Source organism: Trachemys scripta, chromosome 1 (genome assembly GCF_013100865.1).
Source record: "Trachemys scripta elegans isolate TJP31775 chromosome 1, CAS_Tse_1.0, whole genome shotgun sequence".
Lineage (NCBI taxonomy): Eukaryota > Metazoa > Chordata > Testudines > Emydidae > Trachemys > Trachemys scripta.
In genome coordinates, this window is record NC_048298.1 from 30181899 (window position 1) to 30326077 (window position 144179).

Here is a 144179-nt window from a genome sequence, read left to right on the forward strand (position 1 = left end):
AAAACTTAACACCTCTGCCTTCAGGCAAGGAGAGATAAGATATGCATCTATCTACCTCCAGCTCGGCTTTCCAAGCAGCTAGAAGGAAAAAAAAATCTCACTGGCTTTTGGGTTTAAAATGATCCCACCGCTCTACCACCATGTCAAGGCTGTATCCCCACTTTGAACTTTAGGGTACAAATGTAGGGGCCTGCATGAAAACTTCTAAGCTTAACTACCAGCTTAGCTCTGGTTCCGCTGCCACCATTCAATTTTTCCCTCCCTGGGAAGCCTTGAAAAACCTTCACCAATTCCCTGGAGAGTACAGATCCAAACCCCTTGGATCTTAAAACAAGGAGAAATTAACCATCCCCCCTCCTTCCTCCCACCAACTCCTGGTGAACACAGATCTAATCCCCCTGGGATCTACAACAGGGAGAAATTAACCACCCCCCTCCTTCCTCCCACCAACTCCTGGTGAATCAAGATCCAAACCCCTTGGATCTTAAAACAAGGAAAAATCAATCAGGTTCTAAAAAGAAAGCTTTTAATTAAAGAAAAAGATAAAAATCATCTCTGTAAAATCAGTATGGAAATTAACCTTACAGGGTAATCAAACTTAAAGAGCTCAGAGGACTCCCCTCTAGTCTCAGGTTCAAAGTACAGCAAACAAAGATAAACACTCTAGTAAAAGGTACATTTACAAGTTGAGAAGACAAAGGAAAACTAACACGCCTTGCCTGTCTATTTACTTACAAGTTTGAAATAGGAGAGACTTGTTTAGAAAGATGTGGAGAACCTGGATTGATGTCTGGTCCCTCTCAGTCCCGAGAACGAACACACTCCCAATCAAAGAACACAAACAACAACCTTCTCCCCCACAAGATTTGAAAGTATCTTGTTCCCTTATTGGTCCTTTAGGTCAGATGCCAGCCAGGTTACCTGAGCTTCTTAACCCTTTACAGGGAAAAGGATTTTGGAGTCTCTGGCCAGGAGGGATTTTATAGTACTGTACACAGGACAGCTGTTACCCTTCCCTTTATAGTTATGACAAAGGTAGAGGATTTTTTTTCCTAATTAAGAAAATTAGCATTCAGGTAGTGAGTTCTTGGCTGCTACCTCAGTGAGTTGTGCTAGTAGTGAACACTTGAGAATTTCTAATAAAATTATTCATTTGGGATCATTAAATGCCCATATTTTAAACTCTGTTGTGAAGGTTACTTTCTATCATAAATGGCTAGGTACTGTGTAGAATCACAGAATGCAAAGCAGCTTAGAACATATTCTGCTCTTTATAGAGTCTCTCCTTGCCTATAAGGCCAAATTAAACAGACCACAAAAAAAAAAGGGGGTGGGTGGGGGGAAAGACACCAACCAACTATCTCAAAAAAATTGTCTCCAAAGTCAAGATAATAATAAACCAAAAACCCGGCTAACTAAAACAGCCTTGCAGTATGATCTTGGCAAACTCAGGGTCCTGTTCATTTTCTAAAAAGTATCCTTATAAGCAAGAGTTTATTTTGAAGACTATGGTCTTGATTCTGATCTCACCTATGCTAGTATAAACCAAGTGCAAGTCCAATGACGTCAGTAAGAGTTACATTGGTGTAAACCAGAGGTAGGCAGCCTATGGCACGCGTGCCAAAGGTGGCACAGGAGCTGATTTTCAGTGGCACTCACGCTGCCTGAGTCCTGGCCACTGGTCCGGGGGGCTCTGCATTTTAATTTAATTTTAAATTAAGCTTCTTAAACATTTAAAAATCTTATTTACTTTACACACAACAATAGTTTAGTTATATATTATAGACTTATAGAAAGAGACCTAAAAACGTTAAAACGTATTACTGGCACGTGAAACCTTAAATTAGAGTGAATAAATGAAGACTCGGCGCACCACTTCTGAAAGGTTGCCGACCCCTGTGTAAACCATTGTGGCAGCAGCTCCTGTAATATAATTACTGCTTGTGCGGGTACCCCATAAAAAGTGATGCCACTGATTTCAGTGGCAGCAAAAGCGGGCCCAAAAGATAGAGAAAAGCAACAGCACCATCGAAAGGCAGACTGCTGCTTTTCATAAAAAAGATGAGACCGTTGTTTTTGATGTGTCAATGCACTGGACGACATTTTGGGGGAGACAAAAATCTAGCTGGCCTAGCAACATTCTTACAAGGCTCCATCAGAATAGTATCTCAGTTTCTGTTTCCTGGAAAAGTAAGGGAACCAGATGAACATTATGCATATAGGTGAAGTTACATAGTGTTAATGTGGGGCCCAGTCATGAAATCGTTTCCCAGGCAAGACTCCCACCTGTATGCAAACAGATACAGTTGCCACTCACATAAGCTATGTGCTCAGGTATCGGGAACTCTTCTTTTAAACATTTAGGGCTAAATGATTGCTGCTTAGAGCACTGAAAGAGGGGCGTGCCTGCACTCCAGAGCAGAGCAGAAGGAAGCATTGAGGTTTCTGCTATCATAGGGCCAGATTTGTAAAGGTATTTCAGTGCTTAAAGATGCACATAGACACCTAGTGGGATTTTTCAGAAGTGCCCAGGTTCCTAACCCCCACTGGTTTCAATAGGAGTTAGGCACCAAAGTGCTTTTTAAAATTGAACCAGGTGCTTAACTGTATTTTTAGGCACCTAAATAATTTTTCAAATCTGGCTCAGAGTGCCTCCAGGGTGGCTGGTGTGTGCAGAGTACAGTTCTTTCTGCTACACCTCTCAGAAAGGGTGCGTAGCCGATGCTCAATCTCATGCTATCATGCAGCTGTTTGCAGATGTGCTATTAAGGGTGGGGGATTGTCTCTCCCACATGGCTTCTGCCCTGTATGCATATGTGCAGAGGACAGGGCAGGGTCTCTCAGCACCCTCTCCACTTTCTAGCACATCCATGCAGGGCTGGGGCATAACTTGGCCTTTAAACTCCCCAATCAACATATTTTCCAATTGTCTTCACCCTCTTACTTTGATATTTCCTAGTGAATGATGCACATTTAAGTGCATACAATTAATTGAGACCCATATGCCATGTATTTTTTTATCTATTTCTCCACAGTATATTAAAACAACCACATTTATTTGGATGTGCATGTCCTACTCCCTTTAGCAAACTGACAATAGAGAAGCTTTACCAATAAATAACAATAGAGAAGCCTTACCATTTTCCTCCCCTCTTTGTCAATACCAAAAGAGCTACATCCACATTCAAATAGCATTTTAACAAAAGAATAGCACTGTAAGCTCTTCAGGGCAGGGACTGTCTCCTCTTCCATGTTTGCACAGCCCCTAGCACATTGGTACGCTGTTCGCTATGTAAGGGAACGTCCTACAAAGCCTTCTAGGAACAGCTTACTGCTGCTGATGCCAGTTAGACGAGCCTCTGGGAAAGTCTTCATGGCTGAGGATGTTAGGGAGATTCCCAAACCGGAGCCATCCTTTGAAGGTGATAAATCTGAGGAATTGTCACAGATTGAAGTGTAATTAGAGGAAGTTTTGGAATTAATTGGTAAATTTAACAGGAACAAGTCACCGGGACCAGATGGCATTCATCCAAGAGTTCTGAAAGAACTCAAATGTGAAATTGTGGATCTATTAACTATGGTTTGTAACCTGTCCTTTAAATCAGCTTCTGTACCCAGTGACTGGAAGATAGCTAATGTAACGCCAGTATTTAAAAAGGGCTCTAGAGGTGATCCTGGCAATTACAGACCGGTAAATCTAACGTCAGTACCGGGCAAATTAGTTGAAACAATAGTAAAGAATAAAATTGTCAGACACATAGAAGAACATAAATTGTTGGGCAAAAGTCAACATGGTTTCTGTAAAGGGAAATCATGTTTTACTAATCTATTAGAGTTATTTGAAGGGGTCAACAAACATGTGGACAAGGGGGATCCAGTGGACATAGTGTACTTAGATTTCCAGAAAGCCTTTGACAAGGTCCTTCACAAAGGCTCTGATGTAAATTAAGTTGTCGTGGCATAAGAGGGAAGATCCTTTCATGGATTGAGAACTGGTTAAAAGACAGGGAACAAAGGGTAGGAATAAATGGGGTAACAAGTGGTGTTCCCCAAGGGTTAGTCCTAGGACCAATCCTATTCAACTTATTCATAAATGATCTGGAGAAAGAGGTAAACAGTGAGGTGGCAAAGTTTGCAGACGATACTAAACTGCTCAAGATAGTTAAGACTGTGAAGAACTTCAAAAAGATCTCACAAAATTAAGTGATTGGGCGACAAAATGGCAAATGAAATGTAATGTGGATAAATGTAAAGTAATGCACATTGGAAAAAATAACCCCAACTATACATACAATATGATGGGGGCTAATTTAACTACAACTAATAAGGAAAGAGATCTTGGAGTCATCGTGGATAGTTCTCTGAAGACGTCAACGCAGTGTGCAGCAGCAGTCAAAAAAACAAACAGGATGTTAGGAATCATTCAAAAAGGGATAGAGAATAAGACGGAGAATATCTTATTGCCCTTATATAAATAGATGGTACGCCCACATCTTGAATACTGAGTACAGATGTGGTCTCCTCATCTCAAAAAAGATATACTGGCATTAGAAAAGGTTCAGAGAAGGGCAACTAAAATGATTAGGGGTTTGGAATGAGTCCCATATGAGGAGAGATTAAAGAGGCTAGGACTTTTCAGCTTGAACAAGAGACTAAGGGAGGATATGATAGAGGTATATAAAATCATGAGTGGTGCGGAGAAAGTGAATAAGGAAAAGTTATTTACTTTGTTCCCATAATATAAGAACTAGGGGCCACCAAATGAAATTAATGGGCAGCAGGTTTAAAATAAATTAAAGGAAGNGAACCTGCAGATGCTTTCCCTGTACAAGCGGCGGAACAAGTTTGGGAACCACTGCTCTCTCATATCCCCCCTTAGTCTCCTCTTTTCCAAGCTGAAAAGTCCTAGCTTCTTTAATCTCTCCTCATATGGGAGGCGTCTGGTAAACAAACCGGCCCAGCCCACCAGGGGCTTTCCCTGCACAAGCTGAAAAGTCCTGGCTTCTTTAATCTCTCCTCATATGGGACCCATTCCAAAAGTTTGGGAACCACTGTGATAGAGGTATATAAAATCACGAGTGATGTGGAGAAAGTGAATAAGGAAAAGTTATTTATTTGTTCCCATAATATAAGAACTAGGGGCCACCAAATGAAATTAATGGGCAGCATGTTTAAAACAAATAAAAGGAAGTTCTTCTTCACACAGCACACAGTCAACCTGTGGAACTCCTTGCCTGAGGAGGTTGTGAAGGCTAGGACTATAACAGCGTTTAAAAGAGAACTGGATAAATTCATGGAGGTTAAGTCCATTAATGGCTATTAGACAGGATGGGTAAGGAATGATGTCCCTAGCCTCTGTTTGTCAGAGGGTGGAGATGATCACTTGATCATTACCTGTTAGGTTCACTCCCTCTGGGGCACCTGGTATTGGCCACTGTCAGCAGACAGGATACTGGGCTGGATGGAACTTTGGTCTGACTCAGTATGGCCATTCTTATGTTCTTATGACCCAAAAGGGAGTTGTGCGGTGGTCGCGGTATTGTCATCCTTACATCTACGCTACCTTCAGAGTTGGGTGGCCGGAGAGCAGCAGCTATTGGCTGGGTGCCCAGCTCTGAAGTGAGTGCCCTGCCAGCAGCAGCGCAGAAGTAAATGTGGCAATGTCATCCATGCCATCCTTACTTCTGTGCTGCTGCTGGCGGTGGCTCTGTCTTCAGAGCTGAGCTCCCAACCAACAGCCACTGCTCTCCAGCTGCCCAGCTCTGCAGGCATTGCTGCCGCCAGCCGCAGTGCAGAAGTAAGGATAGCAGCATCGCAAGCCCCCCTCCAATAACCTTGCGACTTCCCCAAACTCCTTTTTGGGTCAGGACACCTACAATTATAACACTGTGAAATTTCAGATTTAAATTGCTGAAATCATGACATTTAATATTTTAAAAATCCTATGACAATGAAATTGACCAAAATGGGCCATGAATTTGGTAGGGCCCTAATCATTGTTCAACCCATTGTCAGCAACAGTTAATTTTCCTAACACAGACCAGGCATTCAAGAGATAACTAGCATGCTTAATCAGAAGATTATACTAACTCATTCATTTTTCTGTTGTCCTTCACCTTTCTTTGTGTCTGTCTATTGAAAGAATCAGTGTATTAATTTGTGCTCCTCTGTGTTCGTGCTGTGACATCTCTTGATCACTTGCCTCTGGTCATCTCCATCCACCTGAGTCTTGTTTCAGCATCAGAGTATATAGCAGTTTGCTTGGGTTCTAGGCCCTCATAAGGCAAATTAAAGTTGCTGGAAAGCTGTTTTACAACTTACATCTGTCTCTTGTCTAGGCAGGCCTTTCAGCTGGACAATGTTGTTTTCTAAAGTTTGTCCCCCAACCAGTGCTGAGACAAAACTAGATGTGGTATTGGACGAGAGATGCCATATTGAAGAGTGCACTGCTTCCCCGCCATTGGTGTGACACTAGTGCATTAGAAGTCACATTGGTGGGGGCAGGGTGGCGCGTTCTTCAAAATGGTGTCCCCTCTGTGACATCACTTCACATGCACTGTGCGTGCAAGGTCACACTGCTGGAGGTGGGGCCACACCATTTCCAGAAGTAGCAGGCAGTCCAGTATTCTGGGGATGCATGAGTGGCCACCCTGTGTCTTTTCAAGTTCTCATGCCATGCCTACCACCCTGGTATCTGAGCACCTTCTGGTAGCACAGTAAGTGATGAAACTAGCGTCAGTCACATAAATTTTTCCTTCTCGCACAGGCGCTCTCTCTCTTTCTCTCTCTCACACACACACTTTTTACTTGTTCCAAGGTAATTTATTGGGGTTGCATGTGATTTCAGTGTTTTCCAGATGATCTCCCTCTTATTTATACAATTACCACACCTCCTCCAGAACCCAAGATCTGCATCACTTTCTGTGATAGGATGATATATCTACATTTTGCCATAAGTTAGCATCTGACATAATTCCCCCTGAATAGTTTTGGAGTGTAATTCCAAATTAGCCAGCTTGACAGGGCAGTATATACCAGTTTATTTCTTTACATTACAGGTTGGATCAGGGCCAAATCAAGCCTGTTTTTCTTGAGAAGCATCTCACACAAATCACTTTTAGCAGATTATGCAGTGAGGGGGACAGGAAAACTTGGTGGGCTGGAAACTGAACAGACCATAGAAGTTTCTTTTGAGAAACCACATGAGTGAAAACCCTTATGGTGTTTGCTAACTGAGTGGTGTTTAAAACTGCAACAGCAGGAGCTATAAAAATTCTAAATAGAAGTTGACTGGGATAATTTACTAATTCTATGATTGCGTCCAGCCATTTCTCTCTAAAAAATAGAATAAAACACTTCTGAGTGTCCGTGGCTGCTTTGAATCATTACAGTGATAGTGACATCAGAGGCATAGGGCAGATCTAAGACCTTACTACAAATGTAGGAGGCATAATTATTCATGTGACATGTGACACTTCCTTTACTTCCAACCATCCATTTGTACACTGTAGCCTGAAATACACCACTTGGCAGAAGGACAAAGTCTATGCACCCTGGAACTGAAGTGTGCAGTGGCTCTGTCCTGGCCACACCACATAGCTGAATTTCACCCACAGCACATACATTCACAATTCCCCACTTGTAAGGTAATGACATTTGGAATGTATTTTCAATCAAAATAAGTTTAGGAAAAATACTCTAAAAAATAGAAGAACAATTTATTAAACTTTTATCAGCTTGACATAGCTGACTGGCTAGTCAAAGTTCAGGGGCCTGGGCATGCTCCAGTTGGGGGTAGAAATGCATGATGGAGTATGGTATTTGATCTGCCGCATTCTTGTTTATTTACAAGGGATGAACAAAGTCCAGCTTCTGCGAACACAGGAGGAACCAAAAGCAAAGGGGCAATGTCTTAGCTTGCAGGCCCCTTTCAGCCAGTACCCCAGACCTTTCTCTAAGCTTCTCCCAGGTCAAATCATGCTTACAGGCTGCTGCTTGGTTTTCTTTCTCTGCTCTCAGTCTCCCTGTTTCGTATCTTTGCCATGAAAATGCCCAATTGAACACTCTTCCCACATGGTGTTCGTTTCTGGGCATACTCTAAAGGTACGTCTAGACTGCAAAAAAAGCCTCTGTTGTGCCAAGTCTCAGAGCCTGGGCCAACTGACTCAGACTCATGGTGGAAGAACCTGCAGGGTTTGAAGCTGGAACCCTGGGGGCTATGGGCTGCTGATATCACCACCAGAGGCTTAAATTAGGCTCCTGTGGGAAGTATCACCCAGCATGACCTGAGTGGCAACTCCTCACAGCCCACTGATGGGCTAGCACCAGTATTTAAGACAGGAAGCCACAACAGGGAGTTGTCTGAGCAACAATCGACACTGCTCACCTGTCTTGTTCAGACCCTGTGCATGAGAGATCCCAGACTCTGGCTTCTGACCCTGCCTGACTCCTGATGCCTTATAGTTTATCCTCTGGCCTACCTTGGACTCAGATCTCCCAGTAACCGGACCCTGCCAGCCTCCTGACGCCTGGCTCCTGGTTTGCCTTCTGGCCTGGCCTGCACTCTGACTCTCTGGTACCTGAGTTGGCCCAACTCCCACTCTGATCACTAGGTCTGACCACCCACAACTCAGTTGTGACACATGGGGCTTGGGCTGGAGCCTGGGCTCTGAAATCCAGCAAGGGGAGAGGGTCTCAAAACTCGGGCTGCACTCTGAGTGGGAACATCTACACTGGTATGTTTAGCCCCATTGCTCAAGCCTCATGACTCTGTCAGCTGACCCAGGCTCTGAGACTCGGTGCCAGGGGTTTTTCCGTGCAGTGTAGACATACCCTTTATGCCTTGTTTTAGGTTTGGCCCCTTAACTTCTCTTGCACAATCTGAAGTAAATGATGCATTCACATATCAGTTTCATTGAGCTTTAACTCAACTCATAAGAAAGTTTAACCCAGCTCATAATTATAGTTTAAACATAGTAAATAATAGTGTAGACAGGTGGGACTTCCTCAAAGTAAGCAAGCTCATTCAAGCTATCCTAAATGGGATCCAAGCAAAACTGTTAGGCCCCATATTCAACAAAACACTTAAGGATGTGCTTAACTGTAAGCATGTGTTGAAGTCCATTTTTATTCAACAAAGCATACGTCAAGGGTATGTCTAAGCCCCAATGACGTCAATATGACTTAGGCACATGCTTAAGTGCTTTGTTGAATCAGGGCCTTAATAGCCATATCCCTCTATGAACTTTTATGAACAAACAAACAAAAAATCAGATCTTATTGTCTTTTTTTTTTATAAAGATGATAACTTTATGGAGTTCTGCTTTTTTTTGGTAAGAATTGTTTTTTTTTAATTGTCTCTGAAATGAAAATACAAACAATATAGGATGCAAAACTTTTCTTTTCGCGTGGGAGATCAGCTCTTCCTGAATATCAGGCTCTTTTAAAGTGTCTCAGATTGAACAGGGAAAAACTGACACTCTCAAAATTGCAAATCACTTTGGAAAAGTGTAGCTCTATTACAGTATCACTGGTGATCTTTGCTCTACCTGCATAGGCCTCCTTAAAAATAAATGGCCTAATTAAAGCGAGAGTAAACCTTATAATTTCTCTGCAGTTTAAGCCATTAGCAGCTACCCTGGATAGCCCCCCCAAAGCAATCCTTCTGTGTACCAATGGAGTTTCAAGCGAAGATGATCTTGAGAAACAGTAATAAGAATATTGTCTTATTGTCTATGTTGATACATTGGGCTCTAACCTCAGTGGGAGACCAAACTAGTAATTGCAATTATTCCTAATAGAATGGTAGAGTTTTTTCTGCTCTAATTCCTATTGCCACAATAATAGCCCAGAGATGATAATGTCAGAGAATTCTAGCTTTTGCTCAAATGTTATTAGACTGGTCTTGAGCTTCAGAAAATTGCACTTTTTATGTAATAGATGATAAAAATATCAAAAAAGCATGCGTTCTAAATAAAGTCTGTTGTTAACTGGCTGCCTGCAATTGCCTTTAATGTCTGAGGCAATTCTAGTTAAGTAACATCATGGTACATATAATAGAGATGTCATAGCAAAAAAGTAGTGTGTGTGCTTATCTAATCTTTTTCCAATGCTTCTCATTTACTTGGATAAGACATAAGTTGCTTGGTTTTCATTTGTGGGTTATTTAGTTTGGCAAATAATATACTTTAATTCTGAAAATGACTCAAGTGAAATTAGCAAGGTAGCCCTGTACTATGCTATTATATCTACCAAGGCTGGGAGTTCTGTACTTTTTCTTTGTGAAACAGAAATTTTTTAGTTGAACATTGATAGCTAAGTAACAGTCATCTCTTCCCTTTTTGCTGTGTAATTGACTTAGCTACTTATGCTCTTTGGCAAACAGTACATTAATTAAATTCACAGATTATACTAAACTGTCAGGTGTTGCAAAACCTAGTGTGGATGGCAAAATAATAAAAAGGGACCTAAAAAGGTTAGCAAGGTGGGCAGGTAAGAAAACAAGGTTCATACTGGAAAAAATGTAAACTAGGAAAAAGCAACCCGAAATGCAGCTATTCATTAGGAACAAGGTACATGGCAATCAGTAATGCTGATCAAAACCCAAGGAAGACAGTATATTAGATATGAATTCATAAATTATGTCAGCTATCCCCAAAAGTCCTCAGTATGATTCTGGGCTGTAGAAGCAGATAAATCACAGAGGAGACCATGTCTACATAGCACAGCTCTGGGTTCAGTACAAATACATGCATAAATAGCTATTCCTTGGAACTTAACATCACATGTGCATGGCTATTGTTATTATTTATAATATTAGTATATGTTACATCATGCATTGTTATGGTGCTTCACACAAAACAAAAATGCATGTTCGCTGTACAGAAGAGCCAGCTTGCAATCTAAATAAGAAAGACACAAGAAATGATGATATGGATGTGTAAAGGCCCCCAAAATAACAAACATGCAAGGTGAATACGTGGGAATACATAGCAGCGGAGCCAATATCAACAGTGGAAAGCTAGCTGGAGTTGTAGGCTTTAAGAAGCAATCTGAAGAGGATGGGGAAGAGGATCTTTTGGTGAGTGTTTGGGGGTGAAATCTTCTCATGTGCAGAGCACCAGGAGAAGACCTAGGCACCATTTACATTTCACTTCAGCCCCTATGTAATTATGAGCTTAAATTGGACTTAAGTGGTTGCATAGGCCCTGTGCTGGGTCTCTGCACAAGGTGAATTTCTCCCTGCAAAGGGTGAAGGAGACAAAAAGCATCAAGGATAGGAGAGTGGGCAGCACATGGGGGATGTGGAGGGGAGTTAGTAGAAACAAGGACTGAGATGCAGCTTGGGCAAAATTGTGCAACATCCTGAAAGTGTGGATGAGAAGTCTACATTTGATGTGGAAAGAGATGAGGAGCTAGCGAGGGTATTTGAGAATACATACATGGCAAAAGCAACACAAATGCAGCTGGCAAATCTAGAACATAGCATTTGTACATCTGGGAGATCAAAACTTGGTGACCATTAAATAACTTAGTACTGTTCTGCTGGTACAATTTTAGTATCCAATCATAGCCATGCATGCAAAAGAAGATTGCAATAAATTCATCTTTTGGGGAAAACTCATTTTCATTCACTACACGCTCCAACATAACATATTAGTGGGTAAACTTCCGCTTCTGTTGCATAATCTACAAATCAGATATATGGGTTTTCACAATATTTCCAATGGCCACGCTGCCTCAAGCGTGAATTCACTGTGTTTGGGACAGTGGGACCTAAGTGTGGCTGGCAAACCTTCTCGTTACCATGTTTGATTTGTTAATGTCAGTAGAGGATGCATTCTCTAATGCTGTTTTTCATCAGGTTTCTTCCACTTGGCCATGCCAGTCCGGTTCTGGTCCGGTTCTGTTCAATATCTTCATCAGTGATTTAGGTAATGGCATAGAGAGTACACTTATAACCTTTACAGATGATACCAAGCCGGGAGGGGTTGCAAGTGCTCTGGAGGATAGAATTAAAATTCAAAATGATCTGGATAAACTAAATAAATGGTCTGAAGTCAATAGGATGAAATTCAATAAGGATAAATGCAAAGTACTCCATTTAGGAAGGAACAATCAGGTGCACACATACAAAATAGGAAATGACTTCCTAGGAAGGAGTACTGTGGAAAGGGATTGGGGGATCATAGTGGACCACAAGCTAAATATGAGTCAACAGTGCCCCAACTGTTCCTTCTACTTATGAACTTGCACAGTACCTATAAAGTTTCTGAGCAGAAGCCACTACACACACATCCTGCTATATGTAGCCTCCTTGTCTTCTCTGCAGTCTTTCTTTGCTGCTCTGTTATGTCTTTGTTTGCTCTGTGCCAGAGCAGCACCGGGGAACACAAGAACCTCATTAATGCCAATTTTTACTTAAATGTTCTTACATTTTTTCTTACTTACTCCCTAATGATTTTAAAACCAGGCAGGAGTGAGCAGAGCTGTTTAGTTTTACAGCATTAAGCAAACTGAAGGACAGATGGGTTTAACTTTTAGTGTTTCCAAATCAGAATGGATTTCCCTCTTAGAAACTGTTTTAAGGTGTCAAAAGCTGAAATAGTGTAGTAGATCTGATTTAGAAAATATAATTGTGAAATGACCAGTCCCTTTGCACTATCTGGTTTGTGTCATTAAAATATTTATTAATAATATATACATATATGGAGACCTTATTCTCAAAGTCCCTGGGTTCCTTAACAAAGGATAATAAAAATATTTACCAGAAACCAATGAGAATGTGATTAAGTAAATATATAATAAAATATCCATGCAGGTGAAGGAACAAAACTCCATCTTTCCTGACAACAGAGTCTCCTGACACGGGCCAGGTTCAGACCAGATTTCATTTTGGGGGTCAAAAATTTTCAGTTTTCAATGGAACATTAATGTTTTCAGTTTCTCAAAAATGAAATTAAAGAAGGTTTTATTTCATTTTTAAGTGAAACAAAATGTTTTTTTTTTGTTTAGCGAAACAAAAAAATCAATTACAAATTTTTAAAGAAAGGAAAACTCTGTTGTAAGGGAAATACTGGAGCAGAGCTGGAGGTAGGAGTGGTGGGGCTGTTCTGCAGGGATGCTGGGCAGCTTTGCAGCCTAGAGGTCTGCCCAAGAGAAGGTGTTGTAACATAAGGCACATTACCTCATTCTAATTATGTCACTGTGCACACTACAGCCTTGCATCCACCTATGTAAGTGCCCTACTACACCGACATCATAACTCCACCTCCCCGAGAAGCACAGGGCTTATGTCAGTGTAGTTAGGGCAACGCAGTGTCTGTGTGTGGACACTGTGGGTTACTTACCTCAGCTATGGGATGTCATTCTTGTCAATTTCATGGCTCCATGCTCAGGCCTGCCAATAGGTGGGGTGAGTAGTGGGGCAATTGTACAGGGTCCCGGGCATGGGCAGCAGGTAAACCCTGGGTTTGGGGAGGCTAGCCCCTGGCCCGGACCATCCCTTCTGCCCGAGGCCCCACCTCTCTCACTGGAGTCCCCCCCTCCCAGCGCGGCTGCCCGCCCCCCACCTCTCACAAGCACTCAGGCTGCCCAAGTGCCGCCAGCCCCAGAGCGCCAGGTGGGTGAGCAGGATGGGCAGTGCGGCACAGCCTCCCTCCCCCAGCCCTGGAGTGCAGGCCGGCTCCCATTAGCTCCCCAACCCCAGCCTGGGGCCCCAGCCGGGGGTGCGGGAGGGGGGCGAAGAGCCCCCTGCAGCACAGCCCGGGAAGCAGGAAGGGACCTTGTTGTGGAGTGTGGGCGAGGCCAGGCAAGGATGTTTGGGGAGGCACAGCCTCCCCCTACCTTTGATACCTGCTGCCCATGGCCCCGGGCCCTTTTAAATTGCCCGGGGGGCCACAGGACTCCTAGGCGTGCATGGGGTGGTACCGGCGGCGACGAAGGCAAACGGGCGGGCATGAGGAAACCCTGGCCATGCTGGAAGAGTGCAGCCAGCAGCGCAGCTGGCAGCTTGCTAGGCACCAGCAGCACAACTGGCAGCAGCTCACTGGGCACCATCCCTTTGTGTCTTTGAAAATTTTGGTGGAAAATAGGTTGTTTTTTTTTTTTTACCAGCCCGCATTTCTGGGCTGGTAAAAAAAAAAAAGATTAATTTTAAATGTGCATTCCTAACATTGATAAATATTTTCATTCAAATATACTGAAAACCACTCTGAGAAAAGACTGTGTATTTTAAAACTGGTGAGTAATGTGACATTTGCAGAGTGTAGAGTCTCATGTTTGCCATAGTAACTAGGTGAACTGGATTGAATGGATATGTATAAAAAGCATTATGTAGCAAAAACCAGATGATCTAGCCAAAAGACATGTTTCATCTAAGGCCTGGTCTACACTGGGAGTGGGGAGGATCGATCTAAGTTACGCAGCTTCAGCTATGTGAATAACGTAGCTGAAGTTGACATGCTTAGATTGACTTACGGCAGTGTCTTCACTGCGGTAAGTCGACTGCTGATGCTCCCCCATTGACTCTGCCTGCGCCTCTCGCTCTGGTGAAGTACCGGAGTCGATGGGGGAACGCTCGGCGGTCGATTTATCGCATCTTCACTAGACACGATAAATCGACCCTTGCTGGATCAATCAAAGAAGGAGGATCCGGGGAACTACAGGCCAGTCAGCCTCACCTCAGTCCCTGGAAAAATCATGGAGCAGGTCCTCAAGGAATCAATTATGAAACATTTAGAGGAGAGGAAAGTGATCAGGAACAGTCAGCATGGATTCATGAAGGGGAAGTCGTGCCTGACTAACCTAATTGCCTTCTATGATGAGATAACTGGCTCTGTGGATGAGGGGAAAGCAGTGGATGTGTTATTCCTTGACTTTAGCAAAGCTTTTGATACGGTCTCCCACAGTATTCTTGCCACCAAGTTAAAGAAGTATGGGCTGGATGAATGGACTGTAAGGTGGATAGAAAGCTGGCTAGATCGTCGGGCTCAACGGGTAGTGATCAATGGCTCCATGTCTAGTTGGCAGCCGGTTTCAAGTGGAGTGCCCCAAGGGTCGGTCCTGGGGCCGGTTTTGTTTAATATCTTTATTAATGATCTGGAGGATGGTGTGGACTGCACTCTCAGCAAGTTTGCAGATGACACTAAACTAGGAGGCGTGGTAGATACACTAGAGGGTAGGGATCGGATACAGAGGGACCTAGACAAATTAGAGGATTGGGCAGAAAAAAAACTGATGAGGTTCAACAAGGACAAGTGCAGAGTCCTGCACTTAGGACGGAAGAATCCCATGCACTGCTACAGACTAGGGACCGAATGGCTAGGTAGCAGTTCTGCTGAAAAGGACCTAGGGGTCACAGTGGACGAGAAGCTGAATATGAGTCAACAGTGTACTCTTGTTGCCAAGAAGGCTAACGGCATTTTGGGCTGTATAAGTAGGGGCATTGCCAGCAGATCAAGGAACGTGATCGTTCCCCTTTATTCGACATTGGTGAGGCCTCATCTGGAATACTGTGTCCAGTTTTGGGCCCCACACTACAAGAAGGATGTGGAAAAATTGGAAAGAGTCCAGCGGAGGGCAACAAAAATGATTAGGGGTCTGGAGCACATGACTTATGAGGAGAGGCTGAGAGAACTGGGATTGTTTAGTCTCCAGAAGAGAAGAATGAGGGGGGATTTGATAGCAGCCTTCAACCACCTGAAGGGGGGTTCCAAAGAGGATGGAGCTCGGCTGTTCTCAGTGGTGGCAGATGACAGAACAAGGAGCAATGGTCTCAAGTTGCAGTGGGGGAGGTCCAGGTTGGATATCAGGAAAAACTATTTCACTAGGAGGGTGGTGAAACACTGGAATGCGTTACCTAGGGAGGTGGTGGAGTCTCCTTCCTTGGAGGTTTTTAAGGCCCGGCTTGACAAAGCCTTGGCTGGGATGATTTAGCTGGGAATTGGTCCTGCTTTGAGCAGGGGGTTGGACTAGATGACCTCTTGAGGTCCCTTCCAACTCTGATATTCTATGATTCTATGATTCTATGATCACTCCGGAGGTAAGTGTAGAAATGCCCTCAGAAAGTTAAAATCATAACAGTCACAAAACTGCGCACACCAATTTTGACTATGGAAGCCTGTCCTTGGAGGTTTGTCAGATTTAAGTCATCTAGGAAACCTGCTAGGCTTTGTTCATTTCCAGCCTCTATAAACAAAATCCCATTGCAATCCAAGCTATGTAGGTTTTATATGGTCTGTCTCACCTATGCAGGTGAAATAGACACACACTTCACACGGCATATTCTGTACAAAGATTATTACAATGGTGTGTCAGGTGTGAATACAGGGTGTCTAGGGGCACATAGTGAACAAGTGATCTATAGCGCAGTCATTTTGGAATGTGCCTGCTGACACTTCAGCATAGTTTTGAGGCAGAACAGCCTTAGTTTAAAGAAACAGCAAGTTAAACTCCCCCTCGAGGCGTGGACTGGATGTGTTCATCTTTTAAATGGCAGAACTTAAATAAAATAAATAAATGGAGATATCCTATCTCCTAGAGCTGGAAGGGACCTTGAAAGGTCATCGAGTCCAGCCCCCTGCCTTCACTAGCAGGACCAAGTACTGATTTTGCCCCAGATCCCTAAGTGGCCCCCTCAAGGATTGAACTCACAACCCTGGGTTTAGCAGGCCAGTGCGCAAACCACTGAGAAGCAAGTGTAATCTATCTACAGTATCAACTAATCAGATTTACAATATTTCTACTGAGAAGTTTCAGATTGAGTTTAAAGCTATTTTACAAGTGCTTGTCTCCTTGTACACGTAAAGACGTATGATAGGTAATAGCGTGGACCTTTGAGACAGCATCATTTATGTCAATAATGAAAGCCAGTGTAGGAATCACTGTTTTGTAAGGCACATTAACTATCCTCCAGGGCAGGGGTAGGCAACCTATGGCACGCGAGCTGATTTTCAGTGGCACTCACACTGCCTGGGTCGTGGCCACCGGTCCGGGGGGCTCTGCATTTTAATTTAATTTTAAATGAAGCTTCTTAAACATTTAAAAAACCTTATTTACTTTACATACAACAATAGTTTAGTTATATATTATAGACTTATAGAAAGAGACCTTCTAAAAACGTTAAAATATATTACTGGCACACGAAACCTTGAATTAGAGTGAATAAATGAAGATTCGGCACATCACTTCTGAAAGGTTGCCGACCCCTGCTCCAGGGCAACATGTGGCAGAAGTCCTGTTAAATATATGAAGGATTAACATTTAGGAGAGACAGCCTGTGCACAAAAGCTGTGTAATAAGGGGAAATAAGCCCATATGTGATTAGGGTGATTATATTTGTAGGAACGTAAGCAGAGTTACTCGTATGCAATGCACTGTTAACAGGTACAGCATAATTAGATCTTTAAATAAGCTCCTGAATTTTATGTATCGGGGGTGGTCTTGTTGCCTTTGAAATTAATGGAAAAACTCCCAATGACTTCATAGGCCTTGGCTCAGCAAAGTTTAAGCATATGAGTAATTCCATTGTAGTTAACAGGATACCTATGTGCTTGAAGTCAAGTTTGTTCTTAAGTGCTTTGCTGGGCCAGGGCCATATGGAGCAGGCGTTTGCGCATAGAGTTGTAGGGTTTTTGTTAGCTCTTAGCTTTACAACTCTACTGACTTTAATGGGTGTCACAGAGGGTCAGCCTTGTTCAACACTGTGGTCGATTAATATGTAACTGGTTCTAGGGGTGACATTGTGAGTATTTGTGCAGCCTTTTCTATAGTTTTATGACAGAGCTTTCATCGACAGCAACTTCTTTCCTGGAGTAGAGAGGTTACATTCAGAAGATGGGAAGTTATTAATAAAGCATAGCCTGCAATATCCAGGCTTTATTTCAGGCTACTTGATTTTGAGGAGGTTACTGGCTTCAATGTCTTGCTATTTCAGTTCAGTGCATCCCTCCTTATTAGAGATGACCACATTATCTGTCAAGTACTTTTGTACCCCTAATTGCTGTACTGAGAAGCTTGTGTTCTTCAATAAATGGTTTCTAAGGCTGATGGTCATTTTCCCTCTATAGGCAAATCTACTTCCAAACGGACCAATTGTTTACATTTGTGATAGATATTTAAAGCCTGCAATGGCTTCTTTGAGGCTCAGCCCAGCAGCAGGCTAGCTGTAGTCTGTCTACTCATTTCCCTTGAATCTATTGAAGAAATAAGTGAGTAACTGAAGTTTAAATAAATGGCATCTGCCCACAGATGTTATCTTTTGCCTAGAAATTTAGTGTGCTGTGTATTGTCTGTCCGATTTAGGGCTAGGTCCTTCACCCATTAATATTGTTAAACTCCCAATAACTACAATGGAAGTAGCATCAGACCATTTCCTTGCACTGTGAATGCTTATGAACACTGACAGAGCAACATATAATATCAAATTATTAATGATAATATTTCTATTTACATATGTGTAAGCATGGTTGTTACTAGCATAGTTTCTCTGCTGTGTCAACAAGGCACAACGGAACTTTCTACATCAAGGGTAAAGTAAAGTTTCTTGTCTGAAATAAACTGACAGCAACACATGTGTAAATATGGATATTTTAAAAAATCCCAAACAAAACACTCTCACTGCACACACTTCTCCCTCTGTAGAGAGGAAAAGAGAACAAACAGGTCTTAGTCACATAGCTTAATGTGCTACTGGAAGACATGCAGATATTACGGTGATGAGCACAGTACAAGAACTTGTATAGAATAGGATAGACATTGAAATTTGCTATCTGTAAACATTAATGTCGGTCAGGTTTGCTATGAAACCCCTTACCTCCATTGCCATAAAGGGCGGCTGGGCTGTAAAATTTTCCTTGGCTTAGCCAGGGCTAAAGATTTGTTGTTGCCCTGTTGCCCGGCTACTCTCCCTTAAGCAGAGAGGAGGCTGTAGGGATGAAACTAAAGCAGCAGCCCCAGATGTCTCAAAAGAGGGAATCTCTGGTTGGTTCAGTATCCCAGAGACCGGATGCCCAGGCAAGAGGAGATAGCTCCTCCCTCTGGGGTGATAGTTGAAAGGGAAAAGAGTGGGAGGGCAGCAAACAGAGCCAGAGAGGGGGGAGCTCCAGCTTCCCTCATAGAGTGACTGTTTTTACAATTTTCTCAAATGCTGTCATATTAGGTTCCCACAGAGTCTACCACAGCACTGTGAAGGGAGTGACTGTCCAATGGACAGTTCAGCTGATTCCCTCAGCTGCCTCAGCCTGCAGCCTGATCATTCAGTTACCTCAGCCAGGAGGAAAAGCAGAGGGCTTATATCTAAGCTTGTTACCCTAGTGTGGGAGCATTCAGACCATCCTTTGGAGAAAACCCAGCCTGCTCTGTGAATCATTCGACCCCTCAGACAAGACTGACGCTGGACCACAATGACTGCACCACCAACAGGGGCTGGACTTGGGACTAACATGCTAGAGGATTGACTTAGAAACTAGAGTCAGGGAGACTTTGAGTGGGTGTGTTGTGACAAAAAGAAAAGAAAAATATGGTATCTGCTATAGATGGCTGTGTATATATATTTAAAAATCTAGAAATATTGTCATATTTTTATTTAGTATAAGTCGTTCTTTGCAAAAAATGTTGTGTTTATAATTTCTGTTGTTTATATAAAGTTTATTGGAGTTGTTCAGTAATTTGAGAATTGTGTCCTTATCTATGAAGGGACTACAGTATCCACTGTTAAGATGGATTGCCCATTATTTCCCCGGAGGCACTTCCATCAGTGTAGCAGTTCAAATAATCTAGTCAGCAGAGTCATGAGTTCAGCAGGGAGACCCACCTGTGCAGAATGACCAGGACCTCAGGCGGTAAAGCATACCCTGCACCTCCTGAGTTTGTACCCTGGGAGGTGGCAGGGGGGAAAAGAGAGATCTCAGAGGTTTGTGGAAAGCAAGCAAAAAGGGGCTGGAGTTTTGCAAAGGGAAATTCATTCAAAAATTACAAAAAGTATTTGTGGGACATGTTTTGCTGTGTATACCATCTGTAGTCACTACTGGATCTTCTAGATACAAGTCAGTGGTCTCAGACTGTAAGGATCTCAAGGCTCCTTCATTAATCTTAGCTATGTGGAACTTTAGGCGGGAGAGGCCTATTGCTTCACATTATAATCATCTAATTTTCTGTTGCTTCCATCATTACACCAGGGGACACCTGTAATCTTTCCAGATAAGAAAATTTCAGTCAAGAACATTGCTGTCCAGTGAACTTCTTTTGGTTACCCAAAAATCAAAAGAAAGGATAAAAAAAGACGCATCCAAGAAAATTCCATTCAAAAGAGACAAATAATATAGAATAATTCAGTTGGTTATTCTTTTCAGTTCTTAACCATTAGGGTGACCATATTTCCTAACGTAAAAACATGACAGCCTGGGGCTGATCCTCCCGCCCCGAACTCCACAGCCTGACCCCCCCATATTGAGCTCCACAGCCACCTGGGGTGGGGGTTAACCACCTCCCCCACGCTCTACACCCTGACTCACACAGCCACCTGGGCTGGGACTGACTCTCCCACCCTGAGCTCTGTGCCCCATGCTGCCTGTGGCTGGGACTGAGACCCTGTGCCCCGTGTTGCCCAGGGCTGAGGCTTATTTCCAGCCCTGCACCACCCTGGGCTGGGGCTGACCCTCCAACCAGCCCCACGCTGTCCAGGGATGGGGCTGACCCTCTCCCTCCAAGCCCCACATCACCTGGAGCTGGGACTGGGGTTGAGTTTCCAAGCTCCATATCCCTGCGGCTGGGGCTGACCTCTGGGCTCCACTCTCCCTGGGGCTGGGGCTGGGGCTGGGGCTGGGGCTGGGGCTGACTCCCTTGAGTCCTCCTGCCTGGCACCTTGCATCACGCGCCCCCTTCCCCCCCGACATTCCAACTCCCCTGAGCCCTGCTGCCTGGCACCTTGCATCATGCTCCCCGCCTCCTGAAATTCCATCTTTTTTGGTAAACTGGGCATTTGTTCGTTTGCTCTTCCCAACTCTTCAGTTGGGAAGAGCAAATGGGACAAATGCCACTTTTTGTCTAAAAAGTCGGGACGGGGATGACAGAGCTTAAAAAGGGGAATGTCTCAACTAAAATGGGATGTATTGTCACCTTATTAACCATTTGTATGCAGTGGTGCTAGCCTTTCAGAGATGAGGTGGCTAGTCTGGCCTCCCTGTTAAGACAAAACTTGAAGCCTTGGACTCTATGAATCCCATTCCTATGTTTACAAGATAGCTGATGAGTGATGTCAATATCCTGCTGTGGCTGAATGCACCTCTGTATTCACACCTTATATACTTTAATAGGCAGCATGTTTAAAACAAACAAAAGGAAGTATTTTTTCACACTACAGTCAACCTGTGGAACTCCTTGCCAGAGGATGTTGTGAAGGCCAAAACTATAACAGGGTTCAAAAAAGAACTAGATAAATTCATGGAGGATAAGTCCCTCAATGGCTGTTAGCCAGGATGGGGCAGGGATGGTGTCCCTAGCCTCTGTTTGCCAGAAGCTGGGAACGGGGATGGATCACTTGATGATTTCCTGTTCTGTTCATTCCCTCTGGGACACCTGGCATTGGCCACTGTCGGAAGAAAGGATACTGAGCTAAATAAACCTTTGGTCTGATCCAGCATGGCCGTTCTTATGTTCTTATTGTAATAATCTTTGTACAAAATATCCTTCGTGAGGTATCATTTGAAAAGTAAAAACTCACTGGTCATTAAGATCATGATGAAATGTGTGTAGCAAGTTATGAATTTCCTCTAAATGATGTTGGTAGCCCATGTTCAAGTCCACATAGCCCCGATTAGGCAGGACTGGTCAAGCAGGCCTTAAACAAAGGAATGTGTGTTTATCTCAGTTTACATATATATTGTGAACAGGGTCCTCAGCCATCAGGAAAGGGAAGACAGGAGACAAGGGAAATCTGCATTTCAGCCAACAGAGGTGAGAAGAAACAGCATGCAACTTCTTCCACTACCAGACCCCCTGCTTCCATCCTCACAGCTGGAAGGAATTTTATCTAGGGGTAACCCTGAGGAAAATGCATTTCAAGGGGTAACCAAACAATAAAAGTGAGAGGCAAAAACACCCCAAGTGTTCTCTCCCTATCCATCTCTCTCTGTTCACCTAAGAGACAAAAGAAACTTTCATTGGACTTTGGGAACAGATCCTGGCCTGAGTGTTTGGTCAGCAATGCTACTGGTAACATGTGGTAAAGGACTTCACCTTAAACCAAGTCTAGTTTGTTAAGTTCAGAACGCATTTTGTCTTTATTTCTTTTATAACTATTTCTGATGTTAATGCCTTATACTTGAACTCACTTAAAATCTGTCTCTTTGTTGTTAAATAAACTTGTTTTATTTAATTAAAACTAATCCGGTGCTGTGAATTGTCTGGATAACTTAAAGCAGCAGACTGTATCTGGACTGTCCAGAAGAGGGTTGGACAGTGCAGAACATATGTTTTGGGGTGGGGAGAGGAATCAGGGAGTAGGAGTGCATTGGGGTTATCCTGCAGATAGTAACTAAGGCTGCTGGAAGCCAGAGTGTGGCTGATGTTTGCTAACAGCTGCTGGGGTCAGAGTTGCTGGACAAGGGTAGTAGCTATACACAGACACTGAGGGTGTACCTTGTTGGGAACTACAGTAGCAGAGCAGAGGTACTCCAGGTTGCAAAGCAGGGGTGACACTGCCCCTCATTGGTCTGGCTTACACCCCAGAATGTCATACCTGCCAAAAAAATAGGAAGGGAAAAGCTCCCATTTAAAAAACAAGCTTTTGCTTTAAAAGTAATTCCCACCTCCCGTCCTCAGGTGCCCTGGTGTTTAGATGCCTTCCTTGGCAGCCCAGTGCACCATGTTCTAAGAGAAGTCAGCAGAATGAAGACGAAAGGCTTGTCTGTGCTTTAATCGGATTGTCTCCTGAAATCACAGTCTTTATTCATCTTCTTATAGGAGCAGCTTTTACCTTCTACCCTTGACTAGACTAGTGATAAATCACAATGTGGGCTGTAGTCAGCTCCCATTGTGTAACACATGGTTAATTCAAGAAGCAGCTGAAGAAATCTTCGCTCTTGAGTCTGGCTGGTGTTCCTCTGTGACCTACCTTATTTGGAAGAAAAAGGGCTTGGGTGAAAGGGGGAAGGTGCACTAAATTAAGACAGATCAGTAACTCTGAGTGGACTGGAATTTTCAGAGAGGATTTTAGATTCTGGACATCAATCATTAGCAGCACCTCAACAAGACAGAATCCAGACAGCAGAAAATGAATATTGAGGAGACTGAAATTGTGTTGAAAAGGTCAGCGATTCAAACATTCTCAAGCTAAAGTACAGTAGAAAGAGGCAATAAAGAGATGGCTTTTCAAAAGTTTGATTCTACCACATTATTCATAAAAGATCTCATCTGGGGTTTTCATATTTTTTTCCTCACATGCTTGTTCGTCTTTTTTTAACTCAAAGTACTGAATGGGGGGAGCAGATGGATGTGATGCCTGCTGTGCTTAAAGCAGTTCAAAAATACTGCTTGTCCAAAGAAAAAAAAATAGCTATGCTAGTTATCGATAGAAATTTAATATGAGAATCACGTCGTTAACAATGATCCTGTGAGATGTGTGTGACAATAGTATGTGTTGGTACTGCCCTTGGGGCCCCGGACCCAACATAGAGTGAGATATTAGTATTATTTATTTATATTAGCATTATATTTATATTAGTAATAATTATTATTAATAAGGATGAAAGAGGGGCTCAGTCTGCAAACTCTGCAACCAGATCCTGATTTGGAACATTTTGAGTTCAGGAACGTTTGGTCCTAGAGAGAGAATCCATTTGTAAAATTTGAATCTGGATCTACATGTAGAATTGGAACACATACACCATATTTCAAGAGTGTTTGCATTAAGTATTAACGCCCGGGCCCATTTCAAATCCATATTAATAACTGGTATCCATGCAGATTTGTATATTTTCAGAGAAACAGCACCATTTACAGTTTCTGCATCAGACAGACATTGCTACCAAAATGTCATAACCAACGACATCTATAAACCCCTCATGCAGCCTGTTACAAGGAAATGCCTCCTACCATGCAGTGACACCTAATGTCATGGATATTAGCAGATAGCATTCTGTTTGTGACATCTGACTGACATGTTGTCACAAGGAATCTCTAGCTGGCAATATGAATTTGTGGATGAGGTTTATTTTAGGAAGTGGGATGACAATTTTATATTTCTGTCTGGTACTGTAAAATGAACAGCACTGTGCTCTTTATCTTTTTGTTTTAAATATCCCATCTAAAATTTCTGTAGTTGTTTTAAGCAAGAGAAAAAAATTGCCAGTGATATGTTGTAGACACCAGGAAAATCTTTTAACCTTGCAAATCTTACAGTGCTGTACATTAAAAAATCAGAAACTAAACTAATTAAACTGGAAAGCTGTTTACTTCTCTCTCTCTCTCCACACACACACATATATTATACAAGCGGGGAAAAGATATAATTACTGGGAGGGGGGAAATGGCACTGAACATAATTGAAAATTTGTGCAACCTAGGAGAATTACGAATATGAAATCTTTGTTGTACAAATTACAGACTATATAGTTCTGGACATCTACCTTTTAGAACAATGAAGACAAATTACAGGGAATTCAGAGAACAATGAAAAATAATTGAGGGACTGGAGAGATTGATTAATGGGGCAAGATTAAAAAAGCTAAATATTTAAACTGCCCCAAACAGTGCTAAGGAACTATAACTATCCAGAAGTATTTGGAAGATGTAAACAGCAAGAAGGCAAAGGGGTTGTTTAGAGTGGTTCTAAGGGGTATAATTAAGAATAATAGGATGAAATTGAGCAAAGGGAGATTTAAGTTGCCAAAATATATAACAGTAAGGTCTAACAGACTGTGAAATAGCTTCCCAAGTAAAATGGTGGAAGCCCCATCTCTTGGATGATTTAAAAACAGATTGGACATAGTACTTTCAAATATAATGTCAGGGGAATAGAAAAAATGACCCAGTATGTCTTTTCTATCTCCAGTTTATATGATCACCCAATTTTTTTTGATAGTGTGGCCCACCTCCCCTTCCATCTGTGATTATGTGGACCATGTAATCTCCCATTGGCATTTGAATAACATCCCTGTGCAACTAACATGGACAATTAAAATAAGGAAAGTATTTAATGCATCGTTAGCATGTGGAAACAAGGAGGAGGAGCCAGCAGTATGTGACAAACCAGCTACCACAGTTTAGAACTACTACTGAAGCTTATATTTAGTTTCTCCTTATGAATCTTGCAATCGTAAAATGACTGCAAACATTCAGAAGAAAAAAATTCGGAAGGAGAAAAAGTAAAACTACCAACCCATCAATGTTCATTTGAAATGTCTAATGAATTCACTGTGTTTGCTCCCTTTTTGTGTTCTGCTTCTGCACACATTCTGATACATGGAGTCACTGGCATGCGTGCTTGCCAAAGCAGCACATTTTAAGTACATATTGCGGAAAGCAAATTTTGTAGCTTTCATTGCCCCCAAGTCCTGGTTATATTAAGCCTGATCTGGCAGGGTTAATATAACCAGCACTTTCCACTGATATCAGTATGATGATTTGCAGCAGTAAGGACTGCACATGGGGTCCTTCAGGAAGGAAGGTGCTCCAAGCATTAAGGCAGTAGTAGTCATTAGCAGTAGTATGTATTGAAAGCAATGGGAAATGATAATTTTGTAGCTAAGATACAAGACCAGGAGTCAGGAGACTAGCCTCTATTCCTGGCTCAGCCACAGACTTTCCATTGTGGCCTTAAAGAAGTTGATAAATCTCTCACTGGGCCTGAGTGCTTTCATCTGTAAAATGGGGATAATAATGTTTATCTACCACAGAGAGCTATTGTGAGGCTCAGTTCATTAGTGCTTTTCCTGAATTTAGATCCAAGTAGTTAGCGTTAGATGGGATAACTGTTATTACATTGCAAAGGTCTTTAAGAGCCTCAGGTGAGAAATGCTATGGAAGCGGAAAGGATTATTTAATGTCTCTTTTACTGCCTATTAGGCCAACTGCTATGTGGAGAGATTTCTTTTGGTGTCTATCAAGCCATGAATCACCTTGCTTGTTATTAGGAGTGCAATGTTAGACCTGACAAATCATGCTGGGAAGCAAATCTTGGTCCTTGGCAGCAGCAGGATGCTCTAGGCAAGTGATGTCCAGGACCATAGCAACAAGAGCTGGCTGAGAGTTAGATGGTGTACATCTGAAAGCAAAAAGAAAAAAATGAAAACATGATTAGCCTTACGGCCTTAAAACAATCTTTGCAAAGGAATAACAGTTATCTCCTCTGACACTAACTACTTGGATCTCAATACAGGAAAAGCAGGCTGTCCCGATTTTAAAAAAAGAAACAGTCAAGTAAACCAAGGGCAGCCATTCTGAAAAGTAGGCAATATCATTACAAAACTGCAATCCCAGAGAATGATGAATTGTGTTGAAATACAGAAATACAGAACAAGGCATCAGGCTTCAATACGCCAATAAACCTTCTGCAAGCCAAACATGAAAATGTCTGCTCAGGCAATCTCTACAAGTGATCAATACTTGGACTCCATTTAATAAATATTCCATAACTTTGGAAATACATGTCTAAGCTGTAATGTGCTGTTAGCCACTTGAAAAATTAGCAATGGGAAATGTAGACCTGTCAAAGAGCAAATTAGGGAGGTTCTTGCAATTATGTGAGTTTATTTTTTTTAAAGTAATAGCAGGAAAGGCTGACTGGGAATTATATATGGGAAGAAAGTCAGACGAGATGAAAACAACAAGGAGTCTGGTGGCACCTTAAAGACTAACAGATTTATTTGGGCATAAGCTTTCGTGAGTAAAAACCTCACTTCTTCGGATGGGGAAGAAGTGAAGTTTTTACTCACGAAAGCTTATGCCCAAATAAATCTGTTAGTCTTTAAGGTGCCACCAGACTCCTTGTTGTTTTCATCTCGTCTGACTTTCTTCCCATATATAATTCCCAGTCAGCCTTTCCTGCTATTACTTTAAAAAAAATAAACTCACATAATTGCAAGAACCTCCCTAATTTGCTCTTTGACAGGTCTACATTTCCCATTGCTAATTTTTCAAGTGGCTAACAGCACATTACANTGCCTTTTGGTAGATTTGTTGGAACAGTGATGTTTGCTAGACACACCTTACTTGACCAAGCTGGTTAGAGTCAGTAATTTCACTCAGTGTAATGGAATTACTGGAAGCAACACATCCTAGATCGGGGCAGGGAAACTTTTTGTCCTGAGGGCCACATCGGATTTTGGAAATTGTATGGAGGGCCAGTTAGGGGAGGCTGTGCCTCCCCAAACAGCCAGGCGTGGCCCGGCCCTGGCCCCATCCGACCCCTCCTGCTTCTCGCCCCCTGATGGCCCCCGCCGGGCTCCTGCCCCATTCAACCCCCCCTATTCCCTGATGGCCCCCCCAGGACCAATGCCCCATCCACCCCCCACGCTCCCTGTCCCCTGACAGCTCCCAGACCCCCCGCCCCTGACTGCTCCCCAGTCTCCCATCCAACCCCTCCTCTCATTCCTGACTGCCCCCCGGGACCCTTGCCCCCGTTCAACTCGTTCCCCACTCTCTGACCGCCCTGACCCCTATCACCACCTCCACTCCCTGACACCACCCCAACTCTCCTGCCCTCTATCTAACCCCTACTGCTCCCTGCCCCCTTACCACGCTGCCTGGAGCACTGGTGGCTAGCAGCACTACAGCTGCGCCGCCCGGCTGGAGCCAGCCAAGCCACCGCGCAGCACAGAGCACCAGCTCAGGCCGGGCTCTGCAGCTGCACTGCCCCAGAAGCTCACAGCCTCGCCACTCAGAGCATTGCGCCAGTGGCGCAGTGAGCTGAGGCTGCGGGGAAGGGGGAACAGTGGGGGAGGGGCCGGGGGCGAGTCTCCCGGGCCAGGAGCTCAGGGGCCAGGAAGGAGGGTCCCGCGGGCCGGATGTGGCCTACAGGCCATAGTTTGCCCATCTCTGTCCTAGATGGTGCAAAAGAGCTCACTCTGTAATATGGTGACACAGAGCTAATAAAATGATTATGTTACTGCACAATGTTTCTCTCAATAACAAGATTACACACTGTTGTAATGAGTATTGTTTTGCTTCTGATATTTATATGGCAATGATTTGTAAACTTGTTCAAACTTTAGAAAAAGAAAGAATAGTTAGTAGTGTGTATGCTAAGCCCTTGTTCTGAGCACAAGGGCATTCAGAACATATTGTTACAGAAAAAAGGAATATGGTTTTTGTTTTGTTTTTCACCTTTAACACAATCATCACTTTGTCTTATGACCTGTCCTTTTGAAACATGGATGAGTTTTAAAATAATTCATGAGCAGAGATTTCACAAAAAAGTTGAGCCTGGTGCAAGCAGGCACAGCTCCTCTTGAGGTCAATGAGCATTGCACCTGATTCTGCTAGGGTTGAATTAGGCCCTCCATCCATCCTGTTGCACTGGGCTTGTTCTTGTCAGTAGTTTTTCCATCATTCCTAATTGGCTGTTAATGAGCTGTCAGTAATGGCTGCTCATTAGGTGGCAGCACATATTGAAAGGTTGCTGTGGCTAGACTTGAAGTTTATCTGAAATATTACAGAATAAACATCAAGCTGATAACTGTCATTACCCTTTTGTCCTGATGTACAGTACATATATAATGTGATCTACCCTATAGATGAGGTGACTTTAAGTGGCTTTACAAATATTTAACGAGGTGAACAGAGGATTTATAATTCATAAAGCTCTGTTTTGATATTACATTACAGTACAGTTTAGTATAATCCTGCATTGACAAGATGATATAAAATATCTCTTGTGGCCACTTATTATTTAATAACAAGAAATTGGCCAAATGATAGTGGATTAGCTGAGAGGCAACAAAATGTGTATTTCTTAAAAAGGATTAGAGAGAACGAGAGAGAGAGAGAGAGAGAGAGAATTCATATTTGGATACTCCACCCTTCATCCATTCCTTGTCTTCTTAGACTGTGAGTTCTTCAGAATAGGGGCCAAGTCTCCCTAAGGTTTTGTACAATGGGAGCCTGCTCCTGGTCGGTGCCTTTGAGGTTACTGCAATATATTAATGAACAATTAATAATTACCAAGCACCGTAATTGTCAAAGGGAAGATGTGGAATCGGGATTAAAAGCTGGGAAGGGGATGGGCCCCAAGAGGTTCACTCTCAAGAAACAGCTCACACTATGAGCAAGTTTGATGTCTTGCCTTATTGCACGTTTGACAGCAATAATTTACAACGGCCCATTTCCGCATGACACAGGAATAACGTGACGGTTTTCAGATGACATGAAAAAATCCTATTGGATGAGACCCCAAAGTGAAGTGCTGAGCCTCTAGTGATCATTAAAGGTTCCATTTCACTTTTGTTGTGGACATGCAGGAAGACAAGATATGAGGAACGGGGTTTAATTAGACCTCATCTTTAACTTAATTCAGCTGGGAAGGCTCCATCTGGGGGCACAGGGTTTATATACCCTTCCTCAGAGGCATGGGGCCATTAGCTTACCTGAGCACCTTCAGACAGCCCACTAGCTCAGATGATGCCTCCCCCCTTCACCCAACCACCCTTCCTCTGCCCACCCAAGGACAGTGGGGAACCCTTAAAGGAGCCACAACCCAACTTTTCCTGCTGATTGAAAAAAGAGCAACCCCTCCTCCACCAACACACACGCATATACTTTTGAGGTCACAGAGAATCCATTTTTAAGAATAAGGATGTTGGGTCGGGTGAACTGGCAAGATTTCAGGTCAGATAATAATGTTCTGACCTGCCTACATTTTCCCTGTGCATTCAGTTGGCTATTAGCATTCAGTTTCTATCCTAACCTGATGTTTAGTGTTGCTGGAGAGGCAGAGGAAAGGGTTTGTGGAAAAATAGATGTATGCTCAAAGGTTGTATGAGATGGTAATAAATAAAGTAGGGATAAAAGAGGCTTATGGGGATAAACAAGGAGATTCATGGTATGATATTTGAGGAACATGATTGGCACAAAGATCAAGGCAGGAACATAATGAAAAAGAATCCAGAAAAAAATATTAAAGAAGCATAAAAATGAATAAAGAAGGGTAAAGTAGCAAATACAATGCAACTAGCAAAAAGAGAGTAAAGAGAAACAGTAGTTTCTTTAAATACACTCTAGCTGGCCCAGTGCCTGCACACAGGAGTTTTGGGCTCTGAAACAACTTCAGCTTTTTTTTGCTAGGGCTTGGAAAGTCTTTAGAGAGAGAGCAAGAGGAAAGACACAGTAATTAGCACTTTTCAGCAACCGCCAGCTACTGGATACCAGTGCCAGGTGGTGGACATTTCTTGCCTTCTTAGCTACAGAGTAAAGTGAAGCCATCACAGCTTAACATGGTAGATACTATTTAAGGACATGATTTAAAAAATAATTATATGGGGGGAAATTTTAGCATAGATAAAGAGCTGGGGTGACAGGCTTTGGTTTTACAATGCAACTGGCAGAAATGTAGCAGTGTCTAGCCACTCCTCTGGGAAAATGGTCTTTCCCTCAGCAGTTATCCCTTGCTGTGGTCAGTAGGAGTGGGATTCGCAGTACACTCAGATGTGAGCCTCGGGAACAGTTTAAAATAGTTATTTTAGTACATGCATAAAGGCAGTAGGGCAAGAGCTGACAGTTAATGAGAGCTGAATGGGATATTGCTGCAGGCTGAAGAGGGGACAGGGGGTCAGTGAGTAGAATACAGGTTTGGGAACTGGGAGATCTGAGTTATAAGTGGCTGTGGGGTTTGTTACAATACTTAAAGGCTTTATTATCATTTCACAAGATTCCACCCAAGAGATCATAGACTGTAGCAGAGAGAGAGAAATTTCAATATGTTTCCATATGAATACGTTTAAAACCCTGCCAGAGACATGCAAGGTACCTGATGTTTGTAAGAAGACATGCTCCTCTTAAGGAACTTCTGTGGTCATACTGTTTGAGTTGAAGCTGTCTGGGGTTAAACATTTGGAATGGGATATTATTCTTATTTGTAAAGGGTATTTTTAAAATGTTGCACCCACACATTTTGGGTGCACAAACATAGATTTAGTTAGACATTTAACTGCCTTTGTGCTTTAACTTTAGGATATTATGTACATTCATCTTTAACAAACGCTGCATGAAGTTTAATAACTTACACTGGTTCACCACCCCAAGTGATCTGTTTGGTCTAGCTTGCTTTTTTTATGAGGATGAAGCAATAAATCTGGCAAAATATCCATTTCCAGAACAAAAGCACAATGTGTGTAAAAATCTCCCGAATGAATAAGCTCGGACTTAACATTTCTTGCAAAGAAAACCGATCTTTTCCTAAAAAAGTGTTGCTGAAAAGTAATTGAAGCGCTTAAAAAAAAAGAAGACAGCAAGCACTTGTGCACTTGTGAAGATGAAGAAAGGCAGCTTGGGGGGAGTAGCCACTCAATCCCTCTGGATTTTTTTCTTCTGCAAGCGTACATGGTAACAAGCTAATGTAGGATTTTGACTGACTGCACCAAAGCTCTTGGCATTCAGTGGCAAGATGGAATGAACTGATTAAACTGTCTAAAAAGTGAAGCAGCTGTGTGAAAGCTTATTCAGAGAGACTATAGCACCAAGGCTAATTGGCAGTTAAATTTATGTTGCTGTGTTGAATGAAAGTTTAAGAACTGAAATTTCCCAGCAGGTATTTCCCCCTGTTGGCCTTTTAATTAAAACTCTGGTCTGCACTGACTTGGCTATAGAAAATAAAGGTAAAACCTATTATTGAAGGGTGCTATGGAGGACATGGGTTATTTTTGTTTCACAACAGCTGGGCTTCCACTTACATTGTGTAGCCATGGGAGATAATTTCTGGAAGAAATGAGGAAAGAACGGGGCTAGACGACAGGAAACCTGGGCCTCATTCCTAGCCTTGGCAAAGAATTCCTTTGCGTCCTTGACCAAGTGACATAGGCCAAATTTTTTTCAGACTTGAGTGGCTAATGTTAGGCATCTAAATCCACATTCGACAATTACATTGAGTGGCCTAGTTTTCCAGCTATGGATTTCACAGCTGCCTATGAAATCAAGTTTGAAAGAGTTGGCCTTAATTTCACAAGGAAATTTGGGCTTTAATAAAGAAATCCCATGCACTCTAAGCACAACATAAGCCCCAAACATGGAGCTTTGAATTCTGATCTCCAGGCTTCATTTTCTTTTCATTTGTAAATGTAGATAATTATGCTTTACTAACATTTGTAAAAGATTCCCAGATGGAAGGTGATACAAAAAAACATAACCTGTCTGTGGGTGTCAACACAAATCTGCAGGTAAAAGGAATGCTGGGGACAAACAGAAAATTCACTCTCTTGTAACAATAAACAAGAAACTCTGCTAGGATAAGGGAATGACCATTCTCCCTAAAATGTTTATGTCTCACCCTCTACCTCATAGTCAGGCTCTTGCTTAGAACTTTTCAAAGCCTTCCTCCTGCCTGGCTTCCGGCTGTAGATTTCAAAAAAGCATAGACATATCCTCACACAGGTCATACTAATGAACTACTGTTGCAGAAGACTGGTCATGAAGCGATGGGATTTAAAGAACCACAACAAAGCATAGTAATTTAGGCCTAAATTCTCAAACGCTGTCCTCCAATGTTTCCACCCACCATGAACTGTATATAGTTTTACAAAATTAGACTATGTCTACACTGGAGCTAAGTCAACGCAAGTTATGCCAAAGATCATAAACCGCTACAATTACATCGCTTGTGCATGTTCACACAATGCTCCTTATGTTAGTGGAGTGCACCCACAGTTGGTGCTCTAGCATTGACAGTGGGGGCAGTGCACTGTGGGTAACTATCCCACTGTGCAACTCACCACCTTCTGCAGCTAGGAGTTGTGGGAAGGCGGAGTGGATCACAATGCATGATGGGTGCAGGCTCAATGTCCTATGATGCAGTTTTTTCTGTCCCACCATTCCATGGGCTTCTGACTATGTTTTGCACCATTTTTCAATGGCTCCTGTTTACTGTGTGTCCACCATCTCTGCCTGAAAGGATGGATCCCGCACTGGCCTCTACTGTTGGGGTCAGTGTTATGACCACAATGCAGCTGATCATGCAGTATATCATGAGCTCCAAATCTGAACGGGAATCCATGGTGCCCGGATCATCTTGCGAACGTTAGGCAGAGGATTTGGCGAGTACTTCCAGGAAAGTTTCCTAGCAATCTCTTTAGATTTCCATGAAATCTTGGTGTGTATTAACACTATATGTGTGTACAGTGAGACCCTGATCTCTCTAGGCACTACTAGAATACAAACAATAATAATATATTCAAAAATCACGACTCAGGACCCAAAAATCATGAGATTAAAACTTATGAGATTTTGAAATAACAATAATAAGTTTGTGCTGCTTTCTAGTTGATGTCTGGTTTTTGGACCTTTTGAGGGTCACTCAGGTCACATTTTCAAGCTTTGCTCCACAACCACGAGGGCTAAAAATAACTTACACTTGTCTAAAGTGAAAGCTGAGATTCTCACCTAGTCACAGAAATAAAATAGCACACATGGCGAGAGTTGGCAACAGTATTGCAGCAACTGCCCCCTCCCAGCTCTTCACCTGATTGAGACTGCATGGCTTCTAATGCCGTATCCATGTTACACAGGAGTGGTGCTCAAGGCTAGGAAGGCAAAGGGCATGCCTACCATGGTCCACTGCCTCTGAAGTCAGACTGAGAATTAAGACAGTGCTCTGACTGTTGGAGTTGTGTGTGTGCATGTGACTATGCAGCTACCCAGGCTTAAGAATGACCCTGACATTTTTTTCTTTTGTAATTTTTCCCCAGGTCTACCTTTATTTAAATGAGGGTTTGGGGCATTGTGAATAGCATGGTATGATGCATTTAATTCCATTTCCTCTCATAGTATACATCATGTACATTATTTACCCCTTATCTATCACAAATTATTCAGTAAAGCAATCATTTGGGTGTCAGAAAGCTTCCACTAAGTATGAACTATATAGATATATTTATTATTATTTTCTGTTTTTATGAGTTGAACTTTTATACTTTCTCTCGGTGGATTGTGTAATCAGTATTAGTTCTGTTTCATGTGGTAAGAAACAAACACAAGCTAATAGCAAAGGTGCACATTGTTGACAGGGTGTTGTGTGTTCAATGCTGTGTGTACTACAGTTCTTGTTTTTCTTGGTCACAAGAGATGACACTATTAAGGAAATTACTTTTGCTGCACTGTAGTTGTGTCTATGTGCACAGTTTCTGCTGGCATTCTTAGCACACTCCCATTTAAGCAGGCTAGATGTAGGGTAACCAGATAGCAAGTGTGAAAAATCGGGACATGGGTGTCTGTGTGTGTCTGTGTGTCTGTGTGGGGGTGGTCATTGATGCCGATATAAGAAACCCCCCCGAATATCGGGACTGTCCCTACCTAGATGACACAGTAGTACAAATACTGCTGGCTAATCTACATATACAGAACCAGTGGTGTATGTGTGTGGTGGTGGGGAGTTAGGGGACATATTCCCCATCTCCAACTTTTTTACTACTTCATTGATGTCTCTCTCAATGGGGATGTACTTCCAAAAATATCAGGCCACTTAATTTGGGTGCTGACTAGGGACTTAAGTGCATAACTTTAGGCACCCAAGTTTGAAAACATTGATTTCCCCTCTCAGTGCAGTTGCTGGTCTCCTGCTTTTTATCTCCCCTTCCTCCAAAATTAATAATGATATGGGGGTGCTTGCTCTCTCTATTTATAAGTATCAGGAAAATGAATGTATATATATATACCTGCGCAGGATCTACATTTGATTTTATGGCTTTCCCTACCATCCCACCCTACCCCTTTTTATGTCACTTGTCTTCCTAGAGGCAAATGTCTTCAAAGCATAGCCTGTGTCTTGCTAAGTGTTTATACAAATCCTAGTACAATGGATCCCTGATTCTGATTAGGGTTGTGCCTCTGGCATTACCGTAGTGTCAGTATTACATAAGAACACTAGCGCCACGTCAGTTGCACTCTGCAACAGAAAATTGCAAACGCAATAAGTGTTGCAACAGACCAAGTCCGCAAGGAGGGAGACCAGGATTTTGAAAATATAGTTCACAATAGCTATAAAAATTGCCATGCTGGTGAAGGGTCGTCCTTATGCATGAGTACATTCAACAAGGCAAAAACAGGGCTAAATTAATCTCCCATACTAATTCTGAGCTCAGGTTGTTAGTACGCACATAAACTTGTTAGTACGCACATAAACTTGTCTGTAGAGTTAATTTATTTTTCATAAACAGTGAATGGGTAGTGGAACACTGGACGCATGTTGGATCATGAAATTCTTTAACTCTGAAATTGTGCCAGTGGGTTGGGGAGGTGCGGAAGAGTTAGGGAAGGAGTCCCTAGTAGAAAGACCATTCTTGGACTCATGAAACCATGCAGAATTTTAAACACCAGGTGCTTGTTACACCTGTAAGTAATTGCTGTGCTGCTGAAAAACAAGATTGTTCCCTAGGGATGCAAGTGTTCTTTACTCTGAACCCTGGGAAAATAAATGGCTTCTTTCTCTAAAAAAACAAAAATGTCATTTAGAGCTCAGCAATCAGTCTTAAAAGGAGGTACTTGTCTGACACAGCTATAGAAGTGGCGTTCTCCTCAGGAAGGAGTTTGCATTGTTATTATCATAATTCCTGCAGGTCCAGCTGGCTGGCTGGCAGAATGCAGAGCAGCTTTAATCACAGTTTTAAACAAAAGTGGCAGAAATTTATGATAGGAACAACAGTGGTGTCAGCTGTGTTGGATGCTGTTACAAACTAACAATCAGCTGTCAGAGATGCAGACAAAATAAAAAGAAGCAGGCTCCTCTTAAAATGGTGAGGTAATGTTATAAAAATATGAAGAACACAATTAAATTTAATCAAACGTTTGCACTTATAAATGGCTGCATCAGAGGCCTCCTGGGGCTTTGATAAACACGTGCATATTGTCAAGTGTGTCGGCAGGAAGATTAGATGGAGAGGTATTGTAATGATAAGGGAACGGAGAGAAAGGTACCTTCTCCTGCAGGCATACTCCCCAATTCTATAATATATAAATTATGTCCCTTGGCTGCTCGCTGCTACCTCTTTCCCTCGTACTTGTGCTGATGATAATCAAGGCTGCTCACTACTGCAGAAAGGAGAAAACCAGACAGAAACAGTGAGAAGTCCTCTAACATTTTGCTCTTATGAGTCAGGTCCTAAAAATAGCAGACCTCTGTGTAATTATGCAACATCAGCTGGTATTGAACAGCCTTCTTCAGTGTCACAAGCTGGTGGCAATGCGCTATTGCACCTTGTCTGCATTTTCTTATTGCTCCTGCTCTCACTCCATTGTCCTGATTCGGCTGGACTGGGACCAGCAGTAGCAGAGTTTCTTGTCAATCACTGACAGGAACAGCTGTCTCCTGAAGGGCAAGTTTCACATTGCAGAGTAGTTCAAGAGTTCACAGGGAAACTGACTGCAATTCCAATATAATATTTCTTCTTAAGTAAATAAGAATATGTATCAATAGCAGGTCTGACTTGAAGTTTCTTTTCCTAAGTAAACAAGCAGATTGGCTTATACTGGATAAGCAATAACCATGTAATGTAAAAACACAGCAACTTTTGGAGGCCAGAAAACTAAAGGCAAGTGCAGAAAGAATTTTCAATGCACTGAAAGCATGTCGCTGGTGGGGTAGAATTTAATACCTTGGTGTTTGTTACAGTCATTTGGAGGACTCCTAGAATCATCCACACATGTTTATTTTCAAAGTTTATGAATTGTCACAAACCCTTTCCCCCTCATGTTTTTCTTTTCACCTTGGTGTCCACATCTACTCCATGTTGATTAGGCCTCAGCTGGAGCACTGGGTCCAGTTCTGGGCACCACATTGCAGGAAAGATGTGGACAAATTGGAGAAAGTCTAGAGAAGAGCAACAAAAATGATTAAAGGTCTAGAAAACATGACCTATGAGGGAAGATTGAAAAAATTGGTTTGTGTAGTCTGGAGAAGAGAAGATTGAGAGGGGACATGATAACAGTTTCCAGTACATAAAAGGTTGTTACAAGGAGGAGGGAGAAAAATTGTTCTGCTTAACCTCCAAGGATAGGACAAGAAACTATGGGTTTAATTTGCAGCTATGGCAGTTTAGGTTGGACATTAGAAAAAACTTCCTAACTGTCAGGGTGGGTTATCACTAGTATAAATTGCCCAAGGAGGTTGTGGAATCTCCATCATTGGAGATTTTTAAGAGCAGGTTAGACAAACACTTGTCAGGGATGGTCTAGATAATATTTAGTCCTGCCATGAGTGCAGGGGACTAGAAGACCTCTCGATGTCCCTTCCGGGTCCACAATTCCATACCCTCAGATCTCCCCTGACATCGTGGGCCCATAGTCTCACCTCCCAACCTAAGACCAATAAACAGGCTATTCATTGCAGATGTACTCCTTTATTAGCAAATCCTGCCCTGTACCAAGGCCAGGTATAGAGGCTTGAGGCAAGGGAACAGTCCTGGAGCTGGAGAGAAGGAATCCTCTCCTGCAGGCTCCACAGAGCAGGAAGAGAACTGTCTACTACTGAACTCTTAAGGCTTCACTGACTTCCACACTGCTTGCTCCATCCAACCAAGGTGGGAAATGGCTGGTGGATCTGCACAGTCATGGGTCCGGTGGTCCGACCCATACTTCTTCACCTCACCCCCATTCCCAGTTCAGCAGTGCAGGAGAAGTCACAAGTTGAGTTCAACAGGCAGACTCCCAGAATCCTCTTACCCCTTTCTCGAATCCTCCCTCCCCCTCCCACCCTCATGCGGCAGCACCACAGGGTATGTCTGCACTGCATCTGGGAGTGAGCATAAGGCCTGCATAGACATACTCGCGCTAGCGGGGCTCAAGTTAGCCTGCTAAAAATAGCAGCTTTGGCAGAGACTCAGACTAGCCCCCGATCTCAAACCCAGGTAGGCTTGAGAGCCTGATCTGCTGCCTCAACTGCAACAGCCACACTGCTATTTTTAGCAGCTAGCTCGAGCCCTGCTAGTGCAAGGCTCTCTACCTGGGCTGGGAAGCTCGCTCCCCGCTGCAGTGTAGACATTCCCCCAACACATCCTCCATAGCAGTGGTGTGGGCCTGGATTTGGAGCAGGGATTTCCTTTGTTCTCTGTTTGTACAACGCATAGCACTATGGGGACATAATAATAATAAACTATAATAACAGTGAGAACAAGTTGTAGGGAGATAATCGGATCCATTTAAAAAATGACCACACTTTTCATTGTTTCTGTATATTTTTTTAAGTCGTAAAGTTAATACACAGAAAGCAGCCAGTGAAGTGGGCTGGCTCTCTGCTTCCACCCGTGTTACTCTGGAGAGTGCAATATGTGGAAGCTGGCAAATATTGTCATTTCAATGAGAAAGAATCAATGCAGCAGAATAAAACTCCTTAGAAAATTGTTTGTACCTCACTGCTGATGAAACAACTAAAGCTGTCTTAGTTCATGTCCCTCTGAGCTAGCAGGTCTGTACTTTTTCTACCTCAGTCCTATTAACTCCTTGTAGTGGCCAGTAGTAGTCCCTCCCTGTCAAGCTCAGAGGGAGGCCATTCTGTCTCACTCAATCACATAGCAGATAGTCAATTATTAGGCTGGGGCTCTGGCCCTCTAGGGGGGGCTGAGCACCATTCAGTCTATAGCCTGAGCCTCCTGGTGGGTCAGGATGCTACAGAGCTCAGTAGCGGGGCTGGAGGCTTGCAGCTGGCTAAAGATATCTGCTTCCTTCACCGATTCACTCCCAACTGAGCTGAAAGGCCCATGTCTGATACTTCCTGCTCCGCCCCTCTACTTCCAGTGTGTGTGTGGGGATGGTGGCTTAGCTCCATCCACCAGCAGGAGTGTAGTGGTCCCTCCCCATCAAGTTCAGAGGCCACTCACTACGCTCCACAACTGAACCCTAGCATTGGGAGTTCAGAAATACATGCCCCTCAGCTTTTCATTTTGGTTAATTACCAATAAATCCATGCTTCCTAGCTCTGAATCTTTCATGCATCTTTTTTTCCCTCAGCATTTAAAGACTTCATCATTTATTTCTTCCTATTGGTAATACTGTTAAGTACACACACTTAACTGAGTTACAAGCAAATACATAGAATAATGACAGGGAGTTTATTTTTCACACTCTCTTCTGAGCAAACGGGACCCTTGAAACTGATATGCTGTTTTAACATAATGTCAATACATTCTCTTCTCCTTTCCTCTGTTGAGATGAGTTTGTGTATTACCTAGAAAATGGAGATTTGCCTAGCCCAAGACAGTGCCTGGAGATTAAAGTAACACTTCCATCAGACTAACAACAGGGGTTCACAGAACATCAAGAGAGGAGTGAAAAGTTAGTTCTCAAGTAAAATTAACAGAAAACTATTCTATGTGTAATATAATAGATACAAATGACTGTTACACAAAACAAATCTGGTGAAAAGTAGTTTGTAAAACCACTTGGGTAGGATGTATATTGGCCAAAACAGATTGGGCCAAATTCTTAGCTGGTGTAAACTAACGTAGCTCCATTAAAATCAGCGGAGCTATGCTGATTTACATCTGCTGAGTATGTGGCCCTTAACACTCAATTGTTTTTGTCCAGGGTATCTGTAAAGGAAGAGAAAATCAGGTTGCGTTCAGTACCACCAACATTTAAGTGGACTGAAGAGGCAGTGTTAAGATTTGCTTGGATTTCAAACTTTTATGTAAGATTGTTAAAGTAGAGTGGTCATGTGCCAAAGGCTCCAAGGCACAGTCAGTTTGGATTTTATAATCAGCATGCTACTGGCCAAGCCTTCAATGCAAATCTGAGTAAACTCAGAGAAGCCTTGCCTTTGACTGGCAGCTTTTTTCTGTTGCATATCTTTATTCTACTGCTCCCTCCAGGGCAGATGGAGAAGTACTCCTCCCTACCTTTTTGATGGCCACTCTCATCATTTCCACTACAGATCCAAATATCATAATGTCCATACTCAGCAAAACGTCTATGCTCACAAAGTCCTTCCGGCAGTATAAATAGCCATTTTCCTATTTACAGCTTATGGTCTCTGACAAAATCCAGTTACCAACATTAGGCTGCTCTTCAGTCAAGTATTGTGTAGATTAGGGATCCCATTGTAAGCAAGCCACTTCATGGCAATAAATGTTAGGAACATTTGCATTATAATCACTCTATCCTATTTTCTGCAAAATTGCTTTTACGTATAGATCATTGCTTTGCTATACAGGAAACAAGACATAGAGCATGAATATTGACATTCATATTACCCATACACTTAGACATCATAAAGAAACTGTGGTTTTAAAAGGCTTTCAATAAAGACTGGCTGTGGAAAGGTTAAGTAGAGTGGGAACAAGCATCTTAGCAGTACCCTATGGTACTTCTGTTTCCTTGGAGACTCTCTTAGGGTATGTCTACACTACAAAATTAGGTCGAATTTATAGAAGCCGGTTTTATAGAAATCGGTTTTATACAGTCGATTGTGTGTGTCCCCACATAAAATGCTCTAAGTGCATTAAGTCGGCGGACCGCGTCCACAGTACCGAGGCTAGCTTCAACTTCCAGAGCGTTGCACTGTGGGTAGCTATCCCACCATTCCTGCAGTCTCCGCCGCCCATTGGAATTCTGCGTTGAGATCCCAATGCCTGATGATGCAAAAACAGTGTCGCGGGGGGTTCTGGGTACATGTCATCAGGCCCCTCCCCCTCCGTCAGAGCAACGGCAGACAATCGATTCGCGCCTTTTTACCTGGGTTACCTGTGCAGACAACATACCACGGCAAGCATGGAGCCCGCTCAGCTCAGCTCAGCTCACCGTCACCATATGTCCTCTGGGTGCCGGCAGACATGGCACTGCATTGCTACACAGCAGCAGCTAATTGCCTTTTGGCAGTAGACAGTGCAGTATGACTGGTAGCCATCATTGGCGATCTGGGTGCTGGCAGACGTGGGGCTGCATTGCTATAAAGCAGCAGTTCCTTGCCTTTTGGCAGTAGATGATGTATTACGATTAATATCCGTCATCGTCATATTCCTCAGTGAGTTCGATCAGAGACACCTGGGCAGACATGTTTTGTCTCCTGGAGACTTAGTCCTGCTGGCAGTCTTATTGAACCGTCTTGACGATGATGGCTAGCAGTCGTAGTACACCATCTTCTGCCAAGCACCCAGAAGATGCCGATGGCTATCAAAACAACAAGGAGTCTGGTGGCACCTTAAAGACTAACAGATTTATTTGGGCATAAGCTTTCATGGGTAAAAACCTCACTTCTTCAGATGCATAGAGTGAAAGTTACAGATGCAGGCATTATACACTGACATATGGAGAGCAGGGAGTTACTTCGCAAGTGGAGAACCAGTGTTGACAGGGCCAATTCAATCAGGGTGGATGTAGTCCACTCCCAATAATAGATGAGGAGGTGTCAGTTCCAGGAGAGGAAAAGCTGCTCCTGTAATGAGCCAGCCACTCCCAGTCCCTATTCAAGCCCAGATTAATGGTGTTAAATTTGCAAATGAATTTTAGTTCTGCTGTTTCTCTTTGAAGTCTGTTTCTGAAGATGGCTATCAATCATGCTGCACCATCTGCTGCCAGCTTAAGATGTAAAAAATAGATGGACCAGATTTGTTCTGTATTCATTTGCTTCCCCCTCCCTCCGTGAAATCAACTGCCTGCTAAACCCAGGGTTTTGAGTTCAATCTTTGGGGTGGCCATTCTGTGTGACAGTTGTTTGTGTATCTCCCTGATGCACAGCCACCTTTGTTGATTTTAATTCCTTGTACCTGTAAGCCATGTCGTCACTCGCCCCTCCCTCCCTCCCTCCGTCAGACAATAGTTTCGCGCCTTTTTTCAGCCCAGACGCCATAGCACTGGGATCATGGAGCCTGCTCAGATCACTGCAGCAATTACGAGCACTATGAACACCACACGCATTTCCTGGAGTATATGCAGAGCCAGAACATGCCAAAGCAAAACCAGGCGAGGAGGCGATTGCAGCGATTGCAGCGCGGCGACGAGAGTGATGAGGAAATTGACATGGACATAGATGTCTCACAAAGTACAGGCCTCAGCAATGTGAAAATCATGGTGCTACTGGGGCAGGTTCATGCCATGGAACGCCGATTCTGGGCCCGGGAAACAAGCACAGACTGGTGGGACCGCATCGTGTTGCAGGTGTGGGACGATTCCCAGTGGTTGTGAAACTTTTGCATGCGTAAGGGCACTTTCATGGAACTTTGTGACTTGCTTTCCCCTGCCCTGAAGTGCCAGAATACCAGGATGAGAGCAGCCCTCACAGTTGAGAAGCGAGTGGCGATAGCCCTGTGGAAGCTTGCAACGCCAGACAGCTACTGGTCAGTCGGGAATCAATTTGGAATGGGCAAATCTACTGTGGGGGCTGCTGTGATCCAAATAGCCAACGCAATCAAAGACCTGCTTATATCAAGGGTAGTGACTCTGGGAAACGTGCAGGTCATAGTGGATAGCTTTGCTGCAATGGGATTCCCAAACTGTGGTGGGGCGATAGACGGAACCCATGTCCCTATCTTGTCACCGGAGCACCAAGCCACCAAGTACATAAACCGCAAGGGATACTTTTCAATGCTGCTGCAAGCCCTGGTGGATCACAAGGGACGTTTCACTAACATCAACGTGGGATGGCCAGGAAAGGTACATGATGCTCGCGTCTTCAGGAACTCTGGTCTGTTTCAAAAGCTTGAGGAAGGGACTTTCTTCCCGGACCAGAAAATAACCGTTGGGGATGTTGAAATGCCTATTGTTATCCTTGGGGACCCAGCCTACCCCTTAATGCCATGGCTCATGAAGCCGTACACAAGCAGCCTGGACAGTAGTCAGGACCTGTTCAACTACAGGCTGAGCAAGTGCTGAATGGTGGTGGAATGTGCATTTGGACATTTAAAAGCGCGCTGGCGCAGTTTACTGACTCGGATAGACCTCAGCGAAGCCAATATTCCAATTGTTATTGCTGCTTGCTGTGCGCTCCACAATATCTGTGAGAGTAAGAGGGAGACATTTATGGCGGGGTGGGAGGTTGAGGCAAATCGCCTGGCCGCTGATTACGCACAGCCAGACACCAGGGCGGTTAGAAGAGTACAGCAGGGCACGGTGCGCATCAGAGAAGCTTTGAAAATGAGTTTTGTGACTGGCCAGGCTACGGTGTGAGACTTGATTAACCCTTCCCCCCTCCCCCCCCCCGGTTCACTCTACTTCCCTGTAAACTAACCACCCTCCCCTCCCCCCTTCGAGCACCGCTTGCAGAGGCAATAAAGTCATTGTTACTTCACATTCATGCATTCTTTATTAATTCATCACACAACTAGGGGGATAATTGCCAAGGTAGCCCGGGATGAGTCGGGGAGGAGGGAAGGAAAAGGACACACTGCAGTTTAAAACTTTAAAACTTTAACACTTATTGAAGGCCAGCCTTCTGATGCTCGGGCAATCATCTGGGGTGGAGTGACTGGGTGGCCGGAGGCCCCACAGAACGCCTTCTTGGGCGTCTGGGTGAGGAGGCTATGGAACTTGGGGAGGAGGGCTGTTGGTTACACAGGGGCTGTAGCGGTGGTCTCTGCTCCTGCTGCCTTTCCTGCAGCTCAACCATACTCTGGAGCATATCAGTTTGATGCTCCAGCAGCTGGAGCATCGACTCTTGCCTTCTGTCTGCAAGCTGACGTCACCTATCCTCTTCAGCCCGCCACTTGCTCTCTTCAGCCCGCGATTCAGCCCGCCACCTCTCCTCTCGTTCATATTGTGCTTTTTTGCACTCTGACATTGACTGCCTCCATGCATTCTGCTGTGCTCTGTCAGCGTGGGAGGACATCTGGAACTCCAAGAACATATCATCCCGAGTCCGCCGTTTTCTCCTTCTAATCTTCACTAGCCGCTGTGAAGGAGAAACATTTGCAGCTGGTGGAGGAGAAGGGAGGGGTGGTTAAAAAAGACACATTTTAGAGAACAATGGGTACACTCTTTCACGTTAAATTTTGCTGTTCACATTACACAGCACATGTGCTTTCGTTACAAGGTCACATTTTCCCTCTTATATTGAGGGCCTGCTGGTTTTGTGTGAGAGATCACTCACGCAGTGCCAGGCAACAGATTTCGGCTTGCAGGCAGCCATGGTAAGCCGCAGTCTTTTGGCTTTTTTAACCTTCTTAACATGTGGGAATGGTTTCAAACAGTAGCGCCCTCATTTCCCATACCAAGCACCCATTGGGATGGCCATTTAAAATGGGTTTGCAATGTAAAAGGAGGGGCTGCAGTTCCCGGGTTAACATGCAGCACAAACCCAACTAACCCCCCTCCCCTCCACACACCCAATTCTCTGGGATGATCACTTCACCCCTCCCCTCTACCGCGTGGCTAACAGCGGGGAACATTTCTGTTCAGCCGAGCAGGAATGGGCACCTCTGAATGTCCCCTTAATAAAATCACCCCATTTCAACCACAGGTGACTTTGAATGATATCACTCTCCTGAGGATAACAAAGGGAGATAAGGAATGGATGTTGTCTGCATGCCAGCAAACACTGGGACCATACGCTGCCATGCTTTGTTATGCAATGATTCCAGACTACGTGCTGCTGGCCTGGCGTAGTAAAGTGTCCTACCATGGTGGATGGGATAAGGCAGCCCTCCCCAGAAACCTTTTGCAAAGGCTTTGGGAGTACATGAAGGAGAGCTTTCTGGAGATGTTCCTGGAGGATTTCCACTCCATCCCCATACACGTTAACAGATTTTTCTAGTAGCTGTACTGGCCACGATTTCCAGAGCAAATTAATCATTAATCATTAAACACGCCTGCTTTTAAACCATGTGTAATATTTACAAAGGTACTCTCACCAGAGGTCCCTTGTGTACCCTCAGGGTCTGGGAGCATGCCTTGGGTGAGTTCGGGGGTTACTGGTTCCAGGTCCAGGGTGATAAACATATCCTGGCTGTTGGGGAAACTGGTTTCTCCGCTTCCTTGCTGTGAGCTATCTTCATTGTCTTCATCATCATCTTCCTCGTACCCCGAACCCGCTTCCCTGTTGCATGATTCTCCATTGATGGAGTCAAAGCACATGGTTGGGGTAGTGGTGGCTGCACCCCCTAGCATGGCATGCAGCTCCGCGTAGAAGCGGCATGTTTGTGGCTGTGCCCCGGACCTTCCATTTGCCTCTCTGGCTTTGTGGTAGGCTTGCCTTAGCTCCTTAATTTTCACGCGGCACTGCTGTGCGTCCCTGTTATGGCTGCTGTCCTTCATGGCCTTTGAGACTTTCTCTAATATTTTGCCATTTCGTTTACTGCTACGGAGTTCAGCTAGCACTGATTCGTCTCCCCATATGCCAAGCAGATCCCGTACCTCCCGTTTGGTCCATGCTGGAGCTCTTTTGCGATCCTGGGACTCCATCACAGTTACCTGTGCTGATGAGCTCTGCGTGGTCACCTGTGCTCTCCACGCTGGGCAAACAGGAAATGAAATTCAAAAGTTCGTGGGGCTTTTCCTGTCTACCTGGTCAGTGCATCTGAGTTGAGAGTGCTGTCCAGAGCGGTCACAATGAAGCACTGTGGGATAGCTCCCGGAGGCCAATAACGTCGAATTCCGTCCACACTACCCCAAATCCGACCCACAAAGGCCAATTTTAGCGCTAATCCCCTCATCGGAGGTGGAGTAAAGAAACTGGTTTAAAGGGCCCTTTAAGTCAAAAAAAAGGGCTTCGTCGTGTGGACGTATCCAGGCTTAATTCGATTTAACGCTGCTAAATTTGACCTAAACTCGTAGTGTATACCGGGCCTTAGATCTGGAAACAAGAAAATATTACTGTTCACAATACAAGAACCAGAAGTTTCTTTTAACCCTCTCTTAGTGCACATTAGGTAGATGCAATGCAAGGGTGAATATGCCAATGCTTTACTAAAATGGCTATTGCCCTGTGCTTCTGTACCAGCTATGGACTGGCTACAGAGCTGGGTTCTGTAAAGACTCATAGTAAGAGCTCCAGTTCTAAAGAACTTACAGTCTAAAGAGACAAGATGTGCTCATCATAAAGTCCTTTAATGCTCTGTCAGGTCTGGCTCCGATTACCTTAAGTAAGGTATTTTACACACAGTGCAACCTTGTGGCTGAACAGCATGATATAGTATAACATTTTACTACGGCTACAGTAATGTTTTGTAATCTTAGGTCACTGCTAGGGACAGTTCAATATTCAGGTATTTAAATATTCTCAAAGGTAGCATCAACCACCTTGTCTATTGAACTCCTTACACCCAATATTATTTCCATATTACCATGTTAACTCAGATGCTGTGCCCTCAATATTTCTATCTGATAAAGGGGTTTCAACAGGTAAACTGTACTGATCTGGATACCTAGCTATACATGTCATGGTTACAGATAAAAGCTTGGTCTCTGTGACTTTTGTGTCATGGTGTCAATTTTAATTATTGGTTGGATCAGACAATCTACCATTACAAAAAAGATACTGTTGTCACATGTCCACTTCCAGAGGCCAAACAATTATAATACCCCTTCACAGGATTATAAGAGTATACCCATTGTACCAAATTCAGGTCCATCGGCACTTGGAATATCTTTATCATCAGAAAGTTGAGAGGAAACTACAGAGAACAGAGGGAGCATAGAGAAGGACTAGAAAGACTGTCTGCTAGAGTGGCAGAGAACTGTGCCACAGGAATATCAAAGAAGGGCCAAAAGAGCATAAAGGAGTACAGAGTAAGCACAGTGAGGACAGTACTATAGGACCCAGGGATCACTGGAAGAGGGCCAGGGAAGAAATAAAAGGTAAGGATAGCATGACGTAAAGCAAGAAGAGAAACCTGTACAGAAAAGCCAGACAGAAAAGAAGGGGCCAGATGTAGGCTGGATAAACTCTAGGAAAGTCTGGGCAGAACTGTAGAGCTCAGAAATGATTTGCAGCTTGAATGAGCACATGAGGGCAGGGCATAGCCAGGAGTTTACATAGAGAAGAAAGCAAGAGTTGGACTTTCTGGAATTCCTGCACTTAAAGTGGCAGATTTCACATAAGTGACTTCAAATGATACAAAAGCGAGGGAGTGATTTTTACGGTGGGTTTCCTGAAAGGTGCTGGAGTGAGGGAACTAGAAACTTATCGCCAGTATGATAGACCCAGACCAGTTGAGAACAGCAGAGTAGCAGAAGGGAGATATACTGGCCACTGGATAAGTAGTTTTCTGTTCCCTGAGTGACCAGAGCAGGGGCTGCTCCAGGCTAATAGACCACCTGACTCCAATTAACCTGCTAAGAGTCAGGTGAGGCAGTTAAGTACGTGACTCTAATTAAGGCCCCTTTGATGCTATAAAAGGGCTCACTCCAGTCAAGCCAGGGGGAGCTAGGGAGAGGAAGTGTGTGAGGAACTGGGAGCAAGAGGTGTGCAAGAAGCTGAGAGTGAGTAGGTGTACTGCTGGAGGACTGAGAAGTACAAGCGTTATCAGACATCAGGAGGAAGGTCCAGTGGTGAGGACAAAGAAGGTGTTGGGAGGAGGCCATGGGGAAGTAGCCCAGGGAGTTGTAGGTGTTGTGCAACTGTACCAGGAGGCACTCTAAACAGCTGCAGTCCACAGGGCCCTGGGCTGGAACCCGGAGTAGAGGGCGGGCCTGGGTTCCCCCATACCTCCCAACTCCTGATCAAACACAGGAGGAATTGATCTGGACTATAGCTTCTACCAGAGGGGAAGGTCTCTGGACTGTTTCCTGACCTACAGGGTGAGTCTGTGAAGCGAGCAAATCTGCCAATAAGCACAGGACTCACCAAGGTAGAGAAGGAACTTTGTCACCAGTATTTACCCACATTCTGCCAATGTGCCTCAGGAGGAACCACCATCAGGGATGAAACACTAGCCCAGCTTCAGAGTCTATTTATTTCTTGCCATCTCTATTGAGACTGCCAACAAAAGTGCTAATTAGCATGAGTGATGGGGGTGCTAGTAGGTGGACACTTGCCAAATATGAATTAGACAGAGCTCACAGGCTCATTTCACATAGTCATCACATAGCAGTCTGATGAAAATGGCCTTCATTAACAAATGGCCAGCACTACATATGACCTGGTGAGAGACAAGACATTACATCCCATTACCAATCGCCAAGCCAGACTAAATCTATAGGAGCCATATAAAGAGCCCAAGGATCCCAGGCACAAAAGAGCTACAAAATTGTTTTCATCTAGTGGCAAAAATCTATTTTTTTTCTAGTGACTGCATGACATTTTTAAACATCTCTAATGAAGCCAGAAATCAGAGACCTTGTCCAACTCGTTCATCTAAAAAAAGTAAGTAATTGGAAAGGAAACAACTGTAGATCAACATAGTTTTATATGAATTATCTGCACTCAATCATCACTGCAAGGAAAATTAAAAACCAGAAAGTATCAGTTTGTAATAGAAGTGCATTTTTTTTTCTTGAAGCATATGAATTGACATCTCTTTTCTTGGCCATTTATGAACAATTGGCTTGGATTTTCCAGCCCACCTTCAGAAACAAAACCCCTCATTGAAATATACAGTATTTTAAGAGAATTTATTTTCAGTAAAGGGCTCTATAGGACCTCAAAATCTGCTGGTGTTCCAGGGCACAGATTTTGTAGATGCAATTTCCTATAGATCTCTACTTTTCAAATGCAGTCTACATTTCTGATTATTTTGGTCATATTCTTCCACTGTTGCTACTAGTACAGCTCCACCACTGCTAGCAATATGCCAACTAGCCAGCTAGCATAGATTACCTGCCAACATGTCACCATTTTGCAGCCAGCCCTAGTGTTAGGCACCCTTCTCTACCAAAGTGCTTTAGGGAATATATAAAAAAAGCTAAGGTGATGGCACGTGCTTGTTCAGAGGAAGAGGAGGTTAAAGCAAAATACCCAGTTTCCCACAGATATCAGAACACATCCAAGCGCATGTTCAGTCTAGTTACCTGCTTGGAGATTTATCTGTTTGGCCTTTTCTCCTATGCAGCTGCATAAAGAGACTTTAAAGACTTATCTCAAATGAGCTTTGTGTCAAATTACAGGGTTTCCCTATTGTCAAATTAGTCAACACAATAATGAAGGAACAGCTATTCCACCCATCTCTCCCTTCTGGGGTCCTCAAAAAAAGACTTGGGGGGAGAGGAATATGAACAGATGGGGCTGTCTGAAAGAGAGTGAAGAGGAAGGAGCAAGCTTTCTCATCATGGCTGCCACCTGCACTATCTCCTGCGACCTCAGACCTTCTTCATCGTAATCCTGGAGATGTCACGACCAGACTGAGGGAGCCAGACGACACCGCTGCCTACACCAGCTACAGCTAAATCCCGACCACCTGGGATATAACATTTTGTCACCCACATACCTTATTTCTTTTTCCCATCCCTCTTTTTTTCCCTTCTCTCTAAGAGTCTGTCTTAGCCGGCCAAGACTGTACATTTTGCAACACTGTGGTCAGCCTGTGACCAGGTAGCCCTAAACAGCCCCAACACTGGTACAAATTGGCTAGGTCTTGAAGTGGCTCATAAGTCTGTGTACCATGCCTGTGGTTTTTCCAGCAGGAGGGAGGCTGCAAGAGAGAGTCAACACCAGAGACAGAAGCTGGGGCTCTTTCTGTTTTTACTGTTCTTTTCCTTTCCCCTTTTGTGTATGTTTGTCTTGTTTTGCCTTCTAGGAAATGGGACTGGACTTTAGCAACGGCACCAACAACAGCACCAGCCCATCCCAACTAACTTCTCTTTTCACCAAAAGTCCATCTTTAATTCCAACTAAGTGACACCCAACCAGGGGGGTTTATTTCTAAAAACGCTCTCCGGCTACCGGGAAAGGGAACAAGGGACGTTGTTAAAATGAAAGCCTTAATACTTTACATTGTAATTGCTTTAACTGCTTTCCTTCTTTTCTATATCTTTGATAAAGCAGTAAAAGATTTTTAGGGTGTATTTGGCACTGTACTCTGTAGGTTGAGGTCTCTGTACACCAAACCTTGTTTAAAAACTCTTTAGTACTGAACAATTTCAGGTTCATGTTAACATACCTATAACTCTTTGGTCCCATATGTTCCTCTAATTAACACAGCAGGACCCTGGGAGACATTCAGCTAAGGAACAGAAAGGGATGAAAGGTCAAGCCTGAGAAGGGAAGCAGGGGGTTTACATTTGTACTTTCAGTTTAGGATTTTGTTGAGAGATTCCAAGGGAGCCCCCTTGAGTCCTGGTTTGAGAGAAGGGTGTAAGGACTGCAGGGCCCAGTGTCAGGGCTGAAGATTTGTTATAAGGATATTGGACTGTTTATTTGTTGTGTTGGATTTTCTGTTACCCTGAAGAGGAGAGACTTTAAAGTTACCTGGCCAGAGGGCTAAATTTCAGGACAGGAGACCACCACAGGACAGAAGCGGCTGTGGATAGGGAGTGCCAAAAAGAGACAGAGCCTGCTATGTCATGCCCAGCCACAAGGGGGCACCCCAGCAGTGAGTCCGCTCTTCTACACCCTGGGCTTCAACTCAACCTGCTAATCCAAGATAAAAGCCAAGTTGCCATGTCTTTATTGCTATTTAACCCAGGTTACTTGTCTTACTTAAGCCAAGTTAAGAACACACTTTGCAGTGCAGACTTACTCGGAGACTAACTATGAAGGGGGCCCTAATGGAGGCTGGAAGCCAGATACTCACCACCATCTAGTCTAGACCAGCTCTGGTGTTTCAGCAATACATTGTCAGATTACTCAATTATGATGTTAGGCTAGATTAAACGTTCAGTGACTCTGTTGCTCCTTACAGCACCGCCTGGCACTGAGGGGATATGGAGGTTGTTGACCACCTGTTGGGAGCTCTGGTAGGCATCATATCTGAGGAAGGCATCCTAAAGCTCTAGGGAGAGTCCAGCCCATAGTGCTGCCTTTTTGAAGGGTGCAGCATCCACGCCCTCAGCACTCAACTAGCTCCAGTAAGGAGGGGGCCTGGAACCATGGCTCTGCTTTCTCACCAGGCTCACCTAGGCCCTTTGGAGAAGTGAGCCCCAGCAGGACTAGCCTCACACAGACTTTGTACTTGAAGTGCAAGGGCTGCTGTTGTGCCGATCCCTGTGCAGCTACAGAGTGGAGGATGGGGGAGCTTCCTTGCCTCCTTACCAACTCCCAATCCCTCCTAGAGTGCCTATGCACAGGCTAGTCCTAAAGAAGTTACTGGTGTTTACTCTGAGCAGGTGCCATTCACCAGTGAGTGCACAAAGCTCCAGTGATGGGTTAATCTTTGAGCATCAGGCTGTCTGCAGCAAATTAAACTGGGGCAGGGTGTAAGGGAGTTGCCCCCAAACTCATGGGCAAATGGCAGGGCTGCAACTCTTTGACTGCTACAGGTTGGAACAGCAACCACTATGCTGTCAGGGGAGTTTGGACCACCGGGTCTGCACAGTTGCAGATTCTTTAGCCCCTCAGCCCAGCCCAACCCCTCTTGCACATGGGCCTATGCAGAACTGGCAAGGAACTCCCTTTTCAATGCACTGGGGAAGCCAGGACTATAGCCCAGCCACTCTGCCTATGGGTACCCCTTATACAGCCTCATGCTGGAGTTGTCATAGTGCACACCGCGTTGTGCTAACCCTCTGCCCTAGGATCAGTTTAATCGAGACTGAAAAATCTTTGCCTGGGGAAAAAGTAAACAGAACAAACAGTTAGGGCCAAGTTATCGAAGAGGCCTTAACTCCACCTCCATTTGTTGGCATGCAGCTTTGCACACAAGTACATAGGGAGACCTTGAGCAAGTAGCACATCTTGGGTGATGGTGGGGGTTAAAAGTGCTTTATAAGCCCCTGATCCCACTACCACTGTGCATAGGGCAGGGAATGTGATTGCATCTCATACCTGAGGTTCTGACCCCAATTTGGGAGAGAGGGATAGCTCAGTGGTTTGAGCTAAACTCAGGGGTGTGAGTTCAATCCTTGAGGGGGCCACTTAAGGATCTGGGGCAAAAACAGTACTTGGTCCTGCTAGTGAAGGCAGGAGGCTGGACTCGACCTTTCAGGGTCCCTTCCAGCTCTCTATTTTTTTTGAAAATTTGGCACAGTGTATGATCTATTTGAAGATCCTATGCAAACGTGCACTGCTATTTCTGCAACAGCCACGTAAATACCAGTGAATCATGTTACGGATCACTTCTTTGGTGACATAATACTGCTTAGCTTCAAGCAGTTTTTACTTATACTGATTATGCTCTAGCACTTTTTTTTTGTCTGAGGAGGTTGACCTTTGTTTATATAACTACACAGATAAATACAATATAGATATTGCAGTGACAGGCACCTTGGAAATACAGCAAATAGTAGATAGAAATAAGGAAATACCAAGAGAACAGATGGTCTCTCTCCCAAAAAGAATTCTGAGACATGTATTCTCATTCTGGGCTTAATGTGTTTCCAGATGGGATATACTGAAAACATGTTTCATTTCCTAGTATTAAACAGTGATAAGTTACTTACTGTATTGACATTTTAAAAATCCAGGTTTTTGCTTAAGGCAGATGTCTAGAAGATATTATCTGTTCACTAGTTTTGTGGTTCACTTTGGTTTTATAGAGTACAGTATAGTTAGTGCACCCAAATACTTAATTGCACTGCATCTAAAGCTTTGTTTGCTATTTTACAGTATGTATTTTAAAAATCAGTTACTTAAACAGATGTCTAATTATTTTCAGTCGCAGACTAAGTTCTGGAAAGATAATTGCTAGAAGTTGCTACTGGTGTTGTGGCAACAGTGTGCAAACTCAAAGAATTGTTAGATATCTGCACATTGTCTGAGTAATGGAATTTATACCAGATTCTGCATGTTTTTCTTATATTTGGGTTTTGTCATTTGTAATCTATGCATACTGTAAACTCAAATTTTATGGATTTGTTATACTAATTTCTTTCTCCAATGTGAATCAATATCACTACTAGGCACTAAATAAGTTCTGTAGTCTGTTTTTCATTAGATACAACATTGACCAACAAATGATCTGAGAACTATATTATCTAAAATTCAACTATGTTTCTTCCAGTTTTTAATCCAGGGTGAATCATCAGTACAATGACTTGTTTTAAATGTAGGGCATCCTTTTTATTTCCTACACAAACATACTTCAGCTCCCAGACTATGACTTGGAGATCTTGATTGCTAGGGCAAAAGACAGATGTCATGATTTTACAGAATGAGCCGTGATCAAATTACTTTTTCAGCAATGTCACAAAGATTGCAAAATATGCTGTGACCTTCAGAGTCACCACCCATAAAAATAAAATCCACTGACTAATTTGCCAGTTCCTTGTTCCTTTACTTCTACAAACAATTGTATCTCTATTGGCAGGCTCACATGCATAAAGGATGATGCATACTCTTCTGTATTTGTTGCTCTGCATCAAACTGGCTGTATAGTAACATAGTTCTATTCACTATTTTGAATCTAGATTTCCCAGATGGAAGCCTGTTAATTAATTCTGTGTTTGGCTAAATCTGCTTATGTTGGTGCCAACAAGCTCTTGCTATCACAAACCAACAGGACAGAGATCTGGTGATGAGCACATTTTGGAGGATGAGAGAATGCGGGTGGGTGAACAGGTTAGCACTAAGGTATTACAACTTGTTCTGAATTTTGAAGATCTGCTGTGCAGATCAGAGCAGCTAACGAGTAGGGGAATTAGCATTGCAAAATAGGTCGGACTCTAATCTGTGGAAAAAGAACAGAATTGCTGGAGCAGAAACTTATGACAAAAGAAAATCAGCCATATTGTGTATAACATAATTTTATTTTTCAGAAGAGTTCACTTCAATGTGTCAGAACAAAATGTACTTTTCTAATCTTGAAGCCAGCAAGATTTAAAAAGTTAAACTTTTAGTTTTCCCATCTGTAATTTCAGTATTGACATGGTTTTTAGAAAAGAACGATCCTATTCTAGTATTAACTAAGACATAAGCAGACGCTACTTACACAGTTCTCTTTGCTTAAAAATAAACTGGAACACATCATACAATCACATATGGTGCTTTGGTAGTACAAAAAACTACAAAGAAAGTTATTCAGATGAAACAATATAGTTTGTCAATTAGCTACATTTTTGCTATGTTGCAACAGCCCAGTTGCTTTTTAATTTACTTTTCATCTCTCCACCAGACTACACAACTCCCTCTCAGCTTTCCCCTTGTGGCTTGTTCTTCACAATAGGGCCCTTCAGAATAGGATTCTTTCGGAAACACTATACCCATAGCCTCTGGCAGTAGGAGTTCTCAAAGGGTTTCGGTATACATTCGTGACAGGACGAAGGGTTTTTACCCACATAGCCCTTTTTTCTCAGCCTTACACCTCTGATCTGGGGCAGTTGGATAATGCTCATTTCTGAACGCATAAATTATACTCCTGACCAATTGGAACTGATACTTTAGAGCATGATGAGTGTCCCCATCTGCCCATGAGCAAAATGTGCCACATCCACAGTGCTGTGAGCCACTGCCTAACCAAGGATCAAAAGAATTGAGATGTGGGTTTCCCTCTAGATGCCTATCACTAGGCCACTTAAGTGGACAGCTAACTTTTACACTAACTTGATACTTTTACAAAACATGTATTTGTAAAACTGGATTACTATATTTCCAGAGAAGGTTTTACTTCAAAATACAGTTAGTAAATGTGACTTTAAAAATATAGTGTAAATTGTGTTTTTATGTTAAGTAAGTTTGAACAACATTGGTTCAGTCAATTTTCCAACCCATCCCATTACAGAACAGTGTAAAACAGTACTGCTTTTGGAAAGGTATTCAAATATTTCACTGAAATAGTACATAATGAAAAATAGAGTCTACGCTTTATATTACTGTATTTTAAAGGAAAATCATTTGCATATGTTTTATCAGAACACTGCAGTACAAATATCATTATAGCAATGATACAGCACACCATTTAGTAATTACACTTAAACGTAATTGCCTCCATTGGAAAAAAAAACAGCCATCTATGATAACTGTACTTCAAGTGCTTCAGCAGTACAATGAAAAATTATCAAAGTTTAAACAATACAAACAGTGTGAAAAACAAAACTAATGCAGCTACACATCAGAAGTTTCAATAAGTTATGTAAATACGGTACTGTTAGTCGTTCAGACACAAAACAAACAGAACATTTTATAGCAAAACATACGCTCATCAAAAGGCAACATAGAGAGAGGGTGCCAAACTCTGATCTTCATTATGTAGGTGTGAGACTGGAATGATAAAAGAGAATTCAGCCCAAAATCTATATCAACTTCAGCACAAAAGTGTTAATACTCAAATTAATATGCACATGTAAATAATCACTCCATATCTGTACAGGATAATCAATTTTCCCTGCTAAAATAACAAGCACTTGACACAGTGAATTTGTGATTTATCAAAGGTCAGTTTTTCCCCAGGACTTCACACAGCAAATTAAGTTTTATTTTATTATTTTCCACATTTCACTAATTAAAAGTACCTAAAACCTTTCAGTCAATTAAATCACATTTAAGATGAACCTTTGGCCCCCTGTTCACCTTGTATAAAGGACTCTCCAAAGGACTGTGCCATTGTCATTGCTAGGAGGGAACCTTTTCGTGTATTAATTTAAAATACTTTAAAAATGTAGAATTTGCTGGTGCTTTATAATATATTTGTAATTTTTCTCTTGCCTGTGCCTTTCTGGTATTATAAAATGCCCCTATGAGCTGCTTGATACTTCAGCTGCCATTTGGTATCATCCAAACAGTTCACGAAAGCCTTTTATAATCCCACAAAGTTCCATGCAGGGGAGTTTATAAATACAGTATGTAAGATCAGGTATACTTTATATACAGATGTGCCTTTTATTTACTAAAATACTTCTAAACTCTTAAAATTATTACTTAAAGCCAGGAATGTATATTTGAATTGCATTGATAAGTTGCAAGATACAGTCAGAATCAAGTAATGAAAGATTAACCAAAAATAGAGATGAAGTAAATGAAGATATATTACTACTTTCCAGTATTTAATCACATGCAGCTATAGAATAATTCTATCAAAGCAGATCTTTTCAAATTAACATTGCAAATATCTCATGTTGATCTACTCTAAAGGTGTGATTTCAGTGGAAAGTATTCACACTACTTTAACACATCTATAATTATTATTGCAACACAGCCAGTCAATTAGTTCTTTAAAAATGGAATGAACATCAGTCATTATGAAAATGTAAGCCAATTAATCCTCCTCCTGCCATACACATAATTTAGGTTGTTTCTCTGAAATATCTCCTGATGACTCAGAGAAGGTTTAAAATACTTAAAAATGTACATAGATGAAATTAAAATATAATTTTATAAATATTTTACCATCAAAATGCTTTCCAATTTTAAAATATTTATTAACTTGAATGAAATTCATATTTACTCCAGTAATTTTCTTTAACTTTTTTTTAAACAGCGTGGAAGGATATCTATAGTAATTGCTCAACTGTACTCTGGTTGTAAATAGCTTCATCGTTAGAGTTCTCCTCTATTCCTCTTGCAAAGAGTTTCATTAACTGACAGTGAACCCTGCAAAATAAAGAAATTATGTATTGAAGATTTTTTTTTAAACTAAGAAGTAATCTCATTTGCTATGGGCATAATTTGGAATCACTGTGCATTCCACGTGGCAGGGCTAAACATTCTATTCTGCAGCACAAAGTTATTGCCCCCTGCTGCTGGGACACTCCCCTTCTGCAGAGGATGTTGGACAGTGGAGTGCATATTCACAAGTTCACCAGCCCTGCGACCACCACTCCCCACAGAGGGCGTTCAATGGGAGTTTTGCATGATTCATAGATTCCCAAGGCCAAAAGAAGCCACTGTGATTATCTAATCATTTGATTACTGTTTAATGGAACTCTGTTCTATGGACAGACTTTTGTACTGTATTTCTGGTTCCTTTTACCAATTAAAAAAACAAACTCCAGCCTTCCACACTCCCTCTCCCTTGAACATTTACCTAGTTGTAAACATACTTCTCTACTTGCCAAGGCCTGAAAGTCAGATGCAACATCTGACAAAGACCCCAAATCAACCAAAAGTATCTCAATGCAAGTTAAGTACAATGATATGGGATTCACTCCTTTAGAGAATGTAGTTCCTATCATCTTAGTTTTATGATCCTTTATTTCTGATGCAAGTCATTTTTAACAATAAAAGTAAAGGGATAGTGAATTTGTATGGAATGTTGGTAACTTTGAGATGTATATGAATGACAGCCCTCAAAATGAAGGATAATTGAAGGGTACAGGTACAAAACCAAAAGTGTATTTTAAGATAATTTCTATGCCAGAAAATGTGGCATAAAATAATGAAAATTATAAAACACCAATGTGGATATTCTCAACCCTTATATAACCTAAACAGAAGTTTGGCGCACACTTGTGATGTTGCATGGAACTAATTCCTCACTAGCCCAAATGAGCACTGGACGTGCTCTCTGTATCTTCACTGTGGAATCCTGGGAATTGTGGAAGCAACTAATAGCTACATAAGCTTTAAGATGAAGCAGGAAGAAAGGGATTGAACCATCTTCCTTTCCAACCATTGCTATACAGGATATTTACAGTTAGTTTTACTTAGCAAACAAAAAGGCACATGAAGAAAACATAAGAACATAAACATAAGAACATAAGAATGGCCATATTGGGTTAGACCAAGGTTCCATCCAGCCCAGCATCCTGTCTGCTGACAGTGGCCAATGCCAGGTGCCTCAGAGGGAGTGAACCTAACAGACAATGATCAAGTGATCTCTCTCCTGCCATCCACCTCCACCCTCTGATAAACAAAGGCTAGGGACACCATTCCTTACCCATCCTTGCTAACAGCCATTAATGGACTTAACCTCCATTAATTTATCTAGTTCTCTTTTAAACCCTGTTATAGTCCTAGCCTTCACAACCTCCTCAGGCAAGAGTTCCACAGGTTGACTGTGCGCTATGTGAAGAAGAACTTCCTTTTATTTGTTTTAAACCTGCTGCCCATTAATTTCATTTGGTGGCCCCTAGTTCTTATATTATGGGAACAAGTAAATAACTTTTCCTTATCCACTTTCTCCACACCACTCATGATTTTATATACCTCTATCATATCCCCCCTTAGCCTCCCTTTTCCAAGCTGAAAAGTCCTAGCCTCTTTAATCTCTCCTCATATGGGACTCGTTCCAAACCCCTAATCATTTGAGTTGCCCTTCTCTGAAACTTTTCTAATGCCAGTATAGCTTTTTTGAGATGAGGAGACCACATCTGTACGCAGTATTCAAGATGTGGGTGTACCATGGATTTATATAAGGGCAATAAGATATTCTCCGTCTTATTCTCTATCCCATTTTGAATGATTCCTAACATCCTGTTTGCTTTTTTGACTGCCGCTGCACACTGCGTGGATGTCTTCAGAGAAATATCCACAATGACTCCAAGAACTCTTTCCTGATTAGTTGTAGCTAAATTAGCCTCCAGCATATTTTTTGTATAGTTGGGGTTATTTTTTTACAAATAACCCCAAATAAATAGCCCCAAATAAAGTGCAAATGATCCCTGACAAACCCAACCAATCATTGAAATTCCTGTGAGGATGTGATTTGAATCTGCTGTCAGATACATTTTAGTGTATTCTAATGAAAGAGAGAGGATGCATTTAATATTTTCCTGGAAAGTATTTGGTAAAAAGCAAAGGCTAGCGTTCAAAGAAATTCTTCACAAAGATTCTAAAAAGCATCACAGAATTCTTTAGGAATATAATGTTATCTATTACCTATTAACGTCTTAAAACTGACTGCCTTAAAAGAAGATATCTTAAAAGGATCATCTTGCTACAAATAATATACACCTTGACAGTTACTCACCTAACTTCAATTGTGGAGCTATCCAAAGTTTCTCCATCACAGTTCCAGATGCTGTTACTAAGATTGCAGCAACAAGCTGGATGGTCTCTGCAGAACTGGCCAAAACGTTTCTTTCCTACATCCTTGACATCATTGTCACTGTCTTCTAAATGCTTTGATGTAAACTGAAACTTCTTTACCCGATAAACCTCTACAAACGTGAAGTCAAACTACAAAGAGAAATTAAAAGAGGCATTCTACAAAGTATTTTATTTAAATTAATCAGTAAAGCTCAATATAGAAAGCAGCATTTCATTTTCACTGGGGTCTCCAATTTTCCAAAGGGGCTGATTGTGGCATGAAGTACAAGTGATATTTTCCTAATGTTACACTACAAGTCAGTGGTTCTTTTCACATAAAACACATGGTCCTCCTGACTTTCAGGCCTTTGCTTTCATCAACAAGACATGGGTTCTCAAGGACTTTTTTCCCCAAACCCTGCCCTTCTTTATGGCTAAATGGGGATCCTGAAACTATGCGTAGGAAGGGGTCCCAAAATTATTTTATGTTGTGTCATAGGGTCACAATATGAAAAAGATTGAGGCCCACTGCCATACCAATCTATGATTCTCAACTTCCAGACCCTATACAACTGCACTGACTTTTCTGCAACCCCCTGCCTCTGTGCAGTGTAACCTTCCCCTGAGAGCAGGGTCCAGTGATTGCCACATCTAGAGAAGTCCATGGCACTATAGGCACTGTGAGGGAGCTGGGAATGTCAAGGGTGGAGGGGAGGGAACAGTAATATTTATTCTGCAATGAAGTAAAAGCTTCTTAACTAGCTAACCTCATTGAAAACAAAAGTGGTAATTAAGAGATTGTCTTAATTATCAGAGGCTTACAGGATTACATTGTGATAATATACAACCACGTATTTCACAAAGTTGTTTAAAATAAGCTTTGTATAAAACATTAAGGGACAAATCAAGTTGCTGTGTGTCCTCTGCTCCCAGGAGGCAACTTTCAGGATCTGGTCTGAAATATTTAAAAGTCAGGATAATGTAAGGTACAGGGCAAGAAGTTATAGCCACTTACGTTGGGGAGAGAAGTGGGAATAGAAATAAAAAAGTGAGCCTAAATAAGCATTTTACAATGAGGTGCACCATTAATCAATTGTTTAGTCAATCATCCACACATGGCATTGAAATCATGTGTCTGGCAATCATTCCAGGTAAACCAGCATACTGGCAGCCATAGATATGATCTCAGCACCCTGAGCTAAGATTTCACCTGATACTACATTCTAAACAAGACAGGCAGACTTCCCTTGGAATCAATCCTGTAAAAATGTAACAGCATAAAGTCAGGAGAAATTTTGATGAAGGACTGGTAAAGCTCATATTCTAATCACTTATGGTCATTGAAGATCTTTTGGAAGCCTGTGTCATGCCCAAATTATAGTTTTGTTAACTACATTCTGATAAACTACATACATTATGCAGTTTCCAATGAGTAAATTCTTCTTCATTTCCTGTTCTGAACAGTTGTGTGATATTGCTGTGGGGCAGAAGTTTGTGCATTTCAGTGTTTGGTGAAACAAACAAACATGTATGTGTCTGCAAGCATTTTGGGATGAAAGGATGTTAAATACTAACTGTATCCAACAGAAATTACAAGGGAAATTTTACAAAGGACTAATGTAATTACCAAAATTGGAATTTGGCTAAGGACACTATGGGAGAAGTCCTTGCTCTTACGTAAAATGTCATGAGATCTTCAATGGTCACATGCGGACAGAATATCTCATCCAAAATACATACATGCTCTTGTTTATCAGTTCCACCACTAATGATTTTTGTGTCAGATAGTTCTACCAGCATTTAGACCCCCTTCAGACCCTGAACAGTACATGGTCTTAGAAAAAGAAAATACATACCTGATCATCTTGGTTTGTATGCCTGATGAGATACCTTAGAAAATTGAATCTAGAGCATTTGCGAACTAGAATGAGGTCAATAGAGCCATCTGCCAAGTGAGCTGCTGGAGAAAGGCCTTTAGGACTCCGTGGACAGGCACAGCTCATATTGACTGCATTGATGGCCAGAAACTTTCCTTTAATAACCTTCCAATCTTCGCCTCCTTCATCCTCTGAAACACACAGTCAAACATGTCGTTAAGACTATTACCAATATACTTACAGGAGAAGTGAGATAAACCATGCTTAGCAAGTTTCAGCTATTTAATACAAATTTTAATGCATTATGGATATGTATCTAACTTAAGTAATACAATGTATTTTGTATATTTTATCATGAATTCACACACAAAGTTGATATTGTAATATTTCATACTTCTTCCTACTAAGCATTCTTTTCTGAGTCTGTAGCACCAGAATGGTACACGCTCTTCTCCCTTATATCATACATATTTGACACTTCTGCCACATGAATGTCAAATTCAGATTCCATATACTCAACATTCATGGTCATGGGCTTAACCCAAATCAAAGTTAAAAAAAAAAAGAAAAAAAGAAAAAAAAAAGAAAAAGCGGTGCTGACTAAAAAAAGGGAGCAAGGGGAGAGACAGCAATTTTTGGAGTTTTACTTTTAATTTATTAATGTATTTATTTATTAAGATGCAGATTCAGGAAAATTAAGGGTGTGTGTGTGTGTGTGTGTGTGTGTGTGTGTGTGTGTGTGTGTGTGTGGTTTGCTTGTTCCATTCTGTTTTGATTTTTCCCATGCCACAAAATGTATTCAAATAAATTTTAAAAATGTGGGAGGGATGATAAATGATTCAGGAGTCAGCGATGGCTGAAGTTTCAGGAGGGAGCGACGGAAATCTCAACATTTTTCTGGCATTGGCAGTTGCACGGGATTAACTGAGGGCAGAATTGGTCCCTGTGTGGTGCCTGCCCAGATAACTGAAAGACAAAAATAGTAGAGAAGCTTGTTTTCATCAAGACCAAACTATGGGCATTAACAGATTATATCCAGACTCCGTTTAAATGTCTGGATGCATCAATTTTACTACCAGGTAGCAGTATTTCCCCCCCTGGACACAGTGGACGGTTACACTGGAAATACTGCATAAAAATGGCAATTTTTTTGAAAAAATGTAAGGAAAAAGAGTCTGACATCAGAAAAATAAGTCAAATTAAATGTTTTGGTTTTAAGATTACATCTTTTCTGCCTTATCCCCTCAATGAATTAAAAGGCCATAAAGGCATTTTTAAACATCCCTTCCAAATATAAGTGGATTCAAATATTTAAGACAGACTCCTCTGTACAACCATCTACCCAGTCAAAAGATGCTTGGAGCACTGTTTTAAGAACCTACCTAGACAGAAAAGCAGCACTATAGATGATTAGGGTAGAGTATGTTAAAGGAAATATTAAGGAACCAACAGAGAAGATAAACTTGGATGATCAAGCTCAGTAATATACTGTATCAATGAAAAGGGGAGGGGGGATGGAAGCCATGTGACATATCTACTTGTAAGGATTCTGCAATACAACATTCTTGCCCTCTACCCATTTTAGTAAATCAATAACTAATGGTTTTCTCTCTGAGTTGGTTTTCTGTGCCTTAAATGTAGTATTTTAGGACCTTCATCTGTACTTTAATTCTGATATTCTTTGAACAACTTGATCAAATGGTGCCATGCTTGTTTTAGAGAAGAATTAGCCTGATCATGCAGCTTGCATAGCTTGTATTCAAAAGCAGTATCTGTTGCCAGTGTTGGATTAATTTTGAACTGATCTTCCTCCAAACTAAACAGCAACAGAGAGAAAGCAAGAGCCCGAGGAAGTTATTTCTTGAAAGCAAATGAATTTTTCTAACTTCCCTTGAATTTTCCACTTTTTGAATCTTCCACTCACCAGACTCTTTGGCAACTGAACTAAAGGAAGCATAGCTACAGAATGATACAATAGAGTGTTAAACATGGAGAGGTTTCAGAGTATTTGATTGCAATATTAATTTGGGCCTTGACTCTGCAGGCTGCTGGAAGCTGCTGAAATTACTTGTGCAGACACAAAGAAGTTCTAGTACTCAATATTTGCTCAGCACCTGCAGAGAGACTTCTACATAGTACTGAGAAATGCATTCAGTGCTCAGCAGCGTGAGCAAATTTCTAAACCTGTGCTTAACTGAGCAGGGGGGAAGCAGGCATGATGGAGGGTAGGGAGAGCAATCCAGTGAATACAAAGCATGAGTAGCAGATTATTCCACTTTGCTTATCAGCTTCTCTTAAAGAAGAGCTGGGACAGCCATGAGGACCAGCTGCTGACAGTATCTGTGCTCTAAAAAAATAGTATTCTGCACAACCAGAGGCTTAATGCCTCATGACACATGCTGGCCACAGTATTCCTGGCTCACTAACTTGCAGGTCCCACTCTTCTGAGCCAACAGTTATTGGATCATAACCAACATAACACCATGCTTAGCAGCCTTCATAATGGCCCTGAACTACTCTTTCACAACAGTCTTCTAAACCCTTGCAGGGTCGAGTCTTTGATCAACACATCAGATAATTTTCTTCTACTGTGACATAACACATTACCATCATCTTGCCACTTCTTTCTGCACATAAAGATGCTGAGTTAATGTAGATTTAGAAGGAAAAACAGAAATTTGAAACAACCATGGAACTCTAATAAACTATGATAAGCTCCTAAAACTGATTAAAATAAAACATTTCCTCAATATCATGACACATTTTTTGCAATTCCATCTTACCAGGGACTATGCAATGTTAAAATAAGTTACATAACCATAAATAGCAACAAGAAAACCTGTTCCAGCTTGGTTTCAGCTGTATGTGAGGTGCATGCCCATAGGAAGAGCAGTGGTACAAGATACTGAATGAAAAACACTGCTAAAAATATTCCTTCACTCCTGATCTTGGGGATTCTGGGACTGATCCAGTGCCCATACAAGACTCCTATTGCCTTCAACAAGCATTGGCTCAGGTACTCTGTGAGCAGGGTTGATTCCTAGGCCTAAATCAAAGCAACCTGGGTTCTTCTAATTTACTCCAGCTGCTAACTATCTTAAGGGGTTGAAATAGCAGCTGGGGATCAGTGCAGCCTGAAAACATCCCAACTCTTAGGGCTGGTCTACACTGGGCGGGGGATCGATCTAAGATACGCAACTTCAGCTACGCAAATAGTGTAGCTGAAGTCAAAGTATCTTGGATCGAATTACCTGGGGTCCACACGGCGCGGGATTGATGGCCGCGGCTCCCCCGTTGACTGCGCTACCGCTGCTCGCTCTGGTGGAGTTCCGGAGTCGACGGTGAGTGCGTTCGGGGATCGATATATCACGTCTTAACGAAACACGATATATCAATCCCGGATAAATCGATTGCTACCCGCCGATACGGCGGGTAGTGAAGATGTACCCTTACACTGGCAGCTGGAGGTGGGCCTGTCATACAAGTCGACACCCTTGGTGCTAGATATGCTAGTTTTATGACCAGACTCTACCAGTGATGTTGCACAAAATGACTGCAATATACTGGAGGACTGGTCCATTATGTTTAATATTTAAGGCCTTGATCCATTGAAGTCAGGCTTTGGATCAGGCCCTAAGGAAACAAAGAAGAACAGAAGTAGAGGTCAGCACTGGAAGTCTGTCCAAAAGACAAGAACACTGAAGAAGGATTTACATGAGGAGATTGAAGGGACTAGTTTCCAGTCAAATGGAATGCACCTATTTACATTAGTCTGAATTTGGCTCTACTAGAGGTTCAACGTTTGCCAAGACACTATAACACAAGTGAGGGAGTAATGGGCTACAGGAGAAGTGAGGCAGCCAGGAGCAGAGCTGCACAGAGCCTTGAAGGGGAGGAGCAGTAGTCTGAAGGTACTGAGGAAGGAAAATGAAAATCAATGCAGGAATTCAAAGAGTTGTGTATGTGTGTAGAGGGGGTTGACAAAATTGGAGCACCAGATGAGGAACAACACATGTAATCTGTACAGAGAACTGGTAGGGTGTCACTGGGAAAGATGTTAAGTAGGTTATTACTAGTCCATGTTCACAGCATGATACTTACAATTTTTAAAATGTGTAACTGTTTATTTACAATGAGCTTTAGCACTGACTAAGTACAAAACCTTAACTGCTATCCTCCCAGATATCTATCTAGGAGGCAATTTAGCTTCCACACTAGCTCAGGGCTTGCCAATTAAGTGTTATTTTGTGATAAGAGTTCAGATGATTTAGGATTTGGTTGAGACCACAAAATAAACTCTCCTTCTCAGGCAGGAGAAGCCTGATCCACTGAACTCTTCAAGGAATTAGTATATTTATTAGGAGGATTGTTGGACAGTGATAATTTATGTTTTTTCTTTAAATTCTTCTTTTCAACTTGAATCCTGAATTCTTGGCTAGTTTATAATAATTAAAACACAGTGAAACTGATCTAGGTGTTTAAGAATTTTTTTGTAATGAAACACTACACATTCTTTACATTTATCACTTCAATATATTACCATTATGTTCTAATCCATAATTTTTCTGTGGCTCCTCTGGTTGTTGCTTACTTTGCCTGCAAATGTAGCACCTGAAAAACAAGAATATTGTTCAGTTTAATTTTAGTATGTTTTTTTCAACTATTGAAATAAGTTACTTAAATTATTTCACATTTGGAAAATGTTACTTTTACGCAGCCTAAATTCATTGTTCTTTAGCATATAAAGATTCCAAGTGCTTCAAATAGAGTTCAGTGCTTGGATTTACACTAAAGAAATCTGTGTAAGAAATACCCAGTCCCTAAAAGGGATACATACAAAATAATGGATTATTTTAGTACTTAAACTATGCAAAAGTCACACTAAAACTTTTATTTTCTGTTAGGGATCAGAATCAAACTGAGCTGCCATGCCAAAAGATCTATAATGCACACCCAAGAGTCTACAGCAGAGTACAGATAACAGAATAGGATTGTGAGCGTAAGTGCAGTATGACTCTCCTCCCCACATCCACACCATGGTCTCATTCCTCCACTGGATCCACACAGATGGATTCTTATGCCCTTGCAGAGCCTCAATGATTTCAATGATCTGTCCTCTTGGATTGGGCTGCAGGACTAGGGCTCACATTAAGTCTGTTGGGAGCAGAACATTAACAGCAGTAACGAAGGGCTGAGGAAAGCCTGATCCCCATTTCAGATGACTTTTTTTTTAATGTATATTTGTTTGGAAACTCTTGTTTAGCTTTTACAAGGTTTTTTAATTTCATAATTATTTTTAGGTTCAACATTTTTAAATGGAAAAAAAGTGAAACACCTTAAAAATGTAGGTAGAAAGAAAAATGCCTGTACAAAATTATGGAATTTCATAAGGTCCCAATATGACATTAGTAGAGTGGGGTGGGATTCTCCCTGTGTAGGTCTTCAGCAGCAAGGATTGGACCCAGGATGCCTGGATCTAAAGCCTCTACTGTCTGAAATCAAAGACCCACGTCCGTTATCTCAAAGCCAGGAACAGATTCTTAAACCTCAATGACTATTGACAAAGACAGTTCTTTCTAACTTAGAGCAAAATTATTAATAGAATTGGAAAAAAGGAAACTAGTCATTAATTAAAATATATTTGGCTGTATTAGGGGACCCTGTCTCCAGTTAATGTGGGTTTGAGTTTTGCAATTTACTTCAATGGGAACAGAACGAGGTCCCAACCCTGAAATGACTGAACCATCTATGTAGTCCCATTAACCTCAAGAGTCATATTGTGATAATTAAAAAGATTTTACCTCAATGGGACTACTCACATGCTTAAGTCTTTCCAGGATCTGAGGTCTCATAGTGTAATTACTTCCTTGTTTGTAGGAAGCTAGAAGGCTTTTGGATTTGTCTTTTGCTAGTGTTTACATGACATGTGTCCTTGAGTGTTTCTATTTTGCTTCCTTAAGGGTACGTCCAGACTACCTGCCATATCGGCGGGTAGCGATCGATTTATCGGGGATCGATATAGCGCATCTTGTTAAGACACGCTATATCGATCCCCGAACATGCTCCCTGTTGACTCCAGAACTCCACTGGAGCGAGCGGCGGTAGCGGAGACGACGGGGGAGCCGCGGCCGTCAATCCCGCGCCGTGTGGACCCCAGGTAAATCGATCTAAGATACTTGGACTTAAGCTACGCTATTCACGTAGCTGAAGTTGCGTATCTTAGATCGATCCAGCCCCCCCCCCCCCCCCCCCCCCCCCCCGAGTGTAGACCAGACCTTAGTAATGCAGGATGAAATACATCAGCTGGTCAATAGACACATTTTTGTAATGCAAGCCAGTTCTAGGGTTTCTTTTTGTTTTGAAGAGTTTACTTTGTCTGCTGACCTAGAAAAATTAAGTGGTGCATTTGATAATCAAGGAACTGCACTTTTTACAAAACTCAGCTCTTCCATAGCATGTGTCAAGGCTTGATCCCCACTTTGAACTTTAGGGTACAAATGTAGGGGCCTGCATGAAAACTTCTAAGCTTAACTACCAGCTTAGCTCTGGTTCCGCTGCCACCATTTCCCAATTAGATTCCCTTCCTGGGAAGCCCTGAGAAACCTTTCACCAATTCCCTGGTGAGTACAGATCCAAACCCCTTGGATCTTAAAACAAGGAGAAATTAACCATCCCCCCTCCTTCCTCCCACCAACTCCTGGTGAACACAGATCTAATCCCCTTGGGATCTAAAACAAGGAGAAATTAACCATCCCCCCTCCTTCCTCCCCCCAACTCCTGGTGAATCAAGATCCAAACCCCTTGGATCTTAAAAACAAGGAAAAAATCAATCAGGTTCTTAAAAAGAAGGCTTTTAATTAAAGACAAAAGTAAAAAATCATCTCTGTAAAATCAGTATGGAAATTAACCTTATAGGGTAATCAAACTTAAAGAGCTCAGAGGACTCCCCTCTAGTCTCAGGTTCAAAGTACAGCAAACAAAGATAAACACTCTAGTAAAAGGTACATTTACAAGTCGAGAAAACAAAGGAAAACTAACACGCCTTGCCTTGCCTGGCTATTTACTTACAAGTTTGAAATAGGAGAGACTTGTTTAGAAAGATGTGGAGAACCTGGATTGATGTCTGGTCCCTCTCAGTCCCGAGAACGAACACACTCCCAAACAAAGAACACAAACAACAACCTTCCCCCCCCAAGATTTGAAAGTATCTTGTCCCCTTATTGGTCCTTTAGGTCAGATGCCAGCCAGGTTACCTGAGCTTCTTAACCCTTTACAGGGAAAAGGATTTTGGAGTCTCTGGCCAGGAGGGATTTTATAGTACTGTACACAGGACAGCTGTTACCCTTCCCTTTATAGTTATGACAGCATGTTTCTGGATATGGAGAAAAAAACCCTGCCCTTATCTGTACCCAAAATAAATAAATAAATGTTTTGTATTACTTTTCTTTGTTAGATCATGCAGAAAATGAAAGTGAATAGTTTATCAAAATTGAAACACTCAGTTCTGATCCTTTTTTAAACAGTTTGTGTGTAGTACCAACAGAGAAATATTAACCTACCCTGTTCTGCATCTTTTCTTATCTCTTGGAGATCCCAGTGTGTGTTTTGCTGGTAGAAAGGAAACTGTTCCCTCATAGTAATGATGAGAGAGAAACGTCTTGAAACCTTTTAAAAAAACAGCATTACATAGCTTTTAGTTGTTGTTCCATTTCCTCCACCAGGAATTGCAAGAGAAGAGTTGCTCTCCTCAATTCCACATCTCTTTGCTATTCTGGCCCAGACTTTTAAAGCCAGCTATGGTGCTTAGCTATACAACTCTCATGAATTTCAATGGCCTAGATAGGGCAAAAACATTAGTTTTTGTTTTTAAAGGAGAGGGGACATAAACAATACTTCCCAGGAGCATAACAACTGGATTTATAGGGTTAAAGAATGGAGAGTACACCCAAAATTAAAATTCTGATATTAATTTCCAGAAGTCTCTGTGAAAGTGAGAAGCACTACAATATGAAGGCCAAATACAAAATTGAATGAGTATATTCTTGGATTTACATGCACTTTGGCAAACAGTCTTAAGGGGGATAAAGAAGAAATACAGGAGTAGAAATATTTGAAGATCACTAGTTCCCGTCCCCTTAAAAAAAAAAATCAAACCCAAACTTATTTTTTCTGGCCAACATGATTTACAGAATTTAGGAAAATAATGTTCTGTAGGTATGGATTCTTCCTCCATATTACTGTAGTTCCACTGCTCTTTCAAGCCCAAGAGCCTCATTCTTTACAGCTAATCCAATACCTTGCTCCATTTTTTTTCTCCTTGAATCTCTAATATCATATTTTCTATGAGAAGGGGAACACTTGTGTTCATTGGTACCTTTTCTATCCTCATATGTTTCTTATTGCCCTTACTCCTTGCATCACTAACTTTACTTGCTCTCAGACAAAAAACATTCCCAAGCTCCCCTACTAAAACTGGTTACTGAATGTTAAGGTTGATATTTGATATCACTCTTACAAAGAGCACATTAACAAGAACAGTGCTATTAGTAAAACCTGGTCAATAATTAGCATAGAAACTATCAGATGTTGACATTTAACAAATTTTGCTTAACCTGTCAGCTTCCATAATGTGAATGGAAACAGTTGTGATGAACAATACTAGGAACTTTCTTCACTTTACTCACCAAGTTAGCCTATCAATGAAATTTTAGTTGTAGATGAGGAGGTTACATACCCGTAACTGGAGGTTTTTCAAGATGTGTAGTCCCTAGCTGTATTCCACTGTGGGTTACGCACGTGCACCATGGGCCCACAATCAGAAAATTTGAAAGTAGGGTCAGTTGTTCCGCACATGTGCCCCGACTCACATCATGCCTCTGACCGAGGTGATAAAGAGCGATAAAGGGTGGTGGACTGACTGCATCTCCAGTTCCTTCTCCACCACGAATCTGACAGATCTGAAGTGGAGGGGAAGGAGGGCGGGAAGTGGAAGACAGCTAGGGACCACACATCTCAAAGAACCTCCAGTTACAGGTAAATAACCTCCTCTTCTCTTCTTCTTTGAGTGATGGTTTCTACTATATTCCACTGTGGATGATTGACAAGCACTACCTACATGGGAGGCGGGTGCGAGGATGAAGACAGAAGGGTTGCGTGGAGGACCACCATTCCAAAGGAGGCATATGTCACCATGACTTGCAGCAAGGCATAGTGCGTTGCAAACATGCGGACGGAATTCCACATGGCTGCTCTACTTATGTCTATCAAAGGCATGTCTTGAAGGGATGCCATGGTCATTGCTTGAGCTGTAGTGGAGTGAGCCCATACCCTAGTGGTGGAAGGTAGATTCAACAGTGGGGAGCGGAGTTTAATGCAGCCGGAAATCCACTGGAGATTCTCTGGGTGGAGAGGCCCTGTCCCCTGATTCTCTCTGCTACCACAACAAACAGTCTAGGGGACATCCTGATTGTTTTTATTCTCTGCAGGTAAAAGGCCAAAGCTTATTGGACATTGAGGGAATGGAATCTACATGCTTCTGCAGATATGTGTGGTTACGGAAAGAAAAACAGCTAAGTGAATGGACTGGTTAATATGAAACTTGGAGACCACTTTTGGTAAAAATTTCAGGTATAGGCGTAAGGAGACTGTATCCTTGTAGAATACTGTGAGTGGTGTTGTGAAACTATGCCCCATATTCTTCATAGAGATATTATATATGATATGATTATGGCATAACTATGATGTATTTTATGCAAGATGGATCATGTAAGATATAATTGAAAAGGTTATGATTCACTGAATATGATTATCCTATTTGTATGCATGTATCATTTTGGTGTCTGAAATTAGGAATATTGTCTATGCCTCTACAAATGAGTTTACGCAGGGGAATGCCCACTAGGCCTTCCCGAGGATGGTACAAACAGCCTCCGAGTTATGGCTGCTGTGACCCTACAGGCACATGTGACCAAGTCACCTGGTACTGGACTCCATCTTGAAATACCAGTGTTTTTCCAATGAAAGGCATGGGAACTAAGCCTGGAGACAAAAGGTTCCCACCATATGCAAAAGCTATTTATGGCAGGGGAGTGACATCATCATAGTTCTTCACTGACTTCCCACTCAAGAAGACTCCTGAAAACACCTGAGAAACAAGGACTGAATTGGGAAGAAGGGCTGAACCCAGGCTAGAGGGATTTCTTGCCTGTGAAAAGAATACCTGGAGTTTTAACCTGCAAGCAAGTGCAGCTTGCCCTCAGGAATCTCTGCAAATTGCCTAAATCAACATTTAGGGTGAGAATTTGCTATTCATATCCAATCTCTTTATGCAAGAGGAATCTCTGCAAATTGCCTAAATCAACATTTAGGGTGAGAATTTGCTATTCATATCCAATCTCTTTATGCAAGATGGATCATGTAAGATATAATTGAAAAGGTTATGATTCACTGAATATGATTATCCTATTTGTATGCATGTATCATTTTTGTATATTTGCAAGGTAATCTGCTTTGATCTGTTTTCTATCTCTTATAATCACTTAAAATCTATCTTTTGTAATTAAAAACTTGCTTTTCTTTGGTCTAAAATCAGTGTGTGGAAATTATAACTCAGGGAAGAAAGCTGCTGCATCTCTCTCTCCACATTGAGGGAGAGAGCGAATTTCATGATCTTACGCTGTACATTTCTCTGTGCAGTGCAACAAGGTACAATTTTGGGTTTACTCTCCAGAGGGGGGGTGCGCTTGAGAAGCTGGTAAGTGCCCAAGCTGTATAGCCTTTCCATGCAGGGGCTGGTCAGAAAGGGACAGCTGGGTGTGTCCCTACCTGTGTGCTGGTGAAAGTGGGAGTGTGTCTTCAGTTTATCACAGCATTACTGGGTGGGAGCCCAGACTGATGGGTCAGGGAGCTAAGTGGTACCCCAGTTCCAAGCGGCACCCCGAGCGGAACCTGTCACAGGCACGTCTGCCATCATTGCTCCAAGTTCACCGACGCTTTCCCCTGAAGTGATAGTATAGAATGGAGACCTTCATGGAGATGAGGGATATGGAGCAAAACACCATTGGTTCAAAGGGTGTGTGGGGGGGTTCATAATACTGAGTGTACCAGATTCAGGTCCCATTGAGGCGTGATCATTTGGAGAGGGGAGAAGGTTCTTAGGAGGCCTTTTCAAAATCAAGCATTAGCATAAAAACAAGTAAACCTCCGTAGAAGGATGGAACGTGCTAATCGCCACCAGGTGACTCACAAGGAGCTGAGGGAGAGACCCAATATCTTTAAAGATAGAATGTAGTCCAGGATTAGGGAAACTTTGCAGCTTCTGGTATAACACCTTTATGTTGTGCCCAAGACAAAAAGTGTTTCCATTTAAGTCCAGTAACATTGTGTAATGGAGTCTTTTCCACCTTTAAAGACAATGTCCTCTACTGCTGAGGAACATGTGTGTTCTAAGGTCATGGTCGATTGAAAAATATCTGCTAGGTGAATCTGCAAGCACATTCTCCATCCCCAGAAGATAGGCTGTGGATACAGTGATCTGATTGCTGATGCACCAGTTCCAGAGAGACTGACTGCGTCTACGCATAGAGCGGTGGATTTTGCTCCCCCTTGTATGTTGATATAGAAAACAGTGGTGATGCTGTCTGAAATGATCAGGATGAGAGCGAATGAGTGGAAGAAAGAATTCGCACGCCTTCCTTACTGTTTGAAGTTCCAGATATTGATGGGCATCCTGGATTCTCAAGATGTCCATGTCCCTTGTGTTGTGCGATTGTCCATATGGACTTCCCAGCCTAGCAGGCGAGCATCTATGATGATAGTTTTGTCTGGGGAAGAGGGAAGAAAGGGGACTCCCATGTGTATGTGATGTGGGTCTGTCCACCACGGGAGGGAGGACAGTACCTTGGACAGGACTGTCAGCATGAGGTTCATGGAGTGGCAACTCACTGAGTACATGAACTGTAGCCCTGTCTGAAGGCAACGAAGGTGAAGTCTTCCAAAGAGGGGTCACATAAGTGCACAAGGTCATGTGGCCAAATAGAGAGGCTGGTTCACAAGGGTTGTTCATGACGCAAATATGATGCTGTTCATTGCCTGAAATTTGTCTGTGGGCAGATATGCCCATGCCAGGATAGAGTTTAGGGAATCTTGAGGCGGGGGGGGGGGCGGGCTGGAGAAGAAACTGGAAGTGGTGGTGATGATTACTGGGGGGGTTGTGCCCCTGCTTGTCCCCCCTTGTACATGCCCCCCTGCACGGACCAATGGACACTACTTTCAATTTCTCTGACTCCAGGCACATGGCACACATGTGTAACCCACAGTGGAATACAATAGGGACCACCACTTGAAGAAGAACTATATCTATATGCAACTTCAAGTGTTAAAACAAAGCCACTTGTTAATCACAATAGTCTGAAAAACAGATTAGACACCAGTTGTAACATTTCAAAAACCAAGTCATTTTAAACTCCGTCCAGCTCCCAAAATATTGAAAATATTAATATATAACTTTCCAGGAAATTAAATTGTTATAATCAGAGTAAGTTGTCCACAGTTTTGGTTATTTGACACACTTATTTTTTATCATAGATAAAATATTAAGAAATAAAGAGATTGAAGCTCAGAGTTAAACCAAAAACTCAGTGTAACCTTCATTTTGGAGCTATTTAGGATGCCTCCATGTTATGATGTGCTAAGTGTGCAACAGGCTAGACTATAAATGAGATCCAATGTGCTTGGTGCTGCCCTAGGGAATTTCCGTCTGATTCAGTCTGGCTGTTATTTTTGAAAAGCTTCACAGAAGTTTACTTAGAGAGAAGTTATCCAGCACTCCATTATTTTTAGATTTTCTACATAAGGATGAGTAATTACACAAAAGTTACCTGAAAAGTCATATCTGATCGTACCCATCCACCGCTTCTTTTCACTGTCTTTTAGTATATCGCCATAAAAACCATAACCCAATAGTGACACAGAGTACTTAAGAAATGTGTTGTTGTGATGTATGGAGGAGACATCCAGAGGCTGAGAATCACCTGTTAACAGAAATCCCAGGCTTTATCTCAGTTAAAAGTTTCTTTGTTTCAATTCTGATACTAATTTTTAACATTCAACTTTTTTTTTATTGAGAGCAACCTTATAAAACAAACATCAGAGAAAAAGAGAAACATTCTGTAAGGCTAACAATGCCATATATTGTTAAATGAGGAAAAATAATGAAGACACAAGGAGGCCAGTGTACCAATGGGAGACACTGGAGTGGGGTGGAAGAAATAACAGTAACATCTTGCTGAATCCTACCATTTTTGAAGTTGCTTAATGTAATGTATTTGGGCTAATTTTATATTTTAGCATAAACAAAAAAAAAGCAATACTTAAAAAAATACAAATATACACCTACATTTAATATTCTGAGCCAAACACTATGTCCAGAGCACATGAGAGCCCCAATCCTGCAAAGATGTCCACAGGTGCTTAGCTTTATGCTCACTTCAGTGGGACTACTCACAGTGCATGAAGTTAAGTATTTGCATAAATATTTGAAAGATCAGGTATTAGGATTACAACAGTTAAAACTTCTGAAAGCCAAGAAATGCTGAAATTAAGGTTGCATGCAAAATCTTAATGCTGCTCTTTATACTACTGCATTACAATAGTTTTATTTCTTGTTTACGATATACCATAACATTTTCTACAACTTTAAATCATAGTCTATTACTGCGTATTGCTCTGTGCATGCCAGACAGAATCCGCAAAAATGTGTATACCAAAAGTTAAAGTTTCAGAAAGTTATGATCACCTGAAAACAGTGGGTTAAAACAGAAATGCTCATCCAGTCTTAATTCAGCTCTCTTTAGCATCATATATATCACTAGCAAACATCTCATACTTTATTTATCTATTACCATCAAACTATATTTTTATGCAACAGAAATGATGATCATTCTGGATATGTTAAGGTCTTGAAAAGAAGTTAATGACCTGTAAGCTGAATACCTACCTACAATAATATGTAGTGCTGATGTTACTGGATCAGTGACACCAACTGTTGCATAGCATATGCAGTCTGTTGAACCTGTAAAAAAGGAATGCTTTTAATTTTTCATTTTTTAATAATAGAGAGAATCCTGCTCTATACATGTGGTCATTCAGATAAGAACATTATATCCTCTCATTGCTTTTTATTCCCTTTTCTTAAATGCAGAAATAGAATAAAACCAAGCAATAATATGGATATGAAAATTATAATAAATAGTGTGATCTAAATTAGAACATTGACTTCCTTTCTAAGTGAAATTTACTCCTCTCTGAACAAAGTCCACATACTTCCATTTTATGCACTGAAGAATGCTGGATCTGGGGAGACAGAATCAGCTTCTACCTCAGTGAAAGGACAATGGCACAGACTTTATCTCAGCCTATGGACAGGAGTGGCAGCTGCTGCCACTTTGCACCCCAAGTTCAGAAATTCCTGCTCCCTGGAACCTCATTAAAAAAAAAAAAAAGAAAAAGATAAAGCAACCCACTCCATACCAGTCAAATCATAGCCTTAGGGCACAATTCCTTAGGACACAGGGATACAGTTTTAGGTATTGCTTTCTCATCACTAAGGCCTGATCTATACTACTGAGTTAGGTCGACGTAAGACAGCTTACCTTGACCTAATTATGTCAGTGTTTACACTACAGCCTTGTCCTGTTGATGTAACTGCCTACTACACTGACATAATAATTCCACTTCCACGAGAGGCGTTGGGTTTATGTCAGTGTAGTTAGGGTGACTCCCCCAACCCTCACTTTTGTTTGAAAGGGCAGGTTGGATGTGGGGCAAATAGACTGTGTAAAGACCTTGAATATGTTCTAAATACATTTATATTTGCACCCATGAATTTGATCAGGTCCTTACAGAAAATACTTGCAATCTTATTTTTTTCTGTACAAAAATTCTTTCTTTCCCACTTAAAAATTGTTACCACAGTACAAAATTACCAGTTTCTAGACTCTGTATAATTAGTCAGTAACTTTATCTAAGCATCTGAATTGCACAAATGTTTGTCTGGAGTAAAGATATAACAAAAACTCTAAAACCACTAGATACACCTATGCGTTTGTATTAAAGTAGCATATTTATTATTAATACATACTTTTGTTTGGAAGAGGAACAGCTTGTGATAAACCCAACACACTGGAAAAGAGTTGTTATGAGACAGAGGTTCAAGGGTAAAAGGTTCCCCCCTGTTCTTTACAAACAACTCTCGCCTCAGACCTGCCAAACTCACTACACCAAACACATCTTGCAGGATATTTACCTACATAAAGTATCTATAGAAAACTCACAACTTGTCAAGATTCATAATCGTGAGGTTTATGTACAAGTAATATTTAAGGAATAATGTATTATATTAAAAGCATGCTTTATATACTTGGAATAAAAATTAGTCAGCAGGGGATAATGTGTGTTGTTGATTGCCCATTCAAGCGGGAGGGAGTTGCCACCCTGCCTATTTTTCTGGTGATACCATACAAGGCTCAATTGTTTGGCCTTGTTAAACCCCAAGACTTTCAATGGAAAACCATCAGAGGCAACGGCAAACAATCAAAACCTCTTGAAGGCAAAAAAGGAACATTATAGCAAGACAGGGGTTCACCCTATCTATGAACAGAAATAAAACACTGTTTCAGTATAACACAGAGGAAGGGAAGGTACCCTGAATCCTTTCGCTGTGGAGACACCTAGAGAAGGTATTCTCGTGAAACACTAGATCTTGGTTCATGTGAAGCCAGCCACAGACTGAACTGGGAGGAAGGGGAGGGGGGAGGGGAAGAGAGACAGACATTTACTTTTTAGATAACAAAGGTAACTATTAATAAGTGTAGGCTCAGGTTCACGTTTTATTATTTTGTATTGTAATCATTTGTTTTCATCACTCTCTCTTGTTTCTAGCAGAATCTTTATTCTTAAATAAACCTTACAAATGCTGTGTGTTAATCAGGGGCAGTGGATTAAGATAAAACTGGTAAACTGCTCCTCTGCAGGGCAGAGGATCTGGAATTTCTGTTAGTAGCCAGTGTCAGGGGCTGGATATCACAGGGAAACAATTCAAAAGGACAAGGGGTGCATCTATTGTTAGTCTGGAAAGTGAAGTCACGGCTGGCATAGCCTGACGGAAAGTGCTTGAGTGGCTGAAAAGCTGGTGGCATTGGGAAACGGACACCCAGCCAAGGACAGGCAAGACACTCTCATGCTCAAGGCAGTGGGTAACACAGTGACTCTTAGTTCTGGAAACCCTGCGAACCATTACAGTTGTTAAAACTAAATTTTGCTCTTTATAGCAGAGCAAATAATTTTTATTTTACTTTTGTCTCTACAGAGGCTGGTGAGGGGAGAAGGGAAGGGGGGGAAGAGAATAATTTTAGCTTTGTGTAAATGGGTTTTGCTATTTTGAAGGGATATAGTGAAATTTTGCTAAATATTTAGGTTTTATAAAAACAAATGTTTACAAAATCTAAGCCCAAGAGATTTGTTTTCATGCATTTTTAAGATTCCAATAGGACCAGTTTTTTTAAAAAAGCCCTGGTAGTGTTTAAAACTCAAACACTTCAGTATTGTACAAACACAGGTAAGCCTGCAAGTGAAGTTGACTAGAAAAGTGAAGTGTAAAGAAATGAAATTGACTTGAGTTTATTTTCAGTCTTCTCATTAATGCAAAGAAACTCAGCACACATAGTGAGGAGTACGTTTTATTTTTTCATCTTTAATAACCAAAGGTGTTTGCTGCAGCACAGATATGGAGGTTTTATTCAAAATGATTTTTTTATGTGACAGCATCCCTTTAATTTTCGGCCTCTTATGTACTTGTATAGATATTTAACATACCAAACACATTTAGCATTAGAAGATAAAAGCATAAAAAGATCTATTCAATAAAGGAAATCTATTTTATGCTGTTTGAAGTATTTCACAGGATTAATTTAAAACCATAATATAAAGGATGTATAACATACATCCGATTTTAGATTATAAAATACTGTGATTATTTGCCTTCAGGTGAAGAACCAGCTTTTAATGCAGACTGAGCAGGAAGAAACTTGCCTACGGGAGCCCAAACAAGGGTTAGGAATATGTGTAGAGGAAGGTCAAGGAAGGTTAAATTAGCCAAGTCAAAGAAAAGATTGTGCTAGGAGCCAACACCTAGGTGAGATTTGCTAAGGGTCTGGGGGCCCTTCTCTTCCCCCAACCCCTCCAAAATTGACAGCATAAACCTTGAAAAACTCCTTTGTCCACCTGCCTATTTTCAGATACACCAAAGACACATTGGACAGAGACCAAGTCAGACTTCTTCATTTTTACAAGGCCAATTCAGACTCTGAGAAACATGCCAAAGGATGAATGATTCACTGATTTCAAATCTACTCTCCATTCTTTTTCTCACTTCAGAGGAAATCAGGGCATATATACTGGTAGATGGGGGCAGGGAAAATCCTTCCCTCTATCTCACTGTCCAGGAGACTGTCATCACCACTTCCACTTAAGGCTCCATTGAGAGGAGGCTGCTCCATCTCATATGAACGTTTTGCAGATGCTGACCACAGTGATGAAGAGGTTTTAATGAGTAAGGCCCTGACAGCAGGAGGAGACAAACACACATAATGGAATCACACTCCAAAGGAAACAGTAAGTGTGATGGAGGGACTTTTCTGAGAGACCAGCGCAAAGTTCAGGACCCACTGTCATGAGCAAGTGGTTCTGCACAGCACACAGGACTCCAATTTCTCTTTTAGAGTGGTGACAAACATGATGGATGACATGGTAAGGAGCCAAATTTGGGGTAGAAATAGCTGTTCAAAGATTGGGCATGTTGAAATGTTACACCAAATCTTTCCATTTCATTTTGCCTGCAGTCTGTGGAATGTCCTGATGTATGCATGAACTATGTCATATCTTGGTTCAGTTAGGGAAGAAAGCAGATGACCCTCTATCCTCTTAGTTAATATCATAACCGCTTGAAGATCTGAATAGGATCTGTGCATTCAGGTGTGAATGCTTTGTTTGTCACTTAGCCTTTGTGCCTTCATCTAGCTCAGGGATTTTGCAGTAGCTGAATAGAAACTTAGTTCCATATTAGTCCTGGTCTAAGCAGATGCAACTCCAACAGTCAGTCAGTCAATCACACAAGGGCTGAACAGTAAACAGCAGTGTGAAGCATTACTAATTTGATGCTCTCAAGTACTAGAGTATAGCATCACAGAGAAATAAAACATGATACAGCACACGGATGTCCCACTCCTTTAATAATTCTTCACATCATTCCAAGAGGGTATTGTGATGCTGATAAACCAGCTCAGATTAGAATTAACAGGCCAGTTCACCTGTGTGTAAACTTTAAAGGCACGTCAAGCAGCACTGCAATGTAACTGGGCTAATTCAATTGTGTGAGAGTATCAAAGGGATGTTAAATGGGCTAGCAGACACCAGCTCCTTCATTTGTGTGGACAAAAAATCAAGGAAAATGGTGTTTGTATGCTTACATCTATCTATATCCTGTACTTATTTAGCCTTAAGATCAAAGATGTGTATACACTGCATGGAACTAATGAATATTTCCTGTATTGTCTTCATTTACCTGTCCATGTTTTAATGAATGGCCAGTGTAACAATTATTTATGTATGCATGGAAAGTAGGTAGTTAACTTCAAACCATGGGTCCTTGGCTTAACACTGGAGACTCAAACTGTCTGCATTACCTATACTGTGCCAGTAACCTTCACTGAGCTGCTTCCAACTACAACTACTGGACCATAGGAATGATTCTGCTCTGATTCATTTCTGGACTGCCTGAACTCTGGCTGAGTGGGGGGGAGGAGGGGAGGAAGAAAGGTCTAAGCATACAGAGTTCCCCAGAATTCATTTTCGGGAAGCCTTGAGGACTTATGTAAAGACTCTACATCTATGCTCTCATGTGGACTACAAGCTCTAATTCACCTGTAATGTATATTATTTGCTTTAATTTCTTAACTCTCTTCTTTTTTAAATTAATAAATCTTTAGTTAGTTTACCAAGGATTGGCTAAAACTATTTTTTGGGTAAAATAAAAGTATCCAGTGACCTGAGGTAACTGACTGGTCCTTTGGAACTGGAAGAACCTAATATGAGGTGGTTTTGATTTTAATAATCTTACATCATAAAGTCCAGTTTGCCTGGGTGATAAACAGGGGCCTGTATTTCATGGTGAAACTAGTGTAGTTGTTCAGGAATACTCTTATTACTGGCTTGGTGAATTTGGGGGTATTTGCCCTATGTTCTGACAATCTATCCTGAGTCAAATAGCTGCAGAGGGTGGATCTAGCGGTGCTCATAATATATGTAAACTGTCTTGAGAAGGAATGTGCCTAGCCCTGAACAGTTACTGGTGGTTATGGTTGGATCAGGGTGCTACAATTGGCCACCTGTCTGAAAAGGTGCTCCATGGCAATTTTATAGGTGTATGGATTCAATGATCCAAGGTTCACTTGGTACAGTATACCACTGCTTATCCAAATAGCACATGCAACTCAGATTTTATTTGGATAATTAGGAGTTCAGATAATTGAGGGGGCAGGATCCATTCAGCAGCAGGGTAGCCTCCCATGTGACCAAGGGTTTGTGCTTTCACTTTCTTTTCCTGGCAGCCTCAGATGCAGGTCTCTGCTCTGCCTCAGTCACTAACTCCTATGACAGCAGGGCTGCAGAAGGCTTGCTGCACTGTTCCCTGTAGAGGCAAGGTATGAGGCAAAAAAGAGACTCCCCTCCCCCCCCAGGACCCTGCTCTGCTCCCTCAACATCACAGCCTTGCTCCTGCACCTTCCATCTGCAGGGATTGGAGGGCAGCAGCAGAGCGACTCCTCTAGAGTTCCACTGTCACAACATTGCTCAATCACTCCCATGACAGGGGGGCTGCAGAGGGATCCCTGTACTAGTGTACAAACCACACAAGAGCCGGGAGAAAAGGCCCCATCCTCCACCTTGCAGTCCTGGCTAGGGAAGCTCTGCTCTATTAGCCGAAATGCCTCATTATCTGAGTCCCTTCCTTGACCCACAGCATGAAATGCACAGAGGATAAGGAAGAGTCTGCAATAATGTGGAAGGTTTAGATAACTGAAAGTTTACTATATATGGTTAAAGACCAAGTCTGAAGTCATGAGAGTCAGAGCACACAAACAGCCAATGGGAGTTTTGGCTGTGGAAAGATTGCAGGATGAGGGAATGATTTGGCATGACCAGTTTGCGTTAATATTAATTACGCTAATTCTTGAAGGGAAGTTGCCAACTCATTTACCCAAAACAAGCTACCCAAGTCCTTGATTCTATGTAATTATTTTGATGAATTTTTCCAATAAAATGTACAATAATTCAAAGGGAAAATTATCTTGATGTACAGTATCTATAGGGAAGAACTGGTCAGGACATACAATTCATAGATTAGAATGTGGATGAAGTTCATACGGCACATCCAAAGGGAAAAATTGACGAGAAAAAGATTTACCAGTCTGAGGTGAAGAGACACCACAGGATAACACTGCCTTAAACAAAATATGATACAACTAAAAGTAAGAAGCTAAACATTTTCCCTTTCATGCACCTACACAAGTGTTTTAAGATAGATAGTGGACAGGCACCACACCCCTTCTTAAATTACTCTTCAAACTAAAGAGTTGATAAGTGAGATTGAATGCATTCCTTGGGAACAGTTTTCTGTTAGCATAGAAGAACTCATACTACTTTTCTCTGAACATAGTGACACACCAAAGTAGTGCTTTGTGTTTGCTTTCTTCCAGTCCATTTGATGACACTGGCAGAAGGTAAACCCATGGTTCAAGAGAAGTTTTACAGACAGGTTGATCCATTGTTACTGCTTTGCAATATAAAAGTCTTTTGTCAAGTTGTTACTAGTACTAGACCACTCCTAGGACAATGAAATAGACTCCGGCATTATGAGACAAAAATCAACTGATTCATGTGAGCCGAGTTGTAGGACAATATGTAAATTCAGCAGCCTAGTAGCAATCTGGATAGCTTCACTGATGGCAGTAACTGCACAAGTCTTTTTTAAGTTCATTAATTGTATACTGAAGTTAAATAAATACAAAGGACTGGTGATGTCTTAGCCAACAGGGGACATGCCAAAGAAATATACTAATGACCGGCTGATCAGTTGTTGTATGGGTAAACTGCCAACACATTCACTATTCATATAATAAACATCACCGTTCACAATACAGTATTGCATAACATTGTGAAAGCAGGTTTGGTTTCTGTTAGTGGACACACTCAAAATTCTTCGAGAGGCCCAAGTGGGTGAGTTTGTGATGCTTTTATCTTGCCTACATCCATGCAGTAAGTTGACAGTTAATGAATATACAAATGACTTTTGAATTTGCAGGCATGAATTAAGCCTGGTGAAGCGCATGCTATTCTGAATGCTGAGCTATCACTTTATCTGGATTATGTGATCAGTCTTTGCATACACAATGTAGATACATTTCCTAATTTAACAGGGTATACATAGAATAAGGTCAATTTCTACTGCCATCTAAACAATATTTGGGGGTATGCCTGTAACAGAAGGAGGGAAGGTATTCTGAACCATAAGAATTCCCTGAATTTGTAAGAGGCAGTTGAATGGAGAGGAAAATGGAAGAAAATGTATTGAGAGAAGCAAGATACCCCAAAAGGAGAGAAAGTCAGTAAGGAAAAGGTAATAGGAAGCAGGGTGAAGTGTACAAGAAAGCTGGGGATAGCATGAGAGAGGAAATCAAAAAGCAAGAGAGAAGAGCAGTCCAAGAAGCATGTCTGAAAAAAAGTGGTTACCTTGATAGTACTAAGGTCAACGGTACAGCTACCACCGCCAAATAAGGCTCTCTATTTTACTTCTAATGAATCTGAACTGGTCTCAAACTTTCTTTACACAGAACTATTATTTGGTTTTATATATTGGTTTAAAACATGAAATATGACCCACACAAGAAGCATAATTCTACCTTAGTTGACCTTCATACTAGCAGAGTCATCACTTTTTTTCTCAGTACCTTCCTGGTACTTAGTATTCAGGTTGGCTTTTCACAAATGAATGCTCCATCTTAGCAGTCTACTTTGTAAACTATGGGTGGGTGACCAGGCCCAGATTAATCAATGTGCACTCAGAGCACTTGCAGTGTCTCCATCTCAAGGCCCGCCCCTCCTGCCCCCCATCAACCACCAGATCCAAAATAAAGAATGGCCAACTATGGTCTGCAGGCCATATCCAGCCCACCAGAATATTTCATTTGACCTGCTGCCCCATGTACTGGAAGGGGGTGGGGAGTGGAAATTCCCCTTTCCCCTGATCTCGACACATCGCTCCTGCATCCTCCACGTGGCGCTTATGACATGTTGCAGGCTACAGAGACAAAGCTCTATTCCTCCAGTAGTAGATGGTGCTGCTTAGCTGCCCCAAAAGCTGTTTGCTTAGAACGTTGTTGCATAGTCTCATGACCCCTCAAAAAGTAGCAGATGCTAGACAGTTTGCCTTTGCCTGCTACTTTTAAAATTTTAATTCTCCTCTCACTTGCCCCTAAAACACCCATTGAGAGATAATGCTTTTGAGTTAATTAAATTGAGAACTGTTGAGTATAAAAATTCAATACTTTTGTCTACTAATATGTAAAAGGAAAAATGAATAGCTACATGCACTCTGTAAATTACAGAAACGTTTCCATTTCCAATATGATAATGTATAATAGTTTTGTCCCACCAGTGGAAGACAGCACTACAGAAACTCTAACCTAACAGACATTGCACTCAGGTGAGCACCAGGACTACAACTGTGAGTGGGTTCACCAGGGGCTAGGGAAGAATTCTTGCAACTTTTCCTCATGTATGTCAGTGACTGTTTCACACAGTGGCCCTATGATTTAAGAGGACTTGAAATTGAGCCTTAAGATTTGTAAAGTGCACAGATTGATATAAATTACTGAAAATATTAATGTATACACTACACATATGTACCCTTTACCAATTTCCCATCTTTATTTAGTAATAAAACATTAAGAAAAAAAGACTCCTTGCCTTTCCCCCTCTTATTTCTAACATTAAAAAACCAAAACAAAAAACCACACATACTTAACCAACTATTATATATAAGGATTTATAGTTTAAGTTTGTTCTCCAGAAGAGCGTGTAACATAATTTAGAGGTTAACTTCCTTAATCATGTTCATTACATATATTTCTCAAAATCACTATTCAAAACCAAAAGTAAAATTATGACTCTTAACAGAACGTGTTTAATATAAAACCTTGCAAAATACAGGACAAGATACAATGTAAATTCACATACGGCAAACGGCTGTACAGTGGACAAAATGAATGCAAAAAGCAAACAACTCACATTTATAACAAATAGACTATAAAGGATTGTATAAGAAAAGAAATTAAAAAGTTTAATACTGTTTTAACATCAGTGAAGATCGTTTTTCCTGTCCGTTTTAAAAATAATATCCCCAAATATGTACATTTAACAAATATCAGATGGTGACAAACTGATACACTACAAAAGCTATTCAACTCCCCCCTTTTAACCTATTCCTCTTCCCAAAGTCTAACTGTGCCATAACAGGGGGGGAGGGATAGCTCAGTGGTTTGAGCATTGGCCTGCTAAATCCAGAGTTGTGAGTTCAATCCTTGAGGGGGCCACTTAGGGATCTGGGGCATAAATCAGTACTTGGTCCTGCTAGTGAAGGCGGGGCCAGGACTCAATGACCTCTGAGTCCTTTCCAGTTCTATGAGATAGGTATATCTCCATATGTTATAACCTAAACATTAGAGTTATGCTTTTTTCCTGCACCTTCTTTAGGTCACTAACACCATAAATAGATGAATGTTTTCAGATGAGCATATCTCAAACCCAGAACACTTTACTCAGACAAAAAAACCGTTACTGAAGTCGATGGAAATTTTGCCCAAGCAAAAAGAGTTAAGTGAGAAAGCAATTCTGATTTTGTTCCTATAGATTTAATTGAGTTGCAAATTGATTCAAGTGTGTTTCTTCATTAATATTAATAGGATAAGCACATGCAAATCTCTCAGCAGAGTGATTTATATAAAGCACATAAGATATACAGTACCTTTGTTTTACTGACTAGACTATAAGACTAAATGAACAGGAGTGAGAGTTGGGTACATTTAACAATTAAAATAGTAAATAAGGAAATTTAATATTTATGTTCACTAAAAATACTAAATTTCAGAATTTTTCATTATTTACCATCAGCACACTCAGTGTTTTGTCTCTTATCACTACTAATTTCAAATTTTAGACATTTAGTTGCAGGCAGTCATGTGACTGTCAACACAGAATAATTGTGTGCCTTACCTGAACAATTGTATGCCCACACTCATCTGTAGTTCTGGAGACACCTCTGAGTATTACTACTATTAACTCCAGTATTGAAGAGGGAGCCCTCCCTCTAGTCCAGACCACATTTTGAATGGAGCCTTAGGGATCTCCTTTTTTGGGTCATTGATTTTCAAGTGCCAAAGACGCTCTTTAGATTAGTTTTTGCAGTTAAATCTACTTTGTCAGAGGACTTCACTTAGAGAAAGGTTTTGAACAATGCTTCTCACTAGCAGTGGTCAGAATTAGCTCCAAAAGGGTGGCTATCATAGTGAATTGGAATGGACCAGCACCTCAGATACGGAAGGAAGCTAGCAGCAGGGTTTCTGCAGGTCTTGTGACTACAGAGCATCAAGAAGAACATAATATGGACCTGTCTCTGGAATCTGTGGACCAGCTCCCCAATGGTTCTATGCTTCTTGTGACAGAAACATTGAGAGAGAAGAAGAGGCTGTGTTTCTATCATACAAAAGGGATTTCAACACTTGCACAGTTGGCCAATGATGAAAACAGATATAGAATATTGGGATCTTTTCACTGTACAGAATAAAGTGTATAGCCTCTATTCAGTGGGTTTCAACCGATAATGCTGTCAGTTAGTGTTTGTTAGTACACATTTATAATTTTCCCCTCACCATTCCCATTTATACTAGCATATGTAAGCCCCATAACACTAAACAAGAAAGCAGTTATATAATAATAATTTTATCATATACTTTAATTTTTGCTTCCTCCCCTTCATGTAAATTCCCTCTCCCACAAACAAGACATTGTAGCCATCACTATTTATGCTGGTCCACCAATAGCTTTAGGGAGCATTACTGTTCATATTTTATTCTACAGGCAGGGGAACTACAGAAAGTTACTACGTTAATAAATAAAGTAAACTGAAAGTTAACCCTTTTTTGTTCTTACCAGCAGGGATTATGCCAATCCTTATATTGCACTGGACTAACGGTGCTTTGGGATTATTTTGATCTATGCCAGAATCCTTCTGTATTCTTCCAATTAGACCATGCATCACTTCACTGAACATTCCGTCCCCACCAACACAAACAATACTGCCAGAAAACACAAGTTAGAATGCATGCTAACAGTCAATAAACACATTAAATGTTCCAATTAGCGCAGACACCACTTACGGTCATCACTTTGTTCTCCCTATTCACCTTTATGATTTATAAAAAAAGGGACACAGTCAACTTAAAACATTATATTTAAAACAAAACAACAAAAAAAGATAGCTGCAGAAACTACAGGAGTTCCCCTGCCTCATTTTTTAACTTTACAACAATTTTCTCCTGTTTTTTAAATGTGTTTTTTCTTTCCCCTGTTGCTTTGTGAACACAGACACAAACATTAGTGGAAACTAACTATACAAGTAAAACACAGACTGTACACAAAGAGCCCTCAAATACAAAATTAAACAAAGTAAAAATTCCTCCCCCTTTTTAGTTGCTATGTTTATAAATAATTTGTAAATTAACATACGCAGTTTCAGATAGAAGTATGATATTTGTATCCTTCAATATGCAATATAATTCCATTTAATCTGTTTTTTCTGTTAATTTTTATCAACTTTACTTAATATACTACATCACACACAATTACTATCAAAAGACATACTTTGAATCCTGAACTGAACATTTATACATTTTAAAACCTTACAGTATAGGTTTATAAAATGGTAGACAATTGGAGGCTCAAGTCTCAAAAGTACGAAGGCTTACATACTAACTAAAAAGTAATTTATCCTTCCTAAAGTGGCTGAATCCTGAAACCTTAAATTGTCTTGTTACACAAAAGCATAAAAGAGAGTTGGATATATCAAGATTACAATTCTACAATCTGACAACAAGTAGTTTTACATGGCTTCAGAAGCAAGAGTTTGTTTTGCAAAATTAATCTGGTTTAGCTGCAGTAGCAAGTATAGTTAAAGCTCAGGACTGATAGACTCAAAGTCTGTAACCAAGAGAGGCACCAGAAACAAAGCATTACATGATGGTAAATAATATCTGGTCTGTGCATAAATATTAACAAAATGCACTGCCTTAAAAATCTTAAAAGGGCACAGAAAGTTAATTAAAAAAAATATCTTCCAATGGGATGCACTATGAGAATGAGCCTAGTCAAACCTTCAGAAAATTGTGTACTAAGTCCCCAACATACACATACAAGCATCAGAAAGTAATATATGAAAACAAGTGGATTAGTACAATTACTCTCTAGTTTGTTCAGTGTGTACTCTGACGTGCAGCACCTATTTCTATTTTGCATCCACTTCTCATGCAGAATACTCCTAATGCACATTCTTCACCATATGTATGAAACAGACCAGTATGGGGAATAGGCACTCTCAGTACAGATCAGAATAGAATTTGTCCTCACCATCATGCAACGCATATAGGCTATTATACCAATATACTTTTTCCATGTTATTTGTTGACCACTTAAGTATTTCAATTCTGTTGTCACTGAACTGCTGCACTGTCAAACTGATCAAACTCTTGGCACAGAGTAGAAAAATAAGCAGTTAAGAGAAACTCCTATGTAGACAATCCACAAGTGACATTTATCCTTTGAGAGAACCCTATTTTGACTCCAGTACTGGAGTCACAGTCCTATAAATATATGTTAGCTTCTGCTCAATACTTGCTCTCTTGCTCTCTCCAAACACCTTGTTTTAAAAGTAAGAAAGAAAGATACAGTTTCTCAGTTGTATATTATTGAGTTACATTATACCTCAACAGAGAAGGCAGTTGCCAGTTTCTCACCTCCTTAAGTATATTCTATACCCAATCAGCCCCAACTCTAGATTGTATCTATAACGCTGTAGAATTGGTTTGGGATTAATGTAGGACTGATATAAAGATAATATTATCCCACTCTCCACTAACAGCAAGTACAAATTCAATATTGCCAGGATGAAACAGATGCCTATCCCTTCTGAAGGATAATCTCCATGGACAATATAATAGAGACCAAGAAATTCCTGGTATATTACTTTGACTCAAACTGGAAGTGAATACCAGAATATCAATGTATAAAAAATTGTAGTTTAGTGAAGAGTTCCATCGTTTTAACTAAATTCTTATGAATTGGCATCCTGGGGCCTGGCTATTATGGATAGAAGTGGTAGCACTGACAATTTTTATGCTGAAGTATCTAATGAGTAGATATCTTAGACATAGATAGAAAAAAATCCTTTCAAACCTAACTGGAGAAAATGTGAAATAGCTAAACAAATATTTGTGGCAGTCACGTATGCAGTGGGAACCAGAAAGGGTCAGAAGTGCAATCAGCTTGATAACGGTCACACTTTCTTCTAAAGATCAGACCTTCACTGTATCTGAATTATACACTGAATTACCGTAAAACAACTATTTTTACCTCTTTTTAATCTTCTTTCTTTTAGATTTTTCAGTTCAGATTTTTCTCTCAGCCAGATCAAAGAAGTTCCAATTAAAAAAAATCTAATGTTCTATCAAGTTAGAGAGATCAAATGAGATATTCAGGAATAATAAAGACTACACGCACGGATATCTGGCTCTTTCTTAAGGAAGACTTTGAACAAAATATTGGGAGTGATTTTCTATAAGGATAGGTCTTATATGCTGCATTAGGAGCTACTATATTTGGTCACTGCTACTCCCTCATGTTTTCAGGGAGGGTGTGAACACCCAGCAATCCTCATAGTGAGTTATTTACAACATATACTAGACTACATTTTCAGAGGGTCAGTTTCCCTTTATACAGGTGTATAGATTTATCCCCACAACTGGCTTACAAACATGAAAACAGCACTTCAACCCACCTGTAAATTCACCTCTTTATTTTGGAGCTATTTGAAACCTATTTTCAAACATCCACTCCATAACTTCTCCAAAAAACACAATTCCCCTAAACTTAACAGGCCTCATTTTATCCTAGAGCAGAATTTTTCTGGGAAGTCAAAGGAGTTTAAAAATGTGTAGTGTTGAAATATTTTTCCTGTTGCCATCATAAAAATTATTCAATATTTTGGTTTCTCTCTCCAAAATGGCTTTGCCTAGAAAGTCCAGGTTTTGTTTTATTTTTCTGGGCTTCCTCAAAAGAAATATATTCGTATTCTGATGGAGTGATGACTGGTAGTAGTAGCGGAGTTTAAAAGTATATTGTGCTTGTGATAGGATGCATATAGCTCACACTAACATGTGGGATGTTGAAGTGGAAGAGAGGGACCGGAAAAACAGAGTCTTTTATCCATGTTAAACTTTAAAGGGGAAATTTTCAGAAGTGCCTAAGGGATTGAGGATTTGTATTTTAAACTATCCTCCTTAATGCTTTCCTTTTCTAGATATAGAACTTAAAAGGCTAAAAGTTTGTGATATAACAACTTTTGGCTAAAAGACTATGTTCTTTAGTACTGGAAATCAAAATCCAGTCCAATGATTGGCAAACCGATATGGCAGTGATGGAAAGGTTCTCCAACCATAATAAAAATGATAAGTTCATTGACATATGGGTAGACCTTATAGAAATAGTGGAATACGTTGGTGAGTCACGTTATGACTCCTCCTTCCCTTCTTCTTTATATTGTTTCTTTCCCTCAGTCTCCTCTATTTTTATTACCTTTTGTATCATTTGTATTTAATTGTGTGTGTAAAAGTTAATGATTGGTCGTCTGATCCTCTGTATGGTAACTTTCACTGCAGTGTTTGGGTCATTTTAAATTGTAATGCTTTTATATTCAATAAAAATGGGGGAGGGGAGAAGACTAGAAATGGTTACTTACTGTAACTGTGGTTTTTTGAGATGTGATGCAGACATGTATTCCACTTAGGTGTGTGCACACCCAGTGTGTCAGAGCCAAAGACTTTTGCCTAGCAGTACCCGTAAAGGGGCAGTGCATGTGCCTCCCCTCCCTACCCCCCCAGGTATATGAGGCAGCGCTGCCCCGATTCCCTCCCCCCCCAATTCCTTCACACTGAAAACCGATGAGACAAGACTCCACGGAAGAGGGGATGGAGGGTGAGTCAGGAAATGCATGTCTGCATCACATCTCAAAGAACCACAGTTACAGTAAGGAACCATTTCTTCAAGTAGATGCAGATGAGTATTCCACTTAGGTGACTCATGAACAGTACACCAAACCGGAGATGGGGCTCGCAGTCCACTGCAATAGGGATCACAGGACTGCCCTTCCAAGACCTGCATCCAGTCTGGAAGAAGCAGTAATAGCATAATGATCCATAAATGTATGTATGGACAACCATGTGGCTTCCCTGCAAACGTCCAGTATAGAAATGTCACTATCAACATCGCTTGTGCACTCGTGGAGTGAGCCCGTATCTGCTGAAGACGTGCAGTGAAAGATATCTCTCATGCAGCCTTGATACAGGATGTTATCCATCTAGAGATGTCCTGTGCAGAGATCGCTTGTCCCTTCATGTGGTACGCATATGACACGAACAGGTGAGGTAAAACATGCTACAGTTAGTCTTGTCTAGATAAAAGGCTAGACATTGCCCGATATCAAATATGTAGGTGCTGATCTTCTGGGGAAGATTGCAGCTTAGGGAAAAAAAACAGTTAAATTCAGATGAAACAGAGACCACCTCGGATAAAAACCTTGGGTGTGGTCGCAGCGTTACCTTCTCCTTGGAGAATTGTGTGAAAAGCGACTTGGCCATGAGGGCCTGCAACTCGCACACCCTCCTTTCCAAAGGGATGGCTATCAGAAATGTGGTTTTCTCAGACCGAACAAGAGGATGCAAGGGGCTTGAACAGAGGGCCCATCAGAGCCACGAGAACTGTGTTTAGGTCCCACAATGGACAGGTTCTCAGACCAGAGGATGTAAGTGGACACACCCCTTTAGAAATCTCGTCACCATAGTATTAGAAAAAAAACTGACTTCCCTTGAATCGGGGGATAAAATACTGATATTGCTGCCAAATGCTCTCTCGGTGAACTGAGCACAAGGCCCGATTTCTGAAGATGTAACAGGTATTCCAAGATGTACTGGATGGAGGCCTCTGTCAGGTGGGTCCCACGGACCAAGGGCCACACAAAGAACCTGTTCCATTTCACTAAGTAGGCCATCCTAGTGGAGGACTTTCCACTGTTGAGTAAGACTTGTTAGACAGCCTCCAAGCACTGCTCTTCCTTTTCATTTACCCATGCAACAGCCACACCATGAGATGCAGGAGCTGACTGCAGGATGGAGGGTATGGCTCTGGTTCTAAGTGAGCAAGTTAGAATGGAGAAGAAACTGACAGAGCAAAAAGATCTGAGAACCAGCACTCTCTTGGCCATGTTGGCATGAGGATGAGCTTGGTCTGATGCCTTAGGAGCTTTGGAATGACCAGAACAGGTGGAAAGGTGTACAGGAGAGTTGACTGCCAGCTGCAGCAGACGGCGTCAGAGAGGGAGCCCTAACTAAGGCCCACTCGAGAGCAGAATAGTCCACACTTTGGTTTTGTCTCATTGCAAACAGCTTGATCGCAGGGATGCCTTATGTTGCAAAGATGACCTGGAGAACACTCTTCGTCAGGGACCACTTGTGGCTCAGGGAAAAAACCTTGCTGAGATGGTTCGCGAGATGATTTTCCATCTCCAACAAATCGACTGCTACCCAAATGATGTCTTCTTCGATGCAAAATTGCCACACGTTGATCACCTCCAGGCAGAATAACCTGGAATGTGCCCCCTCACACCCTCTGCTTGTTCACATAGTACATTGCGGTGGTATTGTCAGTGAGTACATGAACCACTGAATGTCTGATGTGGTCACCAGGACATGAATTGTGGAGGGCCTGAAGTTCCAACATGTTGATATGGAGTGAGGCTTCTTGTTCCGACCACAGGCCCTGCACCCTCAACAAGTCCAGATGTGCCCCCCCCCAAAACCAGAAGGGAACCGTCGGTAACCACTAACTCGGTCGGAGAGGGCCAAGCTAAGGCGACTCCTTGGCACACATTGCATGGGGATTCCCACCAGAGCAAAGCATATAGGACTAGCAGAGGAAGGTGAACCAGCCTGTCCAGAGAATGGGCAGCAGGGCAATAAACCATCCTAAGCCACATCTGAAGAGGGCGAAGACAGAACCTGATGCATTGGACCACCTGAGTGCAAGCGGACTTGTGGCCCTACAGGCTCAGATGCACACTTCAATCTTGTCTGAGAACAAGACTCGGCCATCAAAGGGCAAGTCCTTCATGGCTTGCTGGACATCCACAGTGATCCCAGAGTTTTGCAACCAGGAAGCCTGCATAATAGTTACTACCGAGGCCATTGCCCTGGCTGAGGTATCGGCAATGTCAAGAGCGGACAGTGGGAATGTTTTAGCCACCAAGCAACTTTCTACAACAAGCGCCCTGTACTCCTCACATAAGGCCTCGGGCAACTGATCCTCAAATTTAGCCATGGCTGACCAATTGAGGAAAACATACTTGGCCAGCAAAGCTTGTTGATTTTCTATCCTCGCCTGTAAGGTTAATGAGATATAGATGATCCTGCCCAGAAGGTCCAACAGCTTGGAGTCTCTGTCCTTGGGGGTAGACTTGAACCTACCCTGCTGGGCCCTGTTTATGGCTATTATGATCAAGGAGTTTGGGGCCAGGTGGGAATAGAGCCCCTCAAATCTCTGCATGGGAATCGAGTAGCATTTTTCCATGTGTTTGACCACCAGCAGCACCGAGACCAGTATATTTCACAGGGCTCTTGCTGACTCAAGGAGTGCATGATTGATTGGGAGGGTCATTCTCCTGGGGATGGTGGGCTGCAAAATGTCCACCAGTTTGTGCCTGTTTTCTTGGAGAACTCTACATGGATGCCCAAGGATACGGCTATGCAGTCTAAGAGAGTCCTTGTACACCTTAAAATCCTCTGGAGAAGGAGAAGATGAACCAGGCAGCTCAGCATCATCCTCAGCAATGAGGACTAAGGGAAGGAGGACTCAATCGCCACGTGGAGGAAGACTGCTAATGCCCAGGCTTGTGGTTGATCCAAAGCCACCACTGTCAACCTGGTAGGTGACTTTGGCTTTGAATGGGATGAAGAACAGGATCTCCATGAACGAGGAGCATCTCACTGAGTCCAAGGCAACTGAAACGGGTAGGGCATTGGTGGCCAATAAGGGGCTGAGACAAGTACCTCCATCCTGGCCACAGGGCACACGCCAGCCCTGGGAGCCATACTGGTCCATTGGCAGCCCCCTTGAGTTAATCAGGTGACGAGTGGGAGGATGACGACGCCGACTCTGAATCAGAGCCCCGGGATCTCTGCAACATTGGCGGAGCGACATTAAATGGAACCAATCGGCAGTCTGATTCATCCATTGCCTAGAATGTGGCAGAAAGTGGCACTCCTGACGTGGCAGTACTGAGCATGCTGATGGCACAGGTAGTATTGGTCCAAACATAGGCACCGATTCCATGGGTGCTCCGGGGCTCAAGCACCCACAGAAAAAAAAAATAGTGGGTGCTCAGCTCACAGGAGCCAGAGTTTGAATGTGGAATGTGAGGAGTTCTGTGCTGCTTCAACTTCTGCTCTTGGGGAAGGGAGTTTATAAACAGAGGCAGGGTGATGAAGATAACAAAAGACTTGTCATTAAATTAAATTAAGGATCTTTAGATGACCCTGAAAGCATTATCAGGCACTCCAGTTAAAAGATAGAAAACAAAGGGCGGGAATAAATGGTACATTTTCAGAATGGAGAAAAGTAAATAGTGGTGTCCTACAGGGGCTTATATTGGGCCCAGTGCTGTTCAACATATTCATAAATAATCTGCAAAAAGGGGTAAACAGTGAGGTGATAAAGTTTGCAGATGATACAAAATTACTTAAGATCATTAAGTCCAAAGCAGACTGCAAAGAGTTACAAAGGGATCACATAAACCTGGGTGACTTGGCAACAAATGGAATTTCATCTGCCATTTTTAAATGAAAAGTAATGCACATGGCAAAACTTAATCCCAACTATACATACAAAATGATGGTGCCTAAATTAGCTGTTACCCATCGAGAGAGATCTTGGAGTCATTTGCAGTACTCTGGAAGCATTATGTTTCCAGAGTACTGCAAATTTATAAGAATCCTTGTCACCATGCCTGTATCATCCTGAACTCATTCTCCAGCTTCAGAAGATTTAAAAATTATCTCCAGTCATCAATGGGATAGCCGCAACTGAATAATGTAGCTGTCCTTAACGTGCATCAAGACAATACCAGGGAACTAGATGTAAATAAGATTGCTGACAGTTTCATACAGAAAGCTACAGTGAGACATAATGTCTTTAAACTGGGACGTTAGTAAGACAGCTTGTAGGTGATCACAATGATTTTAATATACTGTAATTCATAACGTATGTATGTAGTTCATAATAATTTAATTATTAAAATTGTAAAGATATCAATGATAGACACATTCAATAACTAGAATATGAAAGAAGTGTATAAATATGCTGAAAAATAACCTCTCCCCAAAACTGGCAGAGTGCCCCCTTCCACTCCCCAAACACACACACACACACACACCTCTTCAAAAGTATCCACCAGCAAAAACAAAAGTCAGCGCCTATAGGTCCAAGTGCAAACAGCGGTACCAGAGTGAATCGACATCAAGGGTGGTGAAAGCCGCCAATGGAGAATCTGCGGAGTTGAATGCAGTAGGGCCGAAGACAGTCCTGTTGCAGAGGTCCCTGTACCGATTCTGGTACCAGCTCCATCCTCACCATGGGGAGGGGAGCGTCTGATGCCTGCCAACAGACATGAGGGTTCAGCAGTTCGCTCCACCGGAGGGGCTATACTTGGCACAGCCCTGGGAATGTCCTGGACCAACAGGGAGGTCTGGACCAAAAGGAAGAAGAGTCTGTGGCTGCCTTATATGCTGACAACATGGACATAGTTGGTACCAGCATATTCCTTGTCAGTACTGGACTCAACGGATACCTGGAGTTTGAACCAGAGTCGATGGTACAGGGTTTCTGCCCCTCCCACTTAATACTGGGGAAGGGTCAGAAGTACCCATGCAATTCTGTGTGCCAGAACCAGTGCCAGTCCAGTCCATGCTTTTCCTGGGGGAGGCAGAGGAGCTGCCCCACGACCTGAGACAGTCATGATTGGTCTTATGAGACCTCGTCCTCAGTGGTGACAACAGAACAGCTCCTCTGACTCTTCGGAGAGGCGCTTGTCCCGCAATGAGAAGCGGCAATGCTCTCCAATCCCAAGGGCGATCTTTGGCTCGAGGAGGGCCTCAGTACCGGATCAGGCTGCCTGGCCTGTACTAGTAGGTGCTGCATGAGGTGAAGGTCCCGTGCCACCTGAGTCCACTTCTTGAATGATCTACAGATTGAACAACACTCTTCAAGTTGGGCCTATGTGTGATTGAACAACACTCAAGTTGGGTCTATGTATGGAAGTAACTATTGGGGGATCACCCCTCCATACAAAGGACAATGTTTAAACCCTGGTGAGGGAATCACTGGGAACACTATCTACTGACTACTAACTAAATAAATACAGTAAACTAGGCTAAGACTAAATGTGAGTCTACAACCACACAGAGCTCCGACTCCACTACAGGCAGTGAGAAGGAACTGAGGGGGGTCAGGGCGCCGCCTCATATAGCCAACGAAGTGGCCACAACCACAAGGCATTAACGCATCCTCTCTACAGGTACTGCTAAGCAAAAGCGTCTGGAATGCACATCTGCATCTACTTGAAGGGAAACTTTTAGTGCCCATTTAAAAAGCGAAGCTGGACAATAAAAAAATGCTGTTGTTTTTGAAAAGAGCAACATAAGGACAAGTTTCAGTGGAGTACTGCCAATATTCAATATTAATGTTCTTTACAATGTTCTTGCATGGTCTGAATACGTTTCCATTAAAACTATAATATCAAATATTCCATATTTCATACCATCAAACAGATCAATCATTTCAATTCTATTTAAAAATATATTTTAATTTCCCCAACACACCACACTATAAGAAAACATAGAACTCTAATACAATTGAATATCATCCCTTTTGAATTCTATACATTCAATACAAAGTCAACAGCAGTGTTCCCTCTAAGTTTTCCCACCCATGTGCAGAATCAATTTTGTTATGTGCACCAATATGGAGGTGATATGTAACACATCACTTCATATTGGTGCACATAAAATTCATGTGATGGGGTGGGGCCGAGGGCTCAGGCTGGCGGTGCAGGCTCTGGGGTGGGGCAGAGGATTGGGGGGGTGAGGGCTCCGGGGTGGGGACGGGGATGAGGGGCTCATGGCTGGGGCAGAGGGATGGGATGCGGGGGTGGGAGGGGGAAGATGAGGGGTTTCAGGTGCAGTGGGGCTCCGGTGGGAAAAGAGGACTCCCCCAAGCTCTCTCCCCCGCTCAGAGCAGCACCTGGGCTGAGGGGAAGAGGTGCCTCCTCCCCCAGCCATGGCAGATCCGGGCCGGGCCGGGCCTCTGTCCTCTGCTCCCAGCAGGTCCGAGGCTGGGCTGGGTCGGGGCCAGAGGAGGGGTGCCGCAGCAGGTCCAGGGCTTGGGGACAGGCATCTCTCCCCGCCGCAGCCCTGAGCGTCTGAGCAGTGCTTAACAGGCAGCTGCATGGCGCGCAGCATAGAGGGAATTTAGGCCACCAGCATAATAACAACATCCAAAAGCATAATTCCCAACTACAGAACAAGTCAGGGGGCAAAACTGAAATGGAGTGGTGGCTAAATCAAGTGAGTGTACCTACTGGTAAAGGATTACATGGCAATGGGGAAAAAGTGACTGGACCCTGTAATTCTTCACTGCCAGACTGTTTAAAAGTTTTAGCTTTTAAAACAAAGTACAGAAATTTGGAATGAAGTATAATATTGAGTGATGGCTGAACTCTACTGAAACGTGCTGATGAATGTATCTGGTTTTAGGCCCTGATTCACAAAAAACTTAAGCAAGTGCTAATTGAGTTGGGGCCTTAATTTAAGTATTTTAGTATGTTTATTTGGTACATAAAACTATAGACTAACTTAGCATATAAAGTTCATGTAAATGTAAGAGGGGATTACTTACCTGTAACTGGAGGTTCTTCAAGATGTGTGGTTCCTATCTGCATTCCACTGTGGATTTACGTATGTGCACCACGTTTCTGGAGCCAGAGAATTTGAAAGTAGCATCCATTGGTCTGCGCATGCACCCTGGCTCACACCTCATGCCTCCGACTCAGCTGATAAAGAACAAGGCGGACTGACCACCTCTCCAGTTCCTTTTCCACCGCAAATAATAGAAGACCCGAAGCAAAGGGAAAGGAGGACTGGTAGTGGAATACAGCTAGGGACCATACATTTCGAAGAATATTCAGTTACATGTAACTAACCACTTCTTCTTTGAGTGATGGCCCCTATTGTATTCCACTGTAGCTGACTGACAAGCATTACCTAAGGAAGAGGAGGGTGTGGACAGTAAGGTTGAGCAGAGATCCGCCATCCCAAAGGAGGCATCAGCAGCAACCTTCATGGAAAAGAGGAACATGGAACAAGTTGCTAAAGGCTCAAAGTGGGGGGCCTGGTCAGTACTAAAGCAATGAGATTCAGGTTCCATTGGGGCAGAATATTCTGAGTAGGCAGGAAGATCCTTATTAAGTCTTCCCAGAATCTATTGATTAGAGGATGTGCGATAATCAAGTAGCCTGAAGCAGGTAGATGGTATGGACTGACCACTGGTAAGTGAACTCATAAGGAGCTGATGGATAGACCTGACGTCTTCAAAGACAGGATATAGTCTAAGATGAGAAGTTGTGGACACGAAGGATTCGGACCTGGACCATACGACTGTGAGAAGGAAGTGGAGAGGAGGTCAGTCCACCCCACCTTTTATTGCCTCGGTTGGAGGCAAAGTGAGCCAGAGAACATGCATGGACCGACGGACACTAATTTCAAATTATCTGGCTCTGGGTGCATGATGCACATGCGTAATCCCACCATGGAATACAACTGGGACTACCACTCAAAGAAGAATATTGATTCAGGGGGTTAACTGGACTCCCCTGAAACAGTCCATTTTTGCGTTTTGGAATAAATCCAAATTCAGATGCAGCAGACCCAAAGAGCACACCTGTTCTGAAATGCTGTTGATTACAATAATCATCATCAAAAGTTATCACATTACCATAAACTATCTTGTTACAATATTCTCTTCTCCAGAAATTAAGCTACACATTCCAGGAAAAACAAACATGTAAGCTAATATGAATGAAATCACTTACCCATCATACTTGTATATATTAACTTCAAATAAGTTATCCTTAGCATGGTTAGCATGTTCAGTTACTATGGAGAAAGACAAACACACACTTATTCACTCAAACCTTCCTATTAAGCTAAGTTTCATAAACTTATCAAGTAATATTTCATAAGTTCCATAAACAAAAACAAATTAATGTGGCTGTCAAGCAGAAAACAAGAGACCAGGTGGGTGAGGGAATATCTTTTATTGGACCAACTTCTGTTGGTGAGAGGTCCAATAAAAGATATTCCCTCACCCACCCTGTCTCTCTAACATCCTGAGACCAACACAGCTACAACATTGCATACAAGCAGAAAACAAAACCATTACAATGTCTTGGCTTATCAAAATTTTTCATTTCAATGGATTTTATAACAAGGAAACAACTGAGAAATGCATGTACTACATAGGAGGAAAATTCTTTGTTTACAAAACAAAAAATTAAATGTAAATTTAAGTGTCACAAACACGTATCTTTCACTACGGTAAGAACCTATGCAGTTTTAAATGGCAAGTTTTATTTATTTATTTTAAGTGGAAAAAGCAGGATATCTGTTTTATAAATTAAGAGCTTAAATAGCTTGGATGCATCACTACCTACAAAATGGTCACCAGTGTACTGAAATAAATGGTGCATTGCTACATCACCCTCATTTGTGAATTGCAGGGCTATAGCTACATTAGCTAGAAATTAGTTATTCCATTTCATATGCTTATTAATGCAGAAAGCAGAGTTCTAAAAAGACATTTTCTTAACCTGTAAGGAAGAGTTGCTTTAAAGAATTTCATTTTATATTTAATGAGAGATTGAAGTAGAATATTATTACTCACTAATAACATCAGTGGAGATGGAAGCTAGACTAAACAATGGAGCCACTTTTTGTTCATAGATCCTCTTCCCTTGCTGTTTTCCTCCATATGGATTAATATATACAAGCAGTTGCTTTGGTCTAGATTCTGGGGGGAGGAAGCGGGAGAGGAGAGAGAAAACAAACACCCCACATTATTAGGCACTTGAGTATAAAAACAAGCCAATTTTGATAAATTTGTTTTTCAATTTTAAGTTATTACATTTAAATACATACTCTTACAAAATATTTCGTTAGTGAATAGAGGCAATTTGAATAAAAGATTTTATTAAAACTCCTTAGTGTGAGGATTAAGTGAGTTCCTTATTATATGGAAAGAGCAGCAGAAAGTTCGTTTTACTTTCAGGCAGTTCTGCAGTCACCGTGCCTTTCCACTAAATGAAATGACAATGGCATCAGAGCTACCAATAAGATACGAGCTAAAGTGGCAACTGGAAAGAGGCATATTATCTTCTCCTTGGCAAACAATAAGCATAGCAACTGTATGCATCCTGTGGGTGAGATGAATATAGAAACAGCCCTGTATAGAAGGTATCTCATAAATAGAATTCTAGAAAATAGCTGTTGTAACAGGCAATTGAATGATCCTTCACGTGATAGAGAAATGGTAAGTATATTTTGTAAAAGCGTATTCTAAACTGCAGGAAACTGCTCTGAAGATCTGAACTCAATATAATCTAAGAATATCTATCATTACTGTCTGAAGTCTGGTTGCATGGACTTCAATTTGACCCCAGAGTCAGTGAAGTCAAGGAACCAAAAACACCTATCACAACAGGGCTATTCAACTAGACACCTTAAATGAGAATGCTTTCCACTGCTAGAGGGCCTTAGGCCTTATCTGTGCTTTACTAACATTAATCAATTAAGATTCAAAGTATCCCTATGGAGGTATTGATTATTATCCCTATTTTAAAAAGGTAAGATTAACTAAAATAGATATTAGTAAACTGTCCAAGCACTAAGTGGAAATCTGTGATTGAACTGGAAAAAGAATCTAGATCTCATGACACACCTTCAGCCACATTGTCCCTTTCTAAAACAGTTGGTAACCTAAAGCCAGTTAGTCCAAATTTTGAGACTCAAGTTGGGATGCTTTTCACAGATTTGTATGTTGCAACAACAAAAACAGGACTCACTGAAAATGCCAAAATTTGAATCGGGGGGGTGGGGGGGGGGAGAGGGGGAGAGAAACAAACACACACAACACATTTTTGCCAAAAAAAAAAAAAAATGTTCACAGAAAATTCCTATAATTTTGTCCAGCTTCATCAATCATCATCTGCACTGGAACATGGTGAAAAGCACCAGGTTGGCTGAATTAAGTCAACTTTTGACAGGAATGTAAGATGAATACTGAATATATTACCTAGGTCTTTGCAAAGAACCAAGGCTATCCATATTATAGTACATGGTTTCATATATAGCCAAATCGGACATTGCATAAACAAGACTTTTTTCCAGCACTGACTGTATATTGCAACTCATTCACTAGTCCTTGGAATCAGTCCTGCAAACCTAACGTTCAATTCATTCTTCAGCATAACAGAATAGTCTTACAGGCTGTACCAAAGAGATATTTATGCAAACGCCTTTTTACACAAAAGATATGTCCTGTATCATTATTCAGAGACAGAAAAGAGAAGAGGAAGAAATTGGATTATACTCCTTTTTCTGCATCATCATGGTCTACTAAATTTCAGACACTTACACATGAGCTTACCCATTGTAACTGGTGGAGTTGCACATACATTGCTGAGGGCACAGTCTAAACACAAAGCTGCATAAATAATTTTGAGCCCAATCTGCCCTGCAGAGCCTTTATTAATGGTGATATTGCATGAGAAGAAAAGCACCCAGCTTGACATTGAGAGCACAGGCTCACTGTGCAGGCTGACATTACATTTATTTGTATTTTTAAACTGAGTACATTTAATACAGAAATTATTTAGACAAATGAGAAAACCTATAGTGTCATTTTTACAAAGACACTAATAAAATTATGATTTCAAATGTGCTTGTCCTCAATCCCAGAAAAGGCACACTAGCTTCTCTCTCAGACACCTATTCCAGAAGTGAAGATTTAAAACTCTATAATTCACTCTCTTGGTCCTACCACAAAAAGGGCATTCACAAGTTCATCTTTCTCAATGTCTCTAGCATAGTACTGAATGTCATCTGATAAATTAGTATTTTATTAGAGCAGTGTCCAATGGCCCTGATCAAATGTCTTAGATGCAAAATTTCATCACTGTGTAGATGAGACAAGATAGAGGAAGATATGGTCCCTTTCCTGAAGAGCTTATCAGTATGTGTTATACCGGAGAGGAAAATTGCACCTCTTAATTCAGTAAGAAAATTTTCCAGGCAATATCAATCTCACATATTCATATGTACGCCCATAAGCCTTAAGCAAAACTATTGGGCTCAACACTAGGGTATGTAAGTGAAATTCTCTGTCCTGTGTTATACAGGAGGTTAGGCTAGATGAGCCAATGGTCCCTTCTGACCTCAAAATGGATGAAACCAAAGGGTTCACATATTCAAGCTTCTGGACAGTTCCTTGTAAGTACCGGAACAACATTAAAACCATTCAACAATAATTCCCTCTTATTTTTAAAGTAGTTTTAAGCAACATTAAGATTCTGAACAAATACCCAAGGGAAGCAAATTCCCAGTTAAGGTAAACACCTAGGCCTGGTCCACACTAACCCCCCACTTCGGACTAAGGTACACAAATTCAGCTACGTTAATAATGTAGCTGAATTCGAAGTACCTTAGTCCGAACTTACCGCGGGTCCAGACGTGGCAGGGAGGCTCCCCCGTTGATGCCGCGTTCTCCTCTCGCCGAGCTGGAGTACCGGCGTCAACGGCGAGCACTTCCGGGATCGATCCGGGATCGATTTATCACGTCTAGACCAGACGCGATAAATCGATCCCAGAACATCAATTGCCTGCCGCCGGACCCGGAGGTAAGTGTAGACGTACCCCTAGTCACAATAAGTGCAGAATTGGAAAACTGAGTGAGGATTGTGTCTCTTTGGTCTCCTCCTTTCATAAGGAATGCATACAAAGTACTTCAAAAACAAAGCAATACTGGTATTGTAGGAACGATACAGCCAGCAACTACCAAGCACTCTGAGATAGCTGACATTGGCGTGAGAACTGTAACTTGTTTTATTGGAAGAAACATTAACAAAGTTATCAGATGTTTGTTCCCAGTGCTTAAGACTCTGGGAAGTTTACTATTACTAAATAGTTATACTGGGCTTGTAGTTAGAGGCCCATCATTCTAGGTGCTTTACAAACACATAGATCTGGTCTACACTAGGAAATTAGGTTGGTATAGCTACGCTGGTCAGGGGTGTGAAAAATCCACACCCATGAGCGATGCAATAAACTGACCTAACCCCTCCCTTTCTGCATACAGCACTAGGTCAACAGGAGAATTTTCCCATAAACCTAGCTCTGTCTCTCAGGCAAGTGGATTAGCTACACCAATGGAAAAAACCCTCCTGTCAGCATAGGAAGTGTCTTCAGTGAAGCTGCAACACTGCAGCATTTTAAGCATAGACAAGCCCATAGTCCATGCTCCAAAGGGTTTTCAATCAAATACAAGTGATATGTGAAGGTGGGAGTGGGGGAAGAAGAGCTTAAGCAGCAGTGTGTTTTTGAATCTAATGAAGTTTCGGGAGGTGCAGGAGATACTATGGATGGAATGGCTATTTTGTAGTAGCATCACCCCTGGCTAACATACAAATGTTTATGCAGTGGTCAGGGATTCCTTGTCAGCATGAATATATGCAAAAACTCACACCACTCCAAACCTTTTACCTCTCTTGAAGAAGTAGGCTAGGGCACAGGTGAGAATCCCAGGAATGACTAATGGGCAGTTCCCATTCCATGTGACCCATAGTGCTGAAGGGACAGCCCCATCTTGCAACTGTTTCAACACTCCATACAGATATCCTTTTAGATCTCAGGACATCTGAGAAATCTGAAAGCAACACCCTCTGTTCACTCAGCAGAAAACCCCTCTCATCCATTCAAGTCACAATACTATGAAAAGTCTGCAGGCCCCACATTCTCCAGTGCTTTACACAGTCATTTACACTTGGACAAATAAATAAGAACCCTACTATTCTGATCTGTTAGGGTTTGACATTCACTTTCCATAGGTATTAATGGCTACTCTGCCTTGCACCTTGTAACAGTGTAGAATCAGATACTTGCTAGTTCAAATGCAGCACACCTCCTACCCCTCAACTGCTCTCCCTTAGGAGGGCATGAGCTAGGTTTAAGGGCTTGAGTTAGCCACTTTAATAGAAACTTAACTAAACTGCTGTAGGTGCCATGAAAATAATGTTGTGTATTTCAGTAATTTAGTCAAACAACTTACTCTGTAACTCAAGTAATTCTTTAAGTGCCTGTATCCACTGGTTACACAGTTGCTCATCAACGCACCAAAATGTTACTTCGCTGCACCGCCAGCGGTGTTTTTGTGCTCTTTTCACGTAATATACTATATATATAAAAAAACAAAAGAAAGACATTTATACATTCTATATTTATTGCAACAAGTCTGAAATGTACTTATTTGTGGGTTGAAGCCCTAGTTTTAAAGATCTGTGCAACATATTTAAAAGACAACATATTAATGGACCAAAAGACACTACTACCCCTTTCTAAAATGTTTCCATTTCTCATAATTCCAATAGGAAAACTTTGTGTGTGTGTTTGTAAGAGGAAAACAAAGTATTTTTCATGATTTAAAAACAATAATTCCCCTCCCCCCCACACACACATTTTAGCTTACAGTAACTGCTCAAATTTGAAAATTATTTTTTAAAAAATACTTCTCAGCATGCCCAGAGGAAGGGACAGTGGGTTATTACACGGTTGCTTACACAAAACACAAGAGACATAGCATTCATACGTGCGTGAATTTCTTTTGTTTCAAAAAAATTATATACCATATAAAGTTTGCAAAATTCATGTCAGAAAAAACTCCCAGGCCTCAGTACCACCTTTTAAAATCACATCAGTTTGCAGGAAGCTGAAAGGAATAGGGTGAATCTGAAAGCCATTTTCAGTCTCTTGAGAAGCATTTGTGTGGGTGGAAGAGAACACCAAAACATTTCCATTTTTCCAGTTTGAACAATGACACTCACATCATTACAGACTATTTTCTCACATTTAGTCCTTCTATAAAGCCTTGGACAAGTACACTGAAGTCCCCTTTCCAGGGTTAGCAGTACAGAGGGTTGGCATTATATCACTAAGCAGGTTAGAGTACCACTGTACCTCACTTGATTGTACAGTTGAAGTGCTTACATAAAAGAAAGCCTTCACACTTTGTGTGAAAAAAAGATCTTTCATGAACTTTTCAGTCTGTTCATTAATAATGATCGGAGTTTTCGTGAGGACTCTTTCACAGCATCTCTTATTTGATTCTCTAGTGGAGTAATACAGAATTTATGATGCCACAATATTTACTTCGCAACAGCGAGATGTAGTAAGCAAGAGTCATGACTTCATTGTGGGACCAAAGAGAAGGAGATGAGCCATGAAGGAAAGATTTTATTAAAACATCTTTAATAATAATAAAAAGCCAGGCTCTTGTCCAATAGTTTTGTTTATAAAAAACTCTTTGTACAGCTCCTAGATTCAAGTCCCCCTTAAATTAACCTACAGATTACTACAGTTAAGCAATTACTGCAGCATTCTGAATATAGGAGTGATTTCCCTACCTGTGAAAGCATGCGGCTTTGCCATTTTTTGCCATTTTCCACTACTACATTGCTTCTCGTCAATTTCAGTTTCTTCTACAGCAATAATCTCAGAGGCGGGCACAAAACAATTTCCTGTACAAATACAATATCAATACATGAAAACTGAATGTTCATACAAACATTAAAATAGTCTCAAAACATAAGTGTAAAATGTTGTATTTCATATAAAATGTAAAGACTATGTAGGTGAATATCAGAGAAGCAGCTTTGAATAAAGCCATGCACAACCAAGGACAAAAATTAGGAATACAAGGTCAACACCACTCACTCAAAATTGGCCCAGCCATGTACCCATCACACTCCCTGTACCTCCCCCACTCATGACAGAAGGGCAAATAAATCTTCAAATAAAGTGTTTTGTAATTCTAATAGTTGCTGTTTCAATCCTATTCCTGGTACTGAAGAAAAGCTTACTGGTGTCTAATTTATACATCACCCTTGCACCATGATGATCTAGTTATTTCAGAAGCCTGGCTATATTAAAAAAGTGGGAAGTATATGAAAAAAGATTTCACTGTACCAATAATTGTTAAATTTATCTAGTCTAAAAAGAGTAGGTGTGTGTGGCAGGCCAAGCATAGCTATTTCTGTTTCTAAACAGATTCTAGAGCCTAAATATAACTTAATTTATTGAATAAATATTGCTAGCTGATTTAACCATGACTGAGGAGTATAATAATGGTCAGTTCTCTTGATAATCAAATAGAATCATTTATGTAAGGGGATTTCAAAATTTAGTTGCCTTGACCTGGCTAAACATGAAGCAATCAAGGCAAAAACAAAAGGGAGAAAGACGTATTTACGTCTACTCTGCTTTTGTTTTTAATTCTATTGCTGAACTGTATATGTTACTCGGATATTCTTCAATATTAAGGGCACTTCTGTATTATATTTACAATAACCAAAATTTTAATGGTGGCTCATTTTGCTATATCCTGGACATGTTAAAATTAAAATGAGAGATTCCAATTAGATAAAATGTAAATGAAGATTCTGGATAGGATACTCATTGGCATGTTTGCTAGGAGAAGTAACAGAAGTCATATCGCTTTATTACACATTTTCTATACGCTAAAAAGAAATGAAAAATGTCTAACCCCGTAGGTAACAATAAATTCATACAAACTTTTAAATACATATTATTGCAAGCATTTATATGGCATGAGCCTAGTATCTGGACTCATTTTACATTAGATTCAAGCTAACCCTACATCACAACCACCACCATTTTAAAGACACATCAAGAATATTTCACTAGTCGAAAATGAGAGAGGAAACTGAGCCAGCAGCACGCAGAATGCTAGTCCGACAAGTTTCACGACTCCTTCTGAATGTGGCCAGGCTTCGGCTTATGTATTCCTGGCAAGAGAAAATTCCAGAGACGTACCTGCTACTAAAAATACTCCGTCCAGCAATCCCCTTAGTTCTTAATCTTGGGAGTTTAGTTTAAGCATTCTAGAGAAAGGTAGGCAGGCAGCATGGCAGGTCAGAGAGGTATCCAAGCCCTAGGATTTGTATATAGATTTTACTGGAAACACTGACTCAACCAGAAGTTGACTGGCAGCCAGTATCAAGTGTGGTACAAACACACAGTATGTTTGTCACAGCCTAGGCCGATACCACTCTCTGGACAAACAAGATTCTGTTGTGATGGGCTCCAACTGCTGAATCCCACATGTAATTAAGCTCTTTGACTCTGGGTAGCAACTGATCACTGTTCCTAAATGTGGGTCTCAGGAAAACTCTCCAGGTGCAGACCCTGTGTGTCAGACACCCTTTTTGGGCAGTGAGATGCTACCTAGATCCTGGAAGCAGTGCTTCAGTGCTCCTGAGCCCCCAGACACTTGGACTCTTTCTCCCTACAGTCCATCTGGCTGTGGGAGCTCTGGTTTCCTAGTTAACCCCTTAATTGCTGTCACAACTTTCCAGACAGTCTCTGTGCTACAAATCAGACTCCTGCTACACAAAGAAAGCTCAAAGCTACACTTAAGATTACATTCAAAACAGAAGTTCTAATACAACTGGCATTCTCAAAAGAAAAATAGAGTTCATAAGCTGAGACAACAATTGCTGAAACTGTCATAGTTCTCTCTAGTTAACCCTGCCCTGAAGGCAAGAGAGACATCCTGAATTAGGGAAAGCTTCCAAGCAGCCTACGCACACAAGCCTATATATTGTTATACAAGATTTTGGGTGAGTTAAATAATATTTAATGGGGCTACTAGAGTGCATGATGGGCACTAATTAGCCCAGTCTTTCTAAATAGTTAACTTCTATTTAAAAGAGGATAAGGGAAGTGTCTTGATTCCACTGCTTCTATAGAGTTTTCAGCAGCTGAGGGTTAGATCTATCTCTGCTTACAGCTTTCCCCAGACAGCAGTAACCTTAATTCACAATAAACTTATTGGTTTCACTTCTGACTTCGACTGGGCAGTACCAGTGACGGTGGTAAAAAGTATCTTGCAAATTCTACAGAGAAACTGCTTACTCATTACTGGTGAATACTAGTTCAAACCACGGTTTGAGAAATCTCAGTTCCATCTAGGATGAGTACACTAATTTATAAGGCCCTACTGTACTACTGCTAGGCACTGTACAGACACCAGACAGGTCCACTGCCTTGACAGGACAAGACTGCCCCAACCTCCAGCAAGTTAAGAAAAATGTACTCCATGATAGGGGTAAAATTTCCAGCTCTCCCTCCTCCAATCCCAGTCCAAATACTAGCTCAAGAGTGAGACCAATACTGATAACATTCCCACATGATTTTGAAAAGTTGCCATGTTACATACAGATGGACAAATGTAATTGAGATGACTATAGGGTCTCACTTACTCTGCCAATAGAACGTTGTGGCGAAAATGTAAAGTCAACAAGCAGTACCCTAGGATCCTTGTCCACTGACCCTATTCCCTCCCCCGATAGAGTGGGTACTTTCCACAAGTAGGTGCTCAAATACAAATTCATAGAGCAAACTACAAAAGGAATTCTACTAAAAATCATCCCACCCTGCCCCCAAACAGAATCGCTTTATCTGCCAACAGCCTGAAATATCATAACCACAAAAACCCACCCACAGAAGTAAGTAGTAGGGCAACACTTTCAGAGAATTTGTGGAGCAATTATTCCCCTTGAAAATAATCCACACACCCAATCTACTAATCCCATATATCTCCAGAATAGTTTTACACTAGATCGTGACATCTTAGTGGAGTTCATTGCCATTTACACCGCTGTGAGATCAGTATCAGACCCTATATGTATAGTGTAGCTTATTATGGGCCTGTCTACACTACTGCTTAAGTCGATGTAATTTATGTCGCTCAGGGGTATGAAAAAAACACCCCCCTGACCAACCCAAGTTACATCTACTTAAAGCAGTGGCCACATCATGCTATGTCAGCGGGAGACGCTCTCCCATCGGCATATGTAGCGCAGTAGTGTAGACTAACCCTAAGAGTAATGTAGCGCAGTAGTGTAGACTAACCCTAAGAGTAAGAGTTAGCCCTAAGAAACTATCCCTGGCTGACAATGCTGTAAACTCCCAACAAAATGAACATCTAGTAGAGCGCACACACACACACACACACACACCAGTCTGTATCAAGATTCAGTAGACACAATCTATTGTTGAAGCTTAATACATAAAATAAGCAAGGCTAAAGTACAATCCAGCAAAACTTCCAATCATCTCCTTGTGGAAACACAGAACTATACATATTATATGTATAAAGCTTCATGATTGACCTTTCAAGTCTTTGTAAGCCACAACTGCTTGACTGAGTGGATTCATACCATAAAGACTTCTACCCTACTTTTAATTTTATGTACTCTACAATGCAAGTCTCAAGACATAATCAGCACTGCTTCAGAAAAGCTGATTTGCCATGTAAAAACTCACGGAGCAGTATGTTAAACTTTGAGAGACAGCCGAGAGCATTTTCTGATACTTGGCTTTGTTAATATTACTAAAGTAACAGTAAATAGTCTAATGATAAAATATTTTTAGTAAATTGTGAATATTAAATCCTGAATTCAAAATTAGCATGTTACTTTAGATTATACTGTGACATGTATGGCATTTCCCTGCCGTACCCTTGAATACCTTCATGTATTAAGTTTATGTATTAGTGGGGGGTCAGGATTTTATGTACTCTCTCTAGGGAGAAGATGTCACAGATGTGAGACCTGGGAGTTCAAAGTCTATACTGAAAATGTATCAAAGAAATATGGACTTTTGGGACAATCAGTATTAAGTGGATTTCCTAGGGAATTCCTAGGCAGAGATTAATGCAATTTCCCCAACTCTGGTTATGTGAAATCCCAGCCTTTTTATTGCCCTGCAGAGAGAGTTTTTGCCTGCTGATTACATGTTATCAGGACAAGCTCAAAGGCCTAAACTGTAAAATAAATAGCTGACCTGCACAGTCTCTGTTCTGGATCTAGAAGCCATGGGGAAAACCTAGTTGTGGGTTTTGAAGGAATTAAACCTAGGAGAGCTGTAGATTGGAGTTGGGGGGTGACCTCTGGTAAGCTTTGAAGCATGTGTGTAGGTTCCTTTAAATATGTTTTCTCTTTAATTCTTTTACCTTAAGAATAAATGTGCTTGCTCAGAAGGAACTCAGTGGTAACTTATAACTTGGGGCAATACATTGCTCATAGCCCTTGGAGGGAAAGCAAAGTACAGGCACTGGCCTTTTAGGCAGTTTGGCTTGCTGGGGATATCACAATGTCAGGCAGGGAGCCACACTGCCTTAAAATCCCTGGTCAGGAGGAAGAGAGACATCAGTCTCTCCCAAGAGAGGTAATGGCTGGGAGCTGGAAACCTGAAGCAGGAGCCCTTTCTGGACCACAGAGGGGGAATATGAGCGTAGCTAGCTTAAAACTGTAACACATATACATTTAAATACACAAGCACCAGAAAAATGCTAGAAACACTGGCTACTATTGTGTTTCCAACCCCTTAGTTCCTTATCAACTCTTCAAAATAACGTTAGGATAATTATCTGATGTCACTGAAGTTAAGATTATTTCTTTTAGACATATTCATTTCAAGAACAAGATCTCAGCATACAGTATGCTACTTATTGCTTTCCTAATACACATTTTATGCCATATTGGCGAGTGACAATACTTAGGATTCTCTTTCCTTTATACGTAAAGAAAAAATCATCACTGTTTCATTGTGACACACAAGAAAAGCAAGCACAGTGAAGGTCAGTGTGGAATTCTAATCACAAAAAGTGCAATTTTAAAGATGATAGAGTGACAAACATGTAGGGCTGGAAGGGACCTCAAGAAGTCATCAAGCCCTGTGCTAAGATAGGACCAAGTAAATCTAGACCATCCCTGGCAGGTGTTTGTCCAAACTGTTCCTAATAAACCTCAAATTATGGTGATTGAAAGCTATATACTACCCTTAAAATTAGGAAATTAGAAGAATTATGAAAAATTTTCTAATATCTTACCTAAAGCTCCCTTGGCCTTTTAGGATTAGTAGTAATGGGTTTAAAGGGACATAGCAAACCACTGATCACCATCCTCTTTATAACATCTCTTAACATATTTGAAGACTTATCAGGTCTCCTCACAGTTTTCTTTTCTAAAGACTAAACATGCCCAATTTTTTAACCCTTTCCTTTAGGGCTGTCGATTCATTGCAGTTAACTCAACTCAAAACAATTAATTGCAATTATTCATAGTTTTAATCACACTGTTAAAAAACAGAATACCAAACAAAATTTAGTAAGTATTTTGGATGTTTTTCTACATTTTCATATATATTGTATTCTGTGGTGTAACTGAAATCAAAGTGTATATTATTTTTTATTACAAATATTTGCACTGTAAAAAATGATAAAGAAATAGCATTTTCCAAGTACTACAGTGCAATCTCTTTGCCATGAAAGTGCAACTTACAAATGTAGATTTTTTGTTTGTTACATAACTGCGCTCAAAGACAAATGTAAAACTTTAGAGCCTACAAGTCCACCGAGTCCTACCTCTTGTCCAGCCATGCTAGTACAAACAAGATTGTTTACATTTACATGAGATAATACTGCCTGCTTCTTATTTACAATATTACCAAAAAGTGAGAACAGGTATTTGCATGGCACTGCTGTAGCCAGTGTCACAAGATATTTACGTGCCAGAGGCGCAAAAGATTCATATTCCCCTTCGTGCTTTGGCCACCATTCCAAAGGACATGCTTCCATGGTGATGATGCTTGTTAAAAAAATAATGTGTTAATTAAATTTGTGACTGAACTCCTTGGGGGGGAGAATTATATGTCCTCTGCTCTGTTTTACCCACATTGTGCCATATATTTCATGTTATAGCAGTCTTGGATATTGACCCAGCACATGTTGTTCATTTTAAGAACACTTTCACTGGACATTTGACAAAACGCAAAGGTACCAATGTGAGATTTCTAAAGACAGCTACAGCACTCAATTGAAGGTTTAAGAATCTGAAGTGCCTCCCATAATTTGAGAGGGACGAGATGTGGAGCATGCTTTCAGAAGTCTTAAAAGAGCAACACTCCAATGCAGAAACTACAGAACCCGAATCACTAAAAAAGAAAATCAACCTTCTGCTGGTGGCATCTGACTCAGATAACGAAAATGAATGTGTATCTATCTGCACTGTTATGGACTGTTACCAGTCATCAGCATGGATGAATGTTCCCTGGAATGGTAGTTGAAGCAGGAAGGGACATATGAATCTTCAGCACCTCTGGCACGTAAATATCTTGCGATGCCAGCTATAACAATGCCATGCGAACGCCTGTTCTCACTTTCAGGTGACACTGTAAACAAGAAGCGAGCAACATTAACTCCTGCAAATGTAAACAAACTTGTTTATCTGAATGATTGGCTGAACAAGAAGAGGACTGAGTAGACTTGTAGGCTCTGAAGTTTTACATTGTTTTGTTTTTGAGTACAAGTTCTTTTGTACATAATTCTACATTTGTTAAGTTCAACTTTCATGATAAAGAGATTGCACTACAGTACTTGTATTAGGTAAACTGAAAAATACTATTTCTTTTGTTTTTTTACAGTGCAGATACTTGAAAACAGTTCCACTCTTGTCACACGTTTACAGCACTGAGGTCTCTTCCAACCCTAACCTTCTATGATTCTATGAATATATACGCATATTTCACTGAGCACTTAGTATGACAATTTCTCCCATTGACAGAAACATCAGCTTGTAGAACTTCTCATTACACACTTCCTACCAGTTTTATTTTAGATTATTCAGTTATATAAGGAAAAGTGATGGGCAACCTACAATGCAGGGGCTGCTGCCACATTTCCCCATAATTTTCACTTACCCCACAGGCATATTAGCAATTCATTTGAGTTTTATTGGCTGACCTCATCTTTGGCTAAAGACCTACTGTCCCATACAGTTTGAAAGTTTCACAATGGATGTGAAATCAGACCAGACAGCAAATTGAATATTTGTATTAATTTGTACCTTAGAGGCTCTCACTAAATATGTTGCCACTTTGTACTAGGCACCATACAAAGTGAGATATCAGAGTTTACAATCTAAAACACAGTTAGAAACAAGGGGCAGGAAGGAAAGAAGGGAAAGAGGTGAAGATATGTGCCCAAGGTTGCATAGCAGAGGTCACTGGCACGGCCAGAAATAGAACCCGGATCTTCTGACTCTTGGTCTGATACCTTGTTCGCTACACAATGCTCTCTATTATGAAAGTGCAGTCAAAAAGCCCTAGACATCGGAGTTTGGTTTCCCAATATAAAAGTTTCACATTAGAGAGCAGAGAAATTATAGCTCCTCTCCAAATGACTGTCAAAGCGGCACCTAAATGCTGAATTGACTCCAGGCACTTAGGCCAGGAAGAGATCAACAAGTTGTTGCGATTCCCCCCCCCAAAATAGAATGATTGAAGACCTGGAGGAACTAATAACAGAAAATATTAAATGTGAAGCTTGGCTACTCAAAACTAAATGTAATTAATGACTAAGGACTATATTTTTTTTGAGGTGCGGTTGTGGGGAAATAAACGTTATAAGTATTTGAAGAGCATTAATATACCAAGGAAGAAGTAGTATAACTGGAAGTAACAGAGGAGCAAAGACATAATTTAAGATAAACTTGAGGGAAATTTTTTTCCTAAACACTGAAATCTATTAGACCATAGTAGTCTCCCAAAGAAAGTGGGAGCCTCATTGTGTTGCTTATTAAACTAGACTGACGAAAACTCTTGAAAATATATTGTAGTTAATAACCCTGCACTAGCAGGGGGAGGAGAAACTAATAGGCTTTTTCATTTGTAATGCCTAGGATTTAAAGCCTACATAAAATGGTATGAATATAGATAAGCTTTATATCTAACAGTTCATTAGAGGTCTTTATAAGTACCACATATAACTGAAGGTCCAAACACTTTTCCTGACAAAAGAAATTTTTCACAGAGTGGGCATACAAGACTCAAGACTTTCCACAAATCCTCCTAATTTGAAAACTTATAAATTGTTAGTTTTTCAGATTAAGTTTTATTTTTAATCTCTGCAGGCAGGAGGAATTCCCCCTCCTCCCTTGCAAACTTGTCCCTTTTGGGAAGTTTGAGCAAGTTCTCTTTAGCAGTTTCTGTATTTGGGCAGGAAGGAGACAAGTGGGCATTTGAACACTCTTTATGAGCAATCCCTTCCTGCTCACCAGTGTTTTCCTGTTTTATAGAAGTACCAAATAACTTTCACAACAGATATGGCGAAGTCCAAAAGGATAGATAATAACTGGAAGCTAAACAGACATTAAGAAAGTGCTCTCTTCGCTAAGTTTGAGACAATGATTGTTTTAATTTAATGATCATGTGATAACTACAAGCCACTCATAAAAATGCATAATTTTAATACAGCTGTGCATAGGTAAATTTATATTTAGATATACTGCACAGCAATGCCCTGATCATGAACGATCAACTTTTAAAAGGCAGTCAATCTTTACCAAATTACTGCCTCTTCACTCAGGTACTTTTGGGTGGCTGCCAATCCTCCCCATAAATGTTCATTTATATGTTACCAGCACACATTTCTTTCATATTCCCAAGTCCTTGTATAGACTGTACTGAGGCCTCCAGAGCACAGAGGACCTAAAAGGCAACAGGAGACACCCAGGGAGTTCTAGTAAATATTGCTGCAGTAGCTAACTGTACACTCCACAAATCACACATCAAGCTGTTAAAAGGAGCATGCACTTCAGATACTGAATTATTTTCTTCATAAAGTGTACCTGTGCCTTTAGAAGTGCACACTTGCAATTTTCCTTGTTTTTACTCTTTATTTACCAGTGTGTCTTAAACAGACTTTTGCAGGACTGCAGCCAAATTTGATAATAGGGCCTGCCCTGATTCCTAGTGCTTAGGAAGGCATACCAAGAAGAGTCAAGTTCATTGTGCTTTTTCACAGCTCTCAGCCAACCTCAATTTTTTGCATGTAGAATGACCAGACACAATATTCTATTTGCAAAGGATTATGGGGAATACCATCTGCTTTGCAGCAGCCATCTTGCCCAGTGCATGTCCCATCCCAGCAGAAAATAGTTAAGAGCAAGTAGCAGCATATAAGCAGCCATTGGTCCCGAAGCTAGAGTGCTGGGAGCATGTCCAGTAAGTTCTGTGGCTCGTTCATGGTCTGGAGCAGGGGTTCTCAACCTTTTTCTTTCTGAGGCCCCCTCAACATGCAATAAAAACTCCATGGCCCAAGCTGTGCCACAACTGTTTTTCTGCATATAAAAACCAGGGTGGCTTTAGGGGGTAGCAAGCAAGGCAATTATTTGGGGCCCCACGCCACAGAGGGCACCATGAAGCTTTGGCTTTCTGCCCTGGTCCCCAGTGAATCTAATGCTGGCCACGCTTGGTGGACCCCCTGGAACTTGCTTCTGTCCCGCTCCCCCGCCCCAGGGGACTCAGACTCCTGGTTGAGAAGTGACAGTCTGGAGGAAGTATATCATCTGCACAAGAGGCACCAGTTCAAAAGCAGCCCCACTCTAGCCTATGCATCAACTAACTACTAAGGGTATTTCTACACAGCAATGTGAGCCCGGGCTCAAGCCTAACCCCCCTTTTATCCACACACCAATTATGCTAACCTAGGTCCCAAGATCCTGCAGGGCTGGAGGGTCCAAGCCTGTGTTAAGCTAGGACTTAGGGACCTGTGTGCATGCTGCACTGGCAGTCTTCTGCATGTATCCCAGAGTTCCTGGTGGAGGAGGAGTGGCACTACTGGCAGCAAGCGCAGCTGCCAGAAGTACCATTATTGCTTGGCTGAGTGCGCTCCCCCTTCCTACTCCTGCACCTCCTCACTGCTGCATGGAGTTGCCTGGAGCAGAGAGCAAACTTGACAGGAAGGAGGCAGCTGTTGGGATGTTGGGGGGTCATCCCTCCCCCGACAGAGCTGATCCTGGAGCTCTGCCGTTCCCCATCCCTGCAGGGCAGCCGTCTAGTCCCTGCTCTATTCTCTGTCCCTTGGTCCCAGGCCCCCACTACGCACACCCCACCAGGGATGCATGTGCAGATGCATCAGGGCAACGTGCACTGTCAGGGCAGTGAATGGAGCCAGCCCTAAAACTTTCCCACTGCCTCCCGAGGATCCCTTATTTCTGCCTCCAGGGGTACAGCAGGGGTAGGGATAAGAGATCCTGGAGGGTGCTGAAGCACTCTGCACCACAAACCTTGAGGATGCACTTCACTGGCTCTGCAGCTGGCAGCAGCCAGGCTGGAGTGCATGTGTTTTTACTGAAACCTACATTTTATGTTAAACTTCAAAAAAAGACAATAATAAAATAAAGCAGCCTCATTACCACTAAAAAAGTGATTTTTCCTTCCTTGGTACTCTACTATTGAGAATAGCCCAAGTTCACTTTAATTGAATTGTCTATTAACACTGACCCCCCCTTGGTAAGGCAACTCCCATCTTTTCATGTGCTATATATATATATTTATAGTTATATAAACACACACACACCTGCCTGTTTTTTCCACTCCATGCATTTGATGAAGTCGGTTTTAGCCCACAAAAGCTTATGCCCAAATAAATTTGTTAGTCTCTAAGGTGCCACAAGTACTCCTTGTAGTTTTTGCACAATATAGGAGTCACTCTGGATTTGCACTTCTGCAAAAAAAAACTGCACTTGGCCACATAATTTCATTTCCGGACATGTGTGCACTATAGTTGCTTTCTGAGGCAGGTTTTTACCTCGGGGGGGGGGGGGGGGGGGGGGGAGGGGGGAGGGGAAAGCACATTACAGTGTGGACAAAAATATATTCAGCTATTTTAAAGAGCAGTAAAAACATAACTAATCAGAATGAAAGGATTATCCAACGGTCAGGGCACTAACATGGGATTTGAGATAGCCAGGTTCAACTCAGCTCTGCCACAGACTTCTTGTGTGACCTTGTCAAATCACTTCATTGTTCTGAGTATCTCAGTCCCCACACTCAACCTGTGAAATAGAGATAACAGTACTTTCCTACTTCATAGGGATATTGTGAGGCTAAATACATTAAAGATTGTGAAGCACTTACGGTCGTAACAACGGCCACATAAACATCTTGAGATAAATGAAATTGTTGAAATAACCATGACACTACAACAGGGACAAAGCACTACCTACGCATAAGGCTGTGTCTCTGTCACAGAGGTGGAGGAACTCATGGATCCCATGACTTTCCACGACCTCCATGACTTCTGCAGCAGCCAGCCACTTCAGCAGCCCTGGTGACCTCCCAAGCAGCAGCCAGTGCAGCTGTCCCTGGGAACCACCTGAGCAGCAGCACCCCCAGAGCACCCCCCCCCATGCAGCAGCACCCCCAGGGGGCCCCAGTAAAGGTCACGGACCATGAATTTTTGTTTATTGCCCATGACCTCTCCGTGACTTTTACTAAAAATACCCATGACTAAATTATAGCCTTACCTATGCACATTATTTAAAATTTAATAGGAAATTTGATATCATTCATATACAGGAAGTTTCCAAAAGATAACTCCATTATTTCTAATATCAAATTTCTTCAAACTTGTCAGACACTTCTCTTCCAGTGAGTTGAATGCATATCCCAAGTTTGAAGTTAAGCTTTTTTACATACAAATGGATACACAATATCAAATTTCTTACTATGTGAAGAACTTCTCTTATCTCACTGTGATAGTTCATATGACCCAGGAGACTTCACAAGACTTGGCAAAAGAAGTTTCACTTTTCAGCTGAGGGATCATGCAACAGCTCAAAGGATAAACTTATCTGGAAAGTAATAAGTGACTGAAGCTATAATGGCTTAGCATTAAAGTGCTTCCTTGGCCATAACAAAGTCAGCTAACTTAAATAAAAAGGAAAGAAATGTTTTCATCACTGTTTTAAAGCAACAGTTATTCTACTATATCCAGCTGCAATTAATTTGAATATGAAACAGAAAAACAATATGTGAATATGCACTAAAACACTATTTAACATTTTGAGGTTTTCAGAAAATAGTGTAAACATATTAGCCCGTGCTTTTGTACTCCAGAGTATACATTGGCTAAGCAGTTGGTGTGTTGTGACTGCTGATTATACTAAACATGATAGCGCCACTTGTTATCTTGTCCTTCCTCGTTTTCTCCTTTTCCCACTTACCCATTACCATGAAGCCAAGGAAGATTTGTATAGGCACAGTGGTATCTGCAATGATATACTAGCAAGATTTAGCCCCAAGACTCATAAGGTCTTCGTGGCAGAGACTGTCTTATTACATGAGTGTAGCACACAGCATAATGGGGCCTTGACCCTCAGTTATGCTGTGTTAGTAATTTAGAGGCCTCATAACACCAGGCAACTACCACCTTTGTTCTTAAGAGGAATGCATGCCTGAGAAATACTTGAATTATTAAGCAGTCAGTTCTGCAAACACACTGCAAGTTTCCATTTCAATTGCAAACACTATTTCACAGATGCAGTTTTTCTGAAGTCTCAAAGGACACATCCATTAAGTGATAAAAGTAGTAAATTACAATGTGGATGGAATATTTTAATAAGTATTCTGATTTTAGATCTGCTAGTTGCTGTAACATTTTCAGCTAAAACCCTTAACTCCAATGGCTCTCAAAGTGACTAAAAGCCACCTGCAAGATCCTCAAAATGAGCACTTTTTTTCAGCTATTACTAATCTATGTATAGTGTGCAGAAACAGGACTATGCACACTTGGCTTTATATCTGCTGACAAGCTCTTGTGGTTGAGGGTGAAAAAAATCCCTTATTAGTGCCCTGTCAAATCATTATGAGCTTGTCAATGTGGTCCAAAGTCTATGCATGCAGCCTCTCCCATAATTATGAAGAAACTTGGTGAATGAACCCAACAGGACAGAAGTTTGCAAAACTGTTTTACTATTAATTCTCATCAGCTGTTTAATCTATTTTAAACCCTGGACCCCACAGCCCTGCCCTAAATATATGGCTTTCCTACTTTGTCCTCCGCATGTCATCTACTTCTTAAACTGTTAGTTAAGAAAAAGTTGCTGATGCCGTGCAAACTAACCTGTATTAAAAATCTATTTTTCACTTGAGAAGCCTCTAGTAAATACTGCACCAAATATACTACAAATATACCGTAAGCTAAACACCACCACCATGTTTACAAAGAATCAGAACCCCCTGGGACAAGAACGACATTTCCCAACTCCATTCTGGACCCAAAACGAAAGAGGAAAGAGCAGGAACCTTTGGAACTTTACACCCTTTAAGAAAAAGCAGACATGTTCACAACTGCTTACACTATTAACTGGTCTGTCCCTTTTCATAAGAGCTGGTTGGACATAGGAAGAAGGTGCCTTATCTTTACACTATGTGAGTTACCTCCCCCATGCATCTCAGTGATACATGCGCTGGTGCCAAGGGCACAAGCAGACAAGAACAGAAACAGATGCACTCTGTGAGAGCCTCCAGAACCACTCCAACCTCCCCCCACACACACACATTATACAACCCCTCACATTTCAGAGCCCCTCCAAACCCCCACTACTATCAGAGCCCCTCCAGTATCCCCCCCACCAACCCATTATCCAACCCTCCACTACTGCCAGAGCCTCTCCAGTGTCCCCCACTATACCCCCCACCCCAGAGCTCCCCAAACCTCCCCATTATCCAACCCCCACCCCAGAGCCCCTCAAACCCCACACTATACAACCCCCCACCTGCCAGAGCCTCTCCAGCCCCCCACCTGCCAGAGCCCCTGCACTATACCCCCACCCCCCTACAGTCTGCCCCGACCCCTTCTCCCGCCAGGCCCCATCACTCACCGCCGTCCCGGCCCCGGGGAGGCTGCGGATCCCTCCAGGACAGCAGCCCCCGCTCCCACTCTAAGGTGACTTCCCAGGCGCGCTGCCCGAGCGCCAGCGAGGAGACGAGCCGGGGCCGCCGGCCGCCCGCGGGCTGCTCCATGGGCGCTCAGTGCCGGTACACGGCTGCCCCGCGACGCATGGCCCGGGCCTGAGGGGCTGCCCCGCTGCTGGGCACCGGGATGGCGGCAGCCAGCGCCTAACGGGGCCCGGCCTCACCGCTATCCGGCAATTGCCCAGGGGGTGGGGCGGAGCGGCATCGTCAGCACGTATGCAAATCTCCGCCGGGAGGGGCGCGTATGCAAATCACCACCGGGGGTGGAGCCTCGCCATCCGCGAGGTACCTGCGGAGAACTTGCGGGCAGGGTCCTAAGCGGCGCTGGGGCTAAGGGCGGCGCCTGCCCGATCCCCGTAGTGGCGAAGCGTCAGGCTGTGCAGCCCAGGCCCAGCATCGTTGGGACTCTCACCGTGTCAGGCCATGCCCGTGTGCCCCGTGCTGCCCAGCACCGCCTGGGACTCTCACCGCTCAGGCCGTGCCCGTGTGCCCTCTGCAGCCCACACCCCCCGGGACTCTCACCGCTCAGGCCGTACCCGTGTGCCCCGTGCTGCCCAGCACCTCCTGGGACTCTCACCGCTCAGGCCGTGCCCGTGTGCCCTCTGCAGCCCACACCCCCCGGGACTCTCACCGCTCAGGCCGTACCCGTGTGCCCCCTGCACCCAGCACCGCCTGGGACTCTCACCGCTCAGGCCGTGCCCGTGTGTCCTCTGCACCCAGCATCGCCTGGGACTCTCACCGCTCAGGCCGTACCCGTGTGCCCCGTGCTGCCCAGCACCTCCTGGGACTCTCACCGCTCAGGCCGTGCCCGTGTGCCCTCTGCAGCCCACACCCCCCGGGACTCTCACCGCTCAGGCCGTGCCCGTGTGCCCCCTGCACCCAGCACCGCCTGGGACTCTCACCGCTCAGGCCGTGCCCGTGTGTCCTCTGCACCCAGCACCGCCTGGGACTCTCACCGCTCAGGCCGTGCCCGTGTGCCCTCTGCAGCCCACACCCCCCGGGACTCTCACCGCTCAGGCCGTACCCGTGTGCCCCCTGCACCCAGCACCGCCTGGGACTCTCACCGCTCAGGCCGTGCCCGTGTGTCCTCTGCACCCAGCACCGCCTGGGACTCTCACCGCTCAGGCCGTGCCCGTGTGCCCTCTGCAGCCCACACCCCCCGGGACTCTCACCGCTCAGGCCGTACCCGTGTGCCCCCTGCACCCAGCACCGCCTGGGACTCTCACCGCTCAGGCCGTGCCCGTGTGTCCTCTGCACCCAGCACCGCCTGGGACTCTCACCGCTCAGGCCGTACCCGTGTGCCCCCTGCACCCAGCACCGCCTGGGACTCTCACCGCTCAGGCCGTGCCCGTGTGTCCTCTGCACCCAGCATCGCCTGGGACTCTCACCGCTCAGGCCGTACCCGTGTGCCCCGTGCTGCCCAGCACCTCCTGGGACTCTCACCGCTCAGGCCGTGCCCGTGTGCCCTCTGCAGCCCACACCCCCCGGGACTCTCACCGCTCAGGCCGTACCCGTGTGCCCCGTGCTGCCCAGCACCGCCTGGGACTCTCACCGCTCAGGCCGTGCCCATATGCCCTCTGCAGCCCAGCTCCACCTGGGACCTTCACAGCATCAGGCCGTACCCATGTGCCCTCTGTCCCCCTGCAGCGCAGCACTGCCTGGACCCTCACAGTGTTAGGCTATGCCCGTGTGTGCCCTTTGCCACCCAGCACCGCCTGGGACTCACCATGTCAGGCCGTGCCCATGTGCCCTCTGCCCCCTGCAGCCCAGCACCACTTGGGACTCCCACAGCGTCAGGACATGCCCATGTGCTCTCTGCAGCCCTGCACTGCCTGGGACTCTCATAGCATCAGGTCGTGCCCATGGGCCCAGGGATTTCCCTACAGTCCCCGTTAATTTCCTTAACACCCTCCTGCCCCAGTGGTCACCCAGTTATATGAAATGTTGCCAATTTAGTCATTGGTTGGAAATTTGAACTGAAATCAAAACATTAATACACACTTTAAAAACACCCTGTGCATCATTGCAGCACAATACCTCTGAGGTCTCTCATAGCATCAGATCATGCCCAGTGTACGATGCAATGGTGCAGAGAGCACATGTGCAATCCAGTACTCGTTAGGTCTCTCCAACAGGCTGTCCTGTCTTGTACCTTTAAAGGCCCATGCATAGTATCACCTAGTGCCAAACTGGGTCCTACTCTGTAAGTGAGAGGAAGAGCCCATGAAGTCATTGTTGGGAGAAGGATGCAGTAAATGAGCCTCACACAGTGCTGTGAGCAGATGCCTTTCCCAATCTGCAGTAAAACACAGTACGCTTACTGTACAGAATTAGAGATTCCATCCCTACCTGAGTCTGGCTTCACAAACAAAGAAATAAACCTTTACGTTCTCCCCAGGCTTGTATGTTCTTAGGGCTCCTACTTCAGAGCTACCAAGCGTCTTCCCTGACCCCCGTGAAGGTGAGGCAATGAGCCACTTGCTTATGTAAAGCAGCAGAACCTAGTGGATCCTGCTGGGAGCGGTTTAACATCTGCTGACAGGACCAGGTGTGTTATGCAAACATTGCTTGCGTGTTAAACTATGTAAATATTAACTAGAACAGAGCTGAGTAATGGTGCCAGTTTGCCTCTGTATATAGGTCATCTACGTTCACAGCTGAATTAGTTTATTGTTAACTGTTTCATGTCTGAATGCCATCTCTTCTAAATCAGTTTGTATTTAAAGAGAGCAATAGCAGTGGCTAAACAAAAAAGCAGACAAGATTATGTAGGCCTTATAGGAGCAGTTCGTAAAACTGTGACCCATGGTCTACAGCAAAGTGGCTGCTCAGGGTGCCTAAGTCCCTGTTTTGCCTGCACTGTGACCCACAAAACTTTTGCTGAATCCTGTAATGCGTAAACTCACTTAGCCCCAAAGTTTTTCAGAGTAAAAGTTCCTGTGGTGCCTGTGGTTCTGCCTTTCTGTTAGGACTTAATCTACAGTTTAAGGTTTAGTTAAGTAGTTGTTTGTTTTTTTAAGTGTAACAGTCTGAGTAAAAATCACTTCTCCCCCCAGTGAATCAGGTTTCACTTCCTTATTATCTGTGATGTCAGTAACACAAGCTCTCCAGCTTTTTAGGAAAAACAAACTAGATGAGATCTGAATATCTAGTGTAAAATTATTCAAAAAACAAATCTTTTGTGAACAAAAAGTGAAAAAAACAAACAGGAAGCTTTCAAGCTTGCTTTATGCATCATAAAAGGAGGGCAAGGTGGGAAAGGAAGCACAAACCTATTTTTTTCTCATGTCACCCACAAGTCTTAGGACCCAAATTTTACCCTGGTGTAACCAGGTATAACTCCATTGATTTCATTTCTGTGAATAGCTGTTTACACAGGGGCTGAACTTGGTCCCAGTACAATCAGACCAAGTAGGTTACACTTGTTTTTCTCATGTACTTAATTTTAAACAGGTGAAAGAGGCCTTTCTTTCTTTCTTTCAAAAATGTTATAGATCATAGGATAGAAATGACAGAGTACATTGTACAACAGATACACTGGTTACAATGTCATGAAAAAAATACATAGAGGTAACCAATTTTCTAAGGCTTACAACATTCCTATAACTGTTTTATATATAACTAACAACAACATTTTAACAAGTTCCCAAAAAATCTGAATTTATGATAGATACTTAATTTCTATAAATGTACACGCTTTAAGAAACTGAACATTGTACTGAGCAGGATAATTGCACAATATGTAGGAAATCAATGAAGAAACTTTTCTAAGTAATACATCTTTTTAATCAACAGTATCAAACAGGTGTTCTTCAAGATGACCTGCATTAACAAAATATTGATTTAAATTACAGAGGGGAGCCAAGTTGCAAAGTAGTGTTGATCCTTATCATAGGGAGATAGAGAGAGTATCCATAGTTAAAATAAACCAGATTATGTGGCTCTGTACCAGCTCTTTGTACAAGTGTATTTTTTTTTTTTTAGGACCTTGCAATTAAATGTTTAACTGCCAAAATCAAATGGTTGCATAAGTCTTCATAGTATAATATCCTAGGCAGAGGTGGAAAATACTATAAATTGAATAAGATTATCTGGGAGAGTGGAAGAAGGTTGAGAGCTGAAATGCAAGTTCTTAACCGTAAACATTAATCAGAGTTGGATAATATACTTAGAAGACCATCAGAGATGAAAGAATGATTGAATCCCACCACAACCATTCCACCATAGATTTGAGTGAGTCTTGCACTGAAGGTAGGGTGTGTCAACCTGGCTACAGTGGCTCATGACCATGAGTGCTAACCTCAGGGTAGACTGTTAAGAAACAGGGCACAAACCCCATACTGGTTGTGTGTTCTATACTTAGATTTCACCAGCCAAGTGTGAACTCCTCAATCACTACCTGTAGGCTGTTCCATGGCATGCAGGAGGCACTGTGAGGGAGGGGGAGGAGTTTATCAGGGGGGCCGGTGGTCCTGGACATGACTCGCAGGCCCCCTGAAGTAACCTCATGGACCCCCAAGTATCTGCGGACCCCAGTTTGAGAAACGCTGCCTTCCACCGAAAATCACAACAATACTCAAGTTAATCCTAGTCCCAAAGGACCAGTCACTTACCCCAGGTCAATTGTACTTTAGGTGTCTCACCAATGACAATGCTTGTAGCCAATCCTATAATAAACTAACTAAAGATATATTAACTAAGAAAATGAAATGAGATATTTACAAGGTTAAAGCAGGTAAACACACATGTACAAATGAGTTACAGTTTTAGGTTTCAAAGGGTAATAGAAGCTGCTGTAATATGCAAATTCTGTATGCTGTATAGGGCTAACTGTGACGTTCTGTACCTCAGGGGAACACCCAGCACCCCCATCTTCATCCTTATAATATGATGGTGTGGTATCTAATGTAAAGTTTGTCATGGCGGGTCTCTTCGGAAGGCTCAGGATGCTGAGCCTTGTTTACATATAACATTAATATAACAACATTGTTGTTATAGTAATGTTATAGTAATCATTGTCATAGTAATGTTATATTATAGGTTGTAATTTCAGGTATATAGTTATGAGGTGAGAATGTGTCCTCATGGCTTAAAGCAAACCAGGGCAAAAACTTTCCAAGAGCAGAGGGGCAGTTCACACCTCATCAGGGCATGTATGGGACAAACCCAGCCCAATCTCACAGGACACTGGCCTAGGGAATAACAAAGGATCTGTTGGACTCTCAAGTGAGTCATCCCCCTTCCTTTGATCAGTTTGGGACTGCGATGAGGTAATGCTCACCTGACTCTGAAGCGGGGGGTGGGGGAGAGAGCTAAGAGGGAAGAGAGAACATGATAGGGAGAGATGTTTGCCATGCCCTTCCTCTCTCTTCCACCTCCATCTACAAACATCACCACCAAGCAACTGAAGCACTGATCAAAGGGGAGAGCCTGGCTGAAGGGCAACCTGCCAGCCTGCGGTGAGAAGCATCTAAGTTTGTAACGGCACTGAAAGTGTTAAGATCAGCTTAGAATGCGTTTTGCTTTTATTTTATTTGACCAAATCTGACTTCTTGTGCTTTGACTTATTATCACTTAAAACCTATCTTTGTAGTTAATAAATTTGTTTGTTTATTCTACCTGAAGCAGTGCGTTTGGTTTGAAGCGTGTCAGAGACTCCCCTCGGGATAACAAGCCTGGTACATATCAATTTCTGTGTTAAATTTACGAACTCCTATAAGCTTGCAGTGTCCAGCAGGCATAACTGGACACTGCAAGATGGAGGTTCCTAGGGTTGTGTCTGGGCCAGCTAATTGGCTAATGTCATTCAGTTGCACAATCCAAGGAGCAGCTTACATGCCAGAAGCTGCGCGTGAACAACCCAGGAGTGGGAGTTCTCATAGCAGAGTAGGGTAAGGCTGGCTCCCAGATTCAAGAATTGGAGTGACCTAGCAGATCACCAGTCCAGATAACACCAGAGGGGAACATCATACTAACCTAAACTAAGCAGCTTGGGGATCCCTTACTTTATGCTTAGAAATGTTGTCATCTCCAAATTCCAAGCAGCACAGTGATACAGTTCCTTCTGGTCAGGCATTTTTATTCCCTGTCTCCAGACTGATGAAACAAGTGTCGGTGCTTGTCTCCTCTTTGTGTGGGTGTGAGTAAAGGGTGGGGAGGCAATCAACTAATTCTTTGTCTTTTGATGTTCCACAATGTATGCAGGCCCAGCACTTTACATTAATTAATGTATTCATTTCTTGTTTGCTGTGTTACACAATTAGAGAACTTTATAATGTAAACAAACTATCAATGTAACTTCATACCATGGGCTACAGATGTTATGAGTGAGATCAATACATGCAGCATCCTACAAGCATTTCATCAAATCCAAACACATTCTTATCAACTTAACATCTGTTTTAACAGTGCTAACACCACAGGTGAGCCAGACTGGTTTCCAGCTATGTATTTGTCAGTATTCAGTGAGACCTAGGGGCCTTGGCATGAGCTGGCACCTAGTCTGCCTGCATCACACTGGGCACTTGCACTACTTTAGCAGGTGCACCATGAGGCTTTGTGATGGAACTCCAAGGTAGCTAAGTAGCTGCACCATTCTTTTATAGGGTGCAACATGTGCTTTCCTCTGTGCCAACCTGGTTGGTATAGAATGAGGTGGGGCTAAGGCCTTGACTCCTCCTTTTCCAGCTCATTTGGGTAGTTTGCATCACTAGCCAGCTGCAACTGTGCTCAGTCCCTGAGCAGGAGTCAAATCTTATTATCCTCATTTTACAGATAGGGAAATGAGGCACAGAGTGAAGTAATTTGAACAAGGTCACTAAGCAGGTCCATGGCAGAGCCAAGTACGAAACCCAAGTCTTCTGAGTTCCATGCTAGGTCTGCAGCCACTAGGCCACAGTGCCTGGCTCCCTTGGCAGGGGTGCAGTTGGGAGAGAGGTTCCTTCCATCTGCCCTTGCACATTCACATAAGGCCCAAGGGAGAGATACAGATAGAGTTAGTGGTGATATATATCCTGGAATTTAAAGGATAGTCCCAATTTCAAATTCCTAAGTGGTGAGGCTCACCGTGGACAACTTTTGACATGGGTGTTTTCCACTCCCCATTGGCAATTTCGACTTGTTTCTTCTCCTCATGAGAAGGAACACCCTTCTGGGAAATGTCTGAAATGTATTGCTCAAAGCACCTCAGGAAAAGTGAAAGGTGTACACCTGGCCCAAAATCTTCCAAGTACACACGCATCCATCCCATTAAAATTGTGCACCTATATCTGAGAGGAGAATTTTGTCCTTTAATGCTTCTAAAGAAAGAAAACTAATGACAAAAGGTAATAATGTGGAGACAAAAATGCAATTTGACATTAAAATGCTGAATGACATTCTGAACTGATGAACAAACAATGACCTAAATAGTAAGTGGAACAGCCTTTCATCTGATGAAAGGAATGACATCATTCTCTCTGAAAATTCTTCAGAGCCATTTTACAGTCTTTTTATGCTTATATTTTAAAATATCAATTACAGTAATTATTGGAAACAGTCTGGAAAAACAAATCCTGAAAGCTCGTCAAGCAGGCTTTTTTCATGCCTTTTTCATTTGAACTGAAAGGTAATTGAGGAAAGTTATTGACATACTGGAGGGTCTGGGAATAGATCCAAAAGATAATTTGCTTTCCTGTGAACGGCAATGCTGCACTTGATCATGATCCATGGAGATCTGGAGAGCAGCCTTTTTTCTTTTTCTCCTAAAGTCCATTGGTGCCCCAAAGAGGTAGTGTTACAGGCTAAAGGGAAACTTGTTGTGGAATTCTGTCTTAAGGATTTAACAAGAACTTTGAATTAGACTCCTTGAGACATAGACTGTTTCTCCATATTCTCTGCATGATACCATATACATCCATTACACGGTATATAATCATTAAAAATAATAGTGATTATTTGTTTTAGGTTGCTATGTCCGTAGCTTCCATCCATAGGTACTAACCAAATGGAAAATGCCATTAGAATTACTACCAGTCCTTCACTGAGTCCTCAGGAGAGCAGCAAATCAAATCCTAACCACAAAACCAGTAAAAAAGCAATACCAGGAGAAAGGAAAGAAAAGTGATTTGATACAGGTTGCCATAAATTAAGGTGAGAGAAATCTCCAATTTAAAACCCTGAGACCCACTTGATGCTAATCTGTGCTATGCTTACCAGGACACACTGCAGAACTACAAATCAGCACTCCAAAAGGAGGAAAAAGTGAAAGCACATGAAAGAGAAATTAAGACAAATTGAAGAGGCAATAGACAACAGTTACTTCCAGCATACCTGAGAAGAATGTAAACCAAATCAGAAACCAAACCTCACTGCACAGAATTGAAAAATCTGGAGAGAACATTTACAAGGCCTACCGGAATCTAATCTGAGAAATTTACTTGAGAACAAAACAGCCTTATTAAAGAAACCATGACACTAAAAAATGCCATTTACAAACTTCCAACAATCCTGGACACCCCTATTACAATACAGGAACTCAAGGAAAAATCTTCAAAAAGTCAAACTCAGGAAATTATTGAGCTCAGAGAACGTAGCAAATGAGATGCTGAAACAGCACTGAGCACACCTGGGAAGCCTTCTCAGTATTGTTTAACATGACTCTCCAGTCCAGACACTTCTCTGAGATATGCTCAGATGGACCAATTAACCCATTACATAGAAAGAGATGTTTTCATCCATAGGCCGCACATGACTCTTTCATTTGGGGAAGCTTACATGAGCACTGGAAGCTCCCAAGAAGTGGGGGGAGGGGCACAGATGCCTGGACTGTGACCCCATCCCGTGCTCCACCCCGAGGCCCCGCTCCCACTCTGCCTCTTCCCCCCGAGGTCCTCCCACCTGCCACCCACTCCTTTTCACCTCCTCCCCCGAGGCCCCCCGCCTGGTACTCGCTCTTCTCCCCCCCGTTGCTTGACCATAAGGAGGGGAAAAAATGGGTGGGCATAGTGCTGTCCCAGCTGTGGGACTCCTCCTCCTGCTGCATGTGCTGATGCTGGAGCAACTAATCAAAGAAGCCCCAGAACAGGGTGGGGAAGGGGAGGCAGCGGACAGGGGCAGGAAAAGGCAGAGCAAGGGCAGGGCCTTGGGGGAAGAGGCCGATCGGGAGCAGGGCCTCGGGGCACAGTGGGGGCAAAGCGCAGGCAGGGCCATGGTCCAGGCACCAGTGGCCTTCCCACTTCTAGGGAGCTTTTGATGGCAGCGCTCCAAAGGCAGTGGGCTGGCATGCCTCCAAAGAGAGGTGACCTGCACTGCATCTGGCATTTTTTGCCCCCTGAATGGCCAGCTTTTGGGGGGGAGGCTTAGCCTCCCCAAGCCTCTCACATGCGCCGACCATGTTTCCATCCCAGACACACTATATGTAAGCAGAGTCTGCATGAGCTCTTCCCTGACATCTAGTGATGAGCTGGGAAAGAAGACTTCAGGAACTGACCTTGTTTGCATGGGCATGCCCATCCTGCCTAGAGGCTCAGCATAATGGGACTACTTTGCCCAAAAGATCACTTTTGACTGGTGTTGGCTCGCAAGTCACTTTGTTATTGAGTGCGGGGGTAATAAAGTGTTGTTATATTTGTGCGAATCAAGGGCAGCAGAACTGGACTTGGCATATCTTGACTGAGGAACTCACTCTCAACTGAACTGCACTCGCTAGGCAGGGGACAGGGTGGCCAAAGCCTAGTGGAGTTGAGACAGGGTGGGGATAAGTATTTGTAGCTGGTGGTATGGATTCTGTTTAACCTTTTTGACCATTCTTTTTGCTACTGTGTAATAACAGAACTAATTAAGACTTAATTGGGAATCTTTTGTTGTAGACCAATAGAGCTGACATAACTGATAACTGGATCTTAATATTACATGTGGTTATCAGTGATAACTGATAACCCTGCTTTGGGATAGTGTTTCTGATGCAAGAGACTGCCCAGTCTGCACTAGTAGTGAGGCTCCCTCACTAACAGCTAAAATCTCTAAGAGCTGTGTTTAACTGGTGGGACCTCAAGATGTCCTAGAGGGCACAGAATGGCCGAGGCAGCGTGAGCACCCAGACACTGTAGTGAGCAATGTGCCTTTCCCCCCGTGTCACGGCACGAGGAGAACTCACGTGAGCACACCTCTGAACTCTGGATTTTCACTGACCAAGGACAACAACTGTGAGTGGGGTGCAGTAGAAGGAGAGGGGAGGGGCATGTTAAAGGAGCATTTGGTTGTTGGTTTAAGAACCTGAGGCAAAAGACACTGTCTAATGTACTATGGGGTGGGTGTTTTTACTTATGGTTTTATGCTTATGAATCCTGCTTGCGGTGTTTTCCCATGTTAATGTTGGGTTACCCCTCTTTTAATAAAAGTTTCTTTTCTACTCTCAGACTCTGTACTTGCAAAAGAGGAGTATTGCCTCTTAGAGGTGTACAGGGGGTGCTATGTAATTTCCCCAGGTTACTGAGTGGAGGCTTGAGCTGGTTCTGTGTTGTATCGTTGAAAAGGAACCCCTAGATATTGAACCTGGCCCTTGTTGCTACCAACTCCACCTGGCAGAAGGGTTATGTATAGAAGCCTCTGTGTTAGCAGCAATACCAGTGAAGTATTCTTTAGCATCTGCAATAAAAGAGTAATAGGTTGCCTGACCGAAAGCATAATACATGAGAAAGTCTTAAGAAATGAACCACTGAGTATACCTTTACTCTAGAGACTCTCATTAATAATATGTAAAAACAAAAAGTGGGAATGAGATTTACATGCTTTACAGGCTTTAGAAAAGCTTCTACCTGGTCTCCAAGACTGAACATTAAATTGCTACAAAATGGCATCAGTGGAAAAACCTGACGTAACCTAAATTTACATTGAAATTAGTTTCCAAACCATTCTCTCCATCAGTCTCTCCTCCTAAAGCCACTTGAATTCCACTCCAGTGGCCATGCTTCTTACTACAGAGCTCCCACTAGTCTCTGGAATCTCTGAGAGGCTGCACTTCCACAGAGGCAAGTGAGGTGATCAACTCACTACTGAACTTTATCAGGTCTTCCTGCCCTGCTCGGGGGGTAAAATTTTCAAAGGCTCCTAAGTGCTTAGGTCTATTTGGATAATTGGGATTTACACTCCTATGTCACTTAGGCACTTTTGAAAATGCTACTGTCGTCTCCTCAGAAACCCTAAAATGCTCATCTCACTCTTCTCAATTTACTCTCAGCACTTTGGAACTGAGCGTCCACTCTTGCCCACACTATCTATCAGCTCATGCTCAGTCCAACTCATCTCCAGATCTTTGATTGTAGTGGTTAGAGATGGATCATTGAGTCTATCCCCTTGCAAGAGCAGCGTATGGGTCCTCCAAGAGAAGATGCATCTGATATTAAAATGATAGTACACTTGATCTTAATTAGGAGTCATGTATGATGCCATACCTCTATTCAGTTTATTCCACCAGCTCAGTCATAGAAAGACACAGACATATACAACGCAGTCAACTGAGAACAAAACAGTTCAGAAAAGCTAAAAGAATATATGAAACACAATAAAAGTACTTGGAGCTACACAGTTTTAAAGCAGAACTCCCACTGATTTACAAAAAAGGGTGGAGAGCTTATGTCTCCCTAAAGTTGCTTCAAGGGCAGCTATCATCTTAGGGCCAGTATTCCTGCTTCCATATTCTTTATTAAAGTTGTATTTATGGTTTAAAGCTAGGATGAGGGGTATTCTTGTTTTTGTTTTTAAAGTATTTCTAAAGCTTCTCCTTGAAATTGCATTGAGACAGCTCATATATATGTTAATTAATCGTATAAATTTCAGTGTCTAGTACTATAAATTATTTTGTAAAGTGCCAGATAAACATAAAGTAGATGCTTAAAGAAGTAAGCCAAATTATCTGTCAAATGCTGTTTTTACATGCCGATATTCAGAACAATCAGATATAAAATGTATTAGAGCGGTTCGTGTTTGAACTGAGTAATCTTCACTTTGATTGTTCAACTGAATTCTGTAGTAAAGAAGATGACAGCTGGGTATGAAGTTGTCTGAATCACTGATACTAGAATGCAAATGCACTCCATTATTTTGCATAAAATCTGTAAAGCAGAGCTATTTCTGCACTGACAGCTCAGCATGTGTGTTAGGCTGAATAGGCTGTCTCTCTTCCTAATTTTCTCATACCAAAATTAGAAGGAAAGCTAAGAACATTATGAACAGAATATAAAACCAGGCACAGCTTACCCAAAGAGGTGGGGGAAGCAGGAGAATCATTTCATATTTAAAGCTGTAGATTTAATTCTAGTAAACACATATATTCAAGGAAATCTGCTCTACTTGGATTCAGAAAAGCAGAAAATCACCATTGTTCAAAGGCAGGACAGTGCTGACATGGAGACATTTTTGAGTATACTGCAGGGAGGTTGAAAGGGGCAGTAGTCAGTTTGTCTACCAAGGTAGCAATGGCTGACAAATTTATTGGGAGTATCTTCAGTGGGTGACTCGTCTAGAGCTGACTGGTCTACATGTCAATCTGCAATATAGAAAAGCTAGTTTTGAAAACAGTAGGTTTCTAGGAAAAAGGTACATTTCCAAAGGATTGCACAAGGTTTTAGTCATCTGTTCATTCAGTCATTAACTGTGAAGTTAAATACACTTGCAATGCTTTGAGAAATCAGTCATCTTCAAGCCATCTCCTAACTGTTTTAATATGAACAAATTTGCAAAATCATGACTCTCTAAGGAATTATTTCAAATCTCTGTAGCTAAAAACTTACAATTCGGGGCATGAGCGGCGCATGAAAAGCCGGCTGAGGGAGGCTAGCCCCCAGCCCCGCCCTTGCCTGAGGCCCCGCCCCTTCCACACACCCCTGCCGGAGCCCAGAGCTCCCCACATCATGGCCACTGGCCCCTACCTCAAGCTAGCGCCCCCAACCCCGGGAGGGAGGGCAGCATAGCCCCAGCACCAGGAGGGCAGGCGGCATGGCCCCAGTCCCCGCAGCACCGGAAGGGTGGGCAGCACGGCCCCTATCCCCCCACCCATCGGGAGGGCGGGCAGCGCGGACTCAGCCCTCCCAGCACACCCCCAGTCCTGGAGCACCACTGCATGGGGGGACTGGAGCCGCACACAGAGTGGGAAGCAGGAGGGGGGTGGAGGGTAGAGTGTAGGTGGGGCCACGCCTGGCTGTTTGGGGAGGCACAGTCTCCCCCAGCCTATGATAACCACCACCAATAATTGGGGGTAATCAGTGTTGCTGGAAAAATTCAAGTCCAAAAGAAAACATTCAGACTGATTGCTCATATGACTAGTATGTTTAAGAACAAGTCTTCAGGAAAGGGATTATATTGTTAAAGGCAGATTTTTCTCCCTTGATTAGAGGTGAAAATACATTAATGAGACTTCTCAAACTAATAACACATTCAAAATGGATTTAGTTATGAAAAACTTCCTCCCCCTTCAAATAAGGATGGACATATGACAACCTACAAAGTTGTTTGCAATGATGTTGGATCTAGGATATTAGAGATACATGGTGGATCAGATAACATCTTTTATTGGACCAGCTTCTGTTGGTGAGAGAGACAAGCTTTCAAGCTTACCCAGAGCTCTTGTTCAGATCTGGGCTCTGTAAATTCAAAAGCTTGTCTCTCTCGCCAACAGAAGTTGGTCCAATAAAAGATATTACCTCCCCCAGTTTGTTGCTCTAATATCCTGGGACCAACATGGTTACGACAACACTGCATACAATCGCTCTTATTTTGGCAGGAGGGCTCCATGTTGAAATACTATGGGACAGAACATGGGTGGGAGGGATGAGAAATGAGAAGCATTGCATGTGGGTTTCTCAATGAGCAATAAGGGCCCAGCTAAGGGCTAAATTGTAGCTGGCCTTGCCCAGGTGCGTAAGGGTAGAAGTAAGGGAGAGGGCACAAAAGCTAGACACTGTGCAGCTGTTGTCCATGCCCCACACTCATACTGCACCAGTGTAAAGAGGGATAGGAGCGATGGCACTAGGAGGAATTTTGTTCAGCCATGGAAAGTTACAATGTATCTTATGTGCTGTAATCCCACTTCAAGCTGTTCCTACACAATTCTGAATCACAGCAAGACAATGTCATAGCTGCCACACACAGGGTACCTGAAGAATGTCAGAAAAAAATAGCAATAGTAAAGGTGAATTAAAGACTGAAGAAAGAGTGACAGATTCATTCCCCTCACTTTATAAAGAAAATCTCCCTGGAAAATTAATGAGAGTGTAGCTACTCTGAAAAGTAGCTTAACTGATGCCCTAAATTCAGTAACTCTTCATGCAGCTAAAGCCAAGCTGGAAGGTACCACATTGAGCCCACTATTCTATACAAAGGAGAGTGGTAGAAGTATAATGGAGTTAGATTTGCTTACCTTACAGACCTGACTACCCTAGTCTTAAAAGTTTCACCCTCCAGTTATCTCTCTGTAAATCTATTTAGCTGTTCAGAGGATGTAATGTTTGACAATAATGGTGGTTGCCCCTCAAACACAGAGAGAATGAGGTGTAATCTGATGAAAATTTTGGAAATTGGGGCTGAACATTTGCAGCTATAAATGAGAACTGAGGTACCCAGCATCATGGACTAGCCTAGTGCTGCTCTTTGGACTGACACCAGCCTGTTGGGACGGGATCCAATGGCTGAAACCCATGTGTTTCTAAGCCCTGTAGGTCTGAATCATGACTGGTCACTGTTCCTAGCTCTGGGTCTCACAGGCACACTGCCAGGTGCAAACTCCATGTATGACTTCCTGCCTAGGGAATAGGACCCTGCAGTCTGGCTACCTAGACAACAGAAGCAGTGTCTCAGCTCTCCTGAGCCCCCAGTCATATTCCCCTCAAATTGCATCTGACTCTGGTTTCCTAGTTACCCCTTTCAGGGACAATGTGGCAGTAAAGCAAAGGACAAAGGCTTAGCAAAGAAATTTCTTATACACACATTTACTGCTAAAAACCACAAGAGAGTTACAGATCTGCAGAAAACAATGAACGCCTGCATACAACCCCCCTCAATGTTCTCATCACCCCATGAGTCCTATGTTTGGTCGAAGTCCTTTAGGCCAGGCTATTTTTCTGGACTTGGCTTGATTGTCTCACCTCTGGTGGTTAAAAGGCTTCATTGGCTTAGGGACCATTCCTCTTTTAGAACAGCCTCTGACACCTTTTCTTGCACCTATGCTTCTTTTGGGAATTTTCAGACTCCAAACCTCTTCTGGGCAGAGGTCAAGCGGAGTGCCCCAAAGGTCGGTCCTGGGGCCGGTTTGGTTCATTAATGATCTGGAGGATGGCGTGGACTGCACCCTCAACAAGTTTGCAGATGACCCTAAACTGGGAAGAGTGGTACATATGCTGGAGGGTAGAGACAGGATACAGAGAGACCTAGACAAATTAGAGGATTGGGCCAAAAGAAATTTGATGAGGTTCAACAAGGACAAGTGCAGAATCCTGCACTTAGGATGGAAGAATCCCATGCACTGCTACAGATTAGGGACCGAATGGCTAGACAGCAGTTCTACAGAAAAGGACCTAGGGGTTACAGTGGACGAGAAGCTGGATATGAGTCAACAGTATGCCCTTGTTGCCAAGAAGGCTAACGGTATTTTGAGCTGTATAAGTAGGGGCATTGCCAGCAGATCGAGGGACGTGATCGTTCCCCTCTATTCTGCATTGGTGAGGCCTTATCTGGAGTCCTGTGTCCAGTTTTGGGCCCCGCACTACAAGAAGGATGTGGAAGAATTGGAAAGAGTCCAGCGGAGGGCAACAAAAACGATTAGGGGGCTGGAGCACATGACTTATGAGGAGAGGCTGAGGGAACTGGGATTGTTTAGTCTGCAGAAGAGAAGAATGAGGGGGGATTTGATAACTGAAAGGGGGTTCCAAAGAGGATGGACCTAGACTGTTCTCAGTGGTAGCAGATGACAGAACAAGGAGTAACGGTCTCAAGTTGCAGTGGGGGAGGTTAGGTTGGATATTAGGAAAAACTTTTTCACTACGAGTGTGGTGAAGCACTGATTTGGGTTTCCTAGGGAGGTGGTGGAATCTTCTTCCTTAAAGGTGTTTAAGGCCCGGCTTGACAAAGCCCTGGCTGGGATGATTTAGTTGGGGATTGGTCCTGCTTTGAGCAAGGGGTTGGACTAGATGACCTCCTGAGGTCCCTTCCAACCCTGATATTCGATGATTCTATGATATACATGGTGTGTCCTCTCTGGTTCCTGTATACCATGTTTTTCTTGGAAGACTCTATGTCCAACTAATTGGTCTATGACATCACAAATACCAAGCAAGTAAAACATTACTAATTAGGAGGGGAAGCAATTTTTATTCAGACTTTACAAAGCTCTTTGTTCCATTTGGTTTTCTTAAGTAAACCCATTTTTTTCTTTCCTTTGCTTGTCACCTTTAAGGGCATTTCTTCTCACATAGTCACCCTGAGATCTGTGTCCAGTGCTGCAAACACTGTGGTCACAATATGCAGAATTTCCTCCCAAAAAATATCCGTGCTATTATCTCAGTAATTGCTCATAGACTCTAGTACCTGTGATGCATGCTAACATGAACAGTTTCCAGCCTGATGTTGCTATTCAGGAAATCCAGGTTCAAATGTTACTCCAGAACTCCTTGCTCTTCCACTGGCAGAGAGCAGGACATGCTACAAAGATAAAACACTTGATCTCCAAAAATGAGATTACCAAAACATTACACTATTGAGCAACCCCAGCTCATCTATTCTAACAGCTGCCTGGATGGAAGACTCCAGAGAGACCTCTCATTAGAATCTCATAATGATGTAATAACAACAACCTCCTGGGAAACCCAAATCAGAATAGAATCACTATTCTGTCTGGAAGAGGTATTAACAGCAGACTCAGAGGAGACCATTTGTTATGTCCTTTTGAAGCAGCAGTATTTGGGACAACAAAAATTCCCATTAATTATGCCCTCTTTGACTCTGATGGAAGGCTTGAATAAGCTCCCTAGTTATACCATTCCATTCCAAAGGTAAAATGGCACATTACAAGTCAAGCGCCGGGGGCAATGAAATGACTCCAATTGGTTTTGGATCAGGCCCTAATAGAGAGACGATGATGGAGAGGACTATTTGATCCGCTCCACTGCGTAATGGAGGTGAAATAAAGGAGCACAATAATGGCAAGAAAGGGCCAACTCACCTCCATTCAGACCACAGTAGGTCATTTTTGTGAAAATTCTATGGCTGGGAACTGCGGGAATTCTCAGAACATTTCAGAGCAGAGGAGCTAGGGGCAGGGTGTGCTCCCCTCAGAATCTGGTGCATCTCTAAATGGCAGTGTAATGGGATTCCTGGGGTACAACCAAGAACTGGGGTACCGCTGTGCCCCCTTAACTCTCCAGCCTGGGCTGTCTCTCACAATGCTTTGCTAGTGACAAGCAGCAAGGCAAACTCAAGGACTGTGTTAAGATCATAGCTGGTAAACAGGAGAGCTGTGCGACTGGAAATCAATATATCAAAATTGGCATGTTGGAAATTAGTCCTAATTTCCTCCTTTATGGAGGACAACATAAAGAGGGGAGGGCCTATTCCACCCATCAGTTGGGCAGATCCCCACCCCAGTCAGGAAGGGGTGAAAGAGTGCCTTTGGGAACAATTAGTCCCAACCTGGGGCACATGTGGGTATGTCTACACAGCAAAGAAAAATCTTTAGCTCGTCCGTGCCAGCCAACTTGAGCTTGCAGGACTCAGGCGGGGCTGTTTCATCACTGTATAGACTTCTGGGCTTGGACTGGAGCCTGAGGTCTGGGACCCTCCAGTACCCTAGGAGGCCTGACAAGCCTAGAGATGGGTGGGTCCCTAAAAGGGAGGATCCCTGTTCTATGCAATATTCTTAATGAGCAGAAGTGCAGCTCAGAAAGGCCACATCATCTAAAAGACTGTCAAACAAGGGAGTTTTCCTTATAAAAGGCTCCAGCTAAAGGGAACAAGGGATGTTAAAGTGAAAGCCTTAGCTAATATTTCACATTTCAAATGTTTTAACTGTCTTTCCTTTTCTGTATTTTTAATAAAAGGTTAGAATGATTTTAATGGTGTTTGCAATGGTACTGAGCAGGTTGAGGTCTCTGTATGCCAAAACTTTAAGGTTGGACAGTGACAGGGTCATGTTAATACCTTTAACTCTGTGCACTCATATATTCCATCAAAACTAATACAATATGTTCCTGAGTTCTAGGAGGGTTAAAGAGAATCTCTGCTTCTTCCATGGAGTCACAAATTCCTCCCTGATAGATTCTCCACACCGTTACTCACGAAGTTCTATAGTATTGTTCTCCACCTCTGAGTTTTTTCCATAGGAAGAAATCATTTGGCTTAAACATCTAAAAGAAACTTAAATGCTCAACTTCTGTTTGCTTACCTAGTCTTTCTAAGTGAAGTTTATTTGTGGTGCATTTAGCTTCACTTTTTTTTTCTCCCTTTCCTCTGGAATGTTTCTTCCCCAAATATAATGGTACAGTAATCTAGGTGGGAGCTGATGAATGTGTGATTGCATTTAAACTTTAGAACCTCTTTTGGGTGGGAGGAGTGAAATTTCTTAATTAACTGAGTTGGCAGAAGCATTTTTCACCGATGGTGCAACCCAATTGTCTAAGCTTGGGTGAAGTCAAACAGAGCCCCAAGGTTTCACATCATGGCTGATAAAATCCTTCCCTTTTTCAAAAACATCTGAACTAGTCCTTTGAATTTTCCCTTTGTGCCCCACATCACCTTGGTCTTGACCAGGTAAAGTTTGAGCCAGCTGTTCCCAATCCAAGTATGAGCGCTGTAACATCCATGTGATAAGGTGGATAGCATTTGTGGAAACTGAGACACACAGGTGCCTCCGAATGCATATTTTTGATATTGTAGTCTGGGGCATTTCACCTCCTCTCCAAATATGAAATACAGAAATGCAGGAGAACTGATCAGTGCCATCTTGTCCTGCTCTAACAGAGCAAATCTCTGTTGCAGGCAAAAAATCTGTTAAAACAAATGCTACTCTTTTCTTGTGGGCAGTGATGGAAAGTACGTCTGCACAAATTTTATAGAAAGAGTCTAAAGTGTCCCTGAACAAATGTTCAAAACTGCTAAATGGAAAGTTTCCCCACCCCTTGTTTACTGTCCAATCCAAAGGCCACTGATGTCAATGGTAAAACTCCCAATGTTTTCTGTGGGCTTTGGATCAAGACTATAGCTTGATTAGTTGGGCTTTGTGTGTTGCAGGGTGAACTTAATCCTAAATCTACAATTCCTGAGCGTTACAGTGAAACCAATTTATTATTCTACCACTAACTCCTTTGCCTTTGTATTAATTGTAACTGTATTTGTTAATTCATTGATTTTTTTTGATTTTGCATAATTATTAACAGTAAAAGGTAGATTATTTTTAATGTGCATATGTAAAGCGTGCAACCTTAAAAAACATGTGGAACAATCATAGGGCGCACAAGTTCTTACTACTGGCTGCCATCTTGAATTTACTCCTCTGATGTCAGCAAGCCCTTGTGGCTGCTTTTTTCTGCTTAAGAGCAATTACATCAGATAAACTGTCTGAACAATGGCTTTGTACAAATAGCTGGTTTGAGAACGCATATCAAAGCCTTTAAATAGAGATCACTGGCAGATTAGTAAACTGAAGATACCTAGCTGCAATATGATGAGTTTCCTGGGAGCATACAACTTGTCTTGTAACTTTCACATATTTTTCAGCCTTTTTTTTTCTGTTGCTCTTGCTACTGTACAGATGTATTTAAAAAAGAAAAGAAAAGAAAAAACGTTAAATGTGAGTGGCTTGGGTTGCTGGTGCATCATTATCCCCTTCATCAGTATTTTCAGAGACATTACATTGTTTCTATTTACTGAATTTCTAGATCTTTTCTAATTGCAAATTGTTAATTTACCTTAAACCATGCAAACAAGATGCTATTTATAGAAATTACTGAATTGTACACCTGGAAAGCTCACTTTAAACCATAACAGTTGAAACCTTTGAAACAAGTATCATGTCCCATCAAGTTCACCAAGAATCAATATTATTTCAGCTAATTGACACTGCTTTTTATTCAAGATTAAATAGTTGAGGTAATAGAATGAATAAAACAAAAATCTTGGGGATTTTTCTACCCTTACAGGAGTTTGTGTGACACAGGCTGAAAGAGTTGAACAACCAGCAGACACTGAAAAGGAAATAGTCTTGTGAGTAGTTCATAGACTTTTAAGGCCACAAGGGACTGTTATCATCTAATATGACTTCCTGCATAACAAAGGATATAGAATTTCACCCCATAATTTCCACATCCAGACCAATAACTTGTGGGTGAATGAAATTGTACAATCTGTGAAAGAAAATGTACAATCAAATGAAGTAAAAATCTTACGTAAATCCGCATGTTCCATAGAATCTCTATGGATAGAAATTTCATGCTCTAATAAGAATATAACATTAGGGATCTATTATCGACTACCTGACCAGGACGGTGATAGTGATTATGAATTGCTAAGGGAAATTAGAGAGGCTATCAAAATTAAGAACTCAATAATAGTGGGGGATTTCAATTATTCCCATATTGACTGGGAACATTTCACTTCAGGACGAAATGCAGAGATAAAATTTCTCGATACTTTAAATGACTGCTTCATGGAGCAGCTGGTACGGGAACCCACAAGGGGAGAGGCAACTCTAGATTTAGTCCTGAGTGGAGCGCAGGAGCTGGTCCAAGAGGTAACTATAACAGGACCACTTGGAAAAAGTGACCATAATACAATAGCGTTCAACATCCCTGTGGTGGGAAGACCATCTCAACAGCCCAACACTGTGACATTTAATTTCAAAAGGGGGAACTATGCAAAAATGAGGGGGTTAGTTAAACAGAAGTTAAAAGGTACAGTGACTAAAGTGAAATCCCTGCAAGCTGCATGGGCGCTTTTTAAAGACACCATAATAGAGGCCCAACTTCAATGTATACCCCAAATTAAGAAACACAGTAAAAGAACTAAAAGAGAGCCACCGTGGCTTAACAACCATGTAAAAGAAGCAGTGAGAGATAAAAAGACTTCCTTTAAAAAGTGGAAGGCAAATCCTAGTGAGACAAATAGAAGGGAGCATAAACGCTGCCAAATTAAGTGCAAGAATGTAATAAGAAAAGCCAAAGAGGAGTTTGAAGAACGGCTAGCCAAAAACTCCAAAGGTAATAACAAAATGTTTTTTAAATACATCAGAAGCAGGAAGCCTGCTAAACAACCAGTGGGGCCCCTTGATGATCGAGATACAAAAGGAGCACTTAAAGACGATAAAGTCATTGCGGAGAAACTAAATGGATTCTTTGCTTCAGTCTTCACGGCTGAGGATGTTAGGGAGATTCCCAAACCTGAGCTGGCTTTTGTAGGTGACAAATGTGAGGAACTGTCATGGATTGAAGTGTCACGAGAGGAGGTTTTGGAATTAATTGATAAACTTAACATTAACAAGTCACCGGGACCAGATGGCATTCACCCAAGAGTTCTAAAAGAACTCAAATGTGAAGTTGCGGAACTGTTAACTAAGGTATGTAACCTGTCCTTTAAATCGGCTTCTGTACCCAATGACTGGAAGTTAGCTAATGTAACGCCAATATTTAAAAAGGGCTCTAGAGGTGATCCCGACAATTACAGACTGGTAAGTCTAACGTCTGTACTGGGCAAATTAGTCGAAACAATAGTTAAGAATAAAATTGTCCGACACATAGAAAAACATAAACTGTTGAGCAATAGTCAACATGGTTTCTGTAAAGGGAAATCGTGTCTTACTAATCTATTAGAATTCTTTGAAGGGGTCAACAAACATGTGGACAAGGGGGATCCAGTGGACATAGTGTACTTAGATTTCCAGAAAGCCTATGACAAGGTCCCTCACTAAAGGCTCTTATGTAAATTAAGCTGCCATGGGATAAAAGGGAAGGTCCTTTCATGGATTGAGAACTGGTTAAAAGTCAGGGAACAAAGGGTAGGAATAAATGGTACATTCTCAGAATGGAGAGGGGTAACTAGTGGTGTTCCCCAAGGGTCAGTCCTCGGACTGATCCTATTCAACTTATTCATAAATGATCTGGAGAAAGGGGTAAACAGTGAGGTGGCAAAGTTTGCACATGATACTAAACTCCTCAAGATAGTTAAGACCAAAGCAGACTGTGAAGCACTTCAAAAAGATCTCACAAAACTAAGTAATTGGGCAACAAAATGGCAAATGAAATTTAATGTGGATAAATGTAAAGTAATGCATATTGGAATAAATAACCCCAACTATACATACAATATGATGGGGGCTAATTTAGTCAGGCAAAAGATCTTGGAGTCATCGTGGATAGTTCTCTGAAAATGTCCACGCAGTGTGCATAGGCGGTCAAAAAAGCAAAGAGGATGTTAGGAATTATTGAAAAGGGGATAGAGAATAAGACTGAGAATATATTATTGCCCTTATATAAATCAATGGTATGCCCTCATCTCGAATACTGCGTACAGATGTGGTCTCCTCATCTCAAAAAAGATATACTGGCACTAGAAAAGGTTCAGAAAAGGGCAACTAAAATGATTAAGGGTTTGGAATGGGTCCCATATGAGGAGAGATTAAAGAGGCTAGGACTCTTCAGCTTGGAAAAGAGGAGACTAAGGGGGGATATGATAGAGGTATATAAAATCATGAGTGGTGTGGAGAAAGTGGATAAGGAAAAGTTATTTACTTATTCCCATAATACAAGAACTAGGGGTCATCAAATGAAATTAATAGGCAGCAGGTTTAAAACAAATAAAAGGAAGTGCACAGTCAACTTGTGGAACTCCTTACCTGAGAAGGTTGTGAAGGCTAGGACTATAACAGAGTTTAAAAGAGAACTGGATAAATTCATGGTGGTTAAGTCCATTAATGGCTATTAGCCAGGACGGGTAAGGAATAGTGTCCCTAGCCTCTGTCTGTCAGATGATGGAGATGGATGGCAGGAGAGAGATCACTTGATCATTGCCTGTTAGGTTCACTCCCTCTGGGGCACCTGGCATTGGCCACTGTCGGTAGACAGGATACTGGGCTAGATGGACCTTTGGTCTGACCCGGTACGGCCTTTCTTATGTTCTTATTTCTCTTAGAAAGAGGCATTCAATCTTGATTTAAAGACTCCAAGTGACGGAGAATCTACTACAGCCTTTAATAAGCTGTTCCATTGTTAACTGTCCTCACTGCTGAAAATATGTGCCTTATTTGCAGTTTGAATTTTTCTAATTTCCACTTCCAGCCACTGAATCTCATTAGATTCTTCTGTAGAAGTGATTTATCGCTGGTGGAGTGGTAAATGACAATCTTTGTGCCATCTGCGAACTTTATCCGCAGTGATTTTATTTCTTTCTCCAGATCCTTGATAACAAATAGTCTTGAGTTGAGAACTGATCCCTGCAGGATCTCACTAGGTATGTCATTGTTTATTGATTCCATGTTAACTAATATATTTTGGATATATCTAGTAGGTAGCTTTTAATCATGTAGTGTGTGCCGTATAGGTATTTATTGTGCTAATTTTCCAATCACAATGTCAGTGAATGAATAGACATAGAATGAGTAGGTGTAGAATTTATTGTCACATAACATTCCAAAGTTTATCACATACAACTTTATTTAAAATGTCTGTTTATCATCATGGAAACAAATGGTACTTGGGCTTAGCTTGATATTTCTGACTACACTGTGTATCAGAATGTGACCAAACTAACATATACCACGGGAGTGTAGCAGAGTTCTTGTCTTGCCATGTTTATATATATTCTCTCTTGAAAATATATTTAATTTTTTGTAATAGGTCTGCATAAACATAATAGGAAAAAATGATTCTGAAGAAGAACATTCTCAAGCTTGATTAGTATCTAAAATTGTACCTTCTCCGCAGCGCATTCCCACTGTTGACATTTACAGAGATTTTTGCAGAATGATGCATAACGTATTCATTTCCTCTGGCTACTTGTGAAATCTTATTTTAATGACCATGCATGCCAGAATTATTATCACTGTACTTCAGTGTCTCGCTACAAGAGATTAATCCTTTGATTTTTTTCTGTTTAAAATAGTTCTGACTTCTAAGAAATCCTGATTGCGCTATCATTCCCTTTCCAAAACTCAGGGACTTTCTGGTGGTCCTATGTCAGTGCTCTAAGTACACTTCTTGTAATAAGATTGCAAGACTTGAAGCACTTGTCAAGATCATTCAAGTGACATTTCAAATTGTGATTTTTAAGGTTTAGAAGCTAAGCTGATTTTTCCTTCATTACTTTATTTTCAACATCATACTCAACGTTTTGTTAAATAAGAAAGTCATATGAGTGCTAACCTTTAATGCTATCTCTGTTACTCATTTACCTGGGACATTGTTTTCTTTACACAACTGCTGAAAAATTAGTTCCGCTCCCTGCTCCAAGCCTCAACTTTATTTATGTATAAGTAAGGGAAGCTAAACAATACATCTTTTGTACTAAAATCAACTAACAATACAC

General features: G+C 42.1%; 1 protein-coding gene across 1 annotated transcript; it reads right to left on the bottom strand.

Annotated features, from left to right (window-relative positions):
• Positions 1-53879: 53879 nt before the first annotated feature.
• Positions 53880-119833, bottom strand: CERK (ceramide kinase). Its single transcript, XM_034767104.1, has 13 exons — positions 119549-119833; positions 105203-105316; positions 103852-103974; positions 99415-99540; positions 98564-98627; positions 86251-86396; positions 74927-75001; positions 73809-73961; positions 68490-68595; positions 65471-65541; positions 60910-61121; positions 58995-59203; positions 53880-56677 (listed from the first exon to the last, which is right to left on the bottom strand). Exons 1-13 carry the CDS (start codon positions 119688-119690, stop codon positions 56578-56580), a joined length of 1641 nt encoding a protein of 546 aa, XP_034622995.1. The 5' UTR covers positions 119691-119833; the 3' UTR covers positions 53880-56577.
• Positions 119834-144179: the final 24346 nt, after the last annotated feature.

Excerpts from the sequence above, each read along its gene's own strand:
- CERK (XM_034767104.1), bottom strand. The coding sequence starts at position 119,690 with ATGGAGCAGCCCGCGGGCGGCCGGCGGCCCCGGCTCGTCTCCTCGCTG. Across the intron at positions 103,975-105,202 it reads AAAGCCGCATGCTTTCACAG|TATATTACGTGAAAAGAGCA; the intron begins GTAGGGAAATCA and ends TTATATATATAG. Across the intron at positions 56,678-58,994 it reads AGCTCCACAATTGAAGTTAG|GGTTCACTGTCAGTTAATGA; the intron begins GTGAGTAACTGT and ends TTTATTTTGCAG.